At 44.0% G+C, this 143633-nt stretch overlaps 4 protein-coding genes and 1 non-coding gene across 10 annotated transcripts; 2 read left to right on the top strand and 3 right to left on the bottom strand.

Moving 5' to 3' along the window:
* Positions 1 to 75842: 75842 nt before the first annotated feature.
* Positions 75843 to 83588, top strand: NANOS1 (nanos C2HC-type zinc finger 1). The gene is made up of 2 exons (XM_051617003.1): positions 75843 to 77481; positions 83508 to 83588. Exon 1 carries the CDS (start codon positions 75843 to 75845, stop codon positions 76605 to 76607), a length of 765 nt encoding a protein of 254 aa, XP_051472963.1. The 3' UTR covers positions 76608 to 77481; positions 83508 to 83588.
* On the bottom strand, positions 82378 to 114279 carry EIF3A (eukaryotic translation initiation factor 3 subunit A). Of its 2 annotated transcripts, XM_051617002.1 has the most exons (23): positions 114157 to 114279; positions 110271 to 110461; positions 109940 to 110076; positions 108165 to 108328; positions 106720 to 106919; positions 105400 to 105608; positions 104259 to 104430; positions 103169 to 103273; positions 102355 to 102453; positions 101544 to 101660; positions 100418 to 100603; positions 97423 to 97770; positions 96779 to 96883; positions 95336 to 95449; positions 94915 to 95037; positions 93768 to 93921; positions 92550 to 92734; positions 91524 to 91612; positions 87279 to 87542; positions 86719 to 87248; positions 85627 to 85801; positions 85033 to 85202; positions 82378 to 83664 (listed from the first exon to the last, which is right to left on the bottom strand). In XM_051617002.1, exons 1-23 carry the CDS (start codon positions 114203 to 114205, stop codon positions 83423 to 83425), a joined length of 4128 nt encoding a protein of 1375 aa, XP_051472962.1. In that variant the 5' UTR covers positions 114206 to 114279; the 3' UTR covers positions 82378 to 83422. The 2 variants fall into 2 exon arrangements, with proteins under 2 accessions (XP_051472962.1, XP_051472961.1); XM_051617001.1 differs by having other exon boundaries at positions 86719 to 87542.
* Positions 101858 to 101990, bottom strand: LOC127384993 (small nucleolar RNA SNORA19). The gene has a single exon (XR_007889556.1). It is a non-coding gene; the product is annotated as a small nucleolar RNA SNORA19 (small nucleolar RNA).
* A 1857-nt stretch (positions 114280 to 116136) lies between the features above and the next one.
* DENND10 (DENN domain containing 10) lies at positions 116137 to 124816 on the top strand. Of its 5 annotated transcripts, none has more exons than XM_051620129.1 (9): positions 116137 to 116199; positions 117271 to 117467; positions 118629 to 118708; positions 119788 to 119936; positions 120120 to 120231; positions 120607 to 120707; positions 121825 to 121932; positions 122514 to 122608; positions 123261 to 124816. In XM_051620129.1, exons 1-9 carry the CDS (start codon positions 116154 to 116156, stop codon positions 123435 to 123437), a joined length of 1065 nt encoding a protein of 354 aa, XP_051476089.1. In that variant the 5' UTR covers positions 116137 to 116153; the 3' UTR covers positions 123438 to 124816. The 5 variants fall into 5 exon arrangements, with proteins under 5 accessions (XP_051476089.1, XP_051476093.1, XP_051476090.1 ...); XM_051620133.1 differs by having other exon boundaries at positions 116140 to 116195; XM_051620130.1 differs by lacking the exon at positions 123261 to 124816 and adding an exon at positions 122997 to 123155 and having other exon boundaries at positions 116140 to 116199.
* A 5843-nt stretch (positions 124817 to 130659) lies between these two features.
* SFXN4 (sideroflexin 4) lies at positions 130660 to 143141 on the bottom strand. Its single transcript, XM_051620134.1, has 14 exons — positions 142820 to 143141; positions 142676 to 142741; positions 141326 to 141400; positions 140317 to 140343; positions 140164 to 140218; positions 139445 to 139470; positions 137976 to 138026; positions 137824 to 137889; positions 137622 to 137690; positions 136261 to 136351; positions 134536 to 134651; positions 133496 to 133581; positions 132351 to 132465; positions 130660 to 131065 (listed from the first exon to the last, which is right to left on the bottom strand). Exons 1-14 carry the CDS (start codon positions 142856 to 142858, stop codon positions 130988 to 130990), a joined length of 960 nt encoding a protein of 319 aa, XP_051476094.1. The 5' UTR covers positions 142859 to 143141; the 3' UTR covers positions 130660 to 130987.
* Positions 143142 to 143633: the final 492 nt, after the last annotated feature.

The raw sequence follows: 143633 nt of genomic DNA, 5'->3' as shown, positions 1-143633 counted from the left end.
TACCCCCACTATTTGGCAACCCAAAGTCTTGTTTGAGTCATTTTCTTATGGGGGAGGGTAGGAAATGTATCATTTTTTTAATATCTCCACAAGTTTCACACACCTAGTAGACACACATCGATAAGCTACAGAAACCTGTTCAGCTTTAGCTGAAATACATCAGTACAGTAGCAAATTTGTCTGGGATTTTATGAAAAATGGGTCAGCCCACTTATGAAGAAAACCTTCTAGCTGCCAAGAGAGCTTTCAGGCAGCCAAGAACTCATTGGTAGGAGTTTCCACAAATCTTGTTTTTGTCTGACTTCTTACAATAGGGCAACATAATCAGGTGAAATTCAAATGGCCCAGTGTTAGACAGTCAGCAAAAAAGAGGGCCCAGCCTTCAATTAGTGTCACCGCTAACAAGCCACGTGAAAGATAATATAATGGAGCTTGGCTGCTTTCCTGCCAAGTTTTCCAGACCTCACTTTGCTTTTTTGACTTTACACACAGTATCACATTTAGCAGGACTAATGAGCCTACATTCCTCTAATGGGCCTACTTCAGCTTGGGAGCTGTTTGTGGGTTGTTTTTTGTTTTTTCTTTTGTTGATGATCTCCCTTCCTCAAGAAATCGATGATTTGAAAAGGATAAAGAATAAGGTCTTTGCAGCATTCTCATTCCAAGGTCTCTGCTCTACCCTCGCTTTTGGAGCACATGAATTATTTTTGTCTAGCAATTTCAGAGGAAATTTACAAAACCCATCACTTTCTGCAGGATTGCAAATGTTTCTGCTTCTGCTGCAAGGGCCCAGAGCAGCTCAAATTGCTACACTTAATTAGGGAAACTGATAGAAGGAAACAGAAATAAAAGCAAAATGTTAGCAGAATTCATACAAGAAACCTATGCTCTGCTTTCTAAGGAAAAAGGTGTGAGTAAAAGCCATCCTTCGCCAGCCAGGCATTATCAGCTTCACCTGAGAGAGCTCTGCTGGAGAGATATTGGTTGTAGAAAACCTTCCCTGAGAGCAGAGATAACTCCATATCCAAAGACTTGGAATAAATGCAGCACGTGGGATTGGAGGTGCTGAAAGCAATGAGCCTTTCAGCCCCCTGCACTGGGGGCATTTCTTCTGGTACATATCTTTCAGGACAATTTTGGTGGTACCAGGAAACCACTGGATGGTTGGCCCCACCAGGATCCCTGGGAAGGTGATGGTTTCCAGCATTTTTTGCTCCATTTCCAAACGTCTGAAGGACAAGAAGGTGACTGGGAGTAGCCCTTGGCAACATGAAGAATTTGGTAGAGGATCTGTAGCTTCCAGAAAGTTGACCACCCAAAACCAACACTCTTACCCCCTAGCCAGACAAATAATCAACAGAAGAGAACAGTTTCACTTCTGAGCACCACAAGAACCAACAAAGATAATGACTGCTGCAATTTTCTTGGGACATTAGTATTAATAAAATTCATTCTGAAAGGGCCAAGACATTAAGTGCTAAGTAGATGATGAGCTCCAATTGCAGCAATTACTGGTTGACTATGTAATGTGCCCTGGATGTTGCTAATGTTGTCCTTGTCCTCTTCTCCCCCTCCTTTGCCCCTTTTCCAACCATTAGCTAAGTCTTTTAGGCAATGGACTATGGAGTGAGACTTTAGGCATGAAGTATTTTTTTTTTGCTGATCACAGTTTCTCAAATTCCATTCTTACAGTGATTCCCCCTCCCCCCCCCCCATTGATTTTATGGGGATATTTATAGGGTCTCTGCCCTCCATCCAGCTGTCTCTTTTCACAAAGCCTGTAGGGACACTTTTTTAATACCTTTGTGGAGTAAAACCATCCAACAGGTTCTGACATATAAACCATCATAAGGCCATGCCAGTTTTGGTTCATATTAAAAATAAATCTCAGAAAGGAAATATTTAGGTAAGAAAGGAAAAGCAAAAGAAAAATTCCCAGGGGGACACTCAGTCTCAACAGATTTCTAATGCTGATTGGAGTGTTGAACCTTGCTGCACACTTCCTCAGTGGGGTGTTGCCATTAGCAGTAGCGTGGAAATATGCTGAAAGCTGTGAATTTTCAACTGTAGAAAGTTTCTTGATAACTTCACTGAGTTTGAGAAATTACCAGCCTTCAGGTTTCATCGAGAATGGCTTTTTACATATGACAAAGAGAAATTGCAGCCAGTGGTGTCTTTGCTGAAAAGACTCCATTAGATTGCCATTAGTTGCTAATAATGTATCATAATTATTTTTATAGGGTTAAACTTGCCTCTTACCTCATCCACCTGCCTTGCAGAGATAACCTCTAAGAATACCCTGAAGGACTGTCAGACTCCAATTCAAAAGCTTTTCCCCAGCTAATTTTTCTAAACAATTCATTACGTGTAAAAGACTGGTTAGAATACAGAGATAGGGCCCCTTCTCTCTCCAATTTACATTCTCATATAACTCCACTCAATGCCGAGTCAGACTCCAGAATAATTTGAATTTTCTGCCATTATTACTATGCAAAGATATTCTGGATATTAGTGGAATATCCATTCATTCCTCAGAACACATCTCATTTGCCGTTAGCTACACAAACACTTGGCTGTACTTAAAGAATTGCTAGTCACAGTTGTGTCACATATCTCTTTTAAATTATCCATTTATTCAGTGTGTGTGGCATGTTTTTTAAAAGGTTTAGCCTTAGTAGTCCATATTTCTACTAAAAAATTAGAATCAACCCACTGCTAAGATGTATATTTGTCTACGCACACGTGACATTGGAAATAATTAAATGTTGATACTTCCATTTTCTTCTTACAAGCTTTGCCTGAAAGTGAAGCTTATCAGTGAATCAGTCAGCTCTAGTGGCAGCATCTGCTGCCTGACCTTTACTCAAGCCTGTTAGATGATTTTAATTGTGGAGCTGAGCACCACTGCTGTATAAATACAAACAGCAGAGCAGCTGACTTGACTAAGTCTCACCAAGGGGCTTGTTTTTTTCCTCTGCTTAAAATCCTGCCTCTGTTGGCCAAGTCCTGCTGTGTAGTGCAGCTCTAAGGCAGGAACGAGCTCCAACAACCTGAGGAGAAGGCAAATGGTCTGTCCCTAGGAATGGCAAGGGACACTGGAAACACTGGTGAGGTGCTACAGCTTAGACCTGAGCTTGAGAGGAACCAAAATCCATGAACTTTCCAGCAGTGAGAGGCTGGTGCAGCAGACCCATTGCTGCTCTGAGAGCAGGACTAGTTCAGGTCAGTCTATCTAGCTATGCTGCTTGCATATGAAGACCAGTGACTTTTTCTGCCACCATGAAATGGTATCTTTACACACCTCGGAATGCTAAATACTTAGTTTTTCAAACTGAATTAACATCATTTGCCACATATCTGCATTCTAGACTTTCTTTCATTGCAGGAACTTGAAATGGTGACATGACTTCACCAGCACATATGAATCTTCACTACACAGACCCTCTGAATTAAGCCAAGTTTAACTATAATATGAAAATGTCCACAAGGAGAGTGAATCAGAGTTCTTTGTGTGAAACCAGAAGATGCTGCAGTGCTCTCCTGAGAATGTTACATACAATCAACAATAACAAAACCCAAACCTGTGCAAATAGCAGTATTCTCTGGGAAAAGGGTTACATGGTAAGGTGAGAATGATTTTTTTTTTTCTTCCTGTTTTTGAAGAACACTAAATTTGCAGAGACAGAATCTGGAAGGCTATAAGAACTATCACTACACTAACATTCAAGTGAGCTAATGCTTGCAGAAAAAAAAAAAATCGAGTAGATAACTGTTTTTGGAGACAGTCAAAACTGTATTCAAAGAGTTTCAATGTTTCTGCTTTGAGATGTTTCTCTTCCCAACTCAATGATTCCAGTTTAGGAGCACGGAAACACTTTCTGAAGTTTTACACCAAGTTTTTAGTTTGCAATTCAGAATGACAAAGATGAAGTTCATTTGTGGTTGGTTTTTTTTTAGTGGGGGGAGAGGAATAGAGCCTAAACAATTTACACAAAGAAAGATCTTTCAGTTTGAGTCAAAAAAAAAGAGTTTTGTTTGTTTTGAACAAGATAAATTGCTTTTTTCTGTTATTTTTAGGTTTAGCCCTTGAAACAAAATAGAAAGTCTTCCCACATCAGTTTCTAAATACAGTTTTATTAAGGTTATAGTATTCTTGATCTCTAATATTAAACAGTATTTTAAATAAATTAAAAAAAGGACAAGACCAAACCACAGGAACATTGTTCTGGTTTTGGTGCTTTCAGAGATGCCCCAAATTAAATTCATTCCGAGCAACATGAGACATAAGGAACCCAAAATTAATATTTCATGTTGTGAAAGATGAAGTATCAAAATTCTATCCTCTCTGCTTAGTTTTGTCAAAAAAATAAAATAATCGGCACATTTCAGAAACATTTCCACTTTCTGTCATCTATCTGGTTATTCCAGAAGAGTTAACATGTACTATTTCCTTTCCTTATCCAACCACTCAAATAACATCTGCCCTCTTCGTCAGCTTCCTAAAATAACCTGCCTTTGGCAGGTTAGAAAAGATTTTTCATTCTCCAGTGCAAAATAGCAGTAATGAACTTCTGGCTCAGCCCAGCAAATATTTAATTTGGCAAGTGCTAAGTTTAAACTTGTGATATCTCATCTTTGCATTCAAATATCTCAAACAGGTGATACATGCATAATGCAAAAAGCTAGAAGCAAACATCACAGCATTTAGAAAATAGCTGCAGGATTTTTGCCATGGAAATTATTTCTGCTTAAAACATCCACCCAGAGTAATTGTATATTTTGTTTAGAATGACAGCTGAATTTTTCATGTATTTGCTCTCTTTTGATGGCAGATAAGTGGGAAGGGAAATGCACTCTCTGAAGGCTTTTATCAGTTAAAATCACAGTCAGAAAATTGCACCACAGAGCACAGCAATATTTCCATACTTTACTGCACTTACAGAGAGAAAACTGTCATTAGGGCTAACAGGGTGTCATATAAAAAGAGATGTTTCTTTTCACAGATCCTTAATTTGGCCAGAATTTTTCCCCCTACAGTTGCAGGGGGTGGGAGGGCATTACAGCAGAATTTAAAGCATTAGGCTTTTCAGTGAAGTGCAGCTAATATTTTAACAAGGGAATCCAACAAATTCCTGCTGGCTCCGTAGACTGTGATAAAACCCAGGATGGGACATGCACCCTGGGCAATCTGTTCACCTGTATCACATTTAAACAAAAGGGCCACTATATGGAACCAGAGAGAGAGAGAGCAGAAACACATCTCTAAAGCTTTGCTTTGCTGTACAGACAGCCCTTGTTCCCAGAAGAGAGAGATCATTCCTCCTGATGCCCTTCACGCATAGCTTGTAGGGCAGATATTTCAGGGGAGCGTCAGTAAAGGCAGCTGAGCAGCTGCCCTCTCCTGGGAAGTGGCTTGGGAGGGCTGTGTGCTTCGGATCCTCTGGAGGACTTTAGTCCCTTTGGAAGGTAAAGAGTATCTCAAGAGCACTTGCAAGTGACCAGACTGGAGGAAAACAGAGGATGGACTCCAACCAAGGCTCCCTGAGGCTTCAGGAAAGCAATCATGCTTGCTGCTGGGCAGTGACCTGGGCTGCAGCAGGTGCCCTCCAATCTACTCCTGCTTGCTGCACAGACTCCTGTTTACAACAGCTACCAAAGCCCTAATTGCCTTCTGCTATGTGTGAGCCCTGACTCATAGTAAGAGTTGCTATTTCTACTCTGAAGAATGAAATTCGCAATGAGTAGACCCCTGCAGATTCACAAGAATGATCCCAGCAGCTGTAAAACCATTTTGTGTCTCTGACTCAGTTGGACTGCTAGCATTTCCATCATCTGCAAGTTCTGTTAACAAAGCTATTCTGGGGTCCTTTGGAAACACCTGCTAGCTGGTGGCCCTCTCCAAAGGCTACCAGATAGTCATTGCTTCATTCATCAGGAACACCTTCATCTTGGGAAGCATCTCCACTCAGGCATAACCCAGCAGGCTCTCCACAGCCCCTTGTGCAGCTGCTCTGGCTGTGCTCTTATTCCTCCACACTCCCTTTACCATCAGGAGCACAACATCTCCTGAAACCCTGCACACAGGATCCAGCCCTTAGTGCTGTTCCACTCCCCTTGGACTACTGCAGTAATAAAAGCAGCCACCACCTGAAACAGACTTCTCCTCAGCAGAGTGGTGAAAAACAGCCAAGCTTTCTCTGCCATCCTAGCTTGGCAAATAATGAGAAGCTGCACCCATTTCATTCTAACAAAGTAATTTGAAATAGAAAAAAAATCTCAAATGCTGCTTCTGACCCAAAATAGCATCAGTGCTAACACAGGTGCACCTTTAACCCACTGCCAGGGAAAATTAAATGAACAAATGAAGACCTTTAAAAATTCTTTTTCCTCACTATCCCAAATAGCTCAGAGCTGTAACAATTTGTTACACTATCTGGTATTGCAGGAGGCCCCCCAAGGGAGCATTAGCAAATAATAAAAGACCCAGTACAAACCATTTGCTCTGCAAGCACAGAGCAGGATCCCAGATTCTCCCCAAGCCCACAGAGGTTGCCAGGCTCATCCTAAGGACAGCTGTTAATTATTTTATCTGTTTGCATTAGGAAGATCATACTTCTGGTATGGTATGGTATATAATATATATCTATGGCTCCCAGACCTGAAGGATGTAATCAAAAATTATGGCTAAAACTGAAGACAGAACTGCTAGAGGTGGAAAGCTCAGGAGAAAGAACTTGCTTAGCAAACTAATAGGTGCACCAGGTAGGAAATAAAAAGGTTTTATTGTTTATAAGGATATTCAATCTTCCACTGAGGAAGTGAGGTCCAAATCCCTTTCTGCCCAGGACTGGGAAGCCAGGTGCCAAGAGCATCTTTTCTAGCATTAATCAGAAGGGAGAATTCCACCTCCACCGTGGCTGTGGAGAGCAGTCCGAGCGGGAAGCCAGGCAGGGACCAGGGCTGGGCACGGAGATGACACTGCATCCTGCCCAAAAGCTGGGCTGCTCACTTCACGAATGTGCTGACAGTCATGCCAGGGCTCAGGAAAGGTGACAAATTCAGGCATCCAAATTGCTGTTAAGTCATGGTCTGTATGCAAGTAAAACATCCCGAGTTGTCGGTTGGGTGTCCCAGGCACCAGACCCTTGAACGTCAGTCTTTCTGCTGAAACCTCCTGGTGGTTAAGGCATTGCTAGTTTTCTCCACACAGATCACTCTCACAGCCATTAGGGGACTATTTGCTTTTGTGTTTCATGTTATGGATTTGATCATGAAAGCATCCACCCCAACTATTTACCTAATGCCCACTCAACATTCAGAAATAACAAGCACAGCAAGTATGAAACCTTTTTTTGTTGTCTTGCCAGTATTCAAGTCTCCATCTACTCCAACAAGAAGCTGGTTTTGTCTGTATTTGGGATACTTCAACATTCCTTTAGGAACTGATAAAAATGCTGTAGAAAATAAATTATTTTTATTCTCTTTTTAATAATTGATTGGATAGAATGGAGCAAGCTGCCTATAAAAATAAACAGCCTGATGCCCATAAAAGCTTTTGGGCCTTCCACAACCTGAATTTTATTTTCATTGGGAGGTCATAGAGAGAGGGAGTCTGAATGAACAAAATTGTCAGAGACTTCACTGTACAAAAGTAAGAGCCAAAGTGCTGCAGTTTCATCTTCTGATTCTTAATGCACACTATACAGAGGAGAGTCAAAACTTCTTGAGAAAACAAGAAACCTTTACACTTCTTTCTTCTTTTAGGGAACTCATTGTTTCTACTTCTTTCACAAATGAAAGAAATACAAGCATTGAGTGGAACCTGAAAGAAGGAAAACAGTACCTGAATAGGTACTGGCCATGGTGCGAATCCATCTCCTCAGAGTCCATCTAGTCCCATCTAGATATTGGGAAAGCCCCCAGACTGACTTGGCTGTACTTAAAGATCACTCCCACAGCAGAAAAGTTCTCAGAGAAGACACAGAAAAAAACCAGGCATTAGTAGAGATGTAAGGGTGGGTTTCTCATTTGCTCCAGAAACACCTTACTAACGTTGTCCACTTCCATAACTTCCAAACACATTTCCTCTTGTAGCCCAGTTATCTCAAAAAGTAAGGCAATCAAATTCTGCCCAACCCCAACAGCTGGGATCTTTCCAGCAGAGGAAATATCTGTCTCTGAAAAAAATCCCTAAGATTTTCCCTACAATTTACAGATCATTTAGTTCTTGCTTATTTATTTGATCAGTATATTTCACTCTGGTCTTCAGCAGATAAAAGACCTGTTTGTCTTTTCAAAAAAGATACTCCTTCCTTCACTTTTGCTTGGAAGAATCCTTTTCAAGTAATAACTACAGAAACAGACTATAGCAACATGAACAAATTACATTACACAGGCTTTCAGAAGAGCAAGATTGAAAAGACCTTACAGAGCACCTAGTTCATTTCCCTGACAGTTAAAGACCAAGTGGTTTTCATAACATTTTATCATTTTAAGCCTGCATTATGTGAAATAAAATATTACCTGAATATTCTCCTATTTTGTAAAGAGGATTAAAAACTAAAACAATGCACGCTTTCCATCATGTCATTAGAGACTAGATCACATAACATTGATTGCTGCTACCAGAAGAACCACTTCCCCATATCCATGTTTTTTGCCTAGTTCCATAGAAAATGCTGAAAGTTTGCCTGCAAGGTGTGGTATCAACACTGTTATGTCCAACTCTGCCTACATGTGAGTGAAGGTGGGGAAATAAATCAGAGGCACTTACCACCTTGGTTTGCTGGCTATAAGCAGGTGAAGTGGAGGAATTCTAGATGAGCAAGTTCTTACACAAAACACTCTCACAGTATAAATAACTTCAAGATTAACAATTCATTTCACTTGAACTGAGAAGTGGTTTAAAGTCAAGGCACTATCATTTCCCATGACTATCATACTTCACAAACACCGGGAGGCACCGAGATCACTGAGATGAAACTTCTTTCATTTCACAGAGGAAAACACTACTCTGGAAGCAATCAGTGGTCAGCAGAACATAATAGCAGCTGACATTTCAGGTCAATATGGCAGCAGTTTGGAGCCAGCCATTTTGGAAGCACTCCAGTTTGTCACTTCATTGCTAACGAAGACAATGTTGCAACATGTTTTGTTTCATATAAAAGCCAGGACAGGATCATGGGAGAATTATTTCCCTCTCAAGTTTACCCCCCTCCAACCTTCTTTCCAAATGCAATTGTTCTATTTTTAAAAAGCTCATTTGTTCTTATTGTTTTTTGCATCAAGTTGGCAGCTCACCCATCTGTCTCCCACTGTGCTTAGAAAGATGTCATGATCTTGCAGTCCTAATTGCAGTCCTGATGTTTCCACTGAGCTAAAACACATCTGCAATGACAGTTTTCACTTAGGAGTGAAGCTATTTTTGAAACAGCGACAGCCTCACTAGTCATCTTTCAGATGTATTTATTAAAAAAAAATAAAAATCCAGTGCTACCTCATTGAAGCTGCCAGGATGTTCATGGGTTAAGACATGAAGAAGAAAGCTTGAGAAAGCTTGTTTAAAAAGATCCTAGCTTCACTGTGCAAGTTGTTTGACACCACACAAAGGTGGTTGGGAAAAACGAGGGTGACTTTAGGGCTGCCCTTCACTCTGCCCCACTGCCATACCTTGAGCAGACCCCCAGCTCCATGAGTGCTCCTCAGATCTGTGATTGAAATACCAGGTGACACACCCTGGAAAAATTACTACTTGTTACATGTGACCTGAGAAAGAGACAGTGAACAGGCAACCAAACCAATGTGTTGAAGCAAGCTTGTTTCAGGGCTTCAAACCCCATTCTCACAAGTGTCTGAAGGCAGACCCACTATTTGGCAGCTTCCACTGAAGGCCAAAGTCAAACTGCATGTGCTTTTACTTGCATAATAGTAGTGAAATCTGTTGTAGAGTGTCAGAAATGTAACATCAGTCTAGGTCCCCTCATTCTGTCTGCTGCCCCAAGTTTTCACTGTCTTAGTGAAGGATGCAAGGTCTTTACATATGGGATTGGCTCTTCTGAGACAGTCTCCTCCAGAAAAACAACTCTGCTTCTAGATGAGACCTCAAAAGCACAAGAGTAGTATAAATACTAAGCAGCTTTCAGACCTGATACAACCTCCAGCACAGTTTCTGACCATAAATATATGCACCTTGGTTATATCAGCAGGTTCCCTCATCTTATTTTGGGATCAGCCAAGGGGGCTCAAAATATTTTGGCCTGGTAGAAATTAAGATTGAGTTACTTTCTCACTCTTAGACTTCTTCACTGTGAATCAATTCAGAGGCAGAACAGACACATACTTGCCATAAGTGTTTTTCATGGAATAAATAAGTTTGACAGCTGAGCATTTCTGGCAAGAGCTGGACCCAAACTTGCAGGTTTTTTAAAGAAACTGAAAGCAGACAGGAACATCCAAGCCACCCTCAGAGGGACAAATCCCAAGGAGATTATTTCTTTTTCTTATTATAGTAATGAATATTCTGTCACTTCAGCAGGGCAAACATAATTCAAGCTGCTATTCTGAAACTAATTGCCCCGTCATTTACAATTAGAGGTGCTAATATGGTCATTAAGAGGTTACAAACGGCTCCTGAACATCCTCTCAGGTCACCACAATGTATAGAAGAAATGTGACAGGCAAGAACATGCCCTCCTTCCTGTAAAATTTCTCTTTCCAGCACAGAGGGGACCCAGCTGAAGGGAGATCCAGGTGTACCTCACCAGGAGGTCCTTCCCAAAGAGAAAAACACCCCTCTTCAGAGAGGACTGGCCACTTCTACAGAGCACCTAACATCCTTTCTTCAAGGCACTGCAACCCCACCAGCCCTTCCCCCTAGCAAGCCAAGCAAGGTGTTTGGTGCCACAGGTTCCTGGTGACAATTAGTCACCAGAATTAGATTGAGACTTCACTTGTAAACTTTGCAAAGGGAAAAGAGCATCTTGTAATTGATTTCTTGCATCCACAGAGCAGTCAACATACAAGGCAGTGCACTGTGAAGCTTTTAATCCATATTCTGAGTCTGTAGAGTGCAATTGCACCCACTCACACAGAAAACTTCTCTCAGTTAACTGAGCTGTTAATACTTGGTGGGTGTCAGGTTGGTGAGTGCAGCCTGAGGGGTTTTGTGGTGTATTAGCTGGAAGAGGCTGCATTTGCTGGAAGACTCCAAACTCCAGCTATATTCTACTTTGAGATGATCTGGAGTCATTATTTTTCAAGAGGTCAATTTTTAAAAGGCATGAAAAAAACTTCTCTAAAAATAAACTGACTCCTGTGAAAAGGCTTTGCATTCCCCTGTCAGGTTTCAGAAACTAGGAGAGAGAAGAGTCTGTCTAGGGTTGGCTTCCAGCCACAAGGAAGTTCATATCTAATATAATCAAGCCACATTAGAAAGAGCTGAGCAGATAAGAAGCCAAATGCAACTCAAACCACAAAGCCTCCATTGAAAATGTGTTTTGACTTCAGAAGGGGGAGAGGAAAAGAGGGGATTAGAGATTCAGGGCCCAATGGTCGTCTCAGTTGCCGCCGATTTACATCCATGATACTCCAGCAGAATTGGGCCAAATTCCACTTTGCTGTGAGCAAGGCAAGTGCTTAGCTTATATCAGTTGCAACAACATTTCCAATTTCTTATCTCTTTCCTAATTGCCATTCAGAGGAGAGTGTGATTTGTGTCATGTCCAGCCTTTCCCCATTTATTCTGAAGGTTAAAAATGTCACAATGAGTGCAGAGTAACCAGCATTGAAAAAACCAAACATGTTTGTAGATACACAAGTCTGTTATTGCAAATCCAATGAGAAAATAATGCTCTCTTTGTACTTGTTTTCACTTGACAGACAGCTTAAATTAGGTTGCTGACTAACTTGCTACATGGTACAACAGTAAACCTGTCACAAAAGCATGTTAATCAAAGCACAACTGATACTTGACATCCCCTGGTGAAAGGCATTTTTACAGTGTTTCATTAAAATTGAAAGGAGGATTAAGAGGCCTGTTTCTTGATTAATGTCTCTCTCTGGCTGGGAGATGTAATCCTATCTATAACCTCTAATTACTGGAAACAAAATTATATTTCTGCCAAAAGATCATTCCAAGCACATATGACACAGATCACTAAAATATTTCTTTCCACTCTTCATCCAACCTGGAGACCCTCTGAATTGCAAACACCACACTGGGAGTCCCACCAACACTCCAGGTTACATATGGAATGATTACATGTGGAATAGCCACTGAGCTCTACGGGGGTTGGACAAACATTTTGCAGACATTGCTTTTAGTGTCAAGAAGTATTACAACATGATATGGGGAAATCCCTGGTGGAAGAAGGTATTCAAGCAGTCTGGCCTGCCACACCAATGGTGACAGTGAAATACTGCAGTCAACACAGCATACCAGGCTGTTACTCAAACACCTTCAAGGCTTCAGGAAGATAAAAAGCAGCCTGTCTGGAAGAAACACGTTGTTGGGATTTCTGACAAGACACATCCTCACTCTCTTCTCCACCAGGTGACAGGGACCCTCTTGTGAGCCCAACTCGCTGTTGTTACCAATGGCACATTGAGAAGTGAACTCTTCCTCCCCACCTCTGCACTTTTATTTCTGCAACTGAAACAAGGCCAGGAATACAGTGTCAAAAGTGCATGTTCCCAGCTGGTGCAGGGACCATGGAGCTACTCTGGGTAGTTGTGGCTCACCAGCCCCGACAGGGAAGCCAGCTCCCTGCCAGCAAGCACAGCTTCTAGGATGTTTGCTTTCCAAGCCTGGCAGTACTTGCACCAGCAGTGCTTGGAAGCTGCGTGTGCCCAGGGGAAGATGATAAAACTCACACTAAACTCTGCCTGTCCAACACCAGACAGGGCAAAGACAGTATCAGGTCACTACCTCAGCTGCAAACACAGCCCCAGCCACCTGCCGAGATCCCCATTTCACAGCACTTACTGCTCACACTAAGCAGCAAATCCTGCGTGGCTAAATCCCAAGAAAGCCAAAGCAGCTGCGTGTCCAGTTCAAACAAGAGAAAGCCATGCCTCAACAGTCCCCCCCAGCACACACGGCTGCACCTCCCTCCATCAGGGAGTTACTGTTGCTTCTGAGAGCAAACTCGAAGCGGGTTTTTGCAGCAGCCCAGGCAAACATAATTTGGCTTCTCAAAGGCAGACTGGACCAAACCACTTCTCCCTGGAAATATTCCTCGCCCACCTCAGCCACAGGGTTTAATTTCAGAAGCCAACAGTTGAACAAGAAGCCTAAATTTCAACATCACCAAAACGCACAAGAGTTGAACTCTTAACAGATGCTCCTCATTTTTGTGTGCTCCAGCATTGCCCTCACAGCATCCCTACCACCCAGTGCTAGGAACAATTTCTTCCTTCAGATAAGAGCTAGAACTTTTCCGGGCGCAACCTACAAGCACGGATGTCAGCAACTTGCCGAAGGCTACATCACGTTTCACAAACTGCTCAACTTTGATCTTCTCTTTGGCTGGTCTGAATGTTACCTCCCTCATCTTCCCTCTCAGCAATGCCCTGTGATTTCAGTCTCCCTGCAGGCACTGCCCCAGGACCCCCTGCCCACAGCACAAGACCGTATCAGAGTTGTGCTCAGTCATGAGTACCTGGGAACTTCCCTTAAACAAAACAAAAATAACGTTTAACACTAAGCTCTGGAAGATGACAGAATTAAATGCATGTTTTTAAAACAAGATTAAAATATGTTCCTGTATCTGACCTGGATCTTGACCAAGTCTTGCTGCAGATTTCTGCAAAGAGGACAAGCTTGGAACTCATCCACCCCCTCCTTAAATTTTTTTTCCCCCATTGACTCCTTAGCACCAGATAAACACCTCTGTTCCCACAGCTGTTTCCAGAGGCAGGTTAAAGCAGGCTATGGAAAGGACAGGGTTCACAAGACAGAGCCATGTTACCCTCAAGGTGTTTTAAAAGCAGTAAGTACTAGGACAATCCTCTCCTTCCCATATGCATTTCTTGGCAAATCTGTCAGCAAGTTAACTCAATGTACACATACAGGAAAGTACATCCAAGGGATGAGCTTTGAGATACACCCTTTTATAGTAGCTGTAATAATTTAATTTAATAAGATGATGCTGTTCCCAGAGCACATTCATGGGAGAGAGGGGTTGTTGTTTTAGCCTTTGTGGCTTTGTTAAGCTTTGAACTGAGGGTATATTAGGTTGAAAGTGCACTGAAAGTTGCCTAGAATTTTCTGTTATATCATTTAGATCACATAGTCTTAGTACTCTTAAACCTGACATCTTTTATGATCCACTGCCTGAAAAAAGAGCTGGGTCTTTTGTTGCTATTTATAACATCCCAATAGATCTTAGAGAGTCTTACCAAAGGGCAAGTTAAAGCATTGCTACAGTAATTAAAAATCTAGTCAGTTTATTAAAAAAAATAAGATAAAAAAGGTATCAGGCATTCAAAAGCTTCAGGGTGAAGTCCTTTAGAGCAGTATTCAACTAGAATTTTTTGTTAATCCAACTTTAAGCTTCAATTTTTTTCCAACGAAATAAATTCCTCATTTGCAGTCTAACTTGCATGGAAATATTTACACCACATACACTGGCTTGTTTATCTAGTAAGTGAGCCATATGGCATGAAGACTGGCAATTTAAGTGGGAACAGACAACAAATAATGGGTGCAGAAAGCTAAACTTTAGCCACAAAGGCTGGTTCAGGGATGAGCTTGAACAGAGACAAAAAGAATAATTTCCAGAAGAGTGAGAGGAGTCGTGAGCACAGGTCATAAGAAAAGCCACCAGACAATCAGACTGGTGTGCTGCTCGGTCACAGGTGTGTCATCATTCATAGCTCCCACATCACTGGCCCATCCTGCATTCATCAGTCCATTGCTTGACCTCTGCAGCCCCCTCCCCATGACCTGCTGGGTCATCAGCCCCCTCCAGCCCATGCAGAGCAGTGACCTCCAGCAGTGCTGGGGAAGGGGAGTGGTCTGGAGGGGCAGCCCAGCAGGCTGGACGTTGTCAAAGTGAACCAACACTCCTGGGTTCTGGCTGTGCTGATGGCAGACATACAAAGCAGGTGTAGGTTGGTGGGACATTTGCAGGGATCCAGCAAGATCTAATACAAATGAGTATCTTGAGAACACCCCCATGGACTCTAAAAGCTGCTTTGGAGAGAGAAGGAAGAGCAAAGCCTGCCCAAAAGCTCACTCCCTTGGGCTCCTCATATTACTGATGTTGCGAGTGTGGAAAGAAGAAGGTAAAACAAGGTATCTCTAGCTCTGCCCTCATCTATGTTATGCCCATTTGAAGCTTTCTGCTCACATTCCTGAATACAGACCTGCCTCACTGTGCAATGAGGGTGTAGGTATTGCTGATCAAGCACATGGTTGTCCTACCTACCTGCTCTCAATAGGGAACAACAGGAGGGCCAGTGGGGAAGTGGGAGCTGACAGGGGCAGAACTAAGTTCTATGCACTTCAGCAGGACTAGGAACAGTTAACTAGGTCACCCTACCTAGATGGGGCATGTTGCACTAGGACATCAAAGGCAAGATCTTAACTCAGTTCAAATGAAACATTAACATCAGCCTGCAGCTCAAACACTGCTTGGTGTGCACACAACCAAGCTGAATGCTCAGAGCTGGGATGGCAGAATGGCATGAGAAATAATACAGGAGGACTTGTAATTCCATTGTGGGGCAAAACCAGGAGCTGCCTGGCAGGGGCATGCAGGCCCTGAGCTGAAGCAGTACCAAGTAACCTTCTTCCATTCCAGCTGGATGGTAGCTGCCAGTCGCTGTGGACAATCCCTTGTGGCTCCTGACATGGCCTTGGTGCCTAAGGGGCCTCAAATGAAGGGGTGTAAGGCTTGGCTCTCCTTACCCTCTAGTCAACATTCAGTTTTAATAAGAGGAAGGTCAAGTCCTTACACAGTCTAGGTAGCACCAATACAGACTTTATGGGCAGAGGGAGACCAGGAGCATGCTGGCTTCTAGCTGTTGGTAAAGCATGAAGTATCATAGCCTGCTGCTGCCATCATACACCAGCTCCTACATAACAGGAAAAAATGCCCCAAATTTGCTAGCATTAACTGGAAAAACAAAAAACACCACAAAAAAACCCAAACTTTTTTCCTTACTTGTTTAGAGCCCCTCCCAATGTTAGTCATACTGGGGTATTTTACCTGCCGTGGTTATCCTGTTACTGAAGCTGTAAGCAGTGTTGAACCATGAAGGTTTTAAGCACAAAAGTCTCTTTGGTTATCTTCAGAAAATAAACATGTTCAAAAAGGCTTGGGTCTAACCTAGGGACTATGGGGAGGAGAATACTAGAGTTCTGGGGAATTTTAGAAAGCTTGAGGTATAAACAGCTCCATAGCTACCTGATCTGAAAACCAAGAAATGGGAAGATAGTGGAGTTTATTATGAGGTTGATTTCTTTCTTTTCTGATTTCTACAGCAGAGTGTTATCATGTGAAACAACACCCAGTGCCACAGCTAGTTAAATAAAACAAGTGGGAGAGGGAAGAGAAATAATTCTGAAACCTTTCTAAAATGAAGGCTTACTTCCAACTCAGGAGCCATAAATAAAATCAAGTGCTTGCCCTCAGGGAAGAACTTACCACAACTCCAATTGAGCTAAAGAAATCTTTTACCAAGCATGTCTTTGCCCCCGCTGTCTGTGACTGTGCCTTCTTGTCATTCTCTTCTGTTTGGGAGTCAGAGTCACTCTCTGCATTTAATAGTTGTGTGCTACCAAAAGTCACCCTGAAGGAGCCAACAAAGCAAATAAAATTTGGACAAGGCCAATTTCTAACAATTGCAGTTCCCTGAAGCAGGATTTCAGCCTTCAAGGCTTCTCAAGCAGCCTGCACACCCACCAACCCTGACACCTCCCACCAGCAATGCCCGAGTTTCTCTCAGCACCACAATGACCCTGTTCCTTATGAGACAGTGCAAAATTTGCAGCGCTCTTCACTGCTGGAGGATTATTTCCCTGTACTTGAACACATGTTCCATAGGAAGCTGTTCCAGCATGGAGGGGTTATTTCAGAAGGGGCTCCCAGCAAGCCAGTTTACCACAGTGTGAACCATCTGCATTCCAAGTTCATTTTCCCCATCCATCTGAAAACTACACAGTAGCCAAACAAAATCATATGTGAAGAGCCATGTAGGCACAGTTACTCCCTCCCTCTTTCAGCCCAGTAAAATACTGTCTTCCTCCCTCCCTTCAAATGCAAAACAAACCCCAAAACCAAAAGCAAATCAGAGCCTTTAAGGAAGAAGGACAGGGCTGCACAATGCCAAGAAGGCCAATACCTTCATATAATAAGTCCCAAAGGTCATACAAGGAGCCACCTTGCTTATGCACATATGCAAGTGTCCTGGTTTCAGCTGGGAAAAAGGTCATAGAATCATAGAATCATAGAATCCTAGGGGTTGGAAGGGACCTCGAAAGATCATCTAGTCCAACCCCCCCTGCTAGAGCAGGGTCACCTAGAGCACATCACACAAGAACGCATCCAGGTGGGTTTTGAATGTCTCCAGTGAAGGAGACTCCACAACCTCCCTGGGCAGCCTGTCCCAGGGCTCTGTCACTCTCACAGTAAAAAAATTTTTTCGCATATTCACCTTGAACCTCCTATGCTCCAATTTCCACCCATTACCCCTTGTCCTATCACTGGTCATCACTGAGAAAAGCCTAACTCCATCTCCCTGACACTCACCCCTTACGTATTTGTAAACATTAATGAGGTCACCCCTCAGTCTCCTTTTCTCCAAGCTAAAGAGACCCAGCTCCCTCAGCCTCTCCTCATAAGGGAGATGTTCTACTCCCTTAATCATCTTTGTAGCTCTGCGCTGGACTCTCTCAAGCAGATCCCTGTCCTTCTTGAACTGAGGGGCCCAGAACTGGACACAATACTCCAGATGCGGCCTCACCAATGCAGAATAAAGAGGTAGGAGAACCTCTCTTGACCTACTAACCATCTTGAGTAAAATCTGTCAAAATCCTGTAATTAAGTAAAATACTTTCTTGCACAGAATTTTACTTTCAAACATCAAAATCATCCTATAAGGTGTAAATCTGTGTTCAGCACATTTGTCAACAGCCTCATTTCCAGCATGATTTACATTCCCTCTTAACAAATTTCTAAGCCAGGCTGCCCTAACCCCAAAACAGCTGAAATATCCCAGAAGCATGTGCAGTGGCAAGAGGGTGCTGAGGCAATGTTGTAATCTTGTTTCTAACCTGGCTTTTTCTGCATTCCTATTTTTCCTGGATGTTTCCAAAAAGGTAGTTTTTCTATCTCAAAAAAAGCCTTCCAAAGGTTTTAGACCCATTAACCTCAGAGCAAGATAAACCCAACCTTGAATACATGAACGTAGAGCTGTTCACAGACTGCTTCAAAGCATGCTACAACTTCTTTGTGAAGAAAACAAATTACACACAAGCATGCTCACACTGTTAAACAGTATGTGGAAGACTTGGGAATTGTTTTTAAATAAAAGCTGCTAGCACAGCAGATGCACCATTATTGCTGTTTGGGAGGGGGGAATTGTTCATTTGAGGTGCAGCAGCCTTCTGCTGCCTTCACAGCCCTTCCAGGTTTGGAGCTGCTCTGAACAGCTGTTTTACTCCACTGAGGATGCTGAAACTCTGAAACACAACCCGCCCAGGTCAGCAGGATGCTCCAGAGCCTGCAGAGAACAGCAGCTTTCATTACTTCTGAGCAGACAATCAGCAATATCACCCAAGACCCTCATGAGCAGCAGAAATGAGAATCCACAAAATAAAACCTGCTTCAGTGGGATGAGCAGCATTCAAGTGTAGGGACTGAGTTTTTCCAGAAGAAATACATCTCCACAGGGCCTGACTGGGAACTTGCCTACAATAGTATGGAAATTATATTATGCCAATATTTCAATTCCAATAACACTGGAAAACGTTGAGTTTTCCAAAGCTGATCCATGTGTCTATGTGGGGGGAACGGTGACTTTAACACATCTTGTTCCTGCCGCCTGTTTCTCTCTGCTGCTTTGTATTTCAAAATTCAAATGCTATAATTGGAGTTGAGTGAAAAACAGAATTTGTCATATGAGGAACTAAAATTTTGGCATGTTTTTAGACTGAATCAGAACCAAAAAAAAAATCTAAAATTTCTTATGCAATCACAATCCAAAAAAATCCAGTTTTGAACCTCTCCATATCGATTCATTTAAACATTGTTTTGAGAATGTTAAAGCAATGTAACAAATTAAATCCTACTAAAGTATATCAACATTTTGTGTGAAGAATCCAAACACACAGAAACAAGTTTTTATCTTACCAAAGCAAAACAAATGTTCTTCAGTTGAAAATATCTGTGCAACTGACACCTCAAAAAGACATTGATTGTGATGAAATTGCATTTTCCAACAGAAAATTGTTCCATCCCACATTTTGATTCACTTTCCTGCAGTATAAACACGTTTTCCTCGCATGTGTTTCAGAGCAAATGTCAATTTGCAATGTTTTCATTGGTTAGGTGCCTCCCCAGAAATACTACACTGATTCTGGGTTGATTCCTCCCCATTTCTCCCCTCCCCATGGAGAACATGTACATTCATCATCTGATAAAACATTATCTTTCTATAAAAATATGTATTTCCTAACAAGCCAAGACGTTTATAAATAACTTATAACACCACAGCTGAGTGGGATGATTTAGGATGAAAGAAGAAACCTTTCTGATCATTGTCCTTTAGTATTTCAGAGGCCATTTTTCATGTTTATTTGCTGTCACTGGTGATAAGTGATTGCCTTGCTGTATTGCTTCCTCTGCAATGGTGAGTTGTTTGCAAAAGGAATGGAGGACAAGCTGTCACATCAAAGAGAAAAGACTAAAACCCACCAGGAGGTGAAGCAGGGGTTTATTGTCTTTTGCCCTGGGTTTTGACAGTTAATTAGCTCTCATCCAATTTATGCTTGTGTGGCAGCTACACCAGGGTCAACAGCAACAACTCCAAGGTGAGACAAATGCAAAGGATACAAGACAGGAAAACCTGCTATGGAGCCCCAGGAAAGCAAAGGGCTTCATCTTTCACCCCCAGTCACAACCAATGGACTCATTCCCTAATGAAGCCTTTGACTTGTTTATTTTTTCCCCCTCACTGCACAGAAGCTTCTTTCGACAGCTTTGGGCACTGAGGAATTGCCAAAGCAGCTGCTAAATTAAGCAGTCAGCACAGCAACATCTGTGGAAAAATGCTGTCCCTTCAACTTGCTTTGTGCCAGCTGCCTTGGGAAGAGAAAGAAGAGGAAGATGTCAATGAAGAGGAGGTCGTGAAGGGCTTCATTGAGATCCTGCAGTGCTCCACAGGGCTGGAATTCACTCTTTGCCTCTCAGGACCTTTATACCTCCTCAGTCACTTCTTCCAGCAACCAAAGATCTTTCAAGACTTTGCAAGACAAATGTGCTTCCCCTCATATTACCTGTTGCTCTTTCTGCTGCTCCAGCAGGTTTTGCCACCCACAAGTTTTTACCCCCTTCACTGTCAGATTGAAAGCCCAAGTGTGTGGAGCAAGCAGCGCCCAAGCTACGCTCCTGGGACAGGAGCAAGAAAGTATGGTTTCCTGTCATGGGATAAAACTTTTGATCACTTGTCCCAGCTGCAGTAAAAGCTTAACTTCTGGAAGTGCCCTCCTGGATCCCTGACAAAACGCAGCAAGGCCTCATCTCTGGAGCAAGAGGCTGGATCAGTTTAAAGACCAGGTAAATGTCTGAGGGGAAGACAATAGAGCAGCACTGGAAAAAAATCTTTGGAAATGAGATGCAAATTCACTTTGCATTAAAAATCCACTGAATGGGAACTTCTAGACATAATTGAACCAGTTGAGGCTCAGACTGGACAGGCAGCCTTGGATACTACAGAACTCCCTAGCAATGCCTTAGATGTGCCCCATCTCCAAGTGCAACCTTCCTACCTTGCAGAAAGTATCTGCTGCCTCAAACTGCCTCACTCATTTTCTAGACTTACACATTCAGATCTTACCCAAGCAGAGCCAGGAAGTTTCTAGGCCCACAGGAAGTGTCTTCCCTGCAGAGACAACCTTATCTAGCCACATTAAATATGGAAAGCACTGCAGTAAAACTGGCACTGGCAAAATATCCAGAGTCCTGTTTCAATATTGCACTTTGCCTCTGAGAGCACCCAGTGGGATCCAACAGCTGAATTCCTCCTTTCTTGCCTTGTGCTGCTATATGTGCATTCCCTCAATGCTGTGACAGTCCTTTATACAGTGTTCATAAAATACATTGAAAAGGCACCAGTATATTGCAAGACTGAAGCACAGAATTACCCATTTTTTCCTGTCAAAGTCACTTCTGTGGATATTTCCTCTAATTGAGCCAGTCTGTAACAGGAGTCACCACCAGCAAACACTGAGTTACCAAAGACACTGGTCATCCTTCTGATCATGGCCTCTGGAGGAAGACTGATTTAATGGCTACTGAGACATAGCAATGAGACCACACAAATCACCTGCAGGAGCTGAGCTTAGGTCTCAAGAATGGAAGCACAGAGATTCCAGGTGAGCTGAAGAGCCCAGACCCAAATAATGGGCCAGAACCAAAGGGGATCCAACACCTTGTCCTAATCTCCTTGGCGGTTCAAACAGAAGCACACACTTCTATATGTGAGTGTCCTGCTTCCCAGTGAGGCACAACCACCTCTGTGACTTCTTCTCTGAGAGCCCATGGCTGAAGGGACAGAGAGGGCCCTCTGTTTTATTAAAGATCTCAGCCCAAGTTCATCAAGTGCAACTTTGCATTCATCACCCAGGAGCCTAAGTTGCAAGCCTCATCCACCTTCTCTCTGCCCAGAAATGAAGACCCAGATGTCCCTCTGCAGACCCCAAAGCAGTCACCCTCTCAGAGTATAAATACCTCTCTCCTCTGACTGGAAGGAGCTGAGCCCCTAAGTGACCCACCCTAACCGAGCATCTGCAGCTAGGTGGGATGATTCCAGCTCCTGAACACCGTTCCTAACATCATCTGGCATAACCTTATAACATGCAAAAAAAACCAAACAATGTTGTCTTAATGAAGAACAAAATGTTAGTACAAATGGTATGAAAGTGGTCTCACGAGACACGCAGCAAACCAAACAACAGACTAAACTTAGCCTGTGAGCTTGTGGCTTTGTTTCTTTCGGCTGTGAGTCATTGTGTGGGGTATAAAACTGCCTTCCTCCCCCAAAATATCAGGGAAAGTGAGCAGTGCTTCACATTACAGGGAGAGAGGCTCGACACAGCAGGGGCCAGAACTGCGTTACTCACAAGGAGCCTGAAGACTTGGCAGCATTGCAGCCAAATCTGTCAATTACATTTCACACAGGCCATTGAGCAACAAGCAGGAGACAATCATTTTCAGCCAGTCCTGATCCAGCTCAGGTCAGATTAGAAATAGGATAAATACTCTTTCGATTCAAGGTCACTTACATCCTCTCTTCATGTTCCTTGAAAGACTCATTCCAATCCTCTCTTCCCTTGCTTTCATGAACACTGTGCACAGCCCCAGTCTTTCCCCCCAGGTGACATGACCTGTGGCTGCTGCCTCAGGACTTGGATGCATCACCCAGGAAGGCTGCCAGCTGGAAGAGGGAAGCAAGCACCCCCCATGGATTAGCAACAAGTCCAAACAAACCTTTCTTCCACACGAGTTTGGAGTTTGAGCATGTACACTACACACTTCCTAGGAGATTGAATCAATTTTCATTGGCAGACATTCAGTGATTCAGCTCAGGTCTCCTTCACCATCAAACACATGCACATCAGGTACCCTGGTCTGTGTTACCTGAGCGTGTCCCTGGAAAGCACCACAACTCACCACACTGCTTTAACTCAGGGACTGCAGCTGCTTTGCAGTGCAGGCATCCAAAAAATTAGATACTGAATAGCCAGCTCCAAGGGAAAGCAAGTCAGAAACCCTGAAATAGAATCTTCCACTTTGATCAGGAGACAGTTTCCTCTGTACATGCTTCTCTTAGCAAAGAAAAACATGTTCCTTGATACCAGCTCCAGCATGTTCTGCATAAGCACAAAGAAACAGCCACCAGTGAGAGGCAAGAAACGTGTATATCCAGCTTGACAGTAACTTTCCACATGTTTCATATCCAAGCATACCAACTACTGCTTACTTTGGGACAGGGAGCCATGACTCGTGTCTTCCCTGCACCAGCAATTAATCACACAGCACGAGGAGTCAGAAAAGTCTCAAATACAGGTGCCAGGCTCTGCAGGAGAGAGTTCTGATCACACAATGGAGGAGGACTCTGCCTTGTCTGAAGTGTTGCAACACCAACCAGGGCAGCACTGGTACCCACACCAGGCTTTTTCCTAGATTTTTGTTGTCTTAATTTCCTCTAGCCCATACCCCTGAGGAGCACCAGACACTCCTCCCTTATCTCTCACTGAGGATTGTCTAACCCTTATTTCAGATTCACAGAGGCTGCAGAGAGGGAGAAGAAGCTTGAAATTAATCACAGCACTTTACCACCCTCTCCATTAAAACTGCTTTTTCAAGTATCTGTGGGCAGATGCTGCTGCTCCAAGGACCTGAATATGCAGGACAGCCAAGACCCCCCATGCACAATGACCTGTTTTAAATGTCTGTTTACCTTTGGGAAGAACCCAGGGAGGCTTTTGAGAATGGATTATAGAAGGTAAGACTTCTAAAGGAAGATAAATATTTAGATCAAGTACCTATTTCAAAACCATAAAGAACATTTTTGACATGTGCATGAATATCTTTGGTCGACGCAGCTGTAAGTCAGACTCACAAGAGAGAGAGTTGGGGGGGCAGGTGTTGGGCTACCCTCAACTCAGTATTTTACAAACATCATTTTTCATTTCTGACTGCACTGCTAACCCTATATGGATATGGAAAGTAGTCCTAAAACACAAATAAGAGCTGGAGGCGTGAGGTCATAGCCTTGCAGCTATGAAACAATGACCTCAGCACAGGGAATAGATGGAAGATACACTTAGCCCTAAATAAAGAGGGAAGCTGGCAAATAATGCTTTCTATATCATCTCAATTTGCAGCACGCTGAGCTGAGGGTGTGTGGGGCTGAAGGGAAGCTGAAGTAGCTGTGCCAACAGATTTATCTGCTTCCCAGGGCTGGAGAGGCACCCTGCTAGCAGAGGCACTGGAGAGCTGGATGAGCACTGTCTCTCTCAACATGCACACAAACACACACAATTTTTGTTCTCATCACCCAGGGACTAGAGGGGCTTTCTGCTGGAGGCCTCCCAGCTGACACAGAGCAGCCTGGTTCACAGAGACCAAGGGCAGCTTTAGCTTCAGGATGTCACAGTTCCAAAGCAGCCTTCAGGAGAAGCTTTATTGAAAAGTTTACCCCAAGTCTTTACTCATACCTGCATCTTTTGTGCCTTTCTAGTGCTACAAGAGCTCCCATGAGCTCTCAAGCACCCTCTGCACAGAAGCTACAATACAAGATAGTCAAGGGCATCACATCTCTAGCAAGTTCTTCTCCTCCTTCCCCCCAGTTTCAAAGCCCTTGGCTTTGAAAGCAAAAAGCAAAGCTTTCAGCTTTTAGTGGTCATTGGAAAAAAGGCAATGCAACACGTGGGAGAAAGATGTGAGAGGAGAAGCAGTCAAGCAAAGGAAAGTCTCTTCACCACAGGACTGCTGGCAGTGGGAGGTTATGAGATGCAGCCAGGAGAAAGTGCCATTGCACAATCAGTCAGAGCAGCAGTGTTTCTTCTAGAGGCAGTCAGAGGCCTGGGCATCCTACTGAGTCTCCAAGTAAATAATGTTTCATTGTGACAAGTGCCTAGCATCCTTCTGAACGCTGTGAGAAAACAACATACTGTCATTATGGAAATATTAGAGTGGCATAAGTCAATCCCACTCATCCTATTAAGAACAACAAAAAGATCCAAAAGCCCACACACTTGATTTAAAAAAAAGTGTCCTCGGAACCATTAGCAATCACAAAAGCCACTTTTCTGGCAAGGCTCAAGCTACCTGCAGAGAATTCATTTTCCTTGTCTTCTGACAAGAAGCTCAAGGAAAGATGCCATCCATCCCTCTTTTCCTCTGTACACTTCACTCTGCTCCATATGGTGCTGCCTGATAGTAAATGAGAAATTAAAATCATCAGCACCAGCCTCTGCCCTCTCCTCCCCCATCACTTTCTCCCTGCAGTCACTGTACAAAAGACTCTGGCCTAAGCTGGAGACCAAACCATTTAACTGCTGAGCTCTGGAGTCACATACAAGTTCTCTGTTGTCTGCTCAGTTCATAGATGCCAGTTTTGCCAAGCACTGACTGTCCTTCCGAATTATTTCATCTTGGAAAGTAACCCTATTGACAGACTGAAACTCTCTCCATGGATTTTTTTTTTTAATTCAAACCATTGAAAACAGAGATAATCAGAAATTAAAACTAACTAAAACATTTGAATTTGAGGCAGGCAGGAGTAAGCTATAATATTCTATCCCAGTTCTTCCAAATCAGAATTTTTAGACATCTTTTCTCATTAAAAAAATAAATCTGAACCAAAACAAATTTCCAGTAAATTCTAGTCATAATCTTCAAGTACCATTTTGCTTTAGGTCTTAGATTCCCTAAAAACCAGCTCCAGCCTGTGCCATGAGGAGTGGGCTCCTTCACAAAAATATTGTAAAACAGGATCCAAACATTATTGGTTTTTTGATACTTTGGTACAATTGAATAAAAAGCCCAAGAACCAGGGTAATTAGTAGGTAATGAGCTTTTATTTTTATTATTCTTGTAACACCCAGGAGTGGAGACAGAGGCAGGTGTCACATCGACTTGGAGAAAGCTGCCCCTGCCTCCCTCCCTGGCACACACAGGATGAGTCAAAGCCAAACAAAAGGAGAAGAGGTCACAGGGAAACAGGGCATGGCAAACGTGACAAACAACACATCACCACATGTGAGCATTTCAACTCTACAGATTAACCTTGGCTCCTCGCAGAATAGCCGTTATAATCATCCCATTTTTATAGGCATCACAGCCTTTTGGAGAGATTTGAACACTGAGGGCAATTAAGCTTTGTCATCAGGCTCTCACAGCCACAGCCTTGACTTTCACAGGCAGCACTGCGGGCACCACTGAGCCTTCTGTGCACAGGGTTGCTCTGCCAAGGGGATCAGAGAGTCATAGAATGGCTTGGGTTGGATCCCTCCCCTGCAGGCAGCACCTTGGCCCCACACCTCCAGCCACATCTTCCTCTCTTACCAAAGGATTGTAAGATTCTTGAGGGGTACTGGGGATTCAAGAGCTGCTGGTATGGAAGTTGTTTGTATTCTGCATAGGAAGGTGCCCGGCAGGGCACCAGGGCAGAGCCACCAAAGCAAAACCCCCAGTGACCAGCTGGCTGGCCCAGGAGCCTGCACACATTGAGAGTCTGTCCATCACAGAAGGCACAGTATGTTTTCAACAAGAGGTTTCAAGAAACAGTGATTCAGTTGCTCCACCAACCTTTCCATGTGTGCCCACGACCTGGAGCAGCCACAGGATAAAGTGTGACATCTGGCACTGAGCACATGGGGGCACTGGCTGAGATTCAGGCTGCCCATTGGGGTCCCTGGGCAAGGTCTGGGACACTGCAGTCCCTGTTCTCATTGGCCTGCACACCAAAATGTTCCCACCAAGAGGATAAGGTCATAAAGTCCCTCAAGCAAAGACCTCTCAAAAGGCCTGGGGAAACTGTGCAAGGAAGAAGCTATTACAGATCTCCATTTCTCATTCATTATATGAAAAAAAATACTTGACTTGCTCCAAGATGTAAAAAAACCACCAAAACTGCCTCAGACTTCATAACTGCACATCAACAAAACCTATGGCCCAGCTACAGTTCACTTAGCACACTTCAGCCCAGCACAAGCCCAGAGCAGAGAAAGCTGCCTCCTGAAAGGAGACACTGGGTTCATAATTTAAAAAAATCTATATCACCTGAGAAATCACTGCTCTTCCCTCCTAGAGCAGCAATGGCAGCTATTTCCCATAAAAGGAGCATGGAAAACAGATGCATGAATCTTGAAAACTGGGGAAAAGAGGTGACAGTAGCTTTTAAATACCAGGGAGTATAAAGGAGGAATTAAAGTATAAAAGTGAGAAATGGCCTGAAACTGGAAATTGAAAACTTCATGTTGAACATGAAGGAGCTCTTATCAATGCTGAGGATTACAAGGAAAATAATTTATCTGGAGAACATGGCTATAGGTGCTCAAAAGGAAATTAAAAGATACTTGCAGGGAAATGCAGCAACAGAATTCCCTCTCTTAACTAGAAAGTTGTTTGGATATTCACTCTCCCTCTTAAAAAAGAGAAAGGGATTCATATACACCTAATCAAGAAACCTACCACAGCACAGGTCAAAAAGTGAGTCCTATCTGATAAGCCTTTGAAGGGACACCTCTCAACTAACTGCCAAACCAAGCAGCTTTTATTAAACATATTTTTGCCATATACATAAAGAAATCTAGAAGCAGAGGACAACATGAGAATATTCCTTCTCACTTGGTCTCTGTTTCTCCAGCTGGAAAGATAATGGCACATATCATGCAATGCATATACAGAGGTCATTCCTCTTGTTCAAAAAAACAAATTAATGGGACTTTTGTTACAACACCAGAGTCCAGATTTGACTCCAGGTCTGCAAAACAAGCCTGGGCTGAAATGAAGGGCTACCACTTCGGATCTACAAGGCAGTTCCTTTTAGACAAAGGTTTCCCACCTCAGGTGAGAGGACTGTGATATGCCCACCAACCTGAGCTTGAATTAAAGTGTTACAAGCAGGGTCCATTGAAGCCTGGCACACAAAAGAGGCAGGCAACCCCCCTCACTCCTAAACCCAGGAATACAGACGCGCTGCTCGCTGACACAGCCTGGGCTACACGCCTGCAGACACGTTGGCAGATGTCCCCTGGGATTTTCCAAGCCTTTGAGGCTGTTCAGTCAAGTGTAGCTGCTGTCTGTGAGCCTCTGACATTGCTTTAGCTTCTGTTTGAAGGTGTCCATAGACTTGGGGCCCCTGTACTAATGCAGCACAGTCACAGAAAAAACCTCTGAGGGAAGCTTAAGACCAGGATAAACAACTTATTCTGGTTAATGGTTTTCTCAGTATTCCAACCAATGCAGTTCCAGTCACTCAAAGGCAGGGCTGTGAATCTCAGCATTAGCACAGGCATAATAGAAAGTGCTTTTCAAGGTCTCTTTCCTGCTAATACTGGATTACTTTATATTGTATAATAAAAATTGTCCAAATGGCAGTTCAACAAGCCAGTACTTGATTCACAGACCTGCCATGCTACGGATGCAGCTGAGGTCAAGAACTACAAATAGAGCAGATAATTAGAAGGGAAGTGTGTGCTGCTGAGCAAACACATCAGCCATGGGAAGATCTTCTGCTCTGGATAGGTAGAGAAACTGTGTTTACAGAACCCAAGCATCTTTTATTATTCTTATGGGTTAGAAAATGCATTCACCAAAAAGGAGGGACTTGAAGGCTTGCAAATGCCAGAATATCAGCCTGTATTCATCATAGTTGCTCTTTGAGGGTTTGAGCACAGGGCTTTGTATTGATCTGACTGACCACATGCACCAGTGGCATAACACAGAACAGGCAGCCCTTAGCAGAGCTGTCCTCTTACTTCCCAGGAAAATGAGGTTATCAGGGACAACCCTCAGGGACTAACAGATCATGTTCATTGCTGGAAGAAATTAAGAGAAGTGCACTGCAGCAAACAGAGCTACACACAGCTTCCAAGCAGCAGAAAACAAGTCTTGTTTTACAGCCTGGAAAGCAGAGTATGGATACTTCCCACCTGGAGGTCTTCAGTTGACCTGTCTGCTGGGGGACAAATGCTTTCTTTGCTACAGGAGCAAAATAACAAAAGCTTTCATTCTTGCTTTAGCTGTTGGTTTTCTCGTCTCATTTCAAGAGTTGGTTAATTTTTGTGTTTCACTTTCTTCTCCAAAGCTGGCACAAAGCACCAGTTTTGGCTCCACCTTTTTGTTTAAGGACATGGTCAACAAACAGTCCATTCACACTTTTAAGAGACACTGTGTGTGGACACCAGGCAGCCTTCAGATGCTTCAGAAGACATGCAATCCACATAACTAATCTTGTGAGTAATGCTATGCCATTGACAAAACCTCTCCATAAACACCCAGCTGGTAATATGATTACACCCTGAGGAAAAAAAGACTGATAGTCTTGGTGATTTTACTGGGCTAGAACAACAGAAGTCATCTTTGTCTACATATTTCTCTAATCCTTTCCTGGAACATTACTAAATAGCACTGCCTGGCAAACGTGAGCACTACAAGTTAACAACACCTCTCTCAAAGAGCAGCCTAAAACCCCAGGGTTAAGCTTGAAGCTGTAACCCTTTTGCTCACTAGTGAAGCTGCAGATGCCAGATGTATTTTTAGGATGCCTGCAAACCTTGTTATAATCCACAAAGTTTAGCTATTATAGGAAGATGTTTCAGAAAAATAAAAACTAAAATACCCCTGGTGCTATTAAAAATGCCCAAAGAGCCAGCACAAAAAGCCTCACCTGACAGAAAGCAACGTTTAAACAAATATTCTTCACTGTTGTGTTTCCTGGAACAAAACTTATTAGCAGATTTAAATTAATTCTGCTCCAGGCATTCTGATACACTATCAGTTCCTTCCTCACCCTGCAGTCCACCCAGGAAATATTTCAATATTGCTGTCAGTCAACTGCTTGAATGCTTGGAGTTTACCAGCTGCATAACATATATTGATTTTTGATGAATGACATCTCTCTCCGGGCCATTATGCTTTTGTTTTCAAACCTTATTTAATTGTTCACCTATTTTTCAGTGAAACAAATGCAAAGTGTTTATTCTCCAAAGGCAGTAAACAGATCTCAGGTCTAGTTTCTATGACAACCTCACTTGATCCAGCAAACCTAGATTATCTCTAATGACAGACATGAAGTTTAAATTGCACATTCTGCACAAACAGTGCACTGTTGACCTTTTATTGAAAAATGGAATACAGCGTGATTAGCATAATATGCTATATGAAAGGGAAAATTGTGGAATAATGTCAATTTTACTCTAATCACAACTAAAGTGCTAATCTCTAGCAAACTGTTTGCCAGAACACGAAGCTTTAAAAACTGAGAGTTTTCCCAGACCCCATTTTCAAATCCTGTTAGATAGTAAAGCTATCACATTAAATAGTTCTCAGATAACACGCTGCTTCTGCTGATTTTCTCTCATTGCAGTTTTTTAACAGGGGAGTAAAACTGGATAGGGTTATGTAGAAATATGGCAAAAAAATTCCTGCTATGAGAACTATTTTTAAATCTCCTGAAGGCATTTTTTTCTGATGCTTACAAATTCATCTGGAAGTGAGAGCCAAAAGTCATAGCCCTTTCTGTCGGGTGCTGTCGTCCAAAACCTGCATGTTTTCCTAGGAGGAAAATTTGCATGCATGTTAGAGAATAAAATCCAGCTCATCTACGGAGACAGAGGCTGCAGGAGGCATTCTGATTTGCAAGAGCAGAGATGGAAAATACCTTGCCTTCATTTGCAGCAAGTTCCAGCAGGCTTTGATTTTGCCAGCTCTGATTTGTTGCTGCTCACAGAAATGTCTGCAGCAATTTAGAAAATGTTAATACTTTGGGGAGTTAGGTGCATGAATTGAGCTTCCCATTGGAGTTGAAAAAGTCATATGCTGCTGTAGGGGGACAGGAGGATGTTAAGTCTGTGCTGCCTTCTGCACAGTATTTTTAACTTACTTTTCTTTAAACTTCCATGAAAACAATAGGAAATCTTTCCATTAATGAGATTTTAGTTGACTCATACTAAAGGTAAGCAATGAACAGTCTGGAGACAAACAAAACCATAATTAATATCAAAATACACTTATAGGTAGTAGAACTGATGGGTCAAGGAGATGGAGATGAAGCAGACTTATTTCTGCCATGCCCAAAAATAATACCTGGTTGACTATCATCCTCTTGACCATGATTTTTAAAAGTTGAAAAGGTAGCACTGGCTATGTTTCTAGTGAGTGCCAAGTACAGAAGAAAAAGATAAAAGTAGCTCACCATTGCATATAAGGAAGTCTTGGATTGTCTGTCCCTGGTCATAAAAAGTGAAAAATCATAGGTACTCAGCTGTTGCCCCTCTTTCTTCCAGAGAATTATATTCAGCAGCTAGATCTTACTAGCATCACATCAAAGTGACATCATACCTTCCCTCCCTGCTCAGCAAACAAGCTAAAAATGATTTTCAGGTGCTTGTTCACAGAACAGCACCATTAGAGGAAACCTATTCCCTCATTTCTCTCTCACTCTAATGGGTTTATGCCATTAATACTGTCAGCTGAGTTGTTGTTAAGCAGCAGTTAAGGCAGCAGCAATAATAAGCCATTTTTTATAAGCACAGGCAGACCCCAGTGTACGTGCATTCCAAGCAGCTATTCACCACCAACACTATTCTCTGCACATCAAGAGCTCTCTGGTTTTCAGGCTCTGCCATTTGGCAGTATTATATTTTTCTTAATAAGCATTGTCTTCCACTACAGCAGCTGACAAGAAGGAATCAATTCACTTACAAGTCATCCACTTGTTTTCACATGGAGTTATTACACATGTAGATGTAATCCTGTCATCTGATATATGAAGTAGGAAACTGTTTGGTAAGGCAGTACATCCCAACCTTAGGTATTCCTAATCCCTGCAACACTGCCCCAACTCCTCCACTGTAGGAATGATATTTAATCATCACTGCCTCGTGTGACAGCAATGAGCACTTGTGGTGCTGCTTTAGTGGTGTGTTACAGGACAGAGACCATATTCACCATATCTGCACAGCTGTTCAAAGGTTACCATACATTTTACAAATCTTTACAGAAAAAAAAAATCAAGGTAAATATTGACAATGAAAACTGCAGCAGAAGGAAACATGTCTGAGCAGTGATTTTACCAGCAGCCTCCCTACCTCTTGGTATGTCTAAACACAAATAAGCGAGTGTTTTTAAAGACACTGTAAATTCAAAACCCCATTTAAACAAAGGCTGTCACCACTAGCCTCTCTGTCAGAATAACACATTCTCTGGATGTTCACTTCCACAGGTCAGAAGAACCTGATTAATTCTCTGTGCATCTACCCCATTTCTTCAGTTCCCCTCAATATTTTTACTTAGGATACTGACTAATTTTGGTACCTCCAGTTGATTCTTATCCTCTGTTTCACATTTCCTTCAGGCACAGTTTGCGTAGCTCTAGTCACTAGTACAAATATTTAAAACCAGCAAGACAAACCAAGCATAACATACCCAGAAATAAAGCAACTCCCACAGAAGCTAATGTTTACCCAGATCTGAGTATGAAATATTCCATATCTCTCTCTGGGCAGGCTCTTCTTTTTCACTAAGGTGGGATCTGACAACTCTGTGGATAATAAGGAACAAAGAGCCGAGGTCCCTGCCGTTTCTGCATTCCCACCTTCAACCCCCAGTTGTTCAACCTCTCCAGCCCATTCTACACAATCCTGGAAGGGCCACAGCTCCTCTAGGCTGAATGCAGGTGCAGACTTCAAGATGATGAAGGTGCATATAATCAGTCCCATATTCCTCATGCAGAAGAGGCTGCACTCCAGGCCAGATTCAGACACTGTCAACCCCATCATAGGGCTGACCTGTGAGCAGGCATCGCCATCACTTTATTGTCCCATGTCTTCCACAGAGGTGGAATTTGGATACCCTAACCAAGTGTATTAAAAAGTTGAATTGGGCAAGAAAAATTAACCAACAGACCTAATTAAGTAAATTATTCCCACCAAAGTAAAGCATGTTGTTAGGAACACTAAGATTCACACCAGCTAATGCCATCACCTTCCTGTAGTAAGTAAAGATCTCCTCCAGAAAGTCAGACAGCTGAAATACCATTTGTTTGGAAATGAACTTTTAGCCCCATAGCTCAGCCAAGCATCCACATTTTTTTTTCCTTTGAAACATAACCAGCTCTGTGAGATGCCAGACAGCTAGGAGAGCACTCCAGACTAGAAACAAAGACACTATTGCCTTGGGACTGTGACAGTCATTGTTCCTACCTAAACACATCCCACCACTTTCATAAGGCTGACAAAACAGTTACAGAGACTCTTCCACTCACAACTGCTTAGCAATGCTGTCATTAAAGCTGGAGCTGGAAGAAGGCAAGTGGCAGAAATGAAACATAACATGCTCAGCTGCTGCGGGTAAAGACCAGAACCAGGAGTCCCAAACAGATGCGAGACTCCAAATTCACATTTACCCACAGCTTCATAGACACAGGTAGCTCATCCAGCAGGTGAAACTGGTTTGCCATTCACATAGAGGATTTCTAGTCCCCTCCCCTGCTCAGTAAGCAGAGAGATCCCTGAAGGGCCACCTGGCCCTTTAGCTCCCAGCCACAGACATCTGAGACTCCCCTTCACAATCCCCACGAGTACAGGGAAGAGCTGAGGTGCTCAGATGACACCTGAATGTTTCTGAGGCTCTGAAATAAAACATGCTGCAATTCAAGTTCTGTAGTTACTCTACACTATTAGTCCAGATATGATTCTGTATGTACTAATGTCTACATCTAAGCAACATTCATTTACTCTTTGATCCAACCGAAAAATAGATTTGTTAGTAAAAAAAAGGTTGATGTTTACAGTCATATTTCAAGAGCGACTACTTAATTTTAAAGAAAAAGGCATTCATAAAAGGGGCTTCTACCTTTTGAAAGAGCCTCTGCTTCAACCATTTGTTGGCATCCTTTCAGATACTCTTTATGATGACCAAAGACGGTTCAGGACCTCCAACATCTATTGCTGCATCCTCTGGGGTGAATGTTATGATCAAGAGATATTGGGGATCTATTGTCCCATCCATGGAGGGTATTCTTAACCAAGTCAGGAGAAGCATGAGAGTAAGCTTTCTCAAAAAATCTTCTTCAAAACCTTCATCTGCTGTAGTCCCTTTCTTGTTTTACAGCAAGTTAACAAGGACACAGCATCATAAATGAATGTGAGCAGACAGACAAAAAGAGGTGATGGCTTGTAGTTAGGGGGACTTCCAGATTTGCTGGATTCATGGTATATTGGCAGGCTGCAGCAGAATTTGAGAATTATATTAATAATCAGAGCCTGTGAAAAACAAGATGAGAGTCAAACTGCCAGGCACGATAGGAATGTTAGTCATAGGTGTCTGTAAACTTCTGCTGACCCCTTATACCAACCAGGTCGAGAGCTCTTTCATTAATGCTAATGCTTCTCATATTAGTGCTTCACATGAAGAAATCCTGCTGACTGCTGGGGTCAAAGAGTTGGCAGGATGCATTGCCCACATCAGCAATACGCTGATGATTGTTTCTGACACGACCCCGCAGCTAATGAAGGGCCATTTGTGAGGGAATTGCTTTTCACGCAGAAAGAGGTTTGTGATGAAGGCATAAAACACATCTAGAGCAGGAAAGGCTGCTTCTTTCATGATGCAGTAATGAAAAAGACAACCATCCTACAGAGACATGGCATATCTGTGCAAAAAACACATCCCTGGGTTTCTTCTTCCCATTCCTGTCACTAAATTCCCTCATACACAAGATGCTGCTTTAGCTCCTGGTTGCTAAAAGACCAACACCCCTCTATCCGTGACTCCATGATCAACTCCTTCATCTGTAAAATTCAATATTTTGAAGCCCAGGTGAGTACTACAGCTCATCATTTCTCAGCCTACTACATCTCCTGCATGGCTCTCTTTTGGGGTCCCTCTCAATGAGGCTCAATAAAGAGCAAAAGCCCCCAATGTGGTGCATACAGGGATCATAGCAGCAGGGAGTGCAAAGGGCTAACAAAGTCATCACAATCTTTTGTTGCAACACTCCTGTTGCTGCAGCTTTTCCTTTCTAGCTTGCAGTTTGAGTGACAACCCAGAAAGGACCCCAGGATTGGGGACTGCAGAGAGGCAGAACAAGAAAGCCCCTTAGCAGTGGGGTGGCTTTGTTCAATAAGAAGCTGCCTGCAATCTGTTCTATAGTCTTCTGCGGGGAGAACCTTGGCCACACATCAGCCAGTGATTTATCCTTGCTGTGTAATCCTGTGCTAGGCAACATTTTCACCCTCTTTGGTACAGATCAGTTCCTATGCTTGCCCAGGCATGAATCTACCACAGAATCACAGGAGAGAGGTCTGGAGAGACTTTAGGAGGTCATTCAGAAAGGGACAATGAACTCTGGCACTATTCTAAAAACACTAAACACCTAACACCTATTCTAAAAACACTCTATAGAGACACACACACACACACAAGAAACTGGGCCTGAGAAGCCACACTTCTGGTCTGAAAGAGGTATTATTTCTATTACAGTGTCTTCCTAGGATCTCAGGAAGACACTTCATTTTATGTAAATTATGCTCTTCCATGATAGCCTGGAGGCTCTCTTCCCTAACAGCACCTTATCTGTTTATAAGAGACCTTCACAAACTTGCATGTTTGTTACTGAATAATGGTTTCATTACCTAATAGGAGGGGCTACACATATTATGGGGGACTGCAGAATTATGGGGGTTTTAACAATGTTCACCCTGAGGAGAACAAGTTACCACAATAGTGTATTAGCATATAGGTATTACAAGATTTTGAGGAAGAAGGGATTGCCTGCAACTTACAGAATCAACCAAGTAGAAAATCCACAGAGATCATAAGCAACGAACAGTCATGCTGAGAACATTTCCCTTCATCACCTTGGAAAGGATGTCAGGTATTCCTTTTCATCCCTCAGAGTAGGGAGAGTGTCTCTCTCAGCAAGCCTTTTCTGTTGGTTCTTTACACAAATGTGAGATGATACCAAGCAAGAAACAGCAGTACCACAAACTCAAGTTTCCCGCCCCACCAGTGACCCACAAAACCATAGGTTCTTCTGCTGGAGCTGTTTGGCTCTGTGGTCCAGGAGGAACATGCAAAAAAAAGGTCTTTTTTAAAAAAAAAAAAAAAACAAAAAACAAACAAACTTCCACAAACTTCCACAGCAGTTTTTATCTTTGATGAAACTTTGCTCTCCAGCACACATTTAGTCAAAGTTCCTCTTCTTTAGCTCCCTACTCAGACAGAGGAATGAGACAGTGGTTCTCACCTCTCTTATTGCTGCTGTTAGGGTTGCAACGGAGAAGAGAATTCCAAAAAGCATCAGAGGACAAAGGCAAAGAATTTCAGGTCAACCACAGCACTTTTCCCCAGTGTCTCTCATGGGGTTGGTTTTTCCCCACAGACAAAGTGGCAAAACTTCTTCCTGAAAACCGCTGCAGTTAAGACCAGAGCAACCACCTTGGATGGTGTAAATCAGGAGGATATGTACCATACCTCTTCAGACAGACCAGTTACAGCTGGCAAAGTGCAAAAGCTTTTAGTAAGAGCTAAGCTGCTGCCTTCATCTAGGGCTAGCACATTAAAAACAAGAGTCCATATGTCCCAAAGCTTATCTAGATGATCTTTAAGGTCCCCTTCCAACCCTAGCCATTCTACAACTCTATGATTCTATGATCTGTTTCATCCAGCTGTATCAGCTGGTCTCAAGAGATAACTCTCCTTACTACAACTATCACCATGGCAAGGGGAATCATTTATCAAGAAGGACTTCTTTCCTGACCTGCCTTGACCTTTTCTGATGATGCTGCCCTTTCCCTGTGGTTTTTACACACTGAAGGGATGGTCACACAGCCTAAATGCATTACAAGTTTACATGCCCTATATAAAAGTGGGATCCCCAAAAGGAGTTGCAGAAAGCTGTGAGATGCTCCTGCCACATCTTACTCTATCCCAAGTACTTACCTCCAGCATAATTTCTATCCATAGACTTAACTATGGAGGTAGGGGGATTTATATTGATCTCAATATTGTTACAACCCATGCCAACGTGTACATGAAGCATATTCATTAAACTTGGAACTATATATACTTTTAAAGTGTGCTAATTGCACTATCTGATGTGCTAATTATCAATACTGGATTCCTGGTAGAAAAGCACTCAAGCTACCAGCTAATTTCACACAGAAAACAGCTGTCACATGCTAATGACATTAAAAGTCACTAAGCTGATCTGCACTCCAAGCCATGCCATAGAGGTGAAAGGACCTGTAGCCAATTATTACTCCTCCAAGCCAGACAGTCCCCAAACACAAGCAACATATGCAGATCCACCCCTCCCTGTCTTTAATTAGATCCTACCTACCCTCTGTAGCAACAGCTGTGTAAGTGAGAAGGGCACATGTTAGACAGTGGGGAAATAATCACAAAGAGATCCCAGCATGTTCTGTTTGGCATGTCCTGGGAAGGAAAACCAGCAGCAAGAGGCAATTTTTAGTGTCCATTCTGCTAAGTGTCTGACTTTCATGGAGCTAAGCACAGGGCATCCTGTGCAGAATCTCCCAAGTCTCTTTGTCTGCTGCAACGACCATGTCACTGGTGGATTAACAATGACTGCTTTTTCTGGTAGTTGTGGGTACACAAGGAGCACAAGTTTGCACCCACTGCTTATGACTAAGTAACTTAAAATCATCTTTGGCACAATCTGGTAGTACTTCAGTGAATCTACCCAATTTGTAGTAATTATGAAACTATGCAAAAGTTAGTAATAAGGTCCAAAGAAAGGTACTAGAGCAGCCAAATTGCCTTAGTAGACATTTTCCAGCCAAAAAACTCACCTGGTTGTTGCTGCAGGTTCCAACACCAAGGACTCCCATGACCATATCTAGGCTTATTCCCTGCAAGGTCCCACTTGCTCCGACTCCATCCAACCTTTCTGGTAGAACTGGTACAAAGTCCAACTCTGCTTCTCTTCCCAGAAGGAAGAGGCAGCACTGCCTAAGGTCCCAGCACTCAATCTCTTTCCCACATCCCTCAGAAACTTAAGCTGGTCTTTTTTGCAATACCAGCTGCTCTGCAGGAGCAGACACACTTCTTGTGAGCGGAGTGAAAAAGGTCTTCCACTTCTTTAGCCTGAAAAAGTGACCTGATCCATATGAGTACATATGGATGGTATGATCCATACCATTCAAAAAAAGAGATCCACAGGTCTTCCCCACACTACTCTAAGGTATCTCCATTACCATTGCTCCCACTCTTCCTGCATATGCCTCGGCTTTGTGCTCCTGCTTTCCCCCTAACTCTTCTCCCTGCTGTAGCCCATTTCACTCTAGGAACCTGCTCTGCCACTGGAGGCAAGGAAGGAAAGCTCTCCTTCCAGGGTTCTAATCCCTCTGTCAGGTGAATCCCCAGGTGCTGCCTATTCACCATCCCCCCTATTAGGCAGAGCCAGTTTTCTAATGTGGAATTGATACAACCTGCTGCAAGGTGTGGCCACACAATCAAGGTCTTGACAGCCCACTAAGTCAGTGCAGATGTGGCAGCAGCATGCATGTACTTCAGTCCACGGAGTATCTACTTTCCAATCCTAGAAAGCACCTTGAAAAAGGAGACAGCCCCCTGGGATCAGCAGACAAGAAGCACAAGATCAAACCAACGCACTGAGTCATGCACGGAGTCATTCTCATAGAAATCTCCCTCCTCTACAGTACACTGGCTTCAACACACACTCAGTAACAGATTAAATATTTTGTTTCTGAATTTCAAGGGCTGCAAATTAAAACACCACCAAAAAGGAAAGGAGTCGTAGCATATATAATCACGGCTGCATCCACAAACTGCAATTAATCACTTATTTTTTTTGCACTGCAAGTCAGATTCTATAAACAGGTTTTTTTCTGTTTCCACTGATCTCTGTGAAACTTAATGTGGTTTTATTAAAAAGTCACTGCCTAAGAGTTTCCAAAATGATTCTGGGAATTTCACTGTCGATGAGTCAAGAATGAGCAGTATGTAAAGAAGCTGCAGGAGGAGAAGACTTCTGCATTTTTCCCTCAGAAAAAAAAAATTTAAATGGAAGAGGTCTTAGAGCACAGAGAAACTAATGGAGTGCAGGGAGCAGGGAGGGAGGGTCTGACACTGTGCCCTCAGAGCTACGGCTCAGACTAATGAATTATCTCTGCTTGGTTAAATCTCTGGCATTGCTAATCAGACAAGAAGCATAAAATGGAAAGTTCATTAGCAAGATCATAAAAGAGTCATACTGACAAAGATCATTCGACTTCGAGATAGGAAGGTCAGTCACAGGAACCAGGAAATCGCTTTGTTTAAGGAAAACAGGTTAGACCAGAAGTAACTCAGAGGCCAGAGAAGACCTGCACCAGCGCTGTGTGCAATGCTCTGCTTTATTTTTAGAACATAAACAGGGAAACATTTCTTTTCCTTTGACAGAGGATAAACTAGACCTTCTTTAATCAACATCATCCTGGCCAGGGGTAAGCTGGACAACATCAGCCTTCGTTTACCTCCATCCTGACCCGGGCAGCCCGCAGCTCCTCTGCAGGAAACGCTTCCAGCACAAGTCACAAGATGGTCTCAGAAGCAGAATTTGCTAATTGTGTCAAATTATGTGTGAAGGGTTTACAATATGGATCACTGCCCACTTGGGATTTAAGGGAGATTGCTAAAGTAATTTCAAGACTTCAAGATAATTCAGAAACCCTGTTCCCAGAGGTTACTAAACGCTCTGTCCCCTTATTACTACTACAACCACACTGCACTGGGGGTTAGATTTTTTTCTTCAGGGGTAGGAAGGAGAGGAAGAGAAATGGTGGTGGGTTTTTTATTAGAATAATAAGGAGGAAAAAAAGCAGAGCATGTATATTCTCTGTATTTAACCTGGTTTCCTAAAGAAATAAGGAATAATAAGGCTTCATACGCATCCTTTTCCCTTTTGAGGCCACTAGCCTATTTCAACCACGTTTGGGAGAGAGAGGAATGGCAAAGGGATTCCTACACATCTCAGACATGAATCAGGCAGCTAGAAAGGAGGCAAGAAATCATTCCTGCCCCTCAGGAAAACAATGCAACCTGAGCTGAGTGATGAATGGACACCACAGAGCTCATTTAGAAACACTGCAAAACCAGGAAAAATTCCAACCACACCCCTTTAAGCCTTTAAGAGCCCCCCACAAAAGAGACAGCCCTGCAGGAAATTTAGTCACAGTCCTGATGCATGCAAACAACTTCTAATCCTACACCTCTACCTGGAGATGCTCCATCAGCTGAAGCAGCCAACTTCCAGCAAGCAATTTCCCTTCCAAAGCAAACATGCTACCCAAAACAGACTGAGGCACGGAGGAAATTAAGACTTTTGCTTTGTTTCTATACAAGCCAGCAACCAAGACAAAGCGACTAGTCAAGTTTTCCCTGCCTTTGCTGCTGCTTGCTGGAAGCAGGCAAGACATATCCTCACCAAGGGAGGTGCATGACTGCATGACAACAGCCCCCAGCGCTGGCAGCTGGCACAGCAGGATCTCCTGCACCCCAAAAACTGACAGTGGGAAACAGAAGACACCCCCAAAAAGGGTATTTTCCAGTGTTCAGCAATGAAACTGGGAAGAAGGTATTTCAGACATGCAAACACAACTCTCACTGCAGCCAGGCAAGGGTAAGACACCCTGCCAGATGCCACTCTCCCTATGGGACTGAGCTATGTCAAGTTCCTCTTATTTTTTCCCAAAAAAACCAGCACCTTCCCCACCCTACAAGCAATTGTCATTATGAACATTGGGAAGGAAGTATTAAACAAATGTGAACAGTTTTTAAGCACTCTGCTCCATGCAGGATTAGCCTGTGCAAGGTGCATTTTGGAGAATGGTCCTTTATGTTTATCCACATCCAATCTAAATTACAGTGGGGAAAAGTATCCTGACCACAAAAGAGCCAGACAGTTTTACAGCGAGGACACATAACACAATAACCATTTAAACAGATAAAGCATACTGAGAGCTGCATCAAATATTGTTTAGAGCACATAAAAACTGCTTTAATATTTAAATGTATCCCATGGCTGAGCTCTTTAGATTTGCTAGATTCACTGGGGCTGCACAGCTATTAGCTTCTACATTTCATCTTCAATTCCTCTTCACAGTAGGAGAAACATAAAAATGAGGGTCACTGCTTGGTCATTTCATTACCCCTGGCAGAGAAATGTGCTTTGCACAAATGAGGAAATATTTTAGATGTAGATTGTTGTAATGTTGGTGTGACAAAATAAAACCAGAGTTAAAAAATAATAATGATATTATAATGGTTATTTTGTAGAATAACATTAAAATAATATGCAATGTAGCAACAGTCCCCTTATCAAAGGGCCTGTTGTATTTCATTGTCATCATTTAAAAGGTCCATTAGCAAGAGCCCTGGAAATGTATGGCTCAAGGTCACAACCAAACTAAATGAGACTGAGCAGTAATTCAAAAGCATTAAAATGTTTATGGTTAGAAGTCCAATAAATAAATCCTCAATACACACACATCCATCTCAGAGGCAAACTCCACGAGTCTCCTTTTGTTTCTCCAAAACCAGAAACTCAATGAAAGAAATTGATCATCTGCTTAAACCCAGGAATGGATTAGATGAAATGTCACTTTGGGAGATGTGTGACTTCCTGCCACAAACATGGATTAGGCTGTACAAACTGTTTGACAACAGGCGGCCTTGGAAGCCAAACACAAACAGGGTGCTTGTCCAAGTCCAGTGGCCATGAAAACAAACTGATGGGCAAGACCCCAGCAAAAAATGTGGCTGACACAGGCATGGAGCCCTCCAGTGCCACACGGGGTGGGGACAGCTCATGCTGGGCAGGGGAAGAAGACCACTGCTAGTCTCAAGGAGAGTAAGTGCTGCAGAAACAAACCCACTATTTATTAATCATGACTTGTAGGACAAAACCCTAGCCCAGCCCTTGGCTCTGTTTGCATGGCATTTGTTTAAAGCATGGCATTTAGCCCATATTCTAAATATCTGAATAAAAGGGACTTGATTTTCCAGCCCTACTCCTTCCCTAAAAAACAAGTCAGTGGTAGGTATGTGCCTCTGCTTCACCAGCCTTCAATGAGGATGAGAATATGTTACTAGTTTGCAATGACAACATCCAAGAAATTCACTTCTGGCAGTGAATGAGAAATGTTGTTGAAATGAGAAACCAAGCATCACTTACTGCAAGGTCATTTCTTCATAGCTCTCTGCTCTGGCCCTGATCTCCCTTAGATCCTCACACCTGTCATTGCACTAGTCTTGGAGGATCAGGATATATGATGACCATACCAGGAATTTCTGTGTATAAGACTCATTGGAGTCGGGAATATTCATGGCAACCAAAGTAAAAAAAAGTGTGGGAAAAGCCATTTAGGTCGTTTTGATGAGAAATATTTTGGTATATTTGGACACATATGGCAAAAGACTCTCCTTTGAGCAGCAAGCTCCAGAATAGCCTCTGATGCAGAGCAGTAGGACCTCAAGACCCAAGCCCAGCTGAATATTAACAAACCCAAGAGATCTCTCCCAGTCTTATTGTTTCTGCCTGAAAAGCATTCTCCAAAACCTACCAGTTGAATATCTCTCATTTTCATAAGCCTTCTAAAAATGCCAGAAATAGAAACGAGATTCACATAACACAAATGCAATCAATCAGAGAAACTGATTCTTGGGGAGAGAATAAAAAAAAAGCAGTGACACCTGTAACTGGAATTCAGTTTCCCGGTAACTTACATATCTTGCTGACAGCACGTTTTATTGATGTGACAGTGATCTTGTATTTCATTTCCTAGCTGAGTGTGGATGCCAAAGAAAAGGCCTTTGCAAGCCATCGTGCTAACACTTTGCATCTGGCTGTGCTCAACAGCCATTTGAAGGCTCTAAGTGCCCAGAGAGCAGTGGCACACCTCTCTGGAAGTTTAATCCATGCCAGGAGCTGAATGCACATCCAACAAATAAGCTACATATGAGGGAAAATATTATTCTGTTAGCACTTAAGTCACAGCCCTGCAATCAGTAAATTGCAAAGCAACACAGCTTTGTCTAAAGACTATCAGTCAGCCAAAAAGAGCTCAGGGTTATGTAGCCCAGACAGAAATAAAACCCCATACATCTTGATTTAGAGATGTTGAAAGCATTTCGTCTAATATGGCTTTGTAGTTTCCCACTGAAATCTTTCACCGTGGCAGCCCTCAGCTCCCATGCACACAGGAGTACAGCTACTGCAGACAAACCCCCTCAGCCTGGTGGGTCACTTAACCAGGGCTCACATCTTCCCCGCACGCAGGGTATGATTCAAAAGTGACATAATGCACATTCATCCCAAATTCCTAATAATCCCCTTTCACCGCTTGTGGAAATGCTTGGTCAATAAAAGATAATGACATTATTGCAGTGAAGTCATTTTCAAGTTAAGTGCCTGGCTCTCTTGACTCTGGAACCCCACCAACAGTTGGGCTCCTTCACAGCAAACAGAGGCTTAAATTTTGCCTCATGTTTGATTAAAAGGGGGATAAAAGCTGGATTTAATGGTCTCATTTACTAAGGGCTAATCCAGATTCCATTTAAATCAATGTGAACCTGTTGCCTTTAAAGGCAGTTAGACCAGACTCCACAAATGTAGGACCTCTTCTCTCACACACACACTAGGTTTAACCCTTCCTTCCAGGATTTGTCAAGTCCCTCATGGTAGCAATTCCTCCTTGAGTTGCAGATTAACCAGGAAATCAGGACGTGCTGTGCTGGTTGGTCTCTCAGCAAACTGAGCTCTCTGGAAGTGGGCTATCATCCACTAGCTGGCTGTGCTTGTGGTGCCCAGTTGGTCCAGCCCCACACAGACACCATGGAGACACAACCTGACACCTGCAAGGCTGGAAGTAGTCTTGTCCCGATCAGTTCAGCTCCTTGATCTATCCAATTTCACTCCTACCCAACCTCCTCCTTCACCCCGAGGCACTACTCCATGTCATGGAACAGGGAAAGGACACATGACAGACCTGAGAAGAACAAGGGCCTGCAAGGCAGCCCAGAACATCACCCCAACACCAGGCTGCTCACAGTGTATAGAGACATAGCAGAGGTCTCATAGTACCTCAAGAGCAAGCCATGGACCACAGCTCCACCTGGCCAGGCACAAAAATGTGGTGGATAATTCAGGTATTTCTAATATCTCCTGTTCTGTAGAACCAGGTCTCCACATTCTTGAAGGATCATTTCTCTCAACACATACACTCCCCCTTTTAGCAGGGGAAAACAAATAATCATTCTTCATTTATTCTTCTCTCTTCAAACCTAACTGCAACAGCATTGCTCAAATTTGGAAACTTGAGAGGCCCCATGGAGACAAGACAGTTCTTTTCCATCTAAGCACTGCCAGGCAACTGTCCCACAAAGAGAGCTGTCCCCCTGGAGACCCTGTGCCACAACCCACCCAGGGACACAGAGCCCCACTGAACTTCCCACTTAACTTCCTGCAACTTATGGAGAAATCCCAAAGGAGCTCCCAGTGCAGAGCCTCAGGCTGGAACAGGGACATATCCTAAAGCCCCAGAGCAGGGATGCAGTGACTTAGTGACAGTTCAGCCCATGACTCTAGAATAGTGAGTCGTTGTCTGAAGCTGGAATCCACTTGGTGTGATGACAGCTTAGGAGAAGCAGACCTTGCCTGCCAAGTGAGCTTCAAAAAGGACAGGGGGAAAGCAAAAACCTGGCTAGAAACCAAATGCTTTGCTAAACCTAGATAACACACTGTTTACCAACAGCAAACTAGATTAGGAAAAAAAGGGGGGATTTATGCAAATGTTCTGTATTTAATAAGTGTGATCAGATAGGGCTTTGTTTCTTCCATGTAATTTGTGTAATACAAATAAAGTACAAGGGTTCTTTTCCACTATAGGAAATGAGAATTATTAAACATTGCACGGAAAAGCAAAGGAATGTGTTTATTGACATGAAAAATGATCCTGCGGATACAAAAGCTTTTGTATGTTAATTGCTAAATGTCAATGCAATTTAGAAAGTGGTTGCAGAAGGAAAGAATTCCTTTCCAAAACAGAAGTGGCTTTTTCTCATCTACCAGCCTGATTCAAGACTGCATCTTGAAAGTATTTATGGCTCTGTTTTGATCGGTGACAGTGGGTCAGTACCCCGAAACATCTTCATTTCATATTGATGTGGTTACTTGCTAGGAGGCAAAAAGGAAGTGAAGGATTTCCTCCCAGTTTTATTACTGAATGCTCAAAATGTTTCCTGGGGTAAATAACACTAAAGCCATCTGTTTTTTTCTTGTGGTTTTCTCTTTTTCTTTTTTGGGAACAAAAGGAGAACAACAGTAGCAACTAGTGAATGGAAAAGTACAGGTCTAGAGATGTGTAATGGAAAAGACCTTCCTCTGAAAGAGGAAAGAGGACCCATCACAAACCTTTATGGCTGATATATAAATGCAACAGTGTTAGAAGTCTTTGAACATGGTGTCTCTGGTCTTCTTTCCCAATCCATAAAGGAGAAGAGAAACACGAAACGAGTGATTCAGCTTCCAGCTAGTTAGAGATGCTCCAGTAAATTAAATCTTGGAGTAGCAAATGAAGGAGCTCGTGCAAACACGAGCATATTTGCAGAAGGAAGTTAATTCGGTTTATCTTCTGTGAAGCATGCAAACCCTGCTAGGTACCAAGCAGCCACCAGCAGAGCTTGCTGTACGAAATGAAGAAAGAGGACCTGTTTCACCAGGACAAAACAGCAGCACTTGCACTGTGGGGTCCTTCCTCACCCAGCACCACCTGGAGAACCTCTGGTGGTAAAACCTCAAGACAGTTTAACTAATACAGAGGAAAGGTCAACGTGTCATGGGATGACTGCCAACCTCACACTTCCATGTCCAACACCTTTTTCTGCCAAATGATATCCAGCCATGCTCATGGAGAACACTCCCTTCCAAAAGTCCCTCCTTAAAAGATGCTATTTCCACAAATCTGCAAAAACGGTACTTATAGCTATGGACAATCCATGACCTTCCCAGGAGTGTGGTCAGAAGCAGCTCATCTTCACTAGCCCTTATCTAGAAAATCTAAAGACAGAATGGGCACTGGTCAAAACTAATATAAGGAAAGCTAAATGGAAAATTAATCCAAAAAGGAGAAATTAAACCTACTGGCTGAGCAGAACCATTTGCTGCCCCACTCCCGCCTGAAGAAACACAGGAAATTGTACAGTTAAATGAATCATCTGGCAAGCTGGGCTCATTAATAAAAATGGTTTTAATTACAGTTGTACAGCAAGAGCCAAGAAACGTGGGCGATGCCACAGCCTTGCAAGTCTACGTGTGAACCAAGTGCCTCTCCTTGCACCTCTGCAGTTGTAGTCACACAGAATCATAGAATCATCTAGGTTGGAAATGACCTTTAAGATCATTGAGTCAAACTATAAACTACATGTTCCCCTGGCCCTGCTGTGGGGCTGCAGATGTGTTTCTCCATAAACCACAGTGGGATTGATGCAGAAAGAGCAAGTACAACCCTAGGATCTATACTGTCCTAGAAGAAATTGAAAAATTTGAGAGCATGAGGAAAAGTGACACCAAAATGATTTACATGCTGTGGAAGAGGAACTGTTTCCAAGTGAAGAATTTGATGGGTAGGATTTGTTTAAGCTTATCAAAGAGAAGACCAAGGGTGACTTGATTACAGGGTATTAAGCACCTCCACGGAGAGAAAATTCCAGTCATAAAAGATGCTTTAATCTAGCAGAGAAAAGCTTAACAAGAACCCATGGCTGGAAGCTAAAACCAAACAACTTTAAATAGAAAATACAGTTCAGATTTTCAACAGTAAGAGCAAACAGGCAAAGGATGCAGTGGATTCCTCAGTCCATCTTGGAAAATGCTGCACAGCTGCCTCCACTCCCAGCACGGGCCAGCCCTGCAAGGAACACCGCTGACATCCCCACACACGGCAGAGCTCAAGCCACAGGAGATGCTGCTAAAGAGGGACCTGGCCTCCCACACCTGCCTTGCCAAAGGGCCCTGGCTGTAGCTGTGGTCCCTTCAGTGCAGGGTATCTAGATGAAACACACAGAGAGAAGAAGAGCTCCTTCTACAGAAAGGGGGGAAAATCAATTGCAATTATTTAATAGCTAAATTTGAAGTCAGCATTCATTAAAGGCAACACAAATTTACTGCGACCGAGTTTGACTTTCCACCTGCAGAGCAGGATTCAAAGAATATTTAAAGAAGACTTAAACAGAGGTTTTTGGCTACTGTTTTGTAAAGCATTTGGTATCCTAGTAATGTTTGGGATTCTTCCTCCTGTCTGACTAATTACTTCTATTTCCTGTTTTCTTTGGAATTGCTACTATGTTCTGCATTGCTGGAATCTGAACTATTTTTTCATGGAACATGATTGTATTTATGCATACCACAAACTCCAGAGATGCCAAATGCCTTTTTTGTTCTACTGCTCCAGCTTGAGCAGAAACGTTTCCTATCTCCAATAAATATTAATACCACTCCCCCAAAAAGTGTGAAATCTTCAAACCTGCATAAAAATGTTTAACCACCAAAACAGTAACTGTTTTCATTTAAAGCTAAAAGAAAAACAAACAAAAAGAGTGGCTTCAGTTTTCAAAAACAAAATAACATGTTGTTGACAGTAATGAAAAGACCCATTTTGTCACAAGGCTAGTTTCTGTTCAATAAGCAGTCATGAAAAATTACATTTCTCTATTCACACGAGCTGCCTGCCTAATTCAGGGCTCCAGCAGCTTGGTGAAAAAAAACCACACTTTGATGGCCAGTTCACATGTTCATTTCCTTCAGCAAAAAAGAAAAGTCTTGGAACTAAAGCAAAAAACTGGGAAATTGTAGTTTTTTCCTATCTCTGCCACAGATCAAGAGACTGGTCTGTTATCACATAGGCACTTTATCTTTACTGAAAAGAAATAAATAAAAGGGGATATAATTTTCAGTTTCAGGAAATAGGGCTTTTTGGTTTAGTGCTTTCACATCTGTAAAGAGATGCAGGACCAGCTGATGGGAAGATAAATGTATTTCAGTTCTTCTCAATGTTGTCTCATACAGTAGCTTGAAGATACATAGGTTTGTGTATAGAAATCTGGGATTCTGCAAGTAAACTCCTGTGGAAACTGCACTTTCTAGGTATCTCCCTCTCTTCAGCCAGTGTCATGTTGTAATCTGCACACGTGCCTTATAGTCTTTGTCTCCACCTCATTTTCAGGAAGGTTCTCTGCTGTCTTGCTTTTATGTCCTTTTCCCCACACACCATTCCCATTCCCATCATTAATGGTTGATAAATAGCTAATGAGAGGATTGGACATTAGGACCTCCCTTTCCATCTGGGCTGCATGTTACTTTGCAGGCCTTGCTAGATCTTTATTAGATTTGGGTGCAGATTATTGATTTAGGTAGATGAAGTCATTGTAACCTCATCTCAAAGAGAAACAAAGCAGGAGAAGCCAAATGTAATTCAGCTGTGATGTTCTGTCACAGTGCAAGCCAATGGGAGGGAAAAAGTCAAAACAAAAATTGTCATTAAAAAGTGGTAACTGGACCATATGCTCTTACAGGCACTTGAGAGAAAAAGATCTGAGATAGAATGCAGAAGTTAGTTTAGCAGTATAGAGTAAGTGGTAGGTGTTAGTAGAGAGACAATGTTAATAAAGTGCCAGGCTATTCCTAGGGCAAAGTGACATTTATTTCTAGAATAAGAACACTTTAGCTGAGATGTAGTGATGCCTTAATAAAAGGACATCTTTTGTTTAAGTTATTTTTACTCCTGTTGAATGGCCATATCAGGACCTGCAGATCTAATAAAAGCAAAGTACTTTGTACTAGGCACTTTTGAGAATCCTGTCAGAGGCAACTTACAGGAATCTCCCAGGAAATCTGGCATTCAGGGCTAGTCCCTCTAAAAGCCTTCAGCACGCTGTCACCACTTGCAGCCCCATGGATATAAACACTAACGGTGGATCTGGGCTCAGAAAGAGACTGCATAAACACATGGAAAAAAGAAACCTGGAGGGACTTTAGGAAATAAATCCTTGCATAGGTGGTTACAGTGGTTGCATATTCATCTTCACCTGAAGCCCAGCCCATGAGCAGAGAAGTGTGAGCCCAGGTGGAGGACAGCACTACCATGGCTGCTGTGCTCCTGGCGACTCAGTGATGACTGTGTGCCTCTTCCCCCTCATAGTGGTTTCAGACCAGCCCTGTCCTTCCCAGCTCCACAGACAGATCACAACTGTACATTCGAACAGATGTGATCTCAAACTAAGCACCTGCCTCTGAGACAGAGGTGCCAGCTGCAGCTCAGCACCCCCTTGGCCATCCCCATCTGGCCTGCTTAGCTCCACAACTGCCGCTCTCATTCTCTGTCTTTGGGAACGTAACCCGGGGTGGCAAATTCCACCGGGCACCAGATCACTTAGCCAAACTCACAAAGGACTTGTGTATTGTGTGGCTAATCCTCAGGCATTTGGGGATTCCCCTCCTAAAACCAGATATCAAATCACACAAAAGCCATTTTCACCTAGACACAGGATTGTTGCTCCCTCCTAATGCACCGTGACAGGCTGCTGGCTGTTTCCAAATCATAGCTCTTTGATCTCCTCATTCGAAAGGAATATGAAACTCAAGACTGCTGCTTGTACCCAGGGGCTGTCAAGTTGCACTAAGCTCCCCCCCTTCCACATGACACCCAGCTGGTGTTTACCTCTGTAGCCACATTCTGGTGTGGAATTCCAAAATCCTGGAGCATGAGAGCTTTGGGGAGGAGACTTGGGTTGCTCACACACACTGAACTCCAGTAAGACTCTGTCCAGCTTAGGACTGCATCTGCACAAGCCACTCTGTCCTATTTAGCAGATGAATTTGGTTACCTGGAAGAATGTCAGGCTGGCAGCACAGTGATAGGACAAGGGGTAATGGTTTTAAACTGAAGGAGGGGAGATTTAGGTGAGACATCAGGAAGAAATTCTTCACCATGAGGGCAGGAAGGTGCTGGAACAGGTTGCCCTGGGAGGTTGTGGAAGCCCCATCCCTGTAGGTGTTCAAGGACAGGTTGGATGAGGCTTGTGCAGCCTGGTCTGGTGGGAGGTGTCCCTGCTCATGGGAAGGGGGTTGGAACCTGATGATCTTTAAGGTCCCTTCCAACCTGAACCATTCTATGATTCTGTGATTCTGTCAGGCTCAGCAGTGCCAGAGCCAAACTATTTATTTATTCCTGTGTTTTCCATGTTATAGCCAACGGTGATATGAGTGCTTATTTACCTCTTGCCCACAAACAGCCAGCATTAAATGTTCAGCTCATCAGTATGTTATTATAGTCACACAGGAGTGTCTCCCTCTCTCTCTCTCTATTTTGGGTAAGAAAAAAACACCACAGACAGCAACATACTTTGTTTTACTGCATCCACAACCAGCTTCCAACAAGGCAGTGCAGCCTCACAGCCCACCAAGCACAGTGCATCTCTGACCCAGCTTGTTTTAACTAGTCAATCTCAACACCCTGGGGAGACCCTGGAGGAGAACTGGGATGGTTTTCAAACTGGACACACCTCCAGGCACTTTTTCAGCTGATGCAGAGTGCACCCAGACTGGGCTCTCTTGAAGCTCACACTAAAATACCCAAGCTACACTGCAGCTTGGAGCAGAGATGTAATCCTCATTCCCTAGGATTTTAGGGCCAAAATCTGAGTATGCTATGGGGCATATCCCACCCCAGGGAATCATTCTTAACAGTCATGTCTGGGACGCTCAAGAGAAAATTTGTCCATATCTGTTCAAATGCAATTAAGAAACTACTGCCAAAGGGGCAGAGCATCTTAACTTAATTTACTGTTCTGTGATTTCACAATTACACTAAAAAGGTCAAGACATCTCTTCAAAAAACTGGTTTGAGTGAAAAAAATATGCATGAGTCCTGTTCCTCCATTCTTCCCTAGGACAACAGCATCACCTTCGTGTGTCACAGCACTGAGAGGTTCAACACTGAGGTGCTAAGGCCCTGCCTCAGCCAGCAGTCCTGGTCATGATGCCAGGACACTTGCACAGAGTGAATGGTCTCGTTTCATACACATATCACCTCCAGGAGCGGTCCCTGAATGGCTGATCCCATGCTGGTAGCAGAGCAAACACACCAGAACTGCTCTACTCACAACAACCTCCAATGGAAGCCACAAAGCAGGCTTTAGTCATTAGCCATTAGTCATTAGTCACTACAGCAGCAACTCAGAATGCAAAGCCTGGACACCACCCAATACTAAGTGACACAGATCTGAAAAACCAGCCAACATGCAAGTCAGCCAAAGCTTGAGTCAGAAGCTCTTCCCTGTGAGACCTGGTTCCCACAAACAGGACCTGTGGGAATATCCTCCAGGGACATCTCTGGAGCCAACCTGTGCTCCTCAGCAAGCTCATGCAAAGGTAACACTCCCATCCACAATGATCAGTGGTTGCAAGGGTTCCTTACATCAAACCTGAGAAATCCTTCAGGAAGTCTGGGCTCTCTGCAGGCTTACTTAGCATTACAACTTCACTTATTTCTCAGAGATTCATTCAAAACAGCTTTAGCATCAGTAAATGCCTCCCCCTCGATAGCACAAATAAATCACTAAGAAACTGTAAGAAACAGTCACTGTGAATCACACAAATGGTTCAACAATTCTAAGGATTGCCCAAACCTTCAGTACCATCATCCATTTTTTTTTCCCTCTTAATTTCACCAAGATTTCCCAGCTTCTGGATGGAGAAACTACAGTGTTATTTTCAAGTCCTGTCCAGCACAAATGTACTATAGGACCAAAAAAAATATTTCTAAGAAAAGAATAAAATAAAAAGTCTGTGTCTGCATAGCAGCAAAGGCAGATGCTGTAGTGGACCTGGCAGTCCTGGTCTTCAGTGTTCACATTGGCCACATCCCTGCTTCATCTGGATACACCTGAATATGTACAGGACCATGGAGCTAAGGGCTCCTCAGACACTTACCAGCATCCATGGCAGGGAGCAGCAAGCTATGGAAAGAGGCAGGGATTGGTACATCCTACGTATTTGGGAAGAGATACACCATGCAGTTAACCATCAGTGTAGCCAGCTCCTTCCCTCCCCACCACCATTCATCCAGAGAAATCTTTGAGTCACTACTGCCAAGAAAGCAGTAATATTTCAAAGTAGCCACACACAGATTAACCACTATTTGTGTTAGCTCTGAAAGAGTCAACACAAGCTGATTTTACAGCCTCAGACACTCCAGTCCTCCCACTGCCATTTCTTTGGCAACAAACAAACATCACAGCCCCATGTTCTCATCCCTCACCATTAGGTACCCCAAGCTGGCTCACTGCTTGGCCCAAGCTCAAAACCAGTGTCATCTGCAGCATATGCAGAGATAAATTGCACTTGTGGACACCTGGTCTGTGGATGTGTTACTGGCTCAGAACACAGTGTTTCCCAAAGAGTTACAAGCTGGAGTAAATGAGATTATGGTAAACAAGGGATTATCACAAAACAAGCACCAGTAGGTCCTCCTTAATTCAGAAACTGTGGTCTATATTCCTAACCAGCAGCATCAGGCACCTTATCCTTCAACATATAGATAGTTTTCAACCTGTGGCCCAAGGACACCTGGGAATCCTAGGATGATTCTGCAAAGGGTAATTAAGAAAAGCAAGTCTATTGTTAACGGGCTTAAATTAGCTCTGTGGGGATCCACATGCTCACTGAGAAGTCTTTTTAGGAAGAAAAAAAAAAGGCTTATACAGACATTCACTCCACAAAATAGTTTGTTGCCCAAGGTGGACAGAAGTCAGCTAGAGACACCCTCTTGGCCCTAAGCCCCTCTCCCACTAACAGAACACTCTCCATGTACACATGCCCACTGACCAGCTTAATATCTGATGACCTCCTCTTCTGCTGACCTACCAAATTTTCAGCCTGTTACTGCTGGATTGTAGACCTTTGCAAAAAAACAAACAAACAAACAAACAACCTGAGCCCTGAGTTTTGAGTCTGACTTTTAACCCCCATAGCTACACAGAGAGCATGCTCACAGAGATGGAAAAGGCTCTCACAGCTGCAGAACTGCCTTTTGTGGTCCAAGCAGTTGAGCTCTGACACAACTAGACGGACATGATGCTGAGGGGAGGTCTCCAGGCATCATCTTGCCAGAGGTTGCAGAATGCTAGCACTAAACTTCTTCAGGTCCTCAACTCTATACTTGTTTCTTCTTTTGCCAACCCAGCTTCATATATATATCACACACACAGTCCCACCTCACTCCTCCCCTTCCCAAGACATCTTAAGCAGGAAAGGCTTGTATTTAACATTTTAGAAACCCCAAATCACAAGTACAAACTCCTGGAACAATCTAAGGGACATTCTTCCCAGTTAGTTTGTACCCAAGCACCTACAGTACAGCCACCTAGATCCCTCCTGTGGCAATCTCACTGTGTTTGTTACTAGCAGAACAAACCTTAAAACATCTACAAGGTGCAATTCTCTTGTACTTTTGACAGCACTGGACACAAACAGTCCATATGGATCTGCAGATGTTATAAAGTAGATGACGACAAGCCAAAGCTCAGGTTTGCTACTCTATTTGTCTAAACAGCAGAGCCCTGGGATCTCACTTCTCTGCAATCTGGATTCCCATCTGAGGCAGGACCTGACCCTGATAGGTGCTGGGCCTTTTCCTCACTAAGCCCCTGGAGTGATTCATTTTCCACTGCTTCACCAGTAACTCTTCCGTTGTGTTTCCACCTCTGCTGGAACCTGGAGAACACACTCTATCTCCTGATTTACATGAAGAATCCCTGGGTTAAAGTTGCTTTGAGATTCAAGCCACTTTAAGAGCAGCAAGCATAATACTGTATGAAGATTAACATTTTTTAATCAGCAACACAAATACCTAAACCCCTTAAAAGTCTTCCTGTATAAATTGAGCCCAAAAGATCCAAAATCAAGCAGTAAAAAATCACTGTATGGAGAAGCAAGCAAGAGAAAACCTATTATGTGGAAACAATATTAATAAAACTGAAAACAGACTAAGGTGGAGACAGCTCCTGTGATACAATGTCACTGATCAAAGGCTACAACACATTCACTCTGAAGAGCAGGCACACGTCTTGCCACATGAGTCCAGTCCCTTCTAAACTCCATTAAAGGCTACTGAAAAATAAATACAATAAATATCATTTGCATGTATTATATGAATTAGGAGAGCTTGCCAGATGGGGAGCTCTCCTCCAGCAGGGCTGTTGTTTTCAAAGAGAGAAAAGCACGAGCACTGCTCAGCTGTTTGGGGCCTGTGATGTTCCCAGTCTTAGCAAACCATTGCCCCTGGCTTCTCCCTGTAATTAGTCAGTGCTAATACCCTTGGTTAGTCGGTGGAAAAGTCACATTCTGAAGGATCATCACCCTTGCGAGCAGCTGTACTCATGGGACAGGACGTCACCACTCCAAGCTGCCAGCCCACTCCTCTCCAGCGAAAGTCAACCGGGCCATAAATTGGGAGTTCTTTATCTCAGGACAGCAGACCAAGCGGGGTTTAATTGCTGGGCTATGCTAATGAGCCTTGTTTGTGACACAAGGTGCTTCATGGTGGCTCTGTTTGAAAACACGGTAGGGTAACCCCCCTGAGGACACACACAATCAGCTTAAACACACAGCCCATCTGGAGAGAGAAAAGAAATCATGTAACGGTCCCTTCAGCAGGGCACATTATCAAAGGCATCATTAACAGCTGCTTCATGGAGTGGCAGGAGGCTCTCCTGGGTCACCTTAGTTCAGTTCACTCCTATTCCTACCATTTTTTTTCTAAATCCTGAGTTCTATAAACATCACTGTCCAATCATCTGCAGGGGAACAAAAAGATATCAAGAATGAAGGCTTTCCTAGCAGATAAGGGTCGTGTCTGTTTTTAAAAGGAATTTTTAAAAGAGTGAAACAAAACAAGACACACCCAGGGAAAATAAAACAGACAAAAGAAGAATGGCAAAAGTCTGGCTGACTTGTTGAGACAAAACCCAGTGCAGCCTAATCCTTTTGGGCTAGTAGTAGTAGTGAAGTAATACTGAAGTAGTATTTTAACGTTCACATTTAGGAAATGAACAGCCCAGGTGGACACGAGGCTACAGCTTCCCTTCCCCACCTATCATATGGTGTTTGTTTTGCACCGTTAACGAGGTGACTTGCTTGACACAGAAAGCCTAAGCCACATGTCTGTGGGGAAGGCCAGTGCTCAGCATCCTTAAAAATCAGTAGTACTTAAATATGGCATTATTATTCTTACTGTACCACCCAGGGACATGTGACAGGCATAGCAGACCCCATGTGCCAGACACTCTACAAATGTCTATTTCCCCAGTCTCCACAATCTTTTAACCTGGGGGCCCGACCTTGCATATGGTTACACACTCGAGTAACCACCAGCGTGGCATGGCCCTACTGAAATCAGCATCACTGATGAATGGGAAGAAATCAGTAATTACCCATGTGCTTAATTATTTGCAGAATTGGGAGCTAAGTGCTTCATTTTCAGCTTTTTGCTTGAAAATATTAGTTCTAACCCAGTGTGCCTCACTTTGCACTCAGTCCCACAAGGAGCAGCGTGGTCTGGCCTAATTAAGCGAAGCACTTAACGAAGTGTTTAAGCACCATTGACTAAACGCTGCATTCTTTGGGTTAGCACACCCAGCTCCTTGCAGGAGGGGACCCTTCAAACCCAGGTATTAGGGGTAACATCACTGCAGGTGGGGACCAGGACTGGAATCCCAGAGCTGCCCAAGGTTGCGTGCACAGCATGCTGGGCACTCTGGGGTGTCCCTGGCTGCTGCCCAGCGCTGCACTGCAGGAGCCAGGAGCCCTGGCAGAGCTGGGGATCCACCAATGGGTCCCCCGTTCCCTTCCCGGGTGGCATCCAAACTTGCCTGTAGAAGAGGGTGCAGAGAGGCGGTGCTGGGATTTCAAGAGGAGCTGCAAATGTTCTCTGTAATGAGCTGACTGAAAGTCTTCAGGCTGAAAAGCACATCCCTCGTTCAGCATCGGCTCCCACCGGGCAGTGACAGGCGGGATCAGGGAAAGCAAACAGCCAAGCCCTGCTGCACCATGGATGTCCCCAGGGACCAGCGGAGAGTGCACATCCCTCACTGCCAGGCTGGGAGAAGCACAGGGTAGGGATGGGGGCTGAGATGGGGACTTGCAGCCAGCACCTCTCTGGTCCTTTTTCTGTCTCTTTCTTTGTCAGGTGGAGCAGTTCCTGGGACGGGGCGTGTGCATGAGACCCAGCTCTCCCCAGCCTGGGCTGCCTGGGACAAAGCCTCCAACAGTGGCTTCCTTCCAACAAGCACTAATTTTGGGCCCCTTTAGGACACAAAATAATGATAACACCCTCCCAGAAAAAAAATAATAAAAAAATCTCCCTAGGCCCGTGTAAAATTAGCAGTGTGCTGACTGTCCCACTTTTGCTCCTGCTATGTGGGGCAGCCTGGCTTATTAATACACTGGATTCATTTCAAGATCCTTTCTTTCCCCCTCACAAGGGGAGCCGGGGGGCAGCCAGCCTTCTTCTTCTCCCAGTGGTGCTGAGGATGTCCCTGCTCACCCTGATGGCAAAAACCTCCTGCAGGCCACCCTGGGAAGGCAGTGGGAGAGGACAGGGCAAGGTGGAGAAGCTGAGGGTTGCCCTGGGCTGCTGCAGGGGAGGAAGGGGAGGAACTCACTCGTTGCTGGCACAAGAGACCCCTCCTACAATGGGGGCTGTGGGGCAGAGGACAGCTTGGTCTCTCCAAGGGGGAGAAGATAAACCATAGGTGCCTTCCACCTTTCAGAGCCCTTCAAGCAGCCTGGCAAGGCAGCAAGGACTTTAGTGCCAGTCCCTCCAGTGCTCAGGAAGGGGCTGTCCTTCTGTCCTACACACACACAGACACAAAGCACAGCTTAAGAGGAAAACTCCTCGAAGTGGCATCAGTACCATAATCCAATATCAGTATAAAATACAATGTCTACCCAGGGAGCTCAGTGGAGATCAGTCCCTTGAGACCTGTTGTCTGCCCACATGCAAACCTCCTGTAATGATTCCCCAGGGTGAGGGAATTTCAGAGCTGCTGAGATTTCTGCCAATGTAGAAGAAAAATCCTGGCAAACCTGCAATGTCCACAGGGTGATAGGAGGAGAAGGAAAAAGGAAAGATGACCCCCAAACACACCTACAAGTGATGTGAAAGTACGTCTTACAGTGTTCAAGGAGAGGAAACCTTGCTTAAAAGAACAAAGACCTCAGAAATAAGCTTTTTCATAATGTCATGTACCCTGTTCTTTCACTCCAAGCTACAATCTTCTCCAACATTGTTTTATCTCCCGCTGTTCACAATGAGTGTTGTGAGAGCCTGGTCCTGACCCAGCTTCCCTGTTAAATATCGATTTAACCTCAGCAGAAACAAAACCTCAGAAAATGAGTACTAGATTTGACTCTGATATGAAACATAATTATCACAAAATCATAGAATCATAGAATGGTTTGAGTTGGAAGGGACCTTAAAGATAATCTACTTCCAAACCCCCTGCATGGGCACCTCCCACTAGGGAGAGAGAAAAGGAAAAAAAAGGGGGGAATAAAAGGTTGTGTACCTTAAACACGAGGAGCAGTTAAACTGCCATTGTCCCACCCAGCAGAGCCTGAAGACCTAAGCCTAAGCACCAAATTTATTTCAGTAAACAAAACTCTACCCGAATGGCACTGGTTTTCTCCCTGCAGCTTTTTCCCTCACAGGAAAAATCAAGATTTGTTTTTTGGTTTGGTTTGGTTTTTTTTTGGTTTTGGGTTGTTTTTATTTTTATGAGGCACATTATTCCATTTAAGTGCTTGTGCATGTTTATTAATAGAGCAAAAATGAGTGAACAATGAGCTACTCTGGGGAGGCTGAAAGCCTGCACTGGAGCAATGAATCAGAGGAGCAAATCCATTTAGCAAAATGTTCACTTTAAGACATGTTCCTTTCACACTTGAGTTATTTTCCTCTACACCCTAGACGTAATGAGACTCCTAGTGACACACTGGTCCTGCACCTAACAGTGTCAGGCACATCTGGGCTGCTCCAGCCCACTCTCCTCACCCACCCCAGGCACACCAACAAACAAGCAGGACCCCTGAGCTCCATCTCCTGCTGTGGTGCTGCAAGACAAGCAGAAAGGAACTGATGTCAGCTCTGACAACAAGTTGGGAAGCAATGACCAGTCACTAGAAACTCCTAGAAAACCACCCCTCACTGCAGCAAGGCCTCAGTTGGGCTGTAAATTAACTGATGTAAAACAGGCACCATTCGACATGACTGCTGCTACGTAGTGGATGGAAGACATGAGATACTGAGATAATTCTGGCCTTCCATCATGTACCTTGTAACCACAGGCAAGGCTGTAAAGGGCTGCAAAGACCTCCTGGGCTGATGTGAGACATTTTTTTACCTCCTTGCAACGACTCTACAGAGGCACAGGTTGCTATTGCCAGCCAGCACTCCAGAGCTGGGAGGAGGCCCCACTGTGCTCAATGCTGCTGATAAACCCAGCGGAAAGACCGTGGCTGGCATGAAGAGACACACACACAAATAGAGACACAAATGTGGGCACAATTCCCCAGGCAGTGGAAAACCAGGTCCCCACAGCTCGCCTTGAAAAAGGAGTCGGAAGAAAAGCAAGGCACACCATGAAGATGTGCTAGCTCAGGGCACAAGCAAGGGGAAACACAGCTCGCCTGCTTGCTATTGAAAGGAATTTAGTAACATGAGAAGAAATATTTCAAGACCAGCTCATCACTTATCATACTCCCTTCCAGCTTTGGCAGTGACACCTGAACTCCTGCTACAAGGGGACCAGAAAGCTCCCTGAAGATACCAAAGGTCAAATGTATTTTATTCATTCGCTGTTTCCAAACAGGATTGTTATTTACCAGCTGTCAGTAGCTCTGCGCTCGGCAGCTTCATCTCTCTCTTGGCTCAGCTTAAATGGTTTCCCAGCCAGTGGGAGGCTGCGGCTGGCTTCAGCAGAGCCAGGACAGTCTCTGATGTGGCTGTATCCCCCAGTGTACCCCAAGCACCAAACCCCTCTGTTTACAGTATCGCAGTTTCTATGTTCACTCAAACAAGATTAGCTGATTTCAGACAGTGCCTAATGAATGCTGAGGTTTTTCATGCCAACATTCACCTCTCCAGCCTGCAAAAACAAGGCTGGAAGACTGGCCTGGCATCCAGGCTGCAGCATGTGACCATTTAATGAGGGAGGTCTATGAACTGCAGGACTAATGCACACAGGCACGAAAGCTGCTGCCCGACATGACTTGCTTCACAAGAGTGGAAGGATTTCATTTTATTTTATTTTCTGATTAAGGCCCATCACGGGGAAACAAACCTATTCCTGGCTCTTTCACATCCCTAGGAGGTGTCTGTGGACAAATTTTATCACCATGTTCTACCGTATGAGTCCTCCACCATAAAAAGGAGATTAAAATGCCCTTTCTCACAGGAGGGTACAGCGGGTTCAGGCACTAGTGGGATGTCACAGTAATGCTTGCAAAACATTAACACTAAAGTGGAGAAAGCCCTGCAGTGTTACCGTTAAAAGTCTGTGTGTAATCACTGGATCACAGTGGTCTTTCAGGGCTCTCAGCAGCACCTGCAGCAAACACAGTTTCATTGCTTCCCTCCACCCTGCCATCCTACCCAACAGCAGCAGTCTGCCTGGGAAACATCAAGGAGGAGAAGCCAGCAAGAACCACAGCTGTCTCAGGCACAGCACGGCTGGCTGGCAATAAGCATTTCAAGCCCATGCAGGGTGCCAAGGGACAGGCGTTCCTTCACTCCCACCTCCTGTTACCACCCTGCCTACTGGACTGTGTCTTCTCCTGCAGAAGAGCAAAGGGAATGTGGCTCCTTGCCCCAGCTGCCCTGCTTGGGGCAGGGCTGGGTGATCTCCAGAGGTCCTTTCAGACTGCTTGGTGACTCACTTTTGCCCATGAACCTGACATAAATTGCAGCTTACTCTTTGAGTGTGCAGCAAAGTTGTTCTCTTGAATGACCACAATGAGAATGAAATTACAGCCTCAGATGTAGGCAAGGTGTCCCACTGCTCCATGACCGACCACAGGCTGAGAAGAACAGAAACAAGTTTTAATTCATCCCTCTGGCAGACCTCTGGACCTCTTCCAAGTGTGTGTCCATCTTCCACCTCTTTCTCCACGTTTGGCAGTGGGGAGGAAACAAACTGAAGAAACTGAGATGCTCAGGCACTGCTATGGCAGGAAAAGTGTATTTTTCCCTTTTTTTTTTTTCCCAGTGTTTGCATACTTATGCCAACAGATATTGCAGCCACCCCTAAACATGCAGCCTTGCCCCAGGACTGAATCCGTGTGGCAACAGGGATCTCCTCAGACTCTGACAGCACGGAGGCAGCTGCTGAACCCTTTCAGTCCTGCTGAATGAGCCGTGTCAGGCACCACTCCATCCACCAGACACTCCTGGCAGTTTTATGTCCCCTTTATCTAATTTGCCTCTGAAAGGAACAGCAAAATAACATTTCCTCCCTGCTGTTGCCAGGAGAAAGTCACAAATAAACAAGAAGTGGAAGCCAGTAACTCGCTAGGAATCGGTAAAACCACGACTGCAGTCAGGCCGAGGAGGTGGCGGCCAGAGTTGCTTTTTTCTCCTGTCTTTCCCTTCTGGTGGCCACTGGGCTCACGCCCAAGAGCAGTAAGGAAAGCCCTGCTGGATGCCATTTTCCCCTCTCTAAATAATCTTTAGCTGACAGATTTGTGTTTTTTTTCTCAAAAAACACACACTTCAGCAATGTCAATATAAGACAACAGGGCCGGGGCTGCCAGGCCTCACCCGGCCCCGCACGGTTGCTGTGAGAGTTACTGGGGGAGGAGAGAGGGGATCGGGTGTTGCACATCCTTTTATAAATAAATATATTCCCTATCGCTAGTAATTAAAATGAATTTGTTTCACTTTTCAACCCAGAAAGCCTCTCTCTCATTTCTTCTCCCTCTTTCCCTACCTTGGGGAAGGGGGGGCATCGAGAGCATTGTTGTTATTGGTTTGACTGCCAACCCGGGGCCAAACCGTGACAACAATTGCTTGGAGAGGCAGGCAGGCATCAAACCTACAATCTCCTGATTTGCCACAGCCATGCTGAGGGGCACGAGGAGATGCCCAGCCCTGCCCGTGAGGGTCTGCACTGCTGCAGGGACAGCAACATGAAACCAGCTCTGTCCAGGCCACACGGTTCCACAACTGCCGGCACAGAGGAGCACCAAGCCAATCCTTCAAGAGCCTTTTGCACAAAAGTTCTCACTGTCCTGCCATCATCCTTGTTCAGAAGGATTATCCTATCTGCTTCAGTTGCTTCAAACTGTATTTTTTTTTCCCTGGCTTCTTGTCACATCTCTCTCTCCTCCCTTTTTCCATGTTATCCCCTGGTTTGCCACAGAGTGAGCAAAAGCCAACCTAGATTTTCATATTTTGTGTGCTTTTTGGTTTTTTTTATATAAACCACTTCAGGAAGGTCCTGGGATTAGCTTTTTTTGCAGCCACAGAACAAAAATATTATGATTATGCAGAAAAAACAGGACTACCTCTGGGCCAACAGGCAGGGGAAGGGAGGGGGACAGAGTCCAGCCATGGTTGCAGCCAGTGCCATTGATGTGCTTCAAATCATGCTTGACCTGCTGCCACCATGGGCAGCTCCTGCGTTCATCGTCTAGAGCTACAGTAGTTCAATGTTGAAGTTCTGGTTGCAGAAAAACTGCTGCAATAATGACAGGTCATTATGGGATGGCTGTCGCCCAGAAAGAGCAGAGGGACACCTGCCCTGGACCAAGGTGGGCAGCGTGGCTGGGCAGTGGGCAGCCAGACCTCCCCGCTCTGCTCCCAGGCTCGCTTGCAAGGCTCACCCTTCCTCACCCCTAAATGCAGGTTGAAATCTGACCTTAAACTATGTGTCGGGCTTCCCTGGAGCATCCATGGTGGTTTCCATGAAAGTCTCTTTACAATAAGATAAAAATGTGTCTGATCTCTTCCTAACATGTTAGCAAACAGTGAAGGAAAACAACAGAAGCCTCCATAAGAAAATATTTTAGCTGCTTTGCAAAGACATAAAAATCAGTAATAAAAAAAAAATCCATATTAAACATCTGAAAGACCCAACCCAGCATCTTTCCTCTTGTCACGAAGAGTACTTTACAAAGCAAACAGCCTCCTTGAAGTAGATGCAGCTATCTGTAGCTAGTGAGCAAGGGGTATAAAGCCTGCCCCCAGACAGCATTTCAGGCAGCATTTAATATAATTCCAAAGATTTGGGTGCCATTTGCCACACCATATAGTATTTACAGGAGCGGATCTCTCCAAACAGCAGATTAAAGACAGGCTGGATTGTTTTAAACATCCCAGTCCTGTCTAAAATCTCCAAGTGCTGCAACGTGGTTATGTTTTATCTGACATTGAGTCCAAAAAGAAATGGGAAGAGGGGCAGGGATGGAGTGAGCCTGTAAATAACACAGAGAAAACCAATTACCACTACCTAGACAGTCCATCATGAATTATACTGTTTAATTCTGGATTTATGCAGAACCTGTATACATTAAAATATTGGCATAGTGCAGGTGGCAAAATTGGACCAAGGTAAGTAAAAAATGTGACAACTGCATTAGAGGAGTCCCAGAATTTAAGAACAATTAATTCAATTCCTATTAGCTACATTCCATAGCAACTTTGACCCTTGTACAGTCTTGTATTTCAGAGCATGTTGAACATCTTTGAATTCCAGTGTTGTGATGTTTCGTGTCACTGCTGAACAATTCAGATCTGCTGTCTTCACTAGTAATGGTAAAATAAATAAACAAATAAACAAATAAATAAAAGGGCTCCTGGCACTTGCTAAAACTCCATTAATAAGAAGCAAAACTGTCCTAGGAAGGATTTCACCTCTCTCTTCATTTGGAGATGAATGAAAACCCCTCTCATTCCTGTTGCCTCTTTTGCAGGGGCTGTCATTTCTGTCACTTCACTAGCCTTCCTCCACACCACCGTGACAGCCACGATCAAAATAACTATCTAAATGAAACCACTTGGATTCTGCATGGGTGGGTTTAGGTTGAGAGATTTTCCTGAGGGACAGCACAACCTATCTAGAGTGGGGTGAAACTTGGCACATGTCAGAATAAAAGAGTGACATTTCAAAAATTTTCTCACAACTTCTGGAAAAAAAACAAAACAGAAATGTTAAACTGAGTGGTTTTAAATGTTTTATTTCAACAAGACACTCCAGCTTTGTAACTCTGACAGCTACAGTTGCAGAAAAAACACTGAAAAGAATTTTGAACTAACCATAAGGTTTTAAAACTGTTGTTCAAATACTGATGAATTCCACATGTGTGAAACACTTCCATTTCAGTAAAAGCTTAAAAGTATACTGTTTTCAAGGGGATACACCTAGGTGCCAATGCACATATAATACATATCTCGGCTCTCAGGAACATTATAAATTTAAAGAAAAATCCAACCAAATCTCAGCACTGTTCATTTTTTATTATCATGGCTATTTTATAACCTTGCATAAAATCAGCTTTCAATAATATCAGCTTTCAGTAGCATGCACTTTCAATTTTTATAACATTTGGGTGCTAAACTTAGAGGAAAGTTGTTTATTAGCTTAGGAAACAATGGTGTTGATTCACATTATCATTTTTTTCAAATAAGAATAGCATTCACTTTCATCTGGAAGGCTATAATAATTTGGTATGAGGACAAAGCTGCTGAGAAAATCAAGACAGTCCCTCCAGAAGATCCTTCTCACAACTAAACATACTTATGAACAATTATTTTTGCTTTCCTCAGCAAAAAAAAAATAAAATCCAAGCACCCAGAATGGGCAAATTACCAGAAAAATTGTAACAAGTGCATAAAATGTTTATACCAAAAAAAAAAAAAAAGTAGAAAAAATCAACAACCTTAAAAGTAATAAAATCCCAGGAGATGTCCTCCACCCTGGGGGTCTCCACCTTCCTTTTCCACACAAGGGGAAACAACACAACCAGAGTGTGTGGCACTAACCCTTCCCTAACAGTGGGAAGTTATGACTGTGATTTTCGCTCTTTTTGCCCAAGTAACATGAAAAGAAGTGGAATATGCTGACACTCTGGCTCTTCATGTCCCAACTATATCAATAATATTATTACAATAAATAAATAACGCTAAAGCTAGCAGAAGTCTTCCCATTCGTTTCAAGGGGACCATAATTTGAGCTTGTCTTTTTAAAGAATCAGGATCCAAGGGCACACTGGAAATCTGCATTTACTTTTGTGCATGTGTATTTACATCTGCTAAGTGGCAGATGTAACAATCACTGATTGTTCTGCCTATTCAGAAAACAGGATTTAAACACTTATTAATAATTTTCTCTCCGTGTCTCATCTCTTCAGTCCTGGAGGCCTCACCTGGCCCTGTTCTTACTTTCAGGTCCTTAGAGCAATGGCTTTTCCTGATCCCCTTCCCAGCAGTAAAACACACTTCCTGATCACCAGTCTTTCCCACCACTACTGACTATGTCTCTGCATACCAGCAATGGCTTGAAACACAAACGTAACCATTTCTCCCTCTAGCACTGACTCTGTCTTTGGAAATCTTGCTTTTTCCATGAAAGTTCCATAAACAAGATTCTGTGGCACTGGATTATGCTTTATTTTAGTTGTCTGCATCTGGAATGATCAAAAATACCCTTTCATCCTTCCAGCAGCCCCAGGGCTGTAGTAAGACAGCAGTGCCTAAACACAGGGCATGTGTCTACAGCCAGCACACCCTGCTGAGCTTGCTTGGTGCCTTTCAACTGAGAGATGGAGAAGTGTGTGGACATGGGCACTGATGCTGATGCCACCAAGTGCTGCACATCAGCCAGCCTAGTACGCTGCACTGGTTGAGGAACTAGAACAGCACACAACTAACCCGGTGCACTGCAAGTAACCTGAAAACTGGCCTGACAAAGCTCCAAGCGTAACTGTAAACCAGGAATCATCACCCAGTAGTTTCCAAGAAGCTCCACAGTGATCTATGCTCAGCTATGTAACAGCCTTAGTGGAAGAAAATCTGAAGCCGTGCTCTAGCAGAGTTGCAGATGACACAGCGCGACAGCGTGATACCTGAGGGAGAGGATTTGCTGCTGCCAGGGAGCTGGCTGGGTCACACAGCTGAGGGGAGGCAAGGCAGCCCCATCTGCTTCAGTGGAGCCAAGTGGAGCCCCCAGCTCCACAGGCACAAGAGGCAGGGCTTCATCTTGGGAATCAGAGACACCACAACACATTTGGGGATCCCACTGGTGCATCAGCTAAGCACAAGCACAGCCTTCACAGGCAGGGAAGACATTAAGAACGTTGCCTTAACTCCTTCCTTGGCACTCAGGCAGGTGCTGTCAGAGCTCCAGCAGCCCCTGGCAGGGCCCCACGTTTGCTCCTGATGCCTTTTTTTTGGGGTGTCAGCCCCTGGCACTGCAACACGGCCATCAGGTGTGAGGGTGGTGGCAGGGCAGCTTCTGGCAAGCATGAGCACCATCTCTGCAGAGCAGCAACAAGCTGTCCTTCCGTCTGGACAGGGCCTCTCCTGCCTTCTTAGGGCCCTGCTCTGTTTTAAAAATATCCTTTTCCAGACTCCTTTAGCAAAGACACAAATGTTCTGATTTACAGTTTAACTCCTTGGACAACACATGATACAAATGCTGAAAACCAACAGGCATAAGAGACCATTTAGACACCAAAAATGTACGAATACCAAGGGCTTTGTATGGAATTTCAGATTGTGTCTTTATTTTAAAAAGATAAGGAGAGAGCTACACAGGGAAAGCCTTCAGTATCCACTCACTACAAGCTGCTGTCAGAAGCCAAATCCTGAGTTAGATAAACCTTTGGTCTGAACATATTTTTGTGTTCCCACTCAGCTGTACACAACATTTGAGTATAGTACTGTAGCAAGGAATGCAAATCTTCCTGTGCTCCTGGCATTACTGGTGTTAATTCCTGCTGGAGGGCCATGTTAAATTTAGAGTCCACAATTCATAAAGGATGTTGACAAGTTGCAGAGAGCCCAGAGAGGAATATGAAGGACAGAAAAACAGCCTTTACAGGTACAGATCCAGGCCAATCTATTTAACTTATGAAGAGAGGAGGTTAAGGGATGACTTGATTAAAGACTATCAGTATTTACAGGGAGAAATAAATTTGGAGATCAGGGTCCTCAGTTAGCAAAGGAAAACCTTGACACTGAAAACAGGCAAGTTCTGACTGGAAAGATGGGGCACATGTTTAACAGTGCAAATAACGAGTTTGTTACCAAAGCCAGAGCTGGAGCAGACAGGATGATTCCTCATCACAGATTTTTTTAAAATTACATTTGGATGGGTTTTTTTCTTCCTAAAAAGACATGCAGAAATTCAAACAAGCACTAACAGAAGCAGCCTTGTGACCTGTATCATCCAAGGAAACAAACAGTAATGCACTGTTTTGCTTTTATAACATTGATAGTCTTCTCTCCCTTCTATCAGCAGTCCTGACAGTCATTCCAAGCATGCAATGGGTGTGTATATAATCCTGGTCACAGATCCTCCTGGCAGATCTGCTCTGTGTTTGTGCAAGCACCAAGTTGCTCTCTGCTCTTTCTTCTAATAGTCTCTCACCTGTGTGTGCCTTGAAGCATAAAATAACACCACAGTGGTGGCACTGGTGCTCTGGATCCCCACCACCAGCCAGGAGCTATCACACCCATGACACCTCCACCAGTACTTCACTCACTCTTCCTGGTCCCTACCAACAGTGGAGAATCCTTTCACACACCCTGGTCCAAGCAATGGCAACCAGTCCTTAGTTATCCATTCTGTGTTTCCCTAATAGCCCATGTCAACCACTCTCACTCTGCTTTAAGCCCATTCCTCTGTGTCCCATCCAACAGGATCACGGAGAACAGATTATTCCCTTCTTTGAAGGCATTTAAGAACATTTTCATGCCTCACTGCAGCTTCCTCCTGACTCAATATCACCAACTCTTTTTACCTTTCCTGAGAGATCAGAGATCTCATTAATTTTGCCACTGGACTCACTCCAAGTGCACCTCCTCTTGCTTGAAATGTGACCCTCCCCCAAACTCCAGGCAGGGCTGCGGGTGTTCCACAAACACACACCAAAATCCCAAGATCTGTCACGTGTGTCTGAGAGCAGAACTTCGCCCTCTTTTAATCCCATCTCGTTTATCAGCAATATAACATTTTGCACATTATCACCCCAATTATAAAGGCTTGTAGGTGATAATGAGATTCCACTGGATGTGTTCCAGCAAAGCACATTCTAGGTTTTACTAACTTCATCAACCAAGAAAAGCTGGTTAATGGCTGAAAAGTGCAATGATGCACATAATCATACCAGTTGCTCTGCTACTACAATTACATTATTAAGATAGATCTTTGAGGTACAATTTCCATGTATAATTAGTGGTTTATCCCATCAGGAAAAAAAAGAAAATAAAATCAAAAGCACCTAAAGGTTTGAACAAAATAGTTCTTACTGAAATCAGAAATCAAGTCCCGCTCTCAGGGTCAGACTCAGCATTGGATTTGTGAGAAACCAGGATCACAAGAATTTGGAAATTTAACACGGGCTCCCAGGGGAAGTGAAATGCCCAAGTGCAAATTGCAACCTGTTCACACTGCTGTGCATGGAGACCTACACACGGGAACACCCCACCTCACGTATCAGCCCTGGGCAGCCACATCCAGGGCTCCCAGGGGTAAGGAGCTTGGTGGGTCGGAGCCCACGGTGCCAATAGTAGGAGCCAATGGTGTTTCCATTAACAGTCTGAGGGGCATTCACCTTCTTGCACAGCACAAAACCCCCTGAGAAACAACTCACTGAGATTGTGTCTCTTTTCCCATAAGATCAGAGGAGGTCAAACTCCAACCCCCAATTTCCTGTGTTCATCAGGAGGATATGCCCACTGATCCCAAACATGTTTGCTGGAAACCTCAGGGTGGAGGTGTTGAATATTTATTGAGGGCCTCCCTTCCCCAAAATCTGCAGTCTCAAAGTTAACTATGACTTCTGAGAAAACAAAAGATCCCAGAATATATCAGAAATGTACAACACTTTAGACTGATTTACTGACTTCAGTATTCTTCAGCTGCTTCCCTATTTTCCTGGTTATCCGTTCTTCCCAATACAGACAATTTCCATTTCAGATTAAGAAAACCAGCACCACCAAGCAAGCAGAACAATTAAGAACTCTCTGTTTACTCCTTTTACCAAATAGCAAAACAAGAGTGCTAGTTTTCAAGTGCAAGCCTGATTGTTTTGCTTGCTTTTCTCTTGCAGTTAAATCACACTTACCAGCTTGACAAAAAAAGGCAAGGGCTGTTTTTCACTAGGAATTCTTTACAAATGTAATCAAGTTGTCAGGAAAAATACTATTATCCTCACCATGTGAAATTAATATACTGGGAACTTATCTACTGTCTTGCATGTGTGTATGACATTTATATGGATGAAGTAATATATATGTCTTCTGCTTGGTAAAATTTCACACAATAAAAAAATCTTCAGAACTGAATTTGTGGTCGTCTCAAAGTCCTTGATATGCCTGGCTCAGCCAAGGAGCTTAGCAGGAGCCTTTGCTGGATTTAATCAGCCAGGCAGACCTCAGAAAGTCTGCTGGAATTCTTGTTGCTATTAGAAATATGCACCAGCATTTGCTAATTCAGGTTCAGATCAGACTCGGAAACTAAAAGCAATAAATCCTCATGCAAGTATCAAGCTCTCTCAAGTATATCCTGGAGCAGTCATTTCTGGAGAGGAGGAATACATAAAGGAATGTCGAGTGTCTAGCCAAAGTTTTATTTGAAATACTGTTTTCAATGAATCCAAGGACTTGCCCAAAACAGAAAGCCTCTGCTTTTTCCCAAACGCATTGGCTGGGCCATCCACTTCCATGACCTCGCACAGGAGTCAAGCAAGCCTGGGCAGCAGGGGATACAGTCTGTACCTGAACTCTTGGCCACCCCACAAGGAAGCAGGAGCAGGTATCAGCTGAACAGGATTCTACCCTGCACTGCAAGTCACCACTACAGCTCTCCATGCCTTAAAAACTCCGCAGTCTCCTGAATTGTAACAGAAACTGCCAACTTTGAGGAAAAACTGCAAGTACTGTAGCAAGGCCTGGAATGATAAGCATGTACTTCAGTGTTTGCTGAACTGGGTTTTCACTTATTATTAACTGGGAATTAAAAGAAAGCAAGGAACAGCATTACACACAGGAGAAGCCAAGTGACACTTCAAATTTAATTGTGTGAAACCTCCAAAATACCAGACTCTCCAAGAGGCACTGAAAGCATCAACCTGTGACACCCAGCTGCTGGGGCAGACTGACATACAAGCACAATAAAAACCTGCCAGCCATGAGCAGCTCTGAAAATGAAACCCTGGCTGCAGTGGAGACCGATAAGCCAGGATTTCAAACTCAGCATTTCAAAACACACAGGCCAGGTCACAGGCTGGTGTCAGTGGGCACAGTCAGAGAGCTGCTGGTCCCCAAACACCCATCCTGCCTTGGTCTTGTCAACCAGAGTTTGAAACACCCAGTAATAGTAAAGTCCAATAATACAGAGTTTTATGTCATTCCTTATAACGCTGTAAAATGAGCACGTTTTCTGTGCTACTCCAGGTTCACAGGATCTTTACAGAAGAACCTGGTTTTCAGTTTCAGCAGGAGTCTGATTTGCTCTGAGAGGGAAACCCCATTCAACACTTAGAAAACAAAATGCTTATGGCATTCCCTGATGAACTTACAAAATGCATAAACACAAAGTGTTCTTCAATAAAAAACCCTTTCAGTTTTCATAAAAACTCCTTGACTTTCTCATAAACAGTACATATGGATTTCTATGCTACTTTGACATTCTTCTCCATGAGATATTAATGTGAGTTACTATATCCTCTGCAAAAATCTGCTTCTGCTGATAAATGTTTGATTCTTGGCTTGTATTAGTGTTGTGCAGTAGTTTGGATGGGCAAGTCAGAGCCCTGGCTGGTTGTCTGCATTCTCCTTTAAATTCCATGCATTTGCAAGAGATGATGGAAGAGCTGATATTGTCTGCTGTTTATCAGCCATGATAATCAGAGTGGATATATTTTTGGTTGTAGACATAGTCTTGTGATGAATTTTATTTTTTTTTTAACAGCCACTATTTCCAGGACTTCCAGTGGTGCTCTGAATTTGCAGATTGAAAAAAGATCTGTGTCCAGAAAACACTTTGCCCGCTGAAAACTAGCTCAGCTTCAGCTGACAATTTTTTGGGGGGAGTGAAGAATGAGTTTCTCTCCTCTCTGCACCATCAGCCCCCAAAACATGAAGTTCTAGTCTCTTCCTGTTTGCTGTAACCCCTGGAGAGGACCCGGCTGTCACCTCAGCAGCCCCTGTATGTGCCCCCCATCCACAGCTACTGCCATGGCCACAGCCAGGCTGATGATGCCAGGCTGCAGCTCAGGCTCTGCTGAAGGCTCAGGTTCAAACCATAGAGGATACAGTAGATGCCATTGCTAGATCTTAAATTAAACAGGGAAAAGAATGTCATCTGGCTGGAAAACCGAGCACTCAACAGTCAAGCAGAGCCATATTTATGTTGCCCATATAACTTACTATGATTTGCACATTACTTACATGATCACTACTTGAATTCTCCATGCTACCCAAAGCCCACCTTGTGCAGCGTCCAAGTTATGAGCTAGTTCTTCCATATTTTACTCCAGGCCTTTCAGCTGAGACCATTTGTCAAAGTCTGCAGTTAAACAGGCTTATTTGTTTCTGCATGGTTGTCTAGCAGCTGCTCCGGGATCACAGCCCCAGTTCTTGCAGCCCAGTTCCTCACTTGAACCTTGAACTCCTGCAGTCATGGAGAACTGGGGTGACTTTGCTAGGTGACAAAACCTGGGAGCCACCAGCCTAGCTCTACTTCACTGGTGACCTACAACCACCTCCTCGGGTTTCACACCCATTAAATGGAGACATCATGCTATCTCTTCACTGGGCAATAATCTACTTTTGGAAGCCACTTCACATTTTCTCCTCAGCTCTTCCCAGTTGTCTGCATGCAAAGAGGCAGAGCAGCAGTTCTTAGAGAGCTGGCTACCACTGCGTGCTGCTCTGCATTTCTGATGGCTGAATCAAATTAAGAAACAGCTAAAAATACATGACGTTCCCCACCAGCTCTGTTTGCGTGGGTAAACATTTGCTGCAGTTGCCTGAGGACTGTCATGAAACTCCAAAACAGCCAAAGATGACAGATCTTGGACAACCACTCCTGCCTGCAGCCCCGTGCATCAAAACTGGGGAGTACAACGTGGAGAAGTCTGATACCCCGGAGTAGAAGCACCTAATATGTTTGGTTGTTCAGAAACAGCCCACTGGGCTCAGCACGGATCAGAGGAAGGTGAGACCACCACTGACTCCTTTGCAATCAGGTTTCTGCCTCCTGGAAGGATCAGCTGCTTCCACACAACAAAAGCAAAAGCACATCTTCAGAGAAAGATTCCCAAAACCAAAGTCATATTTCACAGCTGGCTTTTAGCTCCCTAATCCTCCATCCCAGTGCATATTTGCCACTAAAAAGGGCCAGAGTAATTTCATTACACTTCTTACCAACAGCCCCATGCCAGCTCAAGCCCTCCTTTCGGAGGCCCCAAAGCATGGGAGCCACTGTGCCCAGGGTCCCCCACCTTTCCCCCACCAGCCATGTGAAGCAGGGTCTTCCTCCCCAGAGTCCCCCAAGCTCAGCTACCCCACATGCCCTCACAGCACAGACCCCTGTGCACCTCTCCCTTTCTAAAAGGGAAAACCTGGGGCCAGCAGTGAGCCCATGGGCACACCTACATCAGCACTGGAGCCTCTGAGCAGGCTCCAGGCTGAAGCTCCTGCTTCCATGACTTGTGTTTTTACCTTCTGCAGAAACCCAACTCTACCCATGTTAGACCCACCAGCTGCTTCCAATCTCCTAACCAGAAGGATCGCTCCGTGCTATAAACTTCAGGTTTCCAAACATCATCTGTTAAGCCAAAAGCTTTAGATAAGATTCCTGAACACTGGGCTGGGAGTCCAACCAGCACAGGCCATATCTTTCCTGTGTCAGCAGACACCTAATGTATTTTTAGTGCTGTCAGAAACAAACCACTCCTTGATACTCCAGAGGGGGAAAAAAACCAAACCCAACCATCTAAAAGTGGCAGTGAAGCTAATATTTTAAAAGACCCTTTTGAGAACTTGCCAGCCTCCTGGGGGAGCTTGTCAACATCTCCCCCGTTAAATAAAAGTCACTTTAACATCCACTGGGGTTTTAAAGAAAAGCTGGAACATATCAAAGCTGTTGGGATAGCAAGCTTCATAATGTGCACAATACATCAACATTTACAGACACTAAATCCTCCCCAGCCTTAAGGGAGCTAACAGCCCCCCGGGGTAAGCTCTTTTTCCTAATGTATCTCTCAAATGAACTGCTAATCTCCTTTCTAAACCTGACAGCTGTCCTGCATGCACTCAGAACCCCCTGTGCTTAAATCCTTCCATCGTTCTTATTAAATGACTTGTTGGATCACTCTTCCTCTAGGTTGGAGAAAAAAAATCTCTCCTCTGACCCTACGGGAGGACCTTACTGACCTGCTGTTGGCATTCAGGAGAGCAGCACCACGTTGCTTTGGCCCCATGGGTTCCAGAGGCTCCCTGGGGAGGCAGCAATGTCCAGGGACACAGCAGCCATGGCATGCAGGGGCTGGCTGCCCAGACAGGCTCTCTCCATGCCGTGGCTTGGTGATGCAGAGCACTGTGGCTCCAAACCCTCCGGAGCGGGGTGGCACATACACTGGTGTCCACTGCCACAGCTCTGTGGCTCTATAGCTTTCAGAGATAGATATATATGTATTCCCAGACTCCTCAGCAGACTCCTACAGCTGGCAGACACTCCCATACCAGCCCCACAAGCAGATTACTGACTCCCAGCAGATCCTGTGCTCAGATGGGCTCAAGCCTGTGACACAGCTTCTGGCTGCTCTGAGGGACAGCAGAAGAATTTCCCCTTCACTGGGCAGTTTGGCCCGTGGTGTTGGACTCACAGTGCCAGCAGCTGTTTGTCACTTCTGCTCAAGCTGATAGTTCTCCGGGGTTGCTCTGCAGCCTTGCTGCAAAAACTCATCCAAGACACCACCAAGACAGCTGTGGTCTTACACCAGGAAAGTCCTAACAAGTGTTCCCAAAAGGGTAGTTTAGAATAGTCATAAATAGCCCCAAGCTCCAGTTGAGGACAAAGCAGTAGCTGTTCATGCAGTTCTCAATGTTTCAAAAGGAAAACATTTTCAAAGAACACCCAAGTGCCAACGCCTCTTCCTCCCTCGAAGCAGCTACTTCTCCATTAGCTGCTCATGACAATATTTTTTCTTGGCTGTTCGTCTGATGAAAGCCTTTCACTGAGACATGGACTTGTTCCAACGTCAGCAGTGGCATTCCCTGCTCTCCCACCAGCACTGTGACATGCCACCCAACAAGATGGTGTGCGGTGGGTGGAAGTCTGCAGGCTCCTGACAGCTCCGTGGAGACCCAACCCTTGAGTCTGTGCTCAACACCTGGAACATGAGGGGCAATTTGAAAAGTCTGGGTAAGGAAAGCAGTGGAATAACTTTTGCAGCACGCCTTGTACAGCGGGATTACTGACTGACGTGAGCTCTGACAGGGCTGTAGGTCAAGCAGAAGGTGCCATTACTGCACTGATGGTGGCAGGATCAGTCCTTCACAATATTTTTCTAGTGCAGGTGTTTTTTATGCTGCTCCATGTTCTCCATCGCTCCCTGCACTAGCAGTGAGGGGAACGGGACCGTTTTCCTCTCTGCCTGTGTTGCTGGTGCTGCTACAGCATGAAGTGATTTGAAACCATTCCTTCTCCAAGACTTCCTCTTAAAATGTCTAGAGAAGAAGATGAGCAACAGCAGTTGTCCCAGGCTGTGATGCTTGACCACTCTGACTGATGGCCTGTGTCTGTTACCTCTGCCATTCCCTGCTGGCTCCAGCACAGTCTCCAAGGCCTCACCCCTGGTGAAAATCAGGCCTTTTATTTGTGCTGAGGGGCAATGTCCCCACACCTCCCTGGATAGGCCCCAAAATGCTCCACTGAAGAGCAAACAGGCCTGTCACCCACCTGTGTCTTGGAGAAGGATGAGTATTTCTGATACCTGGGCTTATGAAACCTGCTGACTGCAGCTTTGAACACCAAAACCACACTGCAGCTGCTTCATGTGCCAGGGGAGCGCCTGTCAGACCTACCAACCAAGGCCCTGCACAGGGGAGGCAGATTTACCACTGACAAAACCCCACCTTCCATGCCCAGCCCAGCAGCCCTTCCCAGGTGCTGGAAATTATTAGTTTTTTTTTTCATTGCAGCTGCATTTCTTAACTCCTCTTGCCCAAATGGCAGGTCATGCAGGTGATGCTTCCTGGAGGAGGACCTGGTTTTGGAGGGCAAGGCCAGCTGTCAGAAGCAGGCAAGGGTGGCTTCTGCCTCCCCACCGCTGCCCCCGTGTCCAGCAGCACGGGGGCCGCCCTGCCCGCACCGCTCCGGGGAGCTGGGCTGGCCGGGGACAGCCGTGCCCGTCCTGCTGCCCAGGGTCCCCAGCCGGGCACCCACCCACCCACCCACCACCCCCTCGGGGCGGCAGCGCGGGGCAGCCCGCTCCCTGGGGAGGGCAGAGCCCCCCGGGCAGGCGGCACACGCCCGCAGCGCTCCCGTGAGCGCGGGCACCGCCCGTGAGGCCCGAACTTTGATTAGCTTTAGATGACGATAATTAAGCTGGCTTCTGACGAGAGGGGCCCAAAGCAGAGACCCCCTCAGCGCCTCGGGCACCCGTGGGAAGCCACCTGCTGCACGGAGCGCACGGAGCGTGAGCTCAGCTGAGGGACCGCCCCGAAAGGAGGTGGCAGCGGGGGCGGGACGGTCTCTCCTTCCCAGTGCCGCGCGGCAGAACAGGAGGGTGGCTCGGACTGGATGTCAGGACCCGCTTCCCGGCGGCCGGGCTCCCCGGCCCTGGAGGGAGGGCTCCCAGACCCCTGGATGTGCTGCTGAGGGGGGCGGCTCCCGGCTCAACCGCCAGCGTCCTTCCGGCCCGAACCGCCCCGTCCGCGCCTCCCGTCCCGCGCGGCGCGTTCACCAGGCTCGGTTTAGCCCCGCACGACTCTACCCGAGGTGCTGACGAGCCCACCCCGGGTGCCGGTGCCGGCGCTTGGCGCGCCCCGAGCGGAGCCGCTTCTCCCCCCCTCGCCCTCCCCGCCCCGGCGGGCCTGGCCTCTGCGGGTGGGTCCCGCACGGGCCGCCCCGCGTTCGGGTCCCATTCGGGTCCCGTTCGGGTCCCGCAGCCCCGGGGTCCCCGCGCGTGACACCCCCCCCGCCCCGCGCCGCCGTCCCCGCCCGCACGTGCCGCCACACCTGCGCCGCCGGCGCGTGCCCCGCCCCCCCACCCCCCCCCCCTCCCGGCTCGCTAGCCAGCCAATCAGCGCCGGGGGCGCTTGGCCGGTGGCCAATGGGAGCGCGGCGATCACCGCCCACCCCTCCTCCCTCCCTCCTCTCGCCCCCCCCCCCCGCCCCCGCCCCCTTATTTGAGGCGCCTCGCGCGGCCGCGCGCTCGCAGAGGCGGGAGCGGCGCGTGACCGGAGGTCCAGGGACATCCCCCCCCATACACACACACACATACACACGCACCCCGGTCCCGCACACCCGCCCCGCACACCCGCCCCGCCCCCGGGGCAGCCCCCGCTCCCCATGGCGGCTTTCCCCGGCGCCCAGCTGGAGCCGCACCGGCACCGCCCGCCCGTCGAGTGCCTGCCCGCAGCCCGCTTCGGCGGCCACGGCGCCTGCGGCAACGTCTTCAACTCCTGGAACGACTACCTGGGGCTGGCCACGCTCATCACCAAGGCCGTCCGCCCCGGGAAGGGCTTCGGCGCCGAGCCCCCCGCCGTGGTGGTGGCGGCGGCCGAGGAGGAGGAGGAGGAAGAGGAGGAGGAGGAGGAAGAGGCGGCGGGGCCGTACTTCGAGGGCGCGCTGGACTTGCACGACCTGGACCTGTGCGGGCATCATCACCACCACCACCACCACGGCGAGGGGCTGCTGGAGGAGCGCTTCGCCGACTTCAGCCCCTTCCCCGGGCGCGGCGGCCCCGCCGCCGTCCTCTTCGACTGCTCCGGGGAGCACCCGGGCCGGGAGGGCTCGGCGCACGCCTGGGGCGGGCTGGTGGTGGCGGGGAGGCTGCCGAGCCACCCGCGGGCCGCCTCCCGCCTGCTCAAACCCGAGCTGCAGGTCTGCGTCTTCTGCCGGAACAACAAGGAGGCGGTGGCTCTCTACACCACCCACATCCTCAAGGGACCCGACGGCCGCGTCCTCTGCCCGGTGCTGCGGCGCTACACCTGCCCCCTCTGCGGGGCCAGCGGCGACAATGCCCACACCATCAAGTACTGCCCCCTCTCCAAAATGCAGGCGGCCAAACAGCTCAAACACGCCCGGACCGCCCTGGGGAAGAAGGGTCGTTAAGCGCCGGGAGCCCGGGGGCGGCCCCGGCCTCTTCCCGCCTCTCCCCGCGGGGTTGTGGTTGTCCGTCGAGTGGATGGCGGGTTTGTCCTTTCACACGTTAGTACGTTGAAGGCGGGGACTGGCGAGCAGGACCGCCGGGCTGGTGGCCGGGCCGCCGGGCTGGTGGCCGGGACGCGCTGGCCCGCGCGGGGACCACCGCGCAGCTTAGATGCACTGTATTTGTTTATTGTAAGGAAAAATATATATATACATGTGTGTGATTTTTACGGAAACGGATTGACGGCGAGGTCTAACTGGGAGGGGCGTTCAAGCGAGCACCGGGCAGAGAGAGGGGGCGGTGGGTGTCCCCGGGGCGCTGCAGCGGGGCTGCGCTGCCCTCCGCTTCCCCCGGGCTCTGCCCCCCGGCCCAGGAGGGGGGAACCGGGGGCAGCCGCATCCCCAGCCGCTCCGAGCCGTCGGGGGGTCCGGCTGGTTCCCAGGGGAGCTGTCGTCTTGCTGTTATTAGCCGGCTACTGAATTGGGGTGCAACGCTCCGCGCTTCTGGTCTTAAAGTCAACATCCGAGTAATTTCCTTGGCCGACCTTAAAACCGGGAAGCAAATCGTGATCAAACCCGTCCTCAGTTATTCACTCGGTAATTAACGCCCCCTCCTCGGCATCGCAGCATCCTGCCTGGCACGATGGGAGAGCAGAGCCGTGCCCCGCCGTCACCCTTCAGCCGTTCCAGAGTGAGCACGGACGGTCTCGCAGATCTCCGGGTCTGATAAGCGGCTTTAAGGAAGATCTGAGAGGAGAAAGCATCAACGTGCTTGCTGGGAAACACAGAGACTCTGGGCTGAGACGCAGACTGAGCCCCTGCCGCTGATGGAAAGGCAGTAAGTATGACCGTAAGCTGGATGCAGCTTGTGTTTGTGGTGAATGGGGTGGTGAGGGAAGCAAGCTGGACAGAGCAGAGAGCTGTGACCGGAGGAGGACAGTGGAAGGGGAGGTTGCACGTTTTCAAGAGCTGAGAGAATGTGGCTTTAACTGATTGCAGGATGAGAGGGGTTAACCTGTGTGGTTAACAAACATCCTTAGCACTTCATGGACTTCACAAAATATAAGATAGATGCTGAAGACCTGAACCCTAGGTGATGGCAGTTCCTTGGTACCAAGTATCTTCTAGTCCTCGCGAGATCAGAAATTGTTTTTACTGTGACTGTTGGGCAGGAGAAGGAGCAGCAGCAGGTTTGTAGTTTGCTTAGGAGTCCTCTGGAGCCAAAAGGCAGGTGCCCAAGTTCTCAGTGCAGAAAGGGTCAGGCTGTAGAGGACTTTTACCAGGGGCATGGGGGTGTGCTTGGTCTGCAGGGTGGTCCTGCCAAAAGCAGGGAGGTGACAAGAGCCTTGTGCAGGAACTGCTGGGGCACCACCAGGAGGATGAGAAAGGAGATGGGTCCTGACAGAAGAAAGGGAGCTAGAAAGGTGAGGGCTGACACAGGTTTGGGTGGGTTCCTTTTGATAGGCTGCTCAACAGCCAGGGAGATGGGGCAGAAGAGGGGACAGCAGGACAGCAGAGAATGGAGCCAAAACATGTGCAAGGTGGGCTAGGGAGGAAGGCCCAGGGTTCATCATTGGTGACTGCTGTTGACTCACAGCTGCAGCAATTAAGAAAGAGAAAATGAATTTGTGTGGAAGCCTTCTCTTAAATCTTCATCAAATAGCTCCAAAGATGGTGTCAAGTCTAATTAGCAAATACAGCAGGGCTTGCATGAAATAGTGGCTGCAGCTGACCTTGTGGCAGCTACCCTCTCCTTGTGCTAAGTAACATCTTGTCTCTTGCTCCATGGGGAATGCCCCAAGGGCTCTTCCAAGTCATCAGAAGTCAGATGTGTTTGGTTCTGTGATGCCTGGTCCACACAGGCTGACTCTATTCACCCCACATTAGAATCAGGCTTGAGTGTGATGCTGTGGGAAGAGTTTTCTCCCGTACTTTTGTTACCTCCTTGTGGAAAGTTTGAAGATCAGTTTGTATATTTGAATGCAGCTGACTTGTCACTGGACACAAAAGCAAGACAGATCTAAAAAAAGCTTTCTCAGGTGTTCTCTGGGGGATGGTTCTGGCAGGGCTGGAGCCTTTGCGATGCAGCCACCCCCTCCTGACCCGTCTGTACATTGAGCTACAGTGTAGCAGCAGCCCTACTGCACTGCCTGGAAATGCACCAGGTCCCTGCCTTGAGTGGCACTGGCCTTTTCCTGTGCCTGTTTCTTGCCTCTGCCTGTGTAAGAGGAAAACGGTTGTGTCCAGAGCCTCTGCTGCTGCCTGTCCCTCCTGGCTCCTCTCGTCCTGCACGCATACCTGCATCTTGCTGTGGAAAGGCCAAGAGCTGCCTGTCATGCACACAACATGGTGCTACAGACCTGATCAAAGCCTTAACAGGTAAGGCAGTAGAGTAGCAGCTTCAAAAGACCAGTCGGGGGCAAAAAAAATCAACCCTCAAACTCTTCCAGAGAGGAGACTACAAGATTCCAAATCAGCAAAAGTCAGGCTGAGAGCCAGGCTCTCCAGTTGCTTGACATGGTCATTTCACAGCACGACTGACCTTTCAAACTTTTGCAAGTCAGTGTCCTTTTAAGGATGTTTTGGTGTTTTGCTTGTTGTTTGCTTTTTTTTTAAGTAAGCTGCTGTGATGTCCTATACACCAGCACACTCCTTGTGGCACTGAGTAGGCAGAAACATGCTTGTTCTTGGTCACTCCTAAAAACCTTATTACAACAGATAGTGCTTACAGCGTCACAGAGTGTTGCTTTGATTTGTTAACTTACTGGAGGTAATTTATATTAGTAACTTAAATCCTAAGTAGCTTAATCAGAAAGCTACCAATAGCAGTGGAATAGTTTGCAGACTCTCCATCCTACCATAATTAAATGCATTAATAATTCTGTTTAAGAGCTGGACCAGACATTTCAGCTCTAACTGGTTCTGCTGTGGCAAAATAGGAAGGGTCAGGAGCTCCTGTTATGCCACTCAGGGACCTACTTCTTGCCATTCTGCAGTAAGCTACACAGGATGGGTAGATCACTAGTGCCTGAAGAAGAGGTACATTTTGAACCTGCCATTTCCCTGACCTTGACTTTACAGGCTTACACAGTTTAACAGTGCCTTGTAGCTACAAACGAAAAACTTGCCTAAATGTAGCAATTCCTGTCAATGACTGCAGCCCACAGATATTAGAACAACAAAGATACCTTTCATTTACAGCAAGACAAGACTCCTGATGCTCTTCCTGTTGGAGATTGTCTCCTGGCTGTCCACCAGCCCCCCTGCACCCTGCTTGGTGTCCTGAGATACAGTTGTGGCTGTGCCCAGGCTGGATCTGCACCACTTCATTCACTGCCCTTTAGAAAAAAATTAAAATGTCCATGCCCTACTTCTGCTGAGCTCTGACACTCCTCAGCTGGGAGTCAGTCTCTGGGCTGCTTCTGGAGTAGGAGAAAAACTGGACTGTTCATACATGATCATCTTGCTCTGCTCTTGGACATTTGTTTTGATTGAGCAGAATTTGCATCCATTTAACCAGCAGCAGCCCTAAGTTCTGCCTTCTATATGCCTATAGCATGTGACAGCATAAGGTTCATGGAAATGTTTAGCTGAGCATGAATCAATCAAACACAACAATGCTTGACAGGTAATTCCTTTGACCTCATCAATGTTTCCAGGTTACCAAACTTTGCTGAAGTATAATTATTGCTGTAGATGGAGGTTTTAGCTGTTGGCCTTTGGTCAGTGGTGGGTTTTGACGACTGTAGGTAGCATTCTGTCTAAAATTATCAAGCAGTAAATTAAACACACTGGCATGTCTGTGAAACTCACGTCTTGCAGATGTTTTCTCAAGCTGCCCAGTCCTGAGAATTTTACACGTGTTGGCAGCATTATCACAATCTCAAAGAGTGGAACTGAAGAGCACAGGTTTGGGATCACAGCTTTAGCTGGGGCAATGGTCACTAAAAATGGCTTCATTTGGATAAAATTAAAAATATGACTGGAGGTATAATTGCTCTTTGCATCTCCCTGGTGACTGGAAAAAGGCAAATGTTGAACCCATCTTCAAAAATTGTCAAAAGGACCACCTGAGAAACTACAGGCCAGATGGTGTCACTTCAGCCCCTGGGACAATTATGGAAGAAGACATCTGAGAGCATGTTTTTGGGCATATGCAGGAGAAGGTGACTGGGAACAGTCAGCATGGATTTACTGGGGGTAAACCACACCTGACTCACCTGCCTTCTACAAAAAAATCACTTTGTTGATGGATGTTCTTCATTTTGACTTTTGCAAGGCTTTCAACATTGTCTCATACAATATTCTTGTGCCCAAGTTAGAATGTCACAGCCTAGATAGCTGGACAGACAGGTGGGAGAAAAAGTGGTTGGATGTTCAGGCTCAGCATCATGGCAAATGAGCTGGACTGCACCTGGAGTGGGGCATCACAGGAGTCTGTCCTGGGCCTGGCCTGCTGCCTTTCTGCAGGATCTGGAGGCAGCAGCAGGGTGCCCTGCCAGCAGGTTTATGGATGACACCAAACTGGGAGGACCAGACAATAAACTTGGGGCAGGGCAACCAGCCAGAGGGACCAGGACAGGTTGAGAAAGGCAGAGTCCTGCACTACCAAGAAAGGAGCCCTTGCAATGACAGACTGGGGGGTGGCTCAGATGACTCCAGGGACCCAGCAGGCATACAGCTGAGCATGAACCAGCAAGTCTTGGGCTGTATAAACAACACTGCAGCCTGTAGATGAGAGAAGAGAGCATCCCCCTCTACTTGACTGCTGCATCCAGTTCTGGGTCTTGCAACCGTGTCCCCCTGGACAAGGACATTGCCAAATTGGAACAAGCTCAGCAGAGGGCCAGCAAGATGGTCAGGGGCTGGAGGAAAGGCTGAGGGAACTGCTTGTTCATCCTGGAGAAGGGAAGGCTTCAAGCAGTGCAACCACAGCCAGCCAGTGCCTACTGGGAAAATGAAGTCAGGGTTTTCACAGCAGTGCATCAGCAGAAGGATGAGACAACAAGTCAAAAAGAGAAAGGGTTGCACTTCACTGTGAACAGCCAAACAGTGGAAGAGGTTATCCAGTCTCTGTCCCTGAAGCTTTTAAAGATCACGCTGGAGAAACATGGTTCTGAGTACAAAGCCTGACTTCACAGCAAGCAGCTGGACTGGTGAGCTCCAGGCATCTGTTTTAACAGGAAAAATCCTGTAATCCCTAGGACACAGAATGTAAGGTAAAAAGGTAACTGTAAGGTAACAACAACAGGTAAATGAACAGCAGCAGCACCCACTATCCCAGATCCAGAAAGTGCTCCCTGTGACTGGAGAGCTCCCACACTCTAATTCCATCTTTATAGGACTGTATGAGGCACAAAGAAATGGGTTGGTTTGTTTAGAAAACACTACTGTTCTGCAGGAATTCTGACTCAACAAGCAATGGAAGTGACAAGCTCCAAAGGCACAAAGATCTGGCCCTCAGAAGATGACTATAAGAGCAAGTTTTTCCTGAGGACTAGGACCTGGAAAGCTCAGGAAAGGACAGGAAAAGGCCAAGAGGAGTATTACAGCTTTTGTTCACACACATTTAAATTAAACCAGGTTTCTCAGGAAGAAACCATCCCAGGTGCTCTCCCCTTCCCCTTCAGCTGGTACAGGAACAGGAATGTGCACAGGACAGAGTTGTTCAACAACTGTTCTGCATTAACAGACACTACAGGAAGTTACTAAAAAGTCAAGACACTGTAGCAGCTAATTCCTTAAGTTGTTTATTTATCATTGAAGAAACACACAGCAGCAAGTTCTGTGTTGGCTTCAGTATGACCAGCTAGTTCATCGTTGTTACCACACCCCAAAACTGAAGTCAACACAGCCATTACCACAAATCACTTTTTTTGGAAAGGGAAAGAATTGACCCTGAAGACAAAGAATTGGGGGAAAACTCAACAGCTTCTCCAAAACCACACAATTTAAATATGACAATATTTATAAATCTTTGAAAGGCATGAATTATCCAGTGATGGAAAAAGCAGTTGTGATATTGGCAACAGAAAATACATAGCCATATGCTTACCAAAACACTGAAACTGTAAAAGCTTGATGTTTTGTGGTTGTACACTGCAGCAGTATACATTCCTGGAACAAGGACTGCAAAATGGCCTCATAGGCATTTTGTATTCAAGTAAACCTACAGAAAATATCCCAGTGTAGCTAATGCTCATCATGTTTATTATATTTCATTCAAATGTAAAGAACTTACTGAATTTAGATAGTGATAGAATACATCTCTCAGAAACCCACCTGCCCTCAAAATGTACCTAGGTAAAAGAGGGCTTTTTTTCTTTTTTTTTTCTTTCTTGGCCAATTATGGAAATTAGCTCTGCTTTTTCAATAATTCCACTGTGTGAACAGAGGCGTTTTCAGATGCATGTTCTGTGATGATAATACCCCATTCCAAATTAAGGAAGACTAAAAATAAAAAGGTCAGCCTGTTTTGGTGCAAGATAGAAGCATTACTCAAGACAGCTGTTGGGCTTGCTTCTTTTTTATTTTAGTAACAAATGACCCATGAAATCAGCATCATTTGTAATTTCATAAACTGGCATTCAATTTCCAACCTTCTGCTGTGAGTTTGTGCATGATCAATCTATAGGAGTAAGTAATTCAAGCTCATGCTTTCGTGTTACCTCAAAACATTTGTTAAAGAATTCCAATTCAGAATGTTTATAAGCACAAATATAATCCGCGGATTCGATCAAATCAAAGCTAAAACATTGGTTAACCTCTGTGACTTTCACTTAGCGTCGTACAGTGGTCCACCCTTCTTCATCTGTCTCATTTTTAGTACGGCGAACGGGCTCACGCTCCTTCTCTGTTTTCCAGGAACCTTTCTCCTTCTCCCCATCTCTGTCTCGATCTTTGGATGCTGGTGAGGGAGCAGAAGCTGGAGGAGCAGCAGGAGCAGGAGCTGATCGCCGAACTGTCTCACGTTCTTCTCCACGTTCTTCTCTCCTGTCGTCGGCGCGCCGCCAGGAGCTTGCTACAAACACACATAGACAATAAAACAACATTTGTTTGTCATGCTCCACCAGCAGCCTCCAAGGGTTTAAACAAATGTGCCCAGCACTGACAGTCTGATTTACTGATTCTCCCTCTTGCCAAGAGGGAATATGATGGTGATAGTCAAGTGCACAGTTTCATTTTATAGTAAAGGAATGAACTGGAACTACCCAAGCCTCTTTTCAGATTCAGGATTGTTGTGAACAACCCAAGTTTCACCTTTTAAACACAGTAACTGCAATAAGAATGTTCTATTGATGTACATGGTTTTATGATGTAAAAATATATTCTTATATTGTTATTGGAATTAAAAGCACAAAAGCATCTCCTTAGATGTGACTGAACCTTGAAAAAAGAAAAATCCTAACTTAAAAACACTCGTGGAAAGTGTTTAGGTGTTCACTCTCAAAAGACAGTAAATTACTCTTCAGCCTGCTGGAATCAAGAGGTATTATCAGCACAGGATTACACGACTCCCTTGGTAGCACCATTCACCATCCTTTGCTGTATCAAAAATTGTTCATTTCCACCAGGACATTAAGAATTCTCCCCCACTGTTTGTGACCAAACCTGTGTCAAACACCAAACAGTCAAATAGCAACAATTCTTGATACATTAACACCAATGATTCTCCACCTTGAGACCCCTCAGCCTTTGCACCAGCAGAAGTCCCATGTGATGTGTGGGGTCCCAGCCTCCTCCCGTGTCCAGGGACCCCCACGCTAGGGGCAGGGACCCCATGGGATTCCGAGTGGGATGATGTGGCACCTCAGGCTCAGTGTATTTGCTGTTACTGTACTGTTAGAGCACAGCAAAGGATTAATAAATGTACATAATCAAAACAGGTTCCTGTATGTATCATAGAATCATAGAATGCCAGGTTGGAAGGGACCTCAAGGATCATCTGGTCCAACCTTTCCAGGTACTACTCTAGTTTATATGACATGGCTCAGCAGGTGTTTGTCAAAATCAATACTTGTAATAGTGTGACATCCACAAGACCTTGTTTGAAAATTACTTTCTGGGATGTCTACCTTGGTAATTGAAGTGCAAGAATTTCATTCACCCTGAACATAACCCTACTGTGAAAACTGCACTTAACAATCTTACCCTTCTACTGTGGACGTGAGATGCTGCCATGATGGAGAAGAGTACAAGTCAAAAAAGTTAAGATTCAAGGAAAAAGTGTCAATCCCACTAAAGCTTCTTTCTATTGCTTTGCTTATGCAAAAGGCATTTAAATGGCTGAAAATGTAACCTCCTCCCATTTTACAACATCCTAGCACTGTCAGGGTAACTGGAGGCCCTACAATGAATATGGGCTTCAGGCACACTCAAACAAACATACGTTCTTCGCGGTCAGATCTGAGTGGTGGTCCTCTTCTGAGGGGTGGCTCTCTGTCATCAGGACGGCGGTCTCTCATGTCACGACCACCTCTGTCCCACTCTTCACGACGACTTGAATCTCTCCAGCTAGAAGTTTCCTCAGCTGGCCCTCTTCTCCAGCCAGCATCATCCCTTTTGCCATTCAAAACATTAAATAAGATTAAATGTTATGATTTTACCCCTGCTATAGAAAGAAGGCACAATAAATCACATCACAGGTATTTTCAGGCCCAGTGGGTCTCTTAACATACTGACATACTTCCAAAACCTTTTCTGTTCTTCTGGAGCCCAACATGAAATTATCTTGATTCAGGTTAAAAAATAGTAATAGAAGAGCAGTAAAGCATTTTGGGATTCTTTCTGTAAACAGTTTAAAATGACAAATCAAAAAGCCCCCAAAATGCCACTAGCCATTTACTGCCTGAAAGTGCTTCATTTCATCAAAACAAATCACTGCTCCTCTCACTAGGCAATGACACAGTATTTCCTTATCAGCAGGGCACTTTTAAAAAAGAAACAGCAACGTTCTAGACGTATTTCAGCAGAGAAGCCAAACCTGGGACGCCTGAAACGATCATCTCGATCAAAATCTCTCTCCCTGTCAAACTCCCGGTCTTTCTCATTTTCATCACGATCTTTGTCTCTATCCCATTCACGGTCTCCTGGAGGTCTCGAGTCTCGAGGAGGCCCCCAGCTGTCTTCCCGAGCCTTTTCTCGTTCTCTCCATCCTCCTGAAAGCAAGAAACACTGTCAAAGGAATGTGTAACTGACCTCTGATCTCTCTGTAGACAAAGAATCCATTACTACCCTCAAAGAAACTGGTTCTTCAAGTTTCCATCCCTGAGGATCCAACCCAAGATGCTTGTAAAAAGTGTGCACTCTGAGTGGGAGCCAGAGACAAAACACTGTAGAACCTGCTTCATCTGCAGACAGTGATATGGGAGGTTCCTGCTTTTTCCTGAAACAGGAAAAAGGTGAAAGCTTATCTGGAGTGCTGGTATCAGATTTGCTTTAGGCTTGGATTACAGAATTAGTGCCTACTTTATAAAGTTGGCATGGCACATAAATCTGAACAGGAACCAGGAAATCAAAATCACATCTACCATTTAAACGTCATCAACAGTTCTGAAAAGAATCAGAAACAGTTGCAGCAATCATCAGCAAGACAGGATTTTCAAAAAACAGGTAGACACAGAACCAAAAAAGAAATGATAAAAACAGGAATATCTTTGTACACGTAAAAAAAGCTTATCAAAACCAGGCCCATTGAAATGATGTATTGAAATCCTCTTTAGGAGGAGGTTAATTTCAGGCACATAGAGGGAGCAAGGAAATAGATCAAGGTGTGCTAAACTAGTGAGAATGTTTCTCTCCCATCAGAGCATTCCAACTTGTGTATCTTGGTTTTGCACACAGGTAAATTACCAGCACACTATGTGACCTTTAGGTGTCTTCCAGGCAAGGAACAGACAGAGCTACATTTATATATATACTTTTTTAAATTAAGCCAAATCAAAAGGTTTCCTTACATCAAGTAAAGGAGCGTCCACATTAGCCAAATTAATTCAGATGTTTTCAGAATTGATTCTCCCACCTCTGGCACCAAGCACATGCTTTGGAGGTTACATTATTATTTATTGTATTTTACCTGGTTTACCAAATGGTCTCCAAGGACCTGGCCTTGCATCATCACCTCCACGCCACGGACCCCTGTCATCATCTCTCCTGGAGAGCCTGTCATCATCTGCGCTGCGCCACGGTCCCCTGTCATCATCACGCCTGGACATCCTGTCGTCGTCCATCCCCCTCCTGGGACCTCTGTCATCATCCATGCCCCTCCTGGGACCCCTGTCATCATCTGCAGCCCGCCAGCTGCTCCGGTCATCATCCAGCCCACGCCTGGGTGGCCTGTCATCATCCAAAGCCCGCCTGGGTGGCCTGTCCTCATCCAGCCCGCGCCTGGGTCCTCTGTCGTCATCTGCTGCGCGCCAGCTGCCTCTGTCATCGTCTAAGCCGCGCCTGGGTGGCCTGTCGTCATCCAAAGCACGTCTGGGGGGCCTGTCGTCATCCAAAGCACGTCTGGGGGGCCTGTCATCATCCATTCCACGCCTGGGACCCCTGTCATCATCTGCAGCCCGCCAGCTGCCTCTGTCGTCATCCAAAGCACGCCTGGGTGGCCTGTCCTCATCCAATCCACGTCGGGGCGGCCTGTCCTCATCCCCTTCACGCCTCGGAGGCCTGTCCTCATCTCCCTCACGCCTCGGTGGCCTGTCCTCTGTTGGTTCCACAGAAGGACGTTCCTTTTCTTCCACAGCACCACGCCGTGGCAGATCATCCCCTCGCCGGGGCAGATCATCCCCTCGCCGGGGCAGATCATCCCCTCGCCGGGGCAGATCATCCCCTCGCCGGGGCAGATCATCCCCTCGTCGGAAAGACCTGTCATCATCTCTTGGTTCTCCTCGACGCCAATCTCTATAAAACCATAGGGAATGAGGAAAAATCAGATGATGACACCCAGAAAAGCTTTACATATAAGACTGGCAGTATCAAACCCCTCAAGGTCGTTTCTGAGTGCATCCACAACGTGTGGTTGCAAACACACAGAGCTTGCAGGTTGCAAACACACATGCTCTAACCACCTTCATTGCCAGGGGAATGCAGTAAGTCACCATCCCTACAGTTTCAGTAAAGTCTGAACAGTTTATTGTCTCTTTCAAAACTACACTTTGAAGGGGGTAGCTAGAGTCCCTTGCTGGCTCTCAGCTGCAACACAACACAGAAGTATTTGGGCTTCTACATCAATCCTCATCTGACAAACTCAGCTAAATCTCAAAGAACCCGCATTAAAAAAACCTCACAATGATCAACTAAGTATCCCACTTCTCCCCGTGTCTGCCAACCCCACAGTCCAATCCCTGTTCTCCGTCTCTGGCACAGTTCCAGCCCTCCAGACTGGCAACACTTCCACTGACAAGCACCTGCAACTAGATTCAGCAGGACAACTTAATAAGCTCAGGACTCTATGCATGGCTAGTCCCTGACAGCAAGCAGGGTGCACCAGGCTCTGGGAGGCTGCCACTGCTTGCATGGACTCTCCTTGCTAAGATGTACGTGGGAAGTAAATAATTGGTGGGAATTTTCCCTGGGCTATTGAGTCATTGGTTCATCTTTGAAATAGGTTTGGATTTGTGTCACTGAAACCACCAGACACTACTGTACAATGGTTAAAAAGCCTTCCACTCTTGTCACTTCTCCAGACAGTCTGTTTAGTTTAATGTCTACAGGACTTTACACGTATTTTTAGACATTACTGCTTAGCTTTGCCACCAAATTAATTAATTTCAGGAAATTAACTTCCTAAGCTAGCTCCTTGGCAATAAAAATAAGCAATAGTACATCATAGAGATGTAGTGGTACCTGCTTCTTGGCAAAAGAAGAAAAACTACACTGGAGCTGAATCTCATGACTTAAAAAAACCAACAGAACAAAACCGTAAAAAAAAATAAATTCCCCCACAAACCAAAGCAAAACAAACCCCACAGGTTTAGAAATCCACTATGCTACTAACATGTAAACAAAATAACAGCAATGACTTGCTACAAAACAACAGATGTAGGACTCCAAGAGGTGAGAAAAAGAGGCAACAGTTTGTGGCAACTCTGCATCTCAAGAATTTTGAGGACTTGTGAGCGGACTGATTCCTAGTTTTGGAAGAACACAGGAGAATGCAATTACTACTGAGCTGTGAGATAAAAACAAGACATTGAGATTGCCAACTTCCATTTAGACTCAAACTGGATCATCTTCCCCTTGGAAAAACCTTATTAATTTCAACTATTACTATGCCTCTTGTTTTTTAGTTTTTTTCTCCTTTAACAATTTCCGTACTCGTAGCTCAGATTTTGTCCTTTCCCTCATAGAAATCCCAACTCCCACTTTAAAAGTTTACTCAAATTCAGAGTCAAAGAGCATCTGACAAATGAGTAAGAACAGGAACACTCAAGAATATAACTGAATGGCAGTCACTGGTAGTAATGCAATCCAGTTCCTATTTTTTCACCTGTTCTTCAATAGCTTATAAAACCCAACACACAGGTCTACAGGAGCAGAAAACATGGAGACAGCTTTACCAAATCAGAAATTTGCTTGAAAAGTTCACATGATGGTGTCTACCACTGTTACAGGTTTATAGCTTCCCCCCCATGTCTTTTAACTCAGACACAAATAGCAGAGACATAAAATAGACATCAACTCCCCTTTTCTACACATTCTGGCTTTTTAATATTTCTTGGCCATAAGCATAGAAGCACTTGTTGATCCCCTGGGACAGAACTGTGGCAGCAGCAACTCTCATGAGCTGAGCTAGGTATGACGTTCATTGAAGGAGCAAAGCGAATACCTACAATCTAGTTTTACCTCATAATGAAGCCACTAGCTGTCCAAGAAACAGAGAGCCCTTGCTGGACCTCTCTGACTTTCTGTTGTGACTGGAATCACGGGATGGACAAGACTGGTAACACTGGAACAGGCTGATCACGGGGAATCCAGCACTTGGGGATTGCTGCACAGTACAACTGGTTGTCCTGTGACTGTAAGGACCTGTGTACCAATATGGTTTATATGCCAGGACTCTGCCATTTCCATGAGAAATTGTCTGGGAGACAAAACTGATAGTTTCTCTCCTTGTGCTAGCATCCCTAAGGACTCTTTAATGCATTTATCCAACAGCTGTACTTACAGCTAGATACAAGCTGCACACTAAATCTGATGCTCAGCTCTCCCTGTTACTGCTTTTATCACTCAATTCAGAAATACATTTGGAATAACTTCACTCACAGCTAGGTTTGTACTGCTGTCTTTGTATCCAACACACCTCCCCTTTAGGGTTAAAATCCATCTGAAGGTAGACTAGGGCCTACTGAAGAATGCAGCATTACACCTTTCTTCTGCAATTATGTCTGAGCATCATGACTATTACTTTATTATTTCCTAAGTTCAGCAAAATGAAAATAATTGAGAAACACTGCTTTACTAAAAATTCTATTTTGACTGCTATCAGTATTTCCTCTCAGTATTCCTCAGTACATTCCTTTTAGTAAAAGACAGAAGCAAAGTCTTACCAAGCATGCTACATAATAATCCAAAGCATGCCTAATTTTAACTCCTCAGCAGTCACCCACCTCAATTTCTAAAAAAGTTGAATGGGAAATGACTAAGATACTTATTCAGAAAAATCTCAATGTTATAATGATTCAAAAATGAATATGGGTCACCTGCATCATTATATTGTGGAAACAAAATTTCACATTGAAGCATACAAATAGATGCATTAAACACTTCTGCAACACCCAACAGTTTCATCCAATTTTTGATTTTGCAATTCACAAGAAGGTGGATCACTACCAAGAATGGCAACACAGCTTTCAAGGAAAGGTTGAAAGACTTAATTTGTTTACCAGAAATCATACTCTTCAAATATGTTAGAATAAATTACTAGAGAAGGAAGCACTAAATTAATTTGCTTCCACTGCAGTCACAATAAGCTGTAATGGATTTAAATTGCTGCACTGGAAATTAAGGTTAGACATTTATAAAAATCTGTCTACCTGGAAGGCTAATTAAGCATGAAACACACTTCCAAGTGGAACAAGCACTGCTATCTCCATCAGCACAGGCATTTACAAACAACTAGACGTGCACCATCAGAAATATTTTAGATACAGCTCATGGTGTTGCTGAGCAGAGGGATGGAGAAATGTTAAAGATCTTATTTTCTACAACTGTATTAACAGTCTTCATTATTAGTGAACATACCCAAAACCCCTAAAATATACAGGTGTGTACAAGAAGCCTCTTTTCATTTTTTCTTAAAAATTGCAAAGTACCTTCAGAATACTCTTCCTTCAGAAACCCTTCCTCCTCAGTTCAATGAATTCTTTCAGAACTTAGTTTTAGTTCATGGCACATGTCTTCTGCTCTCTGACTAACTCTTGGACTGGAATAGTTTTAAGACTCTGAATTTTGACTTTACTGTTCTTATCTATTACTGTCAATTTTCTAAATGGCAAATCTCAAACAGTTTCATCATCTAAGAACCCTGCACTTGTTTGTCATCCTTTCCCATTCTGTACTTACACAACTAACACCAATGTTTGAGTGGGACAGAAATTTTTAATTTAAGAAAGAAACCAGGTAAGCAAGTTTTTTATCAGATGTGAAGGTGTTTGCATCTCTAAGCTAAACAGAACAGGAATGTTATCTGAGTGCAGTTCCAAGATAAAACCTCTCTTCCATTCTGAGATCCTTACAAAGCAATTTTTTAATAGAAGCTGACTTTCAGAGATGTAAAGGCATGAGATATTACCAGTTAGTGCTGCTTTAGCAGTAGCAATGAAAAATGAGCCTACACATTTTGAGCCCAATCCAAGTGGTACTTAGTAACCCAATGATTACCTTTCCACTGGTGCTCGTCGCCATTCAGATTCTGTCTCACCACCTCTTCTCCAGGAACTTTCAGACTCCCTGTCACCCCAGCGAGATTCCTGTATTTCCAAAGAAATTAGGAACATTCTCTCTGGATACTTTAAAAAGGAAATTTTCAACATCTAATTTACTCCTTTCAGAGCACACTATGTAATTTTAAAATTGGACTGTAGAAAATACTGAACTATCAGGAGTTAAGAGTAACTGAGGTATGGTCTTAGCTGCTTGACTTCATTGCTTCTGGCAGAGTTTAAAAAAACAATAATATGGTTCCCTTTGGGCCACATACTTTACTAGCAGGGTAGAATATATGCAAATACACTAAAAGGTTTATGGACAAATGTATAAACAATAGTTACAGTGAGTCATAGCTACCACCTGTTCACACAAAAAGAGGTTCAAACAGTTCATCTTTCCTACTGCTGAAAGACTGTAGGGATAAATTAAAAACTTGTTTGTTTTTGTGCCTTCTAATCAGATCAGAAAACGTAACTGAGTAAAATGAAGGCTCTCTGCAGCAGAGACCATTTTGTTCTGGGTATCTCACTGCACAGGACTGCTGAGGTATTTATAATTCACACAGGTTGCTTGGATGGGGGGCAGAGCAATGAAAATTTTTATTTATTTTAAATAAATGTAAAATGTCTCTGCCCACTGCTGGACAAAGCCAAACCACTGAAACTATTTGTAACATAACTGTTTATTCCTTAATTTTACAAGAAGCAAATTAGGTAAACCATGTGAAATATGTGATTTCATAAAATCACACAACCGTAGTAGTTTCTTTGGTTTACTTGATTTCTGAGCTACAGATTGCAGATCCTGATAGTGAGCTGTAACTAAGTGACAACAAGTTAACTATTTATTAAATTAGCCATTTATGCTACAAGAAAAAACCCCAGAACTTCAACCTATGATTTTGCAATGCCATCATCTTCCCAATAAACCGTGAAGAAAGAGAAGTAAAAAGAATACAAACTTGCAGGTACTGCCTACCTTTCTTGAAAATGGGTCATCCAGACCTCTCCTTTCCTCTTCTCGACGACGCTCTCTTTCTTCTATCTCCAGTTCCCTTTGACGTTTTTTCTTCTCCAGTTCTTCTAGTTTTTTGACACGTTCCTGGTATTCCCGCTGTTCCTGCTCACGTTTCTCACGCTCAATGCGTTCCTTTTCCTCACGCTCTAGAGCCACAAACACAAGTAGAACATTATCAGTATCAATCCCATTACTTTCCTGTATCCACAGAAAGGTTACGAAATACAATCTCTCCCCCCTTGATTCCTTACTAACAAACACAACAAAAAAAATACAGGCATTTCACAGGATGCCTTTAACTAACTATGGAAGCTGTTTTCTGGAAATATCCTAACTCTGAAAGCAACAGGAAAAGGAACCCTGATACACCTATTGATGTGACATCTTGAACAACAGCTAGGGAGAAAGAAAAGAACATGTTCCAATACCTGTACATGTATTCGATGTACAGATCACTCATCTGCCAGCTAAGATACTGGTAATTATCTCAAGCATGGTAGAATACCCTTCACTTAGAAAAGGTCAAGCAAAAGCAACCAGCTAGCAGTGTCAGAAATGTTATATTCAGGACTGCTTGGGTTTTGTTTGCTTGGTTTTTAAATATTGTATAATGATGAACTCTTGACACACAAAATTTTCATCCACCAAGTGACTACTTGGGCAGAAATTCACCTATAGGATGCCTACCATCTCTTCTAAAGCCTTGAGATAGGGTACCAAAAAGGCAATTGACAAACAAACAAACGTGTGTGAGTCACAATTCTTGAGTTCTTCATCTGACACCAGTGCTCCCTTTCTGTACTCTTTAAGATGTGGTTCAACAAGTGGACAGAACTCAAAACTAAATGAAAAATGTAGCTTTGGTTTTAGTCATTTGCCTCTCTTACATTATCCCCTCCTTTATTCATGTGTGGGAGAAGAAGGGGACAGGAAGTATTCACTTCCTTTCCTTTTCCTTCCTCCTAAAAATCTTCACCTTCATCCCTATGCCACACAGGTAAGCAGTTAGAAGGTGCAGTAGGTGAAATGTCAAGGCACACTGTCTAAGTCTTCACCACTGACTGAAAGTGAAGAGACTTCCTCCAATATTGTGAAAGAGGGAAGCCAGAAGTCAGCTGTGTACACATCTGGAAGGCGTGAAGGATGCAGAGGATAAAACAACCACACTCTTGATTATACCTTTAAGCAGCTGCTCCTCTCGTAGCCTTTGTTCCTCCTCCTCCTTTTCCCTGTAGTACGTGATGCGTCTCTCTTCTTTGCGCTGTTTCTTGCGCTCCTCCAAGCGGTTCCGCCTCTCCTCTGCCAGCCGCTCCTGGAACTGCTTCAGTTTGTCCTGAAGTGCACACAAAGCACATGAAAACACCACAGCTGCCATGTGGAAGAGCTGGACAATTGCGCACGTTGCTAAATAAAGCTGCCCAGAAACACAGACCAAACCGCAACATACTAACTTTGCTCCACGGAATAACAATTCTTCGCTTGCCCTTTCAGCCTTTTCTGCAATACATTTCACACAAGGGAACACACACACTCCTAATTAGAAGAAAGACAATCAGCATGCACAGTGTTGGTCCTTATCTGCTTTTTCATTCATTACCTGAACAATTTACCTCTACCTAAAATACATTACCTTAAATTACGTATATTGTTGCCAAGAATCCTATGCAGCTACTTAACATAATACCTCTTTTGCCCTTCTTTTTTTTAAGAAAGAACAACAAAAAAGCAGTTCTTACTGCAACACAGCCAAATAATCCAAGCTGTAAAAAGCCTCAGGAAATGTAATATTTTTAAAATTAAGATCAAGAAACAAAGGCACAATTCCTTCCCTGCTCTCATGGTCTAATTTGTTATTCAATTTTGAAAACATGAAACATAACTTGAAGTTCCAAATACTTGGACTATTAAAAAAATTCCCAGATTTAAACAAAAATATTTAAAAAAACTACAGAGACATACTTGTATTTCTCAGAGTCAGTATTATTGTCAGTATTATACCATTTTTGCAGTAAGTCCAAGTACCTGCATAGATACAGCAGGCTGTTCATATGCCACCCAACAATCTCTTACTTGTTGCTGCACTGAAATAAATAATTTACATATCTTTTATTTTCCATATAAACTATTCTAGAAGTTGTCAAAAATTCTAAGTGATAATGTCTAGGAATGGGTGCAAGAATTGTTTTTTTACAGTCAAAGTAGAAAGTACACAATTCCATAATTCGGAACCATTCTAAAGAGTAGCTTGTTTCTAGTTTTCATTAATCCCTGGATCACAAGTTTAGTTCCTCACTTCAGTTTTATTACCATACCATATTTCATGTACCTCATAAACTGTCCTTCGGGATGCTTTAAGCCTGGCTTCGAATAAATCTCTATCCTCCAACATCCTTGAGAGCCTGTTCTTGTGCTCAAGGGCTTTCTCACGCTCAAGCTGCAAAGTAGTGATCTGAAAAAGATAATACACAAAGTATTACAAAGCAAAATCTTACTATAGATTTATATTCAGTCTACCTCAGCCACTAGAAAGAGAAATTATCTTTTCCTCTTCCAGATCCAAGACAGAAGATCCAAGACAGAAGATACTGCTGTGCATTAGGCACCATGACATTGAAAGCTAACACTTCATTCTTCTTATCAGGTTTTTCTCTTCTTCCCTTGGGTTGAGGTGAGGAAAACAGACAGCACAAAAGCCACTGTATTTAATTCATCACTAATGAATTATCACCTGAACAAAAAATTCTTACCCTTTCTTCTTCCTGTTGCTCCCACAGCTCCATATCATGCACTCTTTGCTCCTCATAGGCAGTCTTTATTAAAGGAATTTCTTCTAAGCGCTTCGCTCTTTCAAAATAGTCAATCTAAACAAAGATAACAAGACGCCTTCAGCATGTCATAATGCAGAGACCAAAGGTGGATTACTCAATCTCCAGCATCCCCAAAAGAAAACCCCAACATCTGAAGACTTCTCCAAAGTATCTGATAGATTATTGTTACCTAAGAGCAATCGTGTTGGACCACATCAAAGGTCCAACTAACCAAGAACCTACCTCTACCACTGGCAAGGAAGTGCACTCCTAGGCAAGCACAAAGAATAGAGCCAGGCATGTGTACAACACTCAGCATCCTCAATTTTCAGCTCCCAGCACTTCTTGTGTTGAAGGTAAGTTTGGAGACCTTCATTTAATATGCAAAGCTAAAGACACGGGGATTTTTCTTTCCACTTTCTCTACACAAAGTATTTTATCTCTGTAAACTTGATTCAAAGACTTTTCCTTTTACCCCACAGCTGCTAAGTCTTATTTGGTGAAGACCTTTGTAAAAAGCTTTTTGGAAAATCCAACTTTGTTATACCAGCCAGACCACCCTTACTCCTTTGTTTGTTCTGATAGCTTCAGAGAACTCTAAGAGGAAGCCCTGGCTTACAGTTCTTTTATAGAAGTTGTGCTGACCTTTCAGAGAAGATCACATTTACCCAGGTAACTACCAATTCTGCTGTTTCATTTCCTGCTACTTAGCCCACTGTGAGCATCAGGCTTACAGGCCTGCAGCACAGAAGAACCTCACTGGAGCCTTTTTAAGTCACTTGACGCTTTCCAGTATCAAGCAGTTTTAATTTAACTGAATTACCAACTGTATCACGTAACTTCTGTTTTGTTCTCAAATACTGTCAGCAGTCCTGGGTGAGTTTCACTTTGCCCAGGTTGTAAATTTCTATTTACCATGACAACATGTTCCTCACACTTTTAAAATCACCCAAGTATCAGGCAGATCCTATTCTGCCATCTAGAAGGGCTCCAGCAGTGGAATTACCTCTGCTTCAGTGAGGACTAATTACATGTAGCTTAAATGTGGCCTCATCTTTGGTGAACATTTAATCTTCTCTGAACATTTTCCAATTTTCCAACATTTTCTGAACTTTTCCCTACTAAAACTAGAATTCACAGACAGGTTAAGGGTCCATTTTCAAATCAACTGTATTAACCAGAACATATCTGTGCACTGGTACAAGAAACTCTGTTGTGTTTTTAACCCATTTACCTTTTTTTTTTAGTTTCATACAATAACATTTCCAACACCAATATTACATTTATGTGTGTGTGCATACGTGTGTGCATATATATCAAGAGTTCACAAGCACTAACTAAAGTGTTGTATAGTCATGAGTTTGTGCCCTTCCCACTCAGTACCTTTTTCTCCTGATTCTTCAGTCGTTCCTGAAGTTCCTTCTTTTCTTTTTCAAGCTGTTCAACTTGTTTAGCCATAATGAAGTCAGGATCCAATTCTTCAAGATCCTACAACCAAGTAAAGTTATCAATACGAAATAAAGCAAAGATTTTTTTTCTGTTACAAATGTGGTCTGTTTAATTTAGTAAAGCTTCTCTGAAGTTTTCCCCTTAATTTTTAAACTGAATTGCTTTGGAAACAATCTCAGTTTCTTCTCCTCTCCTCTGGGTAACTTGTATTTTATTTTTAAAAACTCTTGTATCTTGATTTTCAATTGAGAGACAGTCCAGATACTACAAAATTTGATCTGCAGGCCTATTTTGTATTTCAGATATTGTTCAAGCAACAAGGTAGAGGAGGGGGGGAAAACAAACAGGTGGACTTAATTCCTCCAGGTAAAAAAGTCCTATCCAAACTCAGAATTAAGGTTTACTTTCACTGTTGAGCAGATTAAGTATTAAAAGTATCAGACTCTCATTTTTAAGAGAGGCTGTTTATAAGACCAGTTACAGTATAAAACTAGTAAAGAACCTGAAATTCAGGCGACCTAGCAATGTTACACCAAAAGCATAAAAAACCCTTGAAACATCACCAATAAGTTGTCTACCTCAATATCAATATCCTTAAATGCTTTGGCTCCCAGTTCAGTCTTCTTAATCTGCTCCAGGCGCTCACGAACGGTCTTCTTTTTGATTTGTTCATGCTCCTGCAGGATCCGCTCCTTCTCCCTTTCCTTTGCCTCCTGGCGCAGCCTCTCTTCCTCAGCTTTCCTGACTTTCTGTAATTCTGCTTCACGTTGTTCCAGTTCTTCTTTTTCACGCTGAATGTTCAGACTTTCAAGACGCTCTTTCCTTTCCTCTATCGTCTGACGACGCGCAAGAATACGCTGATGCTCCTTCCTTGAATTTTTTAGGAAGGCAGTGACCGCCAGCTGATGTTGTTCTTCCTTCTCTTGCTGAATTTAAAGAATAAGACAATGATGTAACAGCAAAGAAAACTCAAAATCAGTTTCATTCTCCAGACTTGCCAAGTGCATGGAACTACAACTGTCATGGCAAATCTGACCACTCAACCAAGTGGCATAACAAGGTAGCACCACCTGACTAGAACCATCTGCACATGGAGACAGTTGTCTGTAAAAGACAACATTCTGCAACACATCTTAACTAGGGCAGCTTCAGGCTTTTTTCTGTCCAAAAATATTGCACACCCATGTACTACTGATATTTAGGGCTCTAACTGAAAGGAGAGTCAGGGGGGAGCAGCTATGTCTATCTCTGCATGTGTTAGCAAGTGTAGCACCACATGTACTCTATTTCACCAAAGCTCCTTTCTTCTCAAGTTTAGTTTTTTCCCAAAGACACTAACCTAAGAGAAAAGTATGAGATTATTAAAAAAAACTATGGTCTCTCAACAAGGTGGGTAATAATATTGTATATAAAACCACTTTAATTAAATAATAAAAGGCACTAGATTTCTAGCCACTAGCACATAAGACTATTCTCTAATATTCTTTGAGCCTCCTTCTAACCACCCCATCTTTCTCCTCCAGAGTACCTTTACAGTTCTTTGTGGAGATTCACTCTGCACACATGAAGAGGTGTAATTGTGCCAAATCAGGGAGCTGCCCATTTTAATCACTCCAGCAGGCAGCAAAACGTGGCAGCCCAATCAGCTCCCTCCACTCCCTCAGTCATGCTGCTCTTGAAATGTGAGCCAGCTCAGAGGTATTTTTAGTAATTTGTCACTTCTAGGGCATTCAACAAAAACAGTGAAGCATCCATGCTTTGTTGCACATCTGCAAGCATTTAAAGATAAATGGAGGTGCCAGAAACACAAAAATGAAAAGGTTTAGATTAATTTAACCATTTTGTGAATTTTAACAAAATTTGTCAGAAATTAGAAGTTTTGAAAAACCTGAAAAAAGGACAAGTTTCATTTGAAAAGCAAAAGGAAAAAGAGTATCAGCTTGTTCTGTAGCTTGTCTAACCATACAGATCCACACTAGAAGTGTAATTCCTAGCATTTATGACTCACTCAGCTAACTACTAACGTTGTCAAATATTTGTCATTTCTATCTAGGAAGGTACAAATAAAGCATGTTTTTTCATTCAAACTGACAATCCATCTGTCTAATACCAACCACTAATCAAATCTTTATAGGAGAAAACCTGCATGGAAGTATTTTATCTTAAACACTATAGAACAGCTAACGTATGTTCAAGCTAACATAAGTAAGCTAGCAGTAGGAGTCATGATTCAGTCCTACTTTGCATGTTTATATTTCAAGAATATTACTTAGTATTTCAACCTGTATAAAGAATCTAACATGGAAATATCTTGCCACCAACCTTTTTTCCATATGGAAAAATTACGTTTGCTAAGAAATCCTTCATAAAGAGAAATTACCACGTCTGTTTTTAAGAGAAGTGAAGGTTTAAGTTGCCACAACCAAAGCATGCTGGCAATCTGAGGGTGCTCTACAACTTGCTCCTACAGGGCTCTGGAGAACATGAAATGCGACCTCATTGGTGAGTCCGACCTTGAAGCCAACAGTCCCAGTGGTGAGAACAGGGAGTGGAGAAGGACAGGTCAGTTCTGGAGTCTGCAGGATCTTTTGTTTGTGTTTTTAGATGCCCTTTACGAAGTTACATTCCAGGTTCTTCCCAACAGCAGTTTCTCCAGGCAGAATGAAGAAAGGCCCTTGGATTTTTCAAATATGCATGCAAAATTTTAAACAAATCCTAGGTCTGTCTGGAGGTCCATTTTATGGGTAAGTTGTTATCCAGTGTATCCTACACCTGATACATGCATGCAAGACTGGCAATTTAAACCCAAGCTTCTCATGTACATTTTGACAGGATATTAGTTATGACCAAATACTAAGTGACTTGAGAATTATTTATTCACAAGCACAAACAGCTGACTACCACCAGCCTGAAAAAAATGAAATTGAAAGGTACACCTAATCTGAGAAAACAGATTAGAGAAAAAGCTTATGTATAAGCTTTGGTATAACATTACCTTACTTTTCTACTTAATCCACTTGCATATAAATGGAGCCCATCATTACTGGCATATTGTGTAAGAGATTGTTACCACAATGCTCTGAAAAACAGAGCAACACAAATGTATGAAAGCATGAATCTCTACCTACTCAAATCTTTGCAATGGCATGTTAAATTAATCATTAGATAGCTCCATGCCTTTACTATGTCAAGGAAAGGTAAACCAAGTAACTCCCTGGTGTGTATGATATCCTGACTTCAAAACAGGCTTGTCTTGCTAAACCAGACAAGACAGACCCATTACAACAGGTATGTAACAGATGCAGAAGGATATTTTGTCAGAAATAAATACAGCAATGTTATCCTACGTTTTTATCTATTAACACCTCCAGGATAGATTATTGGTTCTGAAGAGAGAGGACAGCAGTAACAATACTACCACTGCACTGAAGACAGGTTACTGGAAGGAGCAGTTGATCAGAAAAGCAAAAAAATAGTAAGAAACTCCATTAGGGCAACAGATGAACATCCCACAATGCACTTGGTGGAATGTCAGAATTTGTCAACGTTTTCAGAAGAATTAAAATTACTTACAATTAAGTGAGGAGGCTTGATGACTGCAAGAGCCTTGGCCAGAGCTGAGGACATGGCAGTCAACTGATTTCTAATTTGCTCAGAAGGCATGCTTTGTAGCTGAGGGCCTAGTGGAGCATCTTCTCTAGTACAGTAATTCAAATCCGAGCCAAAACTCAGTGTTCGGGTAGTATGGTCAAGGCGAACCTTTACAGAAAAGAAAAAAGGAAGAAAAAGGATAGTACTCTTTAGTAAACAGTTCCTGTGTTGCTCTGCCGATGACCAGCATGAGTCCACAGAAGCTCTAAGCAGAAATTACTTTTTTTTAAAAATAAAAAATGTAGCTACGCCAGACTATAAGAAACGCCAAATAAGTAGACGAAAAATAGCATTGTGAATAAATGTTTAATTTCCATGGTTTATAAAGTCACTGGAAAATGCTGAACTTCAAGTGATTCTATGAAATCAGCCCTGCAAGACAAATCATTCTTGCTTCTTTCCTCATCAGCAATGTGTGAAACAAGAACCCTGACTTTAATGCAGACAATTTCAATGGATTTAAACAAGCTGAAATGGTTAACCTAAAAACATAAATCGATAATTACTAAGTAACCTCACCTACTTATCACCAGTTTAAACATTTCATTACAGGTCATTCATCTATAGAGCCACCTTTAGCAGCAATGCCATCCTCAGCAGCAGCTGAAACATCTCAGACATCAGTGTTTTACTGCAGCCACTTGTTTAGACAAAACCCCCCTCAGCAAGGGCTGGCTCTGCAGTCTGGCACTACTTCAGCACTCAGAAATTCACACCCATTTGTTAAACGTGCTTCAGGATGTCCTGGACTGAATGACTGGGGCCCACAGAATAACTTTCAGCAGAACTTTTACTTCAACTTTTTCTTCTCCTGGACTTACATTAATTGGATGCACATTACTTACATACCCAAACAAAAACCAGACCTGTCAGTGCAAATAACTCTCAGTCCTTAACATATTGTCACATGTATCTTTTACTCTAGTTTATCTCCATCTATTGGAATCGATTGTCATCCTTGGGTTCATTGTCAACAAGCTGTTTTTTGTCCAATGGAATACAAGGGAATCCATGCATCATTCTCCAGAAATCTTTCTACAGCACTTACTTGTAAGTCACAATGTCTGGCAGCATCAACGATATTACGTTCCAGCTGGAAAGCATCAACAAAAGGAACCAGGGCAGTCAGGCGAGAAAATTCAATGCTCTGATAAATCTGGGCCACCTGGATATGAACAGAAACATTAGGTATTTTTCCTCATTAAAAAGAGATCAGATTATTGTACAGGCTCTAAAGCTAACTTACTAAATCATCAAAAATTGAATGTATACATATTAATACGATTACAAACCCTCTTCCAAGTTTTTTTCTGACCTGTATGCAAACTTACCCTAAGATTAAATGCCATTCCTGAATGGCTTTTTTGTATGAAGGAGACTGGCAGCAGTAACTACATTCAGCTATGCTGCTAATTAGCCTTCAACTATTTCTTTAGCACATCAGAAATAACACTGCTCATCACTTGGAACGAAAGCAGGTCAATGAAATGTGCATTTTATAGAACACGTAGACACAAAAAAAATCAAAGCTAAAATATCCCACCCAGACCTTACTCCAAAAAAAAGTTAAGAAACAATTAATTGCCTTAAATAAGACACCACGTATTTGTAATGAAGAAAATCTAGGCACGAGATGATGCCACTATGCAACCACTATTAAGTATAGCTACTACAGCTGTACCTAAATGATGTACAAACCTGAACATACAGGTTATATACTGGAAAAATATTTGAAAATCATAATGGTCTTCTATTTGATGGAAAAAATTTACTTCCATGTGGAAGTTTCCAACAAGTCCTCTTCCAAAGCACTTTCTAACTCATGCATAGTTCTGAACATGCATTTTCTTCATCCATACCTGCTGCAGAAGACGGAGAATCGTATTGTTCTGCAGGTGAGGAACATACAGCTGCAGTTCAGGTTCCTTTTCAGCTTGGTCTTTCACCCAATTCAGGACCTATCAAAATTCTGAAAAGTTACTAAACCTGCATCAACCCTTTAAAACTTCAACATTAAAGTACGAAGCATGTTTCATAAATGCTTCTGGTTTACAGGTCATGAAACAATAGCACTTCTGTCCAAATACTACACTGTTGTGCTGAGGTGTTTATTTATGATGGGTAGCTAACATTTATTGTGTGAAGGCGACTGACAGTGCTGGCAACATTTACCACACTGCTAATTTACCTTCAAGTTCTTTTTAGCACCTCACATATCTTTGTTCCCACTATCAAAGAAAAAGAACATGTCGTGCTTCATCAATTGCAGAATTTACCTTAGCCTAATCAACAGCTCTCACATTTTACCTCCCAAAACACTACATTTTAATAGTAAAAATGTTAATTGGTCTATTTTTCCATTTAGCTCAGTATTACCTCCATCACCATCCCCACCACCTTCTAATCTGTTCTCAAAACTTTGTACCTTAGCAGGGGCCCTCTGAATAGCACCCTAGGGACCTCAAGGAATTTTCCTTCTGTTTCAACAACCTGGTCTACCGTGTATATCAGATGATACGTACATGTCACTGGAAAGGAATTTGACCAAATAAGGCCTATCACTGAAAATTCTGGCAACAGAAAAAGCTAGCTGGTATTCACCACAACTCAGCACTTCAAGAACAGACTATTAGTCAAGATCAGTTACCACATACACAGAGACACAAAACTTACCTTGCTGACACGGCTACACAACTTGAGTGGGTGGAAGTCTACCTCAAGCCAATTGTACAGTTCTTTCACTTCTGGAACAACATACTGCACTACGTTGAACCTGACCTGCAGTCGAGCAAAAAAAAAACCCAAAGATTTCAAAAGAAATGCAGTATTAACAAGTAGTTATGCTTTAAGAATTTTAACTTCAAGAAGTTAAACAGGCACCACATGTACCTTTCCATACAGAAGACTACTTATTTTTTATTACAGCATTTTTAATTGCAGTGACAACAACTCCATGCTGTATCACTTGACAGTATTCAAAAATAAACAAGTAGCCAGAAGCCATATAAACTAGATAAATATTTAGACTAGAGTACCACTCTCAACTTGTTAGCTGTTTCTTAAGACACAACTGCTACACTACACAGATATAGACCCACATCCAAACTAAAACCACAGATCTCTGTTCATGAGTAAACTTCTGAAGTTTTAAATTGTGGTTTTAAGGCAAACTGGAAAGGTAACAGAAGAATAAATGCAAATTGTAAAATGAACCTTGAATGTAATGCATGCAAATGGCTGCAAGAAATTCAGACATGCTCTGAAAATGTCTAAATGCCTAATTTGTTTATGAATATCTGCAAAGGTCTGACCATCTAGCCTCCCTTCAAATTAAACACAAGGAAGTGTTCAGAATCCCTCAAGTCCTTACAGTCGCTACTTGACATGTCACTTGTGCTTATCTGAAATACATTTAAGGCAGAAAAAAGAAAATTTGGTTCAGCTAATTATACTGTATCTCAGAGCAGGGAAAAACCCCAAAAGTTCTAGCTCACAATCCCTTTCAGATCCTTCAGTTTCAAAACAACATTTGTTGCTTGGATGACATGAAGGACAATACTGAATCTGACTCTTTAAGCACACAAGCAATTAGGCCTTATTGTTGCCATTTTATGAATCTGAAATTTTACCACTATACTCTTACCATTGACCATAAAGCTGTTTTCATTTTTAAACTGCCACCCCATAACTAAGCACAGTGCTCTAGAAGTCCCAAAAGAGGACTCAGTGTTTACAAGCTGCTCATCTGAACATCACTACCCACCATATCATTAATGAGACTGGCACGGGTGGGGGGGGCCTGGAGGCCCAAGAGGGTTGCCAGACGTCGCTGCTTCTCAACAATGATCCCATCCATATCCAGAAGGCGGGCAATGTCAGTTCTCTCAGGAGTTATAGGAATTGACAGAGTGGCCAAAAGGACACGAGTTGACATCCTGTGGACAAAGTGTAACCACAAAAGATGAACTGCAAGAGAACACTAATTCATTACTTTAGATGCATGTGCCAGTTGGAGAGTGGGAATGAGCAGCATTCACGATGCCAAACTGTAAAAATACCAGCAATTAACTGAAAAGATGCCACCTGCACAGTAAGGGTGCAGAATCCAGTGATCTTCTTGTAAAAATGGCGGTAACATATGATCATTACTTACATACCTGTACATATATATACACAGAAATTGTAAAGAAATGTAGTATCAAAATACTATAAAACGATGAAAAAAGCAGAAAGCAGCACCTTTAAAAACTGACTGTAGCTGCAAATCTATACCATGCATCTTGATTGCACTGATTTTTTTAATTTACTGTGCAAGCCAGATGCACCTCTTGATATAACAAATTATATTAAATATTTCTATTCTAATCTTTGTATCTAGATGAAGAGGAGTAAGAATTTCCAGAGTATTCCCACCAGATTCTGAATCTATAAAGGCCTGTACATGAACTTCAGAGGTGAATGCAGTCAGTGATTCTTCATGCCTCAAAAGCCTTGCCAGCACCATACCTGTTCCCAAAAAATTAAAGGCCATTTGGCTGTAGACTTTTCCACACTAAGGAAAAGATTATGCTAGGCACAACAAAACCTTGTGAAGTAAATACCACCAATGAGAGGAGGAAAAGGAAGCAAAATACAGATACTTATTAACTTGCCTAGCTTTCCAGCCAGTACCAGAGAAGGAAGCTTAAACAGGTGATCCTGATGTTTACATTATTTACATTGTAGCTGTGTGAAATGTCCTTCTTACTACACGTTTCTTTAGAGGCAGTTAGTACTGGCCACTTCAAGCAGAGCTGTTCACAGCCATACATGTAATCTGCTTCCTTTGGGGTATAATTTAGTTGATTTTTCAACACATGAAGTTAAAAACAGAACCTATAATCACATTAAGTATCTTTCCCCACCTCTGCATCTCCTCTTGTGTGAGATTCTTTCGCATTTCTCTTGATAAGTGATAAAGTCGGTGAAGTGTGGATGCATGGAAAAGAGCATTTCCTGATTTCCAGAAGACAGTTGAAACTTTGTGATAATAATTTGCCATCAGTTGTGGTTTGGGTGGTTTCTTAGACAGTGCAAACAGCCCATGAATATCCTCCACAGCTTTGAAAGCTTCCTAAAAAAACACACCAAATACACTACTTTTAGGAAGTTTTTTGCAACATGCAAAAAAGGGGGAAATATACATTCATTATATAAAGCTGTAAGACTGTAATACTATGACTGAAAGCTCTGATATTCAGTTTTCCCAACTACCTGAAATTAAATACTTCTTTCCTAATAAAAAAATTCTTTGGACATACTGCAGATCCATTAACTATGTGCTTAGAATTTGGTAGTTAACAATTAGTTTGCATAATTTTTTGAAAGCTGGTTTCTTTCTGATTTTCAAGCTCCAAAACAAGGGGGAAAAAAAAAAAACCACAACAGAGTAACAAAAATTATACTATTTTGCTATTACACCAATTGTACTATTTACTGGTTTCACCACTTAACATAAAAATATTTTTGAAAAAAAAAAAAGGGAATAGTTTCTCTAAAAGTACATATAATATTGGAAGTGCCTTTACACGTGATTAATTACATACTTATAATGGGAACAACATAACAGAGAACATTCTCCAAATTGACAAAACAAAAAAATTACAACCTTGGTTTTAAAAGGAATTTAATATTGGAAAAGCTGGAAAAGCAACACACCTCTTTGAAAAATTTGCTTTGTGGTTAGACAATACCCAAGACCAGGTTGTATGGAGTTGTGAGCAACCTGGTCTAGAGGAAGGTGTCCCTGCCTGTGCAGGGGGGTTGGAACTAGTTGATCTTTAAGATCCCTTCCAACCCAAACCAGTCTGTGATTTCATGATAATACAACCAGCAATGCTGGGGACCCAACACAGTAATGGGCTTTAACATTTACCAACCACTTCCCAGTGATCTAGACCATGAGAACACAAGATGGCAGAGGTGAAGGTGTCATCATTAACTCTGCACTTTCACAAACCAAAGTCACTTCAGCCACTCTACCATTAACTACTACCAGCAGAAGCTTGGTTTGAAAGGCTAGCCAGGAACATCAGATTAAGTATTCAATATGCATGTAGTAACACATTCTAGATACTAAAACTTTATTCTGTCTTTACCTTGGGACATACACCATGAAACATGATCTGCGTTGTGCAAAGGCTGAAGAAAGACTACAGTGTGATTACAGGAGCCCTGCTGCGTACCTGCCACAGCTCCATGCTAATAGCACTGTCAAGCTGCACAAGCCTGGTCTCCAAGTGCATTGACTGACTGTCAGGATTGTTGAGGTTGATTGCTGTGCTTTGGTTGTGGTGACGCTGGATCTGCCCCAAATGCATCCGCAGGTTATCGCAGAGCTTGCGGAACTCAGCCTTGCGCGTGTACTGCAGGCAGAACTTGAAAGCTGCAGAAACAAGTAACACACACTAAGAATGCCCACTAAGAGTGACCTGATGGCAGTTCTAAAAGGGATTCACATACATAAATCCACCCGTCTCAAGAATGTCCATTTACAGTCCAAAGACATATAAAACAAGATGCAATCTGTCACACGTAATGAGTGATGATGCAGAGCACCACTGATCTTGACCTCAGAAAATGAAGATGCTTCTACTTCATTAAGCTTCAAGAACAAAGCACTTTAACTCTCTTTAAAAGTGTTCCAATTTAAGCAGTGATTCTGGCTTTTATTTTTAACTAAGTGCAAATAAAATTATGTGAATGGCATGTTTGGCTTTGTCAAATGTGGGAAAAAATTCACATCTAAAGATGGTAAAGATAAGCATTTTAAAAATTGCCTTTGATCCCTTTAATAATCAGTTTGTGCTTTGCCACAGTAACTCTGAACCTTCGAAAGTATCTCTACCAGAAACAAGCACAGAAAGAAATCTCAACACTGTAGCACAAAGACTGAGATACACTAAAGCACCTAGAACTCAGATCTGAAGGTCATCTTCCCTAGTGGACTTAAACAACTTGGATCCAGAGTTAAAAACCTAACAGACTATTTTTAAAAAAAACCACAGAGCCTGAAGTTACATATACAGAACAAACATTTTTTTCTGTTCATCTCTCACCTTTGAGAAAAGATTAGCAAGTGTTCATTATTTTCAATTCAATTATTTTTTGCAGAATAATACTAGAAAGAACCAGATTAGACTTTTTTGCATTATCTTCCATGTTACATTGTGCTAAGTTTACATCTGTGTCAAAATTGAAAGAGCACCAGAATTTTACAGTATCCTTTTGTGTACACTAGTTTTTTAAGTAATCTAATATAGAATATGTTAATGGCAGACATATTTACCATTCTGGGTAAAAAAGTGAAAACACAACTGATTTTGAAGATAGGAAAAAAAATACACAGCATGAGTAATTCTCATATTCTCAGTATATCCAGGAAAAAGTAACTTTTACTTGTAGGTTCTGTTACAAGAGACATCAATGTCCAGAAACCCTGGTGATTCTAAGAAACCTCTGCAATTCTAAGAACAGCATGTGTATACACAGACATGCTTAAAAGTTTAACGTCCTTCCAAATCTGAAGCAATATCCAAATAGAAATAACCCGTAATTTTCTAGTTTTACAGGATGTCATACAGAAGTCCTAGATCTCATTCTACTTTAAGTTTCCATCTTCTGGACTTACCTTGCTGTGCAATATCATGGTAGAGCCGTTCCACTCGAGAATTATTCCGGAGAAGATCCAAACACTGTCTATAGGATTCCCATAGAAATTTCACCCAGGGTGTCAAAAGCAGTCGGTCAGTGCGATCCTGAGTGTCTTCTCCACTTACAGCACTCAAAAGAACACTACAGTTGGGGCAGGGGTGGAAGGTAAGGGGAAAAAAAAAAAAAAGTGTTTTATTCCCCACCTTTGTCACCAATTTTTCTTATCAAGACCTAAGAGGAGACCAGATGAAGCTGAAAAGGTAATTGCTGCAGAACAGCCTACTGCTTATTTCCAAACTGGTCCATCAGACTTCTCCCTTTTCCTGTAAAGGATTCAGGGAACTTTTCTTGCTGTTAAGTTTCAAACATTGGCCCCTGCATATATGACTGACATGTACAAGGTCAAGAGACATCAGGAGCTTTTGTATCCTTCACACGACTAAGTCAAAGGAAACTAATTCCAGGATTTCCACTTTCCCTCTTCTACCAGGGAGCTGCACACTGTACCTCTGTCAGACTCTAACACCACTGTCTACTCACACTAAAGACCAGAATGTTAGTACAATCAAGACAACAACACACCAGCAGTGGTTCAGACCACCACTTAGTCCTATCTATGGATGATGAGAAAACACCGTCTGCTCAAATGGGCATCCGCAAAGTTTTAATACCCAAAATACCTGGTATTTATAGAACTTTGGGATATATATTATACTATTACCCAACATGAAGAAAAGGCTGACTTCTCTGCTCACCTCAGACAGGGTTATTTCCATGTTCTAAACCCCTCTTTCTTTCTTTTATTCCAGAATCAAGATTCTTACAACAATTAGTACTGCTTTAATCTTCAGACCACACCTAGGATGGCTATTCTCAACCCACATAGAATTTCATCACCATTTTTCATAGAATTCTCCACTGATGGATGAATATCCTTTTGTTATTTCTTTTTATATATTCTGCAAGTTTAAATTTGGTTTGACTGAGGGAAATTTAAATTTATTCCCTACACGTCTCGATTTTTTTAAAGGATGGCCTTTTCCAAACTCAGCTGGAATGCTTTAAAACATTCCTTCACCCCCACCTTTGTCAGCCCTCTTCCACAGATGTCACTACATACCTAGCTGCACTACTGGAGTTAAGGTGAGCATTCCCTATCTCAGCAGAATTACCTGAAGAACACAAATATGCAGTAGTAACCTCACTTTGCCTGAAGCAGATTAGGAATTTCCTCCACAAAACATTCTGATGACAGAACAGTGACTCCTCACAGAGCTGTAGTGGTTTCACTCTAACCTGGCACTATTTGCCAGTGATGGTCTATACACACCCTACAGCAGATGTATTTACTGATCCTTTTCCCATTCCTTCTAAGTTCCCATTACCCATCCAATTAATTGTAACACTCTAAATGTACTTCTTATGCCCTTTCTTCTCTTATCTTCTCAATTAGCCAAGCAAGTATAAAGTAAAATTTCCTTTTGTTTGTGTGTGCACAATGTGGTCAGAAAGACTGGAGGTTATCACATACAGGAATCACACTGGTCTAACATAATTAATAGCACAGGTACATCAACTGATAATGAGCAGCTTTCAACAATAAACTCTCAACTACTACTACAGATGCAGATCTTACAAGACCATTTCAAATCCACCATCTTTTTATGTCTCAGTCCTCTGAACTGCCAACATCCTTCATGAAAATAAGGATACTTTGCTGTGAAGTGCTGAATTTAAAGACAAGACACCTACCTTTCGGGAGTTTGGATGTTATCTAAGTCTTCTATGTCCAGTACCATCTGCTGGGATTCTTCCTTAGCTGCTTCTGTTTTTTCTTCAGCTAATTTTAAATAGGCACGAACAACATCTTCCAACGATTTGATGTTCACCTACATGGAAGGCAGAAAATGGAAAGATGTTTCCACCCACAATAGGCAGCAAACATTTAAAATGTAAATGCCACAAACCCAGGACCATCTAAAAGGCAGATCAGCTCTAACTCAAGACCAATCAGTTACTTTCAGATCATATGAGCTGACAGATGTCACGCTTGCTACAAATTAGAAAAATTCCAAGGCCATACCTGCTGGCAAATATTCTTGTACTGGTACAGCCCTTCTTTTGCCAGATGACTCTTGCGGAGATCCACACAGAGCTCCAGGTACTTCAGCATAATGGGCTCGTGGATTTTCTGCCATGTTCGGTGTTTCTTACTTTTCATAACATCATAGAGAACATCAAGGGCAGGCTGCTTTTTGCCAACCTCAAGGAATTCTGAAAGTAAAATCCAATTAGCAGAAGATATGCAACCCAGAATGTGCACTTTTTTTTTATGCTTAACACTGTAAACTTTTAAGAGTTTAAACAACTCTAACCAAAGTTCACTGATGGTTTATCTGGCCATATCAAAAATGTTGGCAGAGGGAACTGCAGTGGCAGCCTTTCAATGACATAACTGGCAGGCAAATGCAGACCTCTTCATTGGCATGAAAATTTCAGGATGGCAGAGATGTCCTTCCATCCATCAAGGCACTACTGGGCACTTCCTATATACTAACAGAAGATACACCTCCAATTTTAAAGCTAGTTTAATCAAGAAGGAGCTTACAGTAGAGCACCTACCAATCCTGTTCAACAAGATGCAGACCATCCAGTGAATCTTGACTTAAAAAAAACATACTGCCCTCGAGACAGGGAAGAAAAAAATAAATTTCACTCAGAAAACTTGTTTGGATTTTTTAAGTCAGAGTGGTCTAGAGTTTCAGCACTTACACTAAAAGCTGCTACAGTCCAATTGAAGGGTCAGACATTTTGAACCAGAGTCCTATTTATTCATTCCTGAGCAGCTGCTGTCACTAACAGGCTCTCTCAGCATCACAGAAACTCCCACCTATGACACATCACACTGCCAGTAAAAAATACAGCAAACCATCCACAAGCAAATATTAAAGCAGCACAGCCAGCTACCAGTGCCCTTAACTGCAGAAAAGCAAGACAAAGGAATGTCAAGAATGGGAAGCAAACACACTTAGAAGATACAGAGAAGTCGAGTACAGCTAAAAGAAAATGTGTGTATTCTTAAAGGCTGAGGAATGGAGTCAGTACTTTCCATTAAGTCCTTTGGAAATCACTACATTCCTAAAGAAATAATGGCAAAAAGGATTAAAATGGGGGCTGCTCAAGATGCTCAGATATCAGAGCTTCTAAGTTTTGGAAGCCAAACATGGCTAAAAGAAGCATTTTGAAAGCAGCAGTGCAGTTTGAATGTAAGGACCCCAAAAGAATATACTTGGGGCTTAGTTTAAGCAAATAACGAGCGCATAAGAGGAGCAGGCTCCTTCCTAGAAAAAATGTGGTGTTACATTTACAGATAGTTAAGGTTACTGTGTGACAGTATTCAGTAGTTATTTTTTTTTTTAACTCAACAAGCGAATTTATTTTAATAAATTTATCCTCCATCCCATAATTTACAGTTATTCTGTCTTAGTGCTGCTTTTGAGACAATTACTGCTCAGCTTTACAATTTTTTTCCTTATGAAAATAAACTGGAAAGGCAAGTTTAATCTTGCAACAATGCCAGGCCACTTCAACCACAACTCTCAGTAGTCAATAACCAACTGGACAAAGCACAAAAGTAATTCATATTGTTTTGAAACTTTTAATTAACACTGGTCAAGCAAGTTCTTACGAGTAAGTCAAATAATTAAGGCTAATTTAACAGACACTGTAGTAAAAGCACAAAGTGAACCTGAAGAGCCAAATACAGCACCCATCACAGTGCCTTGCAGTAGAAACTGTAAGTTACAGAAGCAGAGATTTTTAACTGATAAAATGTAAAGCCTCAGCCCCTCCTGAAGAGCTGTCAGGATGACTTTTTTTCTAACTTTTTTCTGCTACAGGAATTAAAATGTTAAAAGGTATTCAGAATGGCACCTGAAGCTCTTGAGTGGACAAGAACCAGGTGATACACATTGACAATTCATCTCCTGCTAACCCAGAAATCCTGAATTAAGCTCAATTTTCATTCTGAGAAAATGTACATCATTACAGAAGGTGACAAAGATGTCATGCTTTATCCAGGATCTTTAACAGAAAGCAACCTCAGTATCTGCCACAACAAAGCACTCCCAGAAGTTGCATTACATCCTTGACTTCAAAGCAATGCTGGACACTAACAATAGCAAAAGGCTGACTTTGACCTACAATGATCATTTATAAGGAAAACCTGCTTTTCTTACGTATCTCTACATATTTATACTCATTCGAGCTCTTACTTCCAAACATGACATCTGTACATTGAGGCTACTGAGAACCTGAAGCCTGAAGTGCCCCAAAACGCTCTATTAAGCCTTACATATAAAACACAAACTCTGAACCTCTACAAACTGCACGGGGTGTTCCAATTAAAACATCAAACATTAAACTGCTTCCTGCAACCTACAGTCTGCCTCAGATACGACTTCTCACCCTTCATTTTACTTGGCCATGGCGAGACTGAGCCCCCGCAGCTTACAAGACCTGACGTAGCTTCTCATGTTTCCCATTCATTTTATCAAGACTCAGCACTGCTAGCAACTGCCTAGAGAGCACTCCCTTCGGTTCCAACCTTTCAGTTCAGCTCCACTCATTCACTGCCCCAGAACTCAGCAGATCTGCAGCACTGCAAGAGACTGAATTTAAAGCCACTCTTCCCATACCAGGAAAGCAATAATAAAATGTCAGATGCATACAGTAGTTTAAGGGCAAAATTCCAGCAACGTGACGTGCCCATCAAGTAAGTACAACTTTCCCTACCCAAGAATTCTGGTGTTTAATTACAGTTTGTATACGATGGTAAGTGCATCTTTTCCAGTGAGAAGACTGCTAAAATACAACTTCGTATCTGGAACCTGACTGAAGCTGATTTTATCTTTCATCTTTTTATCTTTGTGTGAACAAATTTTACGATAATTTTAGATTAGGAAACTTGAAGATGTGCAATCCTTTATTTAACACCTTCCTGTTAAAATACCAAGCCCTCGAATTAAGTACAGGCCCCAGACTAGGCAGCCTGCTCAGCTGTCATTTCAGGACCTGTGCATCATCTGTAATTTCTAGATGTCTTGAAGTGTCATCCTGCAATCAGTCCCGTGACAACAAAGGCTCTAAACGATTTTGCTCCGTGCTCAAAATAGGACACTATTAAAAAGTGTCAAAGCTATATATTTAGCCTGAAAGGAAACAGCTGATAAATATAACCAGCACAGCTTTCACATGCGGCAGGCAGTGAGAGCCAGCTCCAGCACACTCTTCCTTGGTTTCTATTCCGGGGGCAAACTTATTCATCAGCCTGTACAGCACCGAAGGGCTTGGATCATCTGCGTTCTCACCAGACTTACACGAAGGATGGGACTGCTAAATACGACACGGCCCAGCATCAGACCGCTTTTGGACTCATCCCGGAGCGGGATGGCCCGGTCCGGACACCCCTGCCGCTCGGCGGGCACGGGCGGGCTCCGCCGCGGGCTCCCGGGAGCGCAGGGCCCGAGGCGCGGCGGGGCCCGGGCCGCGCTGCCCTCGCCGGAACGGGCCCCTCGCCCGGAGCCTGCCCACCGCCTCGGCCCGCGGGCGGCCGGGGGCCCCGCCGGGGACGGGGAGGCGGAGCCGGGCCGGGCCCGCTCCCCGCGGCCGCCCGGGCCTGGCCTGGCCTGGCCTGGCCTCCGCCATGCGGCAAGGCCGGCGCCGGCAGGCCCGCGCCCTTTCCCGGCGGCGAGGCGGCCTCGAGGCGGCCCCTCCGCAGCGCGCAGGCGGCGCCGGCCGCGGCCCCGAGCCCCGGGCCCGGCGGAGGGGCTGCAGGGCGGGCAGGGCCCGGCGCGGCGCGGCCGGGGCAGGGCAGGGCAGGGCAGGGCAGGGGAGCGGCGCCCGCTGCCCGCCGCGGCGGGGAGGGCGGCAGGCGAGGCGGCGGGGGGGAAGGGGCGGCCCGCACTGACCGTTGGCCCGCTTCAGGGCGTTCTCGGGCCGCTGGAAGTACACCGGCATGATGGCGGCTCCTCGGGCGCGGCGGCGGCTCCGTGCTCCTGCCAGGCAGCCTGCGCGGCCGGAAAGGGAGGCCGGCCCGCGCCCCGCCGGCGCCGGAAGCGGAAGCTCCTCCCGGCGGGAGGGAGGGCGGGAGGGGAAGGTCCGTCCCCGGGAGCTCAGCCCCAGCCTGGCGTGGCCGGAGCCGTGTCAGCCTCGGGCTGCCGGCCTGGCTGCTGGGGTCCCGGGGACGCTTCCCCGCCGAGCCCCGGGCAGGCGGGTTCCGGCGCAGCAGCCCGGCTGGGCTTTGCCGCAGGGAGGGCGGGCCCTGCGGCGGCGGGTGCCGGCAGCCCCGTCTGCCTGTGGCACGGCAGGGCCCGGCTGGATCCGGCCCCCGGTGGTGGCATCAGCGGTGCGTGTCAGGGAGCAGCACCGAGCCCTTGGGGAAGCTCGGCCGTCAGCTTCTGGATGCACTGCGTTGAGTTGAGAGTCATGGCTTGTGCTGAGCCTTTGCTCTTCACAGCCTGTCCAGCCCGTTCAGAAGCTGTTTGGGGACAGTGAAGAAGTGGCAGAAAGGCCCTGCTGTGTGCACATAGATACCAGCGGCGGCAGATTTAAAAATCTGGGGACATCTTTCAGAGGGATAAAGCCGTTCCTCTTAAAAGCAGCAACACAGCTCATGAGGTAACTACTAGTACCAGGGCACGTTTTTCAAAACCACCAGAGAGAAAATTTTCTTCTGGTACGTGGAGAGACAATGGAACCTGTATCCGTTTCACAGCAACCCCTCTTCACTCCGTGTTGCATGGGCCTCCGTTCCAGAGTGAAAAAAACCCCCAAACAGCAACTTTGCTTTTTCAGACTGTCTTGACGGGGGAGTCTCTCCACGTCCCTGTGTCCTTGCTCCCTGAGATCCAGGGGCTGGTGCTGCACACGCTGTTCTCCCTCAGGCCCCACTACTGATCCACGCGCCGGTGTTTTAATACGGCCTGTGTCGTGAAATGTCTCCGGCAACCTAGATCTTCCTGCATCAAACCGCAGCTGGGCACTCGGTACGAGTCTTCATTAAGCCATTTATAGTCCTGAACAAGTGCTTTTCTTGTCTTCGTGAGATTAATCTAGGAGTCTGTGAGGTGGGTGCCAGGTCTGGGTGGCAGCATCTGCCGCTGCCCATCCTCAGGCCTTGCAGCCTTTTCTGAGAACATCTATTTCTCACTGTCTTACAGCAGTGTTTGCTGTTCGGGAGCCCACTCCACTCCTCAGAAGCTCTCTGAAGTTCCCCAAAGCCCTCCAGGCTGCAGTCAGATGACTCGTGTCAGGAGCGGCTTTGATGGCCTGACTCCTCGTGTCTCTTTCTACACGGGGGCTAAACACATTAAAAGCCTGCACTTTTAACTTTATGCCCTTACGAAAAAAATCACCCGACAGGCCACCCTGTAGCGTGTTCCCCAGCCAGGCACGATCCTGCAGGGCCTGGCCTCTCTTCTCCAGCAGCTCCTGTAGCTATCCCAGGGAGTTTGGGGGTTCCTCCCTCATCTGCCTCTTCTCCCAGGCCAGGGGCTGCTCTGTGCTCTGGGCAGTTCCCACACTGGGGGGGCTGCTCTGTGCCCCGGGCAGTTCGCACTCTGGGGGGGCTGCTCTGTGCCCGGGGCAGTTCGCACTCTGGGGGGGCTGCTCTGGGCAGTTCGCACACTGGGGGGCTGCTCTGTGCCCCGGGCAGTTCGCACACCGGGGGGCTGCTCGGTGCCCCGGGCTCTGCTCAGGGCACAGCTTCTACTCATGGCTCCTTGGGCAGCCGCCTGGGGAGCGCTTCACGCAAACCCTGCATGTCTTTTTCTGTCCTCCCAGCCCCCCGGGTTGCAGCGGGGGGAAGCGGCGGGGGCGGGAGCGCGGAGGAAATGGCGGCGGGGCAGGAAGGCGGGGAAGGCGGGAGCGCGGGGCGGGCCCGGCGGGGCTGGGCCGGGCCGGGAAGATGGCAGAGCCGGAGACGCAGCTGCTGCTGGCGGTGGGGCTGGTCGGTAAGGGCCCTGCCGGCCCCCCGGGGGCTGCGGGCAGGCTGGGGGGGCTGTGCCCCGCCGAGTGGCGGCTGCGCGGCCCGTCCCCGGCGGGCGCGGGCAGGGGGGGCTGCGGGGCTGCCAGGCCGGGCGCGGTTCCGCCACGGTGCCTTGGGAAAAAAAAAAGACCAGGGGGATCTCGGGCTGCACCCAGCGCAGCGTGATTCGCCCCCTCCGTTCGGGGGAGACCCTGCCCGGGGTGTTGTGTCTGGGGTGCTTCGGCACAGGGGTCTGGAGCTGCTGGAGAGAGGCCAGAGGAGGCCCCGGAGATGATGGGAGGGCTGGGGCAGCTCTGCTCTGGGGACAGGCTGGGAGAGCTGGGGTGTTCAGCCTGGAGAAGGCTCCAGGGAGACCTTAGAGCACCTTCCAGTGCCTGAAGGGGCTCCAGGAAAGCTGGGGAGGGGCTTGGGACAAGGGCAGGGAGGGAGAGGACAAGAGGGGAGATTTACATCAGATGTTAGAAACAAATTCTTGGCTGTGAGGGTGGTGAGAGCCTGGCCTAGGCTGCCTAGGGAAGCTGTGGCTGCCCCATCCCTGGAAGTGTTGAAGGGCAGGTTGGATGGGGCTTGGAGCAACCTGGGCTGGTGGGAGGTGTCCCTGCCCATGCAGGGGGGTGGGAGTGGATGAGCTGTAACCCCCCTTCCAACCCAAACCAGTCTGGGATTCTATGAAATAGGCGGCTTCTGGCGTTTTCTTGTGAGATCAGAAAAGGGAAAAGCAGGGATAAAAATAATAAATCAGCTGATCTGAGTGCTTGTTGATCAATACCTTGCTCATATGAGTGTGTATTCAAACTCCTGATGCTTTTTTGACCTCGTGAAGCAGGTCAGGTGTGGAAGTTTAATAACACTGACAAAATAAAACCCACAGCACAAGTGCTGCCCTACAGCTTAAACTGTAGCAGCAGAACTGAATGTCTAGGGTCAGGGTAAGGTGAAATTTTAATCAGATTCCAGGAAACAAACCTGATTAACCCATCGATTTACTTCCTTGCTGCTGTTTGGCATTCTCACAGTGAACATCTTTCCACCATAGAAAAAGACACCAACGGAGATGCTTTGTGGGTTTGGTGTTATCCATCCATAACAGCTGAACTGAGGAGTCTGTTGCTGCGGAAGTGCTGCCTTACAGATGAAAATAAACTGCTTCACACGTTCGTGTTTGGCCAGTATAAGAGGTCATGGTTCTACATCACGACTGTGGAAGTTCAAGATTCTCCAGCCTTGAAAAAGGTAGGACTCGTCCCATTGGTATTTTGTTAGAGTGCAGGGAAGAATTCTGCAGAGCTTCCTCTGGCAGTTTAAGCAGTGTTGTGAGAAAGGGAAGGGACTTGAGGTTTTGTGTGCTCACAAATGCAGCTGTTACCCAGCTGTCTTAACTAGTCTGCACATTAAGGTTTTCACCAAGATGTATATTGGATGGAGGTGCAAAGAGATTGATATATTAATTACACGATTTAGATTCTGTGTATTGAAAAGGAGGTGCTATTTGATGCCATTATTTCAAGCTACTTTGCATTTCAAGTCAGTAATTTTTTTCTTTTTTATTAAAAAAAAGCTCTACAAAGGGTCTTTCATCATGTCTAAAATGTTGTTCCTATAGAACTTGATGCTTTTTTTTCCAAGTAGTTGAGCTATATAGGTACTTTCTTTTCCAAATATACTTGCATCTTCTATATTTCCCCTGGTATGAAGTTCATTGAATTGTTTACTAAGCTTATTCAGTGTTCTATTTCATGCTATGTTTTAAAGTAGAAAGATAGTGCAGTAATTTTGCATGCCCACAGCAGAATGTTGCTTGCCTTTCCTCACTCCAAGCTGACATCTCCTATGAACCTGAAAGGTGTAAAAAGCATATCGTAAAATAACCTGTTCCAGTGCTGTCCCTGACAGTGGTGGTGATGCTAATTAAGGAGGACACATGAGCCTGGTCATTGACTGCTGATTTTCAGCCTCATACTGTCCCAGTCACTCAATTAAGGAAGTTAAAGAGCTTTTCTCTTTGTCAGCCTGCTGTCCAGGAATTTTTTTCAGTCTCTTTTTAAATATGTTGATGTTGTCTGCCTCTACAGCCTCCTTTGGCAACAAATTCTTGAAGTTTCCTACCTGCCTTTCTCTCTTTTAAAATAATCTCAAAGAGGAAAGTAACTCTATAAGAGCAGATTAAGCAAAAGATAGTATGTACTAGATCTGACTCAATGGAAACAAGTGACATCAGGAGTCCATTAACTAGGGTATTTCTCCAGTCATTGACTTGGATCTGCTGCTGCTCACTTTGGTTTTTCCTGAAGCACGTTGTGAGAGTACTGCAGGAAGTTCAAACATGTAGAAAAGACTGTTCATGTGGGGACATTAAATAAGCTGTGTATTTTTCTGTGCATCTCTCTTGCCCAGGTGACTCACTTCTCCATTGTTCTGACGGCCAAAGACTTCAACCCAGAGAAATATGCAGCCTTCACTAGGATACTGTGTAGGTCTGTATAAAAGCTGCTTTGAGGAGCTGCTGTGTGCATGTTTTAGTCTTGCCAAGGCAAAAGGTTAAATTTCATTGCGTTGTGTTTGCATTTGGTTTAACAATCTGCTGAAAATTCAGTTCTACAAACTGGATCAGATTATGTAAATCCTTGAATTGAGCTTACTTGAGTTCACGCCAGAAGTACTGGGTGAATGTCAGGTGCCCAGTAGGTTTTTGCTGTCCTCTCTAAATACACCACCCCCCTACACTCACACCCACACTCATTTTCTCTGCTATTTTTAAGAAGTATAAACATTTGTGAAGAGTCACAGGTCACTGTGTATATGGTGGGTCGCCTGCATCCCTCCACACCAGCTCTACTGCAGCCGTTTCCTGCAGTTCCTCTGAACTAGGCACAACACCTAGAATATTTTCTTCTTTTTGCTTTTCTTCTAGGAAAAAGAGGGCCCTCTGCCTCTCCAGGTCTCTGGCTCTCTTCTACCTTCTTTCAACCAGGCTGCCATCTTCTCTTTTCATTGTCCAAATAGCTTTGTACCACAGCTAATATGGAAAACAGGTGTTTGAGGGCTTTAGCACTGCTCCTGAAGTACCTTAACCTGTAAAATAGATGATGGTGTCTCTTTGTTGTTTTTATAAACGAGTATGAAGGACATAGATTTATATTTTTCTTTCACCAGTTAACAAAGAGTACAGAAGATGGCTAATGTTGCTTTGATAGTAAATTAAAACTAGTCATGTGGCCTGCATGTAATAGCAGGAGTCACTGTTGTAGTTGCTTTTTCATCAGGCAGTTACCCTGCCAAGAATCCTTCATCTGGACACCTGCTTACACCTTTGTGCTGTGATTCTGTGGTGGTAACTGTTGGTTCTTTCGTGCAACAGGAAACTCAAAATACAAGGTAACTTTTGATCCTAGAAGACCGACACATTTTTGTGTGTGTACTGAGAGACTTGTAGTTTGGTATTTAAAACCTCAGCTAAGTGTCTTATTTGCCATACAGTGATTTTTTTTTTTTTTTCCATATATCTCCTGGTACTGATTGCAGGCAAAATCCTAAACTCTTTCTTTTCACACAGAATCTACTTGAAGCATGGAAGCCCAGTGAAAATGATGGAGAGTTACATTGCAGTCCTTACAAAGGGGATCTGCCAAAGTGAAGAAAACGGATCTTTCCTCAGCAAAGATTTTGATGCTCGGAAGGCTTATCTTGCTGGTTCCATCAAAGGTGAATACCAGGAGTCACCATTTGAATTTCTTTTCTACAGTATAAAATACAATCCAGTTTTCATTGCTTCAAGTAAATAGTGTTAACAGTATTACCTGTGCTGTTATTATTAAGCTTCTTCAAAAACAATTAGGATATCCGCATGTATGTCTTCCTTAAAATAATTGCCCCCTTTTTTTCTAGATATAGTATCTCAGTTTGGAATGGAAACAGTTATCTTATATACAGCACTGATGTTAAAGAAGAGAATTGTGGTGTACCATCCTAGAATAGAAGCTATCCAGGAGTTTACCAGGTATTTTGTCAACCCCTACCTGCCCACCCACCTCCAGAAGTCCAGCAAGTCTGAACCTTTCATTGAGAGAAATGTCCATATTTCTGTATGTCCATATATGAATGTCTAAATGTCCATATGTCTATTAAACTTATTCATTAAAATCCAGATAAGTCCCTCTGGAGGCTTTGGCCATATGTCCATCAGCTGAAGAAATGTAACTGTAGAATGAGCAATAAACTCTGCTTGCACTGATAGTCAGAATCTCTTGTCACTGATGCCAAATGAGACCTAATCATACTAGTTCTTTTTTATTACATGCATTTCATACTGTGAAACTTTAATTAGTTCAGGTAAAAATCTACAGTGTGTCAAGTGCTGATCTCATTTCTCTAGGACTTTGCCTGCTTTAGTGTGGCATCGACAAGACTGGTCAATTCTTCATTCATATGTACATCTAAATGAGGAGGAACTGGATGCCTTAAAAGCCTGCACAGGTAGTGATCATTTACTAATCCAAACAGAAATTAAATCTTGGCTTTATTTTTTTATTCCTGCACTGTTTTGCACCAGGGATCTTTAAGGATAAAAATGTTATTTTGCTATTAGTGCTGCTGTTCAGAGTTAAACCACATGGTTTTATTTAGAAAAAGCAAATCAACAAAAGAAGTATGTTAAAAGATAATTTCTAAGCTGGTGTTTCTAGGTGGTTCCACATCAGTGTGCCCTTCATTGTAGATGCAAAATCTACAAGCTTTGAGACTTGAGACTTCTCTGATGTTGTGACCAGAGAGATTGAAAGTCTTATTGTTGTACAGAACCAGCTTACTTTAGCTACTGGTTTTCCAACTTCTAACTCTGAAGTTCCAGATACTTCTTCTGACTCTGCCAGTGAAGTCTCTGGCTCCTAATCACAGGTGGACTTGACCAGCTCTGTAGGAGTTTGATCTGTGTGACATATTGCTGTCTATGTGTAGTATTTAATGCATAATCCAGGAAGAGGCCCTTGGTTTATGCAAAGGTTAGCATGACACATAATGTGGCAATTAAGTGGCCTCTTTATACAGAATAATGAGCAAGAAGACTACTCATCATCAATATTTCTACTGCATTACCAACAGTGCTTGCTTCACTAAACATCTTCCACAAAGTAAAGCTGCTACAAGTTTGCTCACCTGGGTTGCTATAAATAAGAAAATCAGCTGGTTTTATTCCTCTGTTCCAATCTAATACTGACTTAGTTGGCAACAAGGGACTCCCAAGTGGAGATTCTTTTAAAGAGGAAGTGGGTTTTCATTTGCAAATTAATGATCTAAGTAGTAAGTTAGAAAGAGAGGTTGCAATCTCAAATTGATAACCCTTTTATATTGCATATTGTATTAGAGGTTCATCCATGATCAAGGAAATGTTAGAAGCTGATTTTTAAGCTGATCAGAAGTGAATCATTGTGCTGGATGCACTCATCAAACGACTGAGAATGTCAAGAGAGCAGTCTATTGGATCCAATGTTTGTTGGGACAAACACTCATAGAACAGACTTTAGGCCTGTGATTTTCCACAATCTCCTGGCTTTGTTTATTAAGATCTTAATCTTGCCAAAATTCTGCTCTCCAGGTTACATTGCTGGATTTACAGATTCTGAAGTGAACAGCAGACCAGACCTCTACGATGTGTATGTGAATTTGGCAGACAGTGAGATCACCATTTCCCCTGTAGTCAAAGGTTGGCTGTACTTTATGGTTTTGATTCAGGGACTGTTTATTCCAGAGTTGATGGTAATTGCTGAACCTTGCTGTAGGTCAAGCAGTCCTGATCCTGCTTCCACCCTGGTTCTGAAAAGCCAGTGTGTAAGCTTCTGTCCTTCAGTTTTATTGAGATCCTGGAAGAATGGTGAAACTTGCAGTGGCATGCTTTGACTTCCAACCACTGAAATTTCAAGATTTATGTTGAGCTGTTGTGTGGAGGAGATGTTCAGCTAGGGCTTGCTGGATGCAGAGATATCACATGAGTCTTTAGAAGAACATTGTACTAAATACTTGGAGATTTTGGACTATTTGAAAGGCAAGCTTGAATATTGCTTGTCATTGTGCTGTTCCTTGTAATCTGCTTAGGGCTACTTTAAAGGGAGACAATTAGCCTGTGCCAGCATGGCTGTTGATGGGTCAGGTTACTGCCTTTACCCATAGATTTCCAGGGGAATCATGAAGAGGACTCCTTGTTTTGGCTTGTTTCTCACACACATTTCTAGATATTGCAGAAATGGTAATTTTACATTAATATCTGTGCATTTATTTCTTACTCAGAGGCAATGACAATGGGAAAACTTCACAAAGAAATTGGACAACTAATTGTTCAATCTGCTGAAGATCCAGATAAATCTGACAGCCAAGTCATTAAGGTTAATATTTTATTTTTCTTTTTAAATCTAGTTAAATTAATTCTATCACTTAGATCTTGGTGGAAGGAGGGGAGTAGGAGGAAGATTGTCCCTAGGAATAAGTTGTTCTCTTGTATCCTTTGCCCCTTTAGAAAGGAGCATTTTTCTTCCTCATAAGGGTTTCTAAGGCTGACATAATTGGTTTGTATGATCTCTTGGGTATTGCTGAAGAAACTTTAGAAATTCTGTTGATTATAAGACTCTCAGTAAAATTAGTTCCCCAGTTTATTCCACGAAGCAGGTATTTTGCTCAATACCTTTGAAAAAGTCCTGTGGAGATACAGCTTCTCAGCTATAAAGCCTGATTTTTATGATGATGTTTTTTTTCACTTTCTCCCCTGTCTGATAGATGATTAGAGATTTCACAACTGTGCAGCTTAGGCAAAAGAGCCTGTGGAGAGGCCATGCTCCCTTTATTTCACATCCCACAAGAGCAGACTGAAGAGCTGTTGCAAGTTTCCCTGAGAATAAATGAGCTCTTTATTTAAAATTAGCTATTTGTCATGATTTCCTTTTTGTTCTGTATTGATTTTTTTTTTTTCAATAAGTCTATGCTAAGCCATCATAACACCTGATACTGTACTCAAGGTTGCTTGTTTTTCTGTTCTTCAAGGATATTTCTCTGAAGACAAAAGAAATCTTGGCTACTTTAGCCTCACTCACTGAAGTTTCGGATGGCAATGAAAAACCAACCCTTAACTCTGAGGCGCTGAAACAAAAGCGGTTTCCACCAGCTACAGAAAACTTCCTTTTTCATTTGGCAGCTGCTGAACAAATGCTTAAAATCTGATTCTTATGCACTGCAGGGTTATGGACCAACTCAGAAAGACTCTCTTTGCCACACAGATAGGAAGGCCTGGTATTTTATATGGAAAAATTGAAGGTATAAGAGTGAATGTTGTATTTACCCTGATATAATGCAGAGTGTTGGAGCTTGGCTGGGAGCATATGGAGGCATATTTGGGAACATTCCTGGTGTCATTATCTTTCCCCAACTATAACTGTGTATATATGGCTCCTCTATTTCCTATCACAATGTGAGAGTAAATACAAGGAGCATGGGCTTGTGTGTCCAGGCTGTGCCAGACATCATTGCAGTGGCTGTTGGTCCTGCAGGTTCCAGAATGCTGGACAGCTCTGCTCATGCTCTGACTTGTCTCCCTGGGGTCTGGAACACGGGCTGCAGCACATGGGCTGTAAATGAGCACAGTTTGGTTGTGGGAGTCTCTGCACAGGGATACAATGAATGCACAGCTGGTCTGAGTGCTCATTTGGACTTCCAGCCTGTCAGGTGCTGCTCTTGCTCTGGAGTACCTGATACCTGGAAATCCCAAAGAAAGGAACAAGTTCTCTTCTTTCTACTTGAAAGTGTCTAGCTTTAAAAAAATTATGTCTGGAAAAATCTGATGTGGTAGCCTTAATCTATAAAGGAAGAGATATATGGGAATTAAGCACCTCTTTTGAACTCTTGCCTTAGAGATTTTCCCCATTTAACTCCATCCCATGCCTCTGATGGAGGGAAAAGAGGACAGGATTACTGTATGCTAAATGGGGCTTCCTTGAGGGGAGTCACAGACAAGTGCTGCTTTACAGCTGGAGTAATTTAAGAAGTTTTTTTTAGTTCCCCACTGAGAAGATACCTGGCCATTTATTCCTGATCCATTTGACAGAAAATCAGATGAGCTAAAGCCTAATGGACTGGAAATGTTCAAAAGTCTGGGTACAACAGGCACCAGTTAAACTGCTTGAGCTGCAACACAGGTACTGTCTGATGGTGCTCTGTGTAGAGTAAATCTAGATGGAAACTTTTGAAGTTACAGTGAAAACTGGGAAATAGCTTAAAGAAAATTAAAGTTTGCCTACTTCTTTGGTTGCATAGCCATAGCTCAAGAGATTTATATTTTTTTTTCACTGAGCAGCTTGAAACTAACTGCTTTGTAATCTTCTAAGAAGAATTTAGAGTCTTTGTAGGGAAATACTTTGAGCCAAACAATCTGTATTTGTTCAGAAATGTCCACAACAAATCAGTCAATTCTGCAGTAGCACTTTGTTACAAGAAGAAATAACCTTTTTCCTGCCCTTTGTACAGGTAGTCTGTAGCATGTCCTTTTACATAGAGATTTTATACTTCTGATTAAAACTTTAGTAATCAATATTTATATTGTTAAATGGATGTTTGCTATTCTGTAACTGCTGGAGCTCATCAATAACTATGTGCAGGCAATATTGGTTTGAAAAAGGGTTTTCCTTTTGCTATGTATCTTATGCTAAGGAAATCAGAAATGTGTTTTAGAATGTGGGTAAGGAATGTGGCATCTGTCTATAAGATGGTGAGTTATTACAGTCAGCAAATGCAAGTGCTTCAGAATAATCCCCTATTTTCAGGGGTGTAATATTCTACTTTAAACACCCTGCAGCTTAAATTCTGAACACAGGAGAGTGGGTTTTTTTGGTTTGGTGTAATTTCTGAGAAAAATACTGCAATTGCCTTTGTTTACCTGTAAGTGCTCTGCAGGTTTTTTCCCCCATTTGTCCATTAATGGGTTTTTTTCTTGATGGTTCTTTAGTATTGCTGCTTCTGTTTTGGGACTTTTACAACAGCTGGAATAGCAGAACTGCAGAATTGTGCTGAGAGTTCCATTCAGTCTATTGAAACAGAAGTCTTTCACCAAGAAAAAACAGAACATGGCTTTTTGGTCTGCTGTCTTAACACCACTTTGTAACTGTGAAGAAATTCACATAGTTTCTTATTAACAAAAAGCCTTAAGGTATATCATTAAGGTAGCATGGGTGTTAGAGACAAACACAAAAAGCAGAGAAGCTCAGTTACAGACTAAATACTGAATATTTTGCTTTCTGTTTTAGAAATATTTAAGTTGAAAATCTTGGTGTTGTGGTAGGTCTTGTAGTCTGATGTTTGTGCAAAACACATGAAATACAATTTTGCACTTGAGGAACTGGACTCACAGCATGCTCCCATGTATTAAAAAATCCTGAACAGTCTACCCTTTAATTTATGTAAACATGTTCTGGAATAGTTGTGACCACTGAGTCACAGGCCTTGGCTCTTAGTTTTGCAATGCTGGGATTAAGCTACAGCTTGATGTTCAGGTCAGAAATGCACTACTACACATTAAAAGAATTTTGTCATCTCTGCTGATTTTTTTTGTCAACGCTGGCAAAGGTGTGTTGACCTCCCTCAACTTAAGTACTTTCAAAAGATTGTCCTAATGTTCTTGAATTTCTTAATGACTTTTGAAGCTTTCCTCCCAAGAACGTTTAGAATAAAACAGAAAAATCAGGAAGGCCAGGACAGGGAAGGATTTCTGCTTCTTTCTCACTTCCCTTTCCCCAGGATGTGTATAAGCAGACTGTGTGTGCAGTTGCTGGTGTTGCAAAGTCAGATGACATCCTTTCTTCTTCCTCCTAGAAGAAAAGATGGTGTAAAATGAAATTGTCATTCCTGCCTTCTCATCTTTCTGCCTTTCTGTTCTTGGATAAATACCAACTGGTGAGTGATGGTTCCTGTTGCCCTGCTGGGAGCCATGCCTCCAACAGGGATGCAGCATGCAGAATGACTGAAAGCCTTGAATTCAGGTGGACACAGAGCAGAGCTCCTTCCTCAGTTGAGGTAAAAGGTGCTCCCTGAGCCCCCCCTGCTCACTGCCCACCTGAACCAGGTGGTGTGCTGGCTGCAGTGTTACCTCTCTGCTATGTTTGCAGGTATTGCAAGGGAGTGAACAGAGCAAGGGCTTTCAAAGGGGAGCAGGGCAAAGAGTCACTCCCTCCAGTTGTGATTTTGCTGAGTAAATCCAGCTCATCTCTTAAGGTTAACTCTGTATTGTTAAAGCTGACATCCCTGGATGAGCTGGCCTGCCTTGTTTTTTCCACAGGCACATGTGGGGGAGAAGGTTGTGATTGAGAGCAATGCAATGCTGTGTAAGTTGACATCTGACAGCATCCATTTTAGAACTGGGGGCTGCTTCTGATTTCAGCCTCTGCTTCAGCTCCCCAGCTACCAAAAGGGCAAATGAGGATTTGTGATTGTGTGCTGTGAGCTGTCGTTTGAAGCAGCTACATTTCTACATCAAAAACAAGCCATAAAGCTCTGTGTTGGCAGTTCACAGCTGCCTCATCCTGCCTTCCCAGGGTAGCTGTCTGGCTGCAGGCTGAGTCAGAGGGAGCTTCGGTGGGGTGAGGTCATTCCTTGTTTCTGCTGAATGATGTGAGACTCTGGAGGAGACTCCAAACACTGGGCAACAGCTCCTTCCTGAGCAGCCCTGCAGCACATGGAGTGGTGTTTGCTGTCTGATAGGGAAGGAGCTGAAGTGCAGGCCACTCCCCACCTGCATCCTCCTTTGGCCTGCAGGGAAAATTAGCCTGGCTGTGCTGCAGGCTTGGGGGTAGCTCTGGGACACAGCTCCGGCTGAGGAAGTGCTTTGATCTCACTGTTTCCTAACATGGGAGTGGTTGATGTTGGGTTGGGTTTTTTTAAGCTTCGTTAAAGGGATAGGGAAGCCTCATTGTATATGCTTACATTTCAAGATGACGAGCTGGGTAGGTGGGGAACTGCTACTGTATTGTGCTGTACTGAGACTTCAGTTGTCCTTGAAACCAAAAGCTTCCGTCTACTGGAGTCCCCTTAAACTGGTTCCACCACTAAACGCTGTCACATAACACACCAGCAGGTGCTAAAGGCAGGAGGCAGACCTGCCTGGGGCAGTATGCTGCTATCTATTCCAAGCTACAAAGGGGAAGGTTTTCCTATAGGTGCTGACCCTCCCCTACGTCCTTCAAACATGATGCTTTTCTGCTTGCCCCAGTCTTGTTCCCCTCACTTATCCCTGCAGCCTCCCCGGTGGCTGGTTCTGCTAGTTCTAGTCTCATGACGACTTTCAAGACCAAGGATGACAGGGCTTTTTCAGCAAGGTGTTTTCCCTGCCCTGATGTGGGAAGCAACTCAATCAGCCAGGCTGACAATTCAAATGTCAGGTGCCTGCTCTCCTCTTCTGGAAAATTCCAGTTAGGGCAATAGAAACACTTCTGAGAGTGGGGGAAAGAGGTATCTAATAACCCTGAGAGGGCCATGTTTAATATGGGAAATTTGAACTCAAGTATTTAGTAAGAAGCTGGTAGAGTTTGATAATGGGTGGCTGTTAATAACAGACACTATTACCAGCCCTGTTCCATAAGCCTTACTCACAGAGATGTAATGACACCAATTTACTTCAGACATCCAAGTCAGAGAATTTATAGCTTGTCTAGTTACCATGACAATTCAAAGTTCACAAATGTGTTATCTTCAATTTGTTGTCTTTGCTCTAGTGTTATTTTTGGGGTTTTTTTGTGTTAGGTTGTGGGGGTTTTTTTTGTCTGTTTCCACTGTGGTTCATGTAATTAGCATTTACTGGAGCCATTCTTAAATTTTATTAGAAAAAGGAGTGGGGGGTGCTGTGGGTCTTTGTTGTAGTGCCAGTTCATGTTTACTGAGAGTGGAATTAGACCCCGTCGGAGTTTGCCTTTGGTATGTTATTGAAATAGGATTGATGGTGAAACAGGGGTTTACAGAATGTAACTGTAGGATGTGAGCTGTGTCACTGTAATAAAAGATTTGGAAGGAGACAAACAATTGAGAGAGGCAGGCTGAGACTATAAGCTTCTTCCACCTCACCCTGTGGTACCTAAGGAAAAAGAGCAGGGCAAGCGTCCTCCTCCCTAGTGCCCTCCCAGCTCAGGAGAGGTGAGCCTGATAGAATCATACAATGGTGAAGGCTGGAAGGGACCTTAAAGATCATCAGGATCCAACCTCCCTGCCATGAGCAGGGACACCTCCCACCAGACCAGGCTGCACAAGCCTCATCCAACCTGCCCTTGAACACCTCCAGGGATGGGGCTTCCACAACCTCCCTGGGCAACCTGTTCCAGCACCTTCCTGCCCTCATGGTGAAGAATTTCTTCCTGATGTCTCACCTAAATCTCCCTTCTTTCAGTTTAAAACCATTATCCCTTGTCCTGTCACTGCCCTGTCTGATGAAAAGCCCCTCCCCAGCTTTCCTGGAGCCCCTTCAGGCACTGGAAGGTGCTCTAAGGTCTCCCTGGGGCCTTCTCATCTGCAGGCTGAACAGCCCCAACTCCCTCAGCCTGTCTTCATAGCAGAGCTGCTCCAGCCCTCTGATCATCTTCGTGATGATCTTCTGATATGAGCTTTTCTTGTGTCCCATTTGGCTGCTGCTGGAGATGACATCTGGCTGGGCAGACCTTCAGTGTGACCCAGAGCAACTGCTTTGATGTTGTTGATCCGGATGGGATTTAGTATGTAGTTAAGAACATGACTCAAAGGCAAGACTAAGTGATCCCTGGTGAGTTCACTAGATGTAAATGATTCTTCACCTTTAAAAATTTACAACAGTCCTCCAGTGGAGCCGTGGAGACCCTCTGCCACTCTTAGGTTTGGCAACTTAGCTGACAGTATCTGTGCTGTCTTCCTGGAACAGCTTTACAGCATGCCCTCCTCAAGTCACAGGACCTTAGCATGTGCTGCTCTTCCCTTGTCCTCTTTCTTTGTCTGACAGTAGCTCACTAGAGGAAGGCTCAAAAAAGGCAGAACTCATACAAGAAGCTAAACTCAACCCCCTGCTTCCTGCTTTTGTTCCATGCCAAAAAGACAACAGGAGCTGTTTTCCTGCAAGAGACCAGGCCTGCTGTTTTTCCTTACTTTGCTCTCTGCTGCCGTCTTCCTGTAGGGATGGAGTGGGTTGGGAAACCATTGGGCCCCTCACACAGTGGGGAAAAAAAAATATAATCCTCTGGCAATAGGGGGAAGATCAGTGACCTGTGTATTCTGCTTTAAGGAAGTTCAATTATGGCAGACTTCAGAGGCTGTACTTGTAAAATTATTCCTGTGAAAGTGATGATTACATTATTTAATATGTATTTATCCTTGTCACACACAGCCTTAGTGAATGTCATCAGTGATCTTGGAGCCATCACTCTGTGACCCCAGTCTGTTGTTAGCACAACCACAGGGTCTTCTACCACCCCCGTGGAGCTTCTTAATACCTTGTTCCCCCAGAAGGTCTGATCTTGGTTCTGTGGCAGGTCAGCAAACAACCTGAAAGCAGCTGTACAGGGCCAGGCTAAAGATATTTACCCTTCCACTCTCCAGCAGTATGGAGCTTCTGAACTTCTTTTGCTGGTATAGTTTCCATTAATTTGTTATCATTCAGGGAATTCCCTTAGGAAACATCCATTCTCCTCCTAAATTCATTCAGCTTTTCGTATCTGTAATGCCCTTTGGCAAGAACCTCAAAGTTCAACAACACCTTTGAGTGATCTGCCACTACCCCTAACTCCACTCCTGGTGTTGTCAGCTCCCAGCCCAGCCATGAACCTGGACTGTCCCCTCTGCCAAGCTCATTACTTTTCACTTACCCCTCGGTATTTCACTTGTTTTTACATGCAGTGTTGGAAGCTCTTTCTGCAGCTCCTCACACACAGCCCTGGTGCCCTGACTAACTGAATGTGATCATCACTGCACTGATCAACAGGCTGACCCTTATGCCTCATCTCAAAAGACAGCTTTTTGTTTGGATAGATACCATCAACCTGCAAAAGCAGGGATTCCTTGCCCAGCAGAAGGTCAGAGGCACAGGACTTCCCACTGGCTTCAGTGTAAGAAAAAACAACCAAGTTCTAAAGGTGAAGGGCATCAGATCCTAGAACTCCTTCAAGGATGCCAAAAAAGCCAGAAGCCACCTTGTAGACAAGCTTGACACCCATTTCCTGAATGTTTCTTAAACAACTAAATTGAATCATTATTACATTGCCATCAGGGAAGCTTTGTCCAATATCACTTTAATGGCTGCCTCCCTCATGTCTCATTTTTTAAATGAAACACACCAAGTAAGTGTTCTGAGAAGAACCAGAGGACTCCTGATGTTGATGCCTTTACCAGCTGTGTTCCTGGAAAGCAGCACATCAAAAGCTGCAGCAACAGCAGCAGCAGCACAAACTTTTGTATTCAGTAGTTGTTTAATTAAGGAATCCATCACAGGAGGAAGCATACAGAACACTTTGTGACCAATGCTGTGTTACAGTGTTTTCTGGTACAAATCCCATTTACAGCAGTAAATTATTAAGTGTTCAGCTCTGCCTGGGGGCGGGGCCTTGCAAAATCATTTTGCACAGCCTGCCTCTTCACAGACCACACCATCATGCACCAAGTCTGGTACGTACACCACCATAAATTCAGTTCCATCAGCCACATGTACCAACTGAATGTGTTGATGCATCCAGAATTCACCTCAGTCAGAGCACGTAATTGTACATTAAAGCCAATCTCTAAATCCCCCTGTTGTAGAATAACTCTGTTTCTTCTGTAGAGGACAGAATTTCCTGTTCAAGGTCTTCTCGTTTTATCTGAAACACAAAGAAAAAAGGAATCACCACCACCACATCCTGGGAAGTCTCTATTAAGTCCTCTTTACTGCACTGAGCTTTGCACAAATTGAAATCTTGTGTGCAGAAGCAAGACCATGTGGGATTTGGGGTTCTTTGTTTATTTTGGGGGTGGTGGGATTTTTGTGGTTTGGGGCTTTTTTTTGTTGTTGCATCTCTGATGTCTGCTCTGATGAGCACACAGAAGGGAATAAATATATTTTATTTAAAATTAGAGGAATTGTCTCCATTCACTATATTTTTGGGTGACTCATCCCAGAAGAACTTCTGCTGTGGGCTGAACAACTGGGAAGCTCATAGGGAACCAACCAGCCATACTCTCAGTCCATAATTTCTCACAACTCCCCTCATTTATGTTCAGTTCACCTCTTATGGCAACAAGAGTCAAGAAATATTCTATTACAATTCAGTTACAATTCCAGAAAGTTTAGGCAAATAAAAGAAACCACTGAAAATTGCAAGAGGCCAGTGTGTGATTTTCTGAGAACAGTCACACAGTGCTGATAATGGAGAGGAAATAAATGCAGAAGGAACCCCAGGCTCCTCTCTCACCTGGCTTTTTCCACAGCCCAAGGTCCCAGGGCTACATCCTCCATTCAAAACCTGCTGGGAAGGTCTACTTTCCCAGGGAACAGATAACACTTCACAGTTCAGCAGAGCAGGGTGAAGAGATGTCATGTGTGTTGGTTTACCCCTCCCACAAGCTCATGAAAGCTCCATATTCCTTTCCTCTTACAGGTTCTGTATCTTTCCCAGTCAAATGATATTCTTGTTTAAAATCCCTCTTCCTAATTTGTATTAATTTTCAGGTAGTCTAGCACACCTTCTCAGGTGTGATCATATTGCTTAGGGGAACTGATGAAAAGGCTATTTGTTCCTGTAGTGACTTTTCATTGTATTAAAATTCTCACCTACATCTCCAGCAGGACTGAAAACAGTGCTGGAAGAGCCTTGGTTTTAATCTTTAGGACAGCTCTCCTGACCTTGCTTGCTTCAGACTCTAGTGAAAATCTAATAAATCTATATTAAAAGTGTAGATATAAATAACAGGCAATGCAACTTAGACCTTTAAAGTCCTGTAAGCTTCTGCCTAGTATATGGACCTTCACAAGCAGCTCCTCCTCTGCCCCCTTTCAGATGCACAACCATGTTAATCCTAGTGATTTTTCCTCTGTGGCCATAGTTCTAGAATAACTATTTAATCTAATAATAACAATCCTAAATAGATTCCCATGAAAGGACTTACCTCCCCACACTGTGGGAACATACTAAGTGATGCTGGCAGCATCCCTGCTAGTACTGATGTGATCATAAGCAGTCTCACTGAAGCCAAAGCACGTGGAGTTTTTGCAAATTTTGATCTGTTTGAGACATTGAAAAGGTAATGATGTCAACTTGGGTTTGAAAAATAATCTGACAGAGAGACAAAGAGCATTAGCTACTATTTTAGTGGTTGAAGTTGCATTGAAATTAGCAATGATCTGGACGTACAAATCCTAAAGATGTTTCTTATACTTTTACTCCTAACTCCCTGTTCTTTACCTTTGTTTTGTGTTTAGCTGCAGTGTTTTCCAGACTGTCAATGCAGGATTAACATAATAAGCAGGAAGCTCAAAAATCACAAGAGAAGGGGCATTAGTGCTTTAAAGTGACTCAGTCCTTTGACTGAGATTTTTCTTGCATTACCTGCTTTCCTTTCAGATTTACTTCCTCTAGGCAGTCCCACTCTGCTTTGTGCAAAATTTATTACTCAAATGCATTTTTAAAATTTTATCTGCATTTATGACTTCTGCTAACAGGAATCCCTTAAGCTAGCAAAGGGGGACAGAAAATTGATGTAGGCAATACCAAATTACCTGCGTTATTTACATGACACAGATGATCCCTACCAAAAGCTCAGGGCAAGGCAAGAATTCTCTGATAAAGCCCACAATTAATTGTTCTCATGATACAAGGTTTCTAAATGTTGCAAAAGCAATCAAATGATTTGCAATATACAGAAAGATATTTGGAACTTGGGATCGAACTTTATTTACAAATTCATGTACTATGTTATCTCTTCAGAAATAACCAATCTAAGCTAAAGTGCTGTGAACAACCTTGACACCAGGAACTGGGAAACCAGGCACTGGAAAACAGCCTGTCAGGAAAGCACAAATATTTCCTGCATGGGAGAAGAGAGAAAATGCTCACAGTTTTACACAACCTCCTGAAAACCCTCACAGCATGGGTGTGGACATAACTAGATTAATTTACTTCCCAGCTAATCACCTTTTACCAAGGCAAGTGGTGCTGCAAAGCCAAGAAAAAATGGGCAAGTGGGCACAGCCAGACTGAAAACCAGAACACAAACTGAGCAGGCACCCCCAGCCCTCCTGAAGTCCCTCTTACCTTCTCACAAAGTGCATAAGCACAGCTGGCAGGAAGAATGTTGTCCCAAACAAGACTGCTCTTGACAATGCTGTTTCTTTAACAGCCTCCAGGGAGAGAAAAAAAGAAATGTTGTTAAAGCACCACTCTGTGTAGCTTCAAATACTGCATACTCTGTGAACACTTTTTTTGTCTGATCTTCTGGAGTTTCAAGCAACAGGTAAATGAGGGATACAAGTAAATGAGGATACAAGTGGAAATTATTCCACTTGTGGCTAAGAAATAGCTTAAAAGGGAGGTGAAACTACAGATGCCATATTGAGTTTCTCTATCATGATAAAAATTTTGCTGAGACTTGCTTTTTTTAAGTTGTGCTGAACCTCTTCCAAATGGTTATACCTTCTGGGCATCCTAACTGTCCTGTGTCAAATCTGAAGTTCTCTCTCCAGCTGCCCACAAATTATGTTCATCTAGCAGTTTCTCTGGACAGAGAAAGAGATAGTTACTGATAGCACATAAAATACAACTCCTTGCTCTAGTACCTGTGCCAGGCTCTGCACTGGATGTTGATGAGCAAGGTAAGGAGCAAATACAGAGTCAGGCTTGGTCAGGAACTGGAGCCCAAGGATAAAATGTTCTAGCACACTCTAGAACAGGGCATTACACTTTGGGAGGCACAGCCTTTAAATAATATTCCCACTATAAAAGGTGCATGGGATATGTACAATACAGGGCTTTTCTCTCAAGTGTGTCCTATCAGAAGGACCAGGAGTCTTTGTCTCCTTCTGGGGTGGGCAGGGAAAGCAGAAATGCCTGTGCTAGTGTCTCTGTAGCTAAGTCTGGCACTTGGTATGTTGGTCTGGGGAAGCTGCCAACCCTTGAAGGCACAAGAGTTTTGGAACCTGGTTCCAGAGACCTAGCCCGAGCCAACCCAAAGATTCAGCACCCAGTCTGGGTTTCCTCATTTCATAGTATCCAACTTCATCTACTCTCAGCATCACATTCAGCTCTTAGCAGGGAATAAAAGGCAAGTCAAGAGAGGCCTCCATCCCCTCACCTACCTTCTCACCAGCCTTCTTTGACACTCCTACCACCTTGCCATTCCTGTCCATCACTTCAATTCCATTCTCAAATTCTGGGCTTCTCACCACAGCCACAGTAAAGGCACTCATCAAGCCTAAAGAGTTAAAGACAATTTTTCTTTAAAAGACCCAAAAGGAATATCTCAGCAGTAACATTCATAATGATGAGCACTTTGCATTTCCAGTTCAAGAGTTCACAATCAAATACCTGGCAGCTTAAGAGCCTGACCCATAATGATCTACTTGGGATCTCAGTCTTGTTTCAGAAGGCTGAGAAAGATTTTAAGGTCCCAATCCTAAAAGGTGCTTTGTCACTATGGACTCAGAGCTTTCAATCACTGCCATCCAGTTGAAACCAACAGTAGTTTATTCTTAAGGGGAGGGATTTGTGTTGTGGATAGGTTTTGTACTGGTCAGTGCAAAATCCAGCACAGAAAAGACCCTAAAGGGAACAGACTTTAAGTGAAGGCTGCATCCCTGATTTGAAAGGCAGGGTGCCAGGGGAACTCTGGCTCTAATATGTTCCATTATGGCACTTGTCTGCCCAGCTGTGTCTGTCACAAGTGGCAGTGCTTCAGCTGGATCCTAGATGAGAATGGTTCAGTCTCCTCCAGACCCAACTTTACATGAAAACATCCATCCCACAGTCAGCCACTGAAAACAGAAGCCTAAACCACTGGTACTCATAAAGGCCATCTCAAAAGGGAGTTAGTAATCTAGCTGGTTTTCTCCTGTTTCTTTTCTAGTCTAAGGTCTAGGCCTAACAGTACACAGGCAAGGTGGCCATGCTTGAAACAGTAGATTTTCCTTTTTATTAATTTTGGCAGGGCTGTTTAATAAAGACTTCAGTGTAACAGATAAGACTTTCCAAATGCTGCACTAATATTGATCAATTAACCTCAGGTTTCTCTCTATGTATTAGAAAATTGAAGCACATTTGAACACCTGCTCCAAAGGAAACAAGCCAGAAAGCTCTAATGCAGATCCTCAGATAGCAGGGCAGCTATCTCACATAACTTGGAACAGAGGACATGATGTGTTTTAATTTTACCAGTTCCCCCTTAGGAAAGGCCAAAAATGTCTTTAATGGAATTAGAAGAACAGTTAATGACTTTGAATACTTAAACTTGTCCTGGTGCAACTTCACCTTGTCAGTAGAGCTGTTCCAGTAACAAAGAGAGTCCTATTACCTTGCAAGATTAATAATTTTCTGTTTCAACAACTCTCACTTACTGTCAGCCATTAGGTAGCCAGCTGGGCAACCAGCAGCAGCCCCAGCCACAGTAAGGAGCTGTGCAAGGGCACACCTAGAGCTGTGTCACACTCTGGTTTCATGTATGTGCCACACCAGGTCATGCCAGTTCCTAGTGCTACTGCCCCTCTGGTGGTTTCATGTCCAAACCAAAGAAAAATGCCAACTGTGCCCCTGGATACCTTTGGAGAAAGAGCTGCACGTCATGCATACAGAGGTCAGAAGAGTGCTCTGCAGCTCTGAAATTCAAAACCAGCAAGCATCAAATCAAGGTCAGCTACACTGAGGGTTAACTCACACAGCAAGGATGGCACCCAGCAAAGGCAGTCAGAGAAGAAGACTAGGAAACAGGCAGAACACATTTGTGCAAGGGCAAGGAAATTCTACAGTCAGATGGGGGCAGCAAACAGCCCCCAGACCAGCTGCTTGATGTACAGTTTCTTTATACTCACCAAAAAGGGGAGCAGGTAGAATATGTCTGACAATCAGTTGCGTTAATGGACTCTTCAACGTGTATCGATTCATGAAGACAAGAGGAAGAGCCTAAGGCAGTGGGAGGAAACAGGCACCTTCTGTTAAAATAAATGTGCTGTATTTCAGTAAATGCAACAGTGTAAGAAAATAAATCTGTGACTGAGTACATAGTTACAATCTACAATAATAAACAAATGCCTTGGTGTAACATTCCAACAAAGCACACGTTCCCTAGTTGCTGAGGGTATTTGTAATCACTCTTTCAGATACATATGCAAAATGTTGTTTAAAAAACACACCATTAAACATTATTATGTGTAGGACAATAGCAGTATGAGTAAGAAGACAGAAGGAGGAAAACAATTACCTCTCACTAACAATCCTTGGACATTGTCCAACTGCCTTGTGACACATACTGCTCTCCCCCAAACAGGACACCTGGTGCACTTGAGCACTTGTTCCTCACTCTCTGCAGTTTCTATATTCCTTTCATTCACTTGCAGGAAGTTTCATTGAGGAACAAGTGGCCAGAACACCAGCTAGGGCTCAAAGTCTCCCTTGGAGGACAAAGGGGAAGAACTCCCACATTCACTCATGGGCACAGCTGCCTCCTCAGACCTCTGTGAAGGCCTGAGCACTGCTGACCTGACTGCTTTGCCTGGTGGACAGAGGTGAAAGTCCATCTAACAAAGTAGCAAGAGCCATGTTTTTCTGCCAGAAGGCTCGTGAAAATGCCTCTTGAGTGTGGAGAGTAAGGAAAGGCATTATAGGGTCACCTACACTTGCAATGAGTGTCATGATGATACCAGAGCTCATTCTGATGTAGCAGACTCTGGAAACCACACATCCCTGTTCCGGAACAGCACAAAACTATCTAGGTAGGCTCAGCTTCCTGGCACTCCTGGTAGGTGAATTGACCTCCATTCAGGACAGTATTTTCCTGGCTGTGATGCTTCTGGGATCTGAGCTAACAATTCCGTACAGATGCCTGCAGATTTCATCACTTGTTTAGAGCCAGACAGATCTCTTCCACAGCACCACATCAAAAAATCAGCTGTAGCAACCCACTAAGTTGTTTTGGGCTTGCAAACTCTGGTCATTTCCTCCCACCACTCATTTTCTAAGCTCGCAGAACAGTAAAAAAAAGATGGAAGAGGAAACCAAGCCAGGTACTGGCTGACAGATGGTCAGGAAAATCCTTATTCTCAACATTTCTAAGGGAAGACTTCAGAGTAGAGCATTAAAGCACAATCCTGAAGGATATCTGGCAGTGTGATTATCTCAGTGCCTACTCCTCAATGGAGCCTGTGAGGAAAGCAAGCACTCAGCACATACATACACCAATACAGGCAGCATAGGAAATGGCTCCCAAGCCAGTGAAGATCTGCTTCTGTTCAACTGAGTACTCCTGAGGAGGGCAGAAGAAAACATTACATTAATGTAATGTACATTACAGTTGTACTTAAGTACACCTGTAAAACACCTCAAAATGCTCAAAGTGGTCTTGTATAATTAAGATGACTTAAAAATTCGAGACATACTTCAGCCTTTGTGGTGCCATTTCCATTCATCATGGTGAATCCCGTGGTGTACATGTGAAACACGAACTGCAGAGAGGAGGGATTACAAGCAAAAATGAATTTGTGACTGTGACTGGAAGACTTGTAAATGTAGAAAGAAAAAAGGCAGTTACCTGACAAAAAAAAGTCTGCTTTGCCTGGAGCTGAAGTGATGAAACAACAACCTAAGAGGAAAAACCCAAGAGAAAATTAAGTGTGATGAATCTAGAAGTTTTCAGTGAGCAGTGGTTGGGAAGAGCACGAAGGAAACCGCTGTGTTACTACTTGCAGCAGTGCCAAAGGTTCCAGACATGACCCAAAGCCACTGGTTTTGATTCTAGGCTAACGTGCTTTCTTTCCACAGATGTGACACATTCACTTTTTCTATCCAATGTAAAACGCAGACACAGTGATTACAACACTGTGTGCATGACTAGTTCAGCAAGGAGCTTTTTTGCCCAAAATAAAGAATGCATTTGTTTCTTTGAAGCCTAAACAGATGCAAATAAATAAGTAAGATAATAAATACTTAATTAAATAAATGAATTAGAAAAGAGTCAGGTTGTTTTGACTAGTGGGGAAATAAATACTAGATCTAACTGATCTAAGAGCAAACATTTTAGGAGTTCCTCCCCAACTCCTTCTCAAATTCAGACAGTGAATAAGAACTCTAATAAACCACAGCCTTTCTTGAGGTCTGACCTGCCAACTCAAGGTGTGGAGCTCTCACAAAGAACTGAGTCAACCAAGATGAGGCAAACATTGAATGAGAGGAGGGCTGGGAATGTCCAAAGCCTTGGAGGAAGATCAATAATTAATTCAATATTATGGATCAACTCCCTTTATTATGAATGCCAGTGCTGAACCTAACATCTATAAAAGAGCAATAAGCTGTAAATATCAAAAAGTATTGCAGTCAATTCTATTAAGTGTTCTTAATTCATTTTACAGCCATCAAGACTTCCATCACACTTCCTAGTAGTGCCATGTAAGTTCATGCTGTAATCTTCATATGGAATGACACATCTCAGTGTGTATACTCATGTGCCAAAATGAAAGGTAAAAACATCTCAATGAATATGCACAGAATGTCAGCTACAGATTCTATGAAAAAGGCATGATTTTTGAGCACTGTAACAGGAGTTTATTTGTATAGCTTTTGTAATTTCTTGACGTCACCATTTCTTACTTGCAAATGCACAATCTATGTAAGAAAAAAATCCTATTCTGGATCTGAAAAATGAAACACAAGGCTCTGACTCCTTCCTACTGCAGTTTCAGCTTTTTGAGTTTAAACAGACCAAAACCAGGCCTTGCTCTCAATTCTGAGGGAATTTCACCTTGCACCAGACAGCTGGCCTTCACACATGGGCAATCTCTTTAAATGCTGCTAAAGTAAGGTAGCTAACAGGTTTGGACTTCCAATGAGATTCCTTAGGGGCTTGATTTCTAGGTTACTTAGGACTTCCCCTAAAACAGATGTATTTTAAAAAGCTTGTGCTGAAAATACAACTAAGAAACCTGAAACCTTCCCTCCCTCCAACCCCTGGCTTTGGAAAAAGGTAAGCCATGTGGTGTACCAGCATCTTTCATGATTACTCACCAATGGAAGTGTTATGGGCAGGAAAGCTAAAAAAGAAAGAATTTCAGTAAAAATAACTACAGTGTGTCTAGATTTTGAGCAGAAAATCAACCTAGCCTCCCCCATCTAGTTTCAGCTCTCAGGACAACACTAGCCCACAAAAAACCCACAATCACCACACACTTCCATTGTAACATTTGTCTCTCATTCCTCATTCAAGAAGCCAGAATACATCTTATAGCCAAAGGGACCCCTTGTGAGCTCCACTCAAGGTGGCTACTCAGAAACTATGTCACTGAGTTTTGAACAGAAATTGCTTCCCCTCTCTCTATTTGAGATTAACAGATTGACAACCTGTATCTTGGCTTCCTAACATCACCCCAAGCAGACTTTATCTGCCACCAGAGCAAGTAAATTCACACAGGAGACACAACCACCAAGTGAAACATTACTTTTTACATGTGGAGGGAGCTGGGAACTCACTGTGTAGAGACAAGAAACAGAGACTGGTCAGGCTGTTTCTATCTAGCTGAGTAGGTGAACTAAGGAGAAAATGTCTCAAGAGGGCTGCAGCAGTAAAGAAATCTTCAACACATTTGACAATGCAGCTAATAGACGTAAGAGTCTACTTGTTTTTCTGTATAGGGAAGAGCATCACTTGTGATATCACAGCAACTATTTGCTATGACATATTCTCCTTTGATGCTTCAGTCACCTACACAAAACCTCTCTTCACTTACCTGGAGGCCTAAACAAAACAGGAATGATCTTGTCTGTATCAGGATGTACACTGGACTTAAAAGGAAAAAAAAAAAGTCAAATGAGACCATCTTTGCCATACTTGGTTATGAAAATAAAAAGAAAAAAGATTTCTGAATACTTTGTAAACTTACCAGGCTTAGCAAGAAGGCTTGTTTTGTCTAAACAATTAGAAAATGAGGTTAGTAATCAAATTTCAGAAGAGACTGGGTAAAATCCTCTTTCTAAAGGTATTAATCTTTTTTCCCCGATAACTTAATTTTATACAAAATGCCGTATATGTTAATTATTTATATATATGCTACATATGGTATATATGTTAATTATAACCATTTATTATTTTTACCTAAAATTTCTCTCCATATACTCCTTGTTGAATATAACTTCCTCACATCCCATCTGCTGTGTAACAGCATCAAAGTACAAATTATGGCAGAACAAAAAGCTGATTTTAAAAAGTTAAGCTAGTGGGTATTTTAAACCAGAAAACAATTCTTAAATATGGTGAAAAGCCTAAACACTTATGTTAAGACCTTAGCTTTCTGGAATCACAGAAGTTTTCCCTTCTCCTTTCAGGCTTTGACACAGAAGGTACTAAATGCTGCACAGGCAGAGTCAAGCAGTCAACAAATGAAAGACTCCTCCTAACAAAGCAAGGGCTCAGTACTACTTGCCAGCAATTCTATGAGTAGATTTCGCACCCAAGTGCTGCTACTGCTCATTTTATGAGGTATGAAACCAAACTAAACTGCCCTCTGTATGCTGATGAAACATCTAAGATTCAAAATGAGCTCAGTAAGAGTTTCATGTATTTATCACCTTCCTATATCATCCCAGCTGAAGGCAGACAAGCTTAAAGCAGTGATTCCTAGAGTGGTCTGAGAGCACCCTGTAAACTCTGCAATGTGATACATAACCTAGCATTCTTCAGGGTGGTAACCCTGCCATTTGGCATCAGTAGTCATCCCAAGAAGTTCCCACCAGACTTATCAATGAGAAAAATCCCTGTACTAATGAGTTTTTCATGTGTTATCCCTTGTAGCTGCATCTCAGTATTCTGTCTGCCGGATCTTCCATAAATATCAACTGCTTCAGCCATGAGAAAAGACACCTCTGTTCTCTACAAAATGCACTCCAAAATACCTGATCATTTTGTATGGGCTCACTTGGCGTCTTCCCACTGGTTTGTACCAATAACCTGGTTCTTCTTATTTCATCCTATATTTGAGAAGAAAGAAAAAAAATAATCAGAAAAAATTAACTCAATTTTCAATATTCTGCAGTGCCAGAGACCAGTTACAAGCCACATTAAATAAAACCTAGAATGTCAAACTAACGCACTTGTCCTTCACCAAAGCAGTTAAAGCAAACACACCTCGACACACAACTGATTCACAAAAACTTTTAGAGTATTCAGATCCTCTTGGTCCCTTTAACCATCAATGCCTCAACACGTTACACAAAAGCGCTTGAACTTTAAGTACATAAAAAACCTCCCTGAAATCCAGAGTGATATTCTTGTGCTTAAAGTTATCCACGTGTGCTGGCAAATTCAAAGATCTGCTGCCAAAGCAACCACCTGATACCCCCACAGGCAAACAGATGACTACCTTAAAATGAAACTCTAAACCAGACTTTTGAAATTACCAGAAATTAGTCACAACATCAACTAGATGTTCCTGCACCTTCACCCATGTGTGAACAAGTTTTGCACTGTACACTCCCCCTCTAAGCGTGGCTTAAACTTATAATTATGGGAAAAATGTGCACTTGAACAAAGAGAATAAAACTGTAGTAGTTATCCATAGTCTGCATAAAAAGCTGCCTCTCAGGAGCATTTGTGAGATGATTTGACTTTTCTTCAACAGGCACATCTCTGTTTCCAACAGTGCAACTCCAGGAGGCACGAACTAATCCCAGATATCCAAATCCCTGAAGGGAAATGTTCTACTTGATGTTTATATATTTGTGTATAACGTCCATTTACTAAATTATATTATTTGCACAGGTAAATGTATGTAGAGATGCATAGTCATACAATATATGCACGTATATGTAGATGAAAGATACAACACACTAACTCTGCAAGTGACAAGGAAATACGTGCACACATTTTGAGTGTTACTTTGCTTTAATGGAGCCTTCCCTTAAAAAGCAACACATTCCATTAAAAATTAATATTCCTTTAGCATACTCATCTGCCAGACAATTCCCATAAGACGTGCTGGTTTTTCTCCTGTCACCCCCGACAAAACTGTACAGAAGGAACTAAGAAGGGAAACGCTTCCCCCCCAGAGAAGTGGGACTACAGAACAACACACACACAAACACACACCCCCCCAGAAACCTGCTGCCGCGACAGCTCTGAAATGTAGGAATCTCGGCTTTAGGGCTGACTGGCATCAAGAGGCCCCACCACCCCGGTGTGCTCCCTCTTAGGGGAGGGTTCCTGTCAGGGCAGCCCCCCGGGGGAGGCCGCGCCGCGCTACTCACGGAGGACTTGAGGAGCAGCGCCGGGTCCAAGACGTCCGCCCAGAGCAGGAACCTCTGGAAAAAAGACTGAAGGAGGCACGGGTGTGAGGCACAGCTCGGAGGCAGCCGGCAGCCCCTCCCGGCCGGCTGCCCCGGCCCCCTCACCTGCCCCTCCGCCCGCCAGAACCGCAGGTTGGCGTCCATGGCGCCGCCGCACCGGAACCGCGGCCGCGGGGGAGCGGTCCCGCCGCTGCACCCTCCGCCCGGGCCGCGGCGGGAGAGGAGGACGCGGGGCCGGGCCCTGAGGCCGCGGCGGGAGAGGAGGACGCGGGGCCGGGCTCTGATGGCGGGCCCTGAGGCGATGGCGGGCCCCGATGGCGGGCCCGGGCCCTGAGGCGATGGCGGGCCCCGGCCCTGAGGCGATGGCGGGCTCTGAGGCGATGGCAGGCCCCGATGGCGGGCCCCGATGGCGGGCCCCGGCCCTGAGGCGATGGCGGCAGAGAAGGCCCGGGCCCCGCAGCCTCCGCGCAGGCCGCGGAGCTTTGGGAAAGCGGATCCCCGTTAGGAAAGAAAGGTCCGATCGGCTTTCCCCCTGCCAGCAGTTTTGCCCCCGCCCCCGCCGTGCGAGCCGGGAAGGCAGAGCCAAGGATCATGACTGCAGAGAAACCCCCTCCACGCTGACTTAGAGTGACTAAGGTAAGAGAAAGACGCAGGCAGGTATACAGATGAGCGTGTCCCTGCCCTGTGGGGCCGCAGGCAGGAAGAGCTGCCACCAGCACCACCAGCCTCTTATTTTACATTCCTCAGCTGCCCAGGGGCTTAACTTCACATAGCGTGGGCCCCAGAGATCCAGGTTGATTGGAAAAAGTGCGTGGGTGGTAGTGGACTTACTCAAAACTGCAGTAAAACGCTGGGACTGAAGAGGGATTTGGAAGCACTGGCACCTGGAGCATCATCCAGCACCACCCCTCAGGCTCCT

This window comes from Apus apus, chromosome 4 (assembly GCF_020740795.1).
Source record: "Apus apus isolate bApuApu2 chromosome 4, bApuApu2.pri.cur, whole genome shotgun sequence".
In the NCBI taxonomy this organism is placed as follows: domain Eukaryota; kingdom Metazoa; phylum Chordata; class Aves; order Apodiformes; family Apodidae; genus Apus; species Apus apus.
This window is presented reverse-complemented; position numbering and strand designations above follow the sequence as displayed.

What these genes read in the sequence shown, in the direction of transcription:
- DENND10 (XM_051620129.1), top strand. Translation starts at nt 116,154, where the DNA reads ATGGCAGAGCCGGAGACGCAGCTGCTGCTGGCGGTGGGGCTGGTCG. An exon ending in TTCACTAGGATACTGTGTAG is followed by an intron (nt 118,709 to 119,787) that starts GTCTGTATAAAA and finishes CTTTTCACACAG; the next exon opens with AATCTACTTGAAGCATGGAA. An exon ending in TGCCTTAAAAGCCTGCACAG is followed by an intron (nt 120,708 to 121,824) that starts GTAGTGATCATT and finishes TCTGCTCTCCAG; the next exon opens with GTTACATTGCTGGATTTACA.
- NANOS1 (XM_051617003.1), top strand. Translation starts at nt 75,843, where the DNA reads ATGGCGGCTTTCCCCGGCGCCCAGCTGGAGCCGCACCGGCACCGCCCG.
- SFXN4 (XM_051620134.1), bottom strand. Translation starts at nt 142,858, where the DNA reads ATGGACGCCAACCTGCGGTTCTGGCGGGCGGAGGGGCAG. An exon ending in TGCCCATAACACTTCCATTG is followed by an intron (nt 138,027 to 139,444) that starts GTGAGTAATCAT and finishes TTTTCCTCTTAG; the next exon opens with GTTGTTGTTTCATCACTTCA. An exon ending in AGCAGACTTTTTTTTGTCAG is followed by an intron (nt 137,890 to 137,975) that starts GTAACTGCCTTT and finishes TCCTCTCTGCAG; the next exon opens with TTCGTGTTTCACATGTACAC.
- EIF3A (XM_051617001.1), bottom strand. Translation starts at nt 114,205, where the DNA reads ATGCCGGTGTACTTCCAGCGGCCCGAGAACGCCCTGAAGCGGGCCAAC. An exon ending in ACAAGAATATTTGCCAGCAG is followed by an intron (nt 110,077 to 110,270) that starts GTATGGCCTTGG and finishes CCTTCCATGTAG; the next exon opens with GTGAACATCAAATCGTTGGA. An exon ending in GATCGTTTCAGGCGTCCCAG is followed by an intron (nt 85,203 to 85,626) that starts GTTTGGCTTCTC and finishes GAATGGCAAAAG; the next exon opens with GGATGATGCTGGCTGGAGAA.